At 37.9% G+C, this 144,179-nt stretch overlaps 1 pseudogene across 1 annotated transcript; it reads left to right on the top strand.

The window, feature by feature from the left end:
- The first annotated feature begins 32,545 nt into the window (after window positions 1-32,545).
- Window positions 32,546-119,589, top strand: LOC306663422 (annotated as a pseudogene). The gene is made up of 3 exons: window positions 32,546-33,106; window positions 109,327-109,506; window positions 119,416-119,589. The product of its transcript is annotated as an uncharacterized misc_RNA (transcript).
- Window positions 119,590-144,179: the final 24,590 nt, after the last annotated feature.

The following is a 144,179-nucleotide window of genomic DNA, read 5'->3' as shown; positions in this document are numbered from 1 at the left end:
TTTATTCTTTCTTTTTTTTCTTTGTGTTTTATTTTGGATGCTTTCAATTGCTATGCTTAAAACTTACTAGTTTTTCCTTCTGCAATGTCCAATCTGCTCTTAATCTCATCTATTGTATTTTAAAATATCAGACATTAAAGTTTTCTTTCCTTGAAGTTTTATTTGGATCTTTAAAAGATTCTTCTGTGTATTTAATATGCTTTTCTTTTTTCTGCCTCCTTGAACATATGTATATAGTTGTAATTTTTAATGTCCTTATAATTCTACCATCTGTTTCCTTTCTGAGTCGTTTTTGATGGAGTGGTTTTTTTTTCCCCCCTTCCTATTTTGGGTCGTATTTTTCTTCTTCCTTGCATATCTAATTTTTAAACTTGATGTTAGACATTGTGAACATTACCTTGTTGAGTCCTGTGTATCTTTATGTCTTTGCCAACTATCCTTGAGCTTTCTACTGGGATAGTTAAGTTATTTGGAAAGTTTGATATTTCCATCTAGGCTTCTGCAACATGGTCATCTCATGCCTCGGTGCTAAGAGAGCACAGCATCCTTGTGTGCTTCTGAAAGCTACAAGAGGGCACTACTGTGACCCACCTCCCTTTTCCTCCAATCATACCAGTTTTTTCCTCTTATTTAATACGTAAAGTGTTAACGTGACCAAACAATTCATCAGTCTCTTCCATTCCCCCAAAGACTGTGAGATCATGTAACTCAATTCTGAATTTCTTAACCTACCTTTCTCATATTTTTTCTCCCTTTTTCTCCCAATGCTGAATTTTAGGTAATTCCTTTAGGTGTAACTTTAGTCCAATAATTCTCATTCCACTGTGTCTAATCTATGCTTTAACCTACCCATAGAATTTTAATTCTATTTTTTTCTGAAAACTTTTGATGTTACTTTCCCAGGCTCATATTTTTTCTTCCTTTTAAGTTTATGTAAGCATCTTACTGTAGCTAGTTGATATTATATCTCAGATAAATACTAGGGCTCTAATTCTACCAGCAATTGCTTCTCCTGATTCTCATTGATGAGACTCACTCATGAGTAATTATGTATGCTTGACTTTTTGACCCATGTTCTTATTATTGGCGACTTTAATTTGGGGAATTTTGAGCTTTGACTGATGACATTTCTCTCCGGAGCTGATTTGGATTAACTTCTAACTAGTACTCTGGGGATCTACTAGTTTGGGGACACTAAAAATTAATGGCTTGCCTATATTTTGCTAAGCCATGTTGTTGGTACCAACCCAAGTTTCCAGACCCATGTGAAGGCAGGTTTGGGGTTACAATTGCGTAGGGGGCAATTTTCCCCTCTTGAATCTAGGCGAAGACAGACAAATTTTTTTGTCATCTCTATTTGCCAGCAGACAAAGTTACATTATTTTTTTCTATTCTGTTCTTCTGCTGAGTATGTGTTTTATAAAGGAGTCTCAGTTCCAGCTCCCAGCTTCTCTCCTGGCTCCTGTGTTGCTGTCAGAAGGGGCAGCTCTTGTTTACCAAGACTGCAAATATAGCAGGATCAGTTGTAGTTGTAATCTGGTTCCTAGCAATCCCTTCCCTTTGCTCCTAAAATTTTTCTTATTTTCTTTCAAGTTCAGCTCTGCATTCTAATAAGCTTCCATTATATTTTACTCAGTATTTATGTGAATTTTGATTTTTTATTTACTTGTATTACTTTTTATCATGGCCAATATGCCTTATTATTAAACAAATTAAAGGGAACTCATCCAGTGACTCGGGAGACCGAGGCAGGAGGATCGTGAGTTCAAAGCCAGCCTCAGCCAAAGCAAGGCACTAAGCAACTCAGTGAGACCCTGTCTCTAAATAAAATACAAAATAGGACTGGAGATGTGGCTCAGTGGTGGAGTGCCCCTGAGTTCAATTCACAGCACATGACACCCCCCCCCCCCCAAAAAAGGGGGAAATCAGCTTTCTGTTTATTTTTCCTTTATCTATTGAGTTTTCAGATTTACACTGGAATGCTTAGCAAGCCCATTTGTCAGAAGGCTAGATGTCCTATAATCATGAATCTTTAAGAGATGAGTGAGAATTCTACTATATGGGTATGGGGTTTGACAATGGTGTTATCAATTATTTTGTTCCTTTTGGTGTTAAATATATGGTTTATATTATCAGGTTTAAATTAACTACCACAAGGACTGGGGAGATAGCTCAGCTGGTAGAGTGCTTGCCTTACAAGCACAAGGCTCTGAATTCGATCCCCAGTACCACAAAAAATAAAAAAATAAATAAATTAACCACCACAAAATGGACATACAATTGAAAATTATTCTTGCAATTAAACTATGGATAAGACAATAGTGCTACATATGCACAAGGAAACACAAGAGAATGGTGGAGATGACATGCCTGCTCCTGAGATCTTCATAATTTTCAATTTTAATCACTACTGGAAGTTAAGGTTGCTTCTTATTTTCTCTGTTTCATTTTCTGTGAAGTATCATCTATTCGAATTGCCAGGTCTCTGAAATCTTTTCTACATGGCTTTCCCATTTACTTTCATAAGTGGTTTTTAGTGTAGTGTGCCTAGAAAGCATGTGAGCCAGACCTCTTGTGTTGAAATTTTGGCTTCACATCTTTGTAACATTAAGAATTCTGTCTTAACACCAGTGCCAAAGTTGAAATCTTGAATGGGCCCCAAAGGCTCATATTGAAGGCTTGATCCCCACCTTTGTGCTAATGGGAAGGGTTGGAAACTCTAAGAGGTGGGGCCAGTGGGAGATCTTTTAAGTCACTGGGGGAGTGCCCTTGAAGGGGACTGTGGAACACTTATCTTTTCTACTCTCTCCCTTTTGTTTTCCAGCCGTGTGATGAAGACCTTCACTTCACCAAGCTCCCACTGTTTTGCAGAAGCCAAGTGGTCATTGACAAGAACCTCCAAAAGTATGAGCCCAAATAATCTTTTTCTCTTTATAAGTCATCTTAGGTATTTGTTATAGTAACACCCAGTGTGCTTCAGTTTTAATCACCTGCACCAATATCTATCTTGTAGGTTTCGTAGGTGAATAAATTTGTAAGTGTAGAGTCTTCCTAACACAGGGGTTATGAAGGTAAAGATGAGAGATTATACATGGAGTTGCATGATAAGAAGAGATGTAGTCTAGCAAAACAAAGCAGTATTAGGGTAAGTCTCTGAGCCAGGTGACCACCTCTATAGGACATCACAAGGAGAGGAGGGAGATGAATTTGGTTAGTAGGAAAGGGTCTGGTTCAGGAGAACCAAATGAAAGAGATTCATTGTTCTAATATAATATAGTATCACTGTTCAAGGCATTATAACAAATAGATCATTTACTAGGAGGCTTAGAGGATATATTTTTTGAAAAAACTCTGTTTGCCCAATTGAACATCTCTAAACTTTTTTTTGAAAAAAGATATTAACAAACATTTGAATTCAGTCACATTTTGGAAACTTTAAAAAAATTGTGATAAACTACAGATAGCATAAATTTTACCATGGAACCACTCAAAAATGCACTATTCAATATCGTTAGGTATATTCACATTGTTATGTAAACGATGTTCAGGACTTTTTCATCCTGAAAAATGGGAACTCTTCCCTCATTGAACAACTCCACATTTCTCCCTCTCCCCACTCCTGGAGACCACCATTCTATTTTCTGATCTCTCAACCAGTTTCGTAAACCTCATGCTATCTTTGACTAGACTCAGTGCCTAAGAATAAAAGTGTCTTGATTTATTTTATCTAGGATTGTGTGGAATCATTCTGTAGAACTTCTGAGTATCATCATGGATCCAAAGGTATGGTGAACACATTGAATCTGAGCCAAAGAAAGGATGTTTTCCTTTATGATTGAATCATCTCTTAGACAATTGTTAACAATGTTGAAATTCTCCTCTTTTGTGTTTTGTTACTTGAGGACATTGTCTGTTACGGTTTGGACATGAAGGGTCCCCCAAAGTCTCATGTGTTGAAGGTTTGGTCCCTAATCTAGCATTGTTAAGAGATGGGACTCTTAGGAAACAATTGGTTTGTAAGGGTTCTGACTTCATGAATGGAATGATCCATTGAGAGATTCATACTCCATAGTATTATAGGGAGGTGGTGGAAACTATATGCAGTGGGATGTGCTTGAAGGAGGTGAGTGGCAACCTGGAAGAGTATATTTTGTCCCCAGTCCCTTCCTTGCCCTCTCTCCCTCTGCATCTTTGTTGCTATAAAATAAGCAGCTTTCCTCGGCCACACCCTTCCACCATGATGTTCTGCCTCACTCAGACCTAAAACAATAGAGCCAGCCAATCATGAACTAAAATCTCTCCTCCTCAAGTTGTTTTCCTAGTGCATAATGATACTCTGTGAATATTTATTTATTTATTTACAATAAACTCTTTAGTTATAGATGGATATTTATTTTATTTATTTATTTTTATTTGGTGCAGAGGATGGAACCCAGTGCCTCACTTGTGTAAAGCAAGTACTCTACTATTGAGCTACAACCCAGCCCCACTGTGAATATTTATTATGAATAATTATATACAATGGCTTACTAAAATGATTTGTTATGTTAAATATACTCACATGGTAAGACAGATGGCTGCTGGAAGGATCTGATCATAAAATAAATAAGAAGTTATCCTTAATTATTAGATAATTATTATAATTATATTATGCATTAGTACCTTTGCATATATCATTCACATGGCAATCTGCATAAGGAAGTTTAAAAGTTTAAATTTAATTTTTAGTTAACATTTTATTTAAGCATTGATGATAGAGTTGGTGTTTGTGCTACTAGAATGGGGTTCACGTCACAGTTTGGGCTTTTCTATTTTTAACTCACAGAAATGAAAATAGGTGGCAAACTTTGCTTTCTAATCATCCAAACTTCCTGATGTTCTGGGAGCCAGAGGTACCTGACATTGTCAAGTGGGCTTGGGACAAACATCCTACTGCCCACATACTTCCTTTCTTTTCCTTGTAAGCAGAAAGAAGAATCACAATGTCTTTCCTGAGTATGCCTTAGAGAAGCAAGTGGACATTTCTTTCACAATTCAGCTTAATGGCAAACATTCTTTCTCCCCTTGGTAGCTGCCAGAGCACGTGTATCAGAGGAACGTGTCTCCTTTTCAAGAGGCAGGACTTCTGTGGGACCCACTGTCGTGCTGTGATGAAGGCCTCTTTGTTCCATGTCCTCTGCCAAGGTTAGCTGCCCTCAGCTATTCATCTGATTCTGTTGCCTATTGAAAGCAAGCCTGGGCTCCCACCCTTTTCTCCAGTGGAACTCCTCTGCTTTTGGACTCCCATCAAAGAGGGAGGATGCTCCCTCAGCCACACTCTGTTCTCTGTCTGTGGCCCGGGTTCTGCCATCCCAGCTGTCAGGCTGTCCCCCACAGCTGGCTCTTTCCACGTCTTTCTTTTGTTGAAAAAGATCATCACTTATGGTCTTTGATACAATAAAAAGGGGAAAGCAGCAGCAGCAACGGGGTGATTTTATTATGTAGGATCATTTCTAGACCAAGACTTACCCATAAACCCAAAGGAAAATACTTAATTAAAATAACCTAATGTAACATCATCTTTTGAAATTGATTTATCTGATTTCATTTATCTTAGTTACTGCTATAAAATAAGCAGCTTATAAGAATTCTTCGTGGGGAGAAGAAGAAAGATGAAAAACACAACCAAAGGGGGGGAAAAATTAGAAAATGAGGCTTCCTTGGGTTACTTGAAATTTCCTAGCCTTTCCAGCATGTGAAAACTTGGGTTTGGGTAAAGAAAGGAGGTACAGTGTTTCTTCCACTCTTTGCAGAGCTGACACGCTTGGTATTTAGAGCTCTGCCACTTTCAGTTGTGTGACATTAAATGGGTGACTTTATTTTCCATCCTCACTTATCTGATCTCTGAAGTGTTGGGTGGTAACAGCAGCTTCCTCTTAGGATGACTGATGGGGAGACTGAACAAGACACTGCGCTTCTAGTGTTTAGATCTATGACTCTCACATCCTAAGTACCCTTCTGATTATGACTTTTTTAGCGTTTTAAAAATTCTTTTTCAATAAACTTTAGGAAGTCTCAAGCTTGGTTCTCTGGTTTTGGCTGGGGTCTCCTCTCTCACACTCAGTGACTCTTGAGTCTGGAGGGTGTGAATGATGTGAGTGGCGATGGGGAACACCATGGGAGCAGCCCTGCAGTGACGACAGAGGTGGTTCTGGGATCTTTATGAGAGCCCTAAATAAGAGGTGGGTGGCAGACAGGTGTCCAGCCTTGTTCAGTTTTTCCATCGATGCCATAAGGAAGATTCAGTGACTTCCCCCACTTTGGAGATGAGGAAAATGGAGATTAGAAACTTCAGTGGCTTGCTTAATGTCACACAGCTAGAAGGGGCAGAGCAGCTGGATGGCCACATCCTCCCAGCTCTGCAAGGAGGAGAAGGAAACGTGTTAATTCTTTCTTCCTCCGTGCTAAAGCCTTCGCAGCAGGGCTCTTTCTTCTGGCTGACGTGCAGCTGGCTAGTCATCTCATGGAGCCTGGCTTCTCCAGGAGCCCTATGAGAGCAGGGAGCAGAAAGGAAATGGGAATCACACAGGGCACCTCTCAGGAGTCTTTGCAAAGCCAGTGTCAGTACTGATCTTTGTGATGCAAACCTGCCACTTAGAACTAAAGGATTACCCAACTTTCTTTAATTCTGATTTTTGTTCTCTGGATTTTATAGTGGTCATTGTCCTTCTTTTTTCTTCTTTAAATCTTTTTTGTTTAAATCTTAGAATACTCAGGCAGAAATTTTATGTGCTTTTAGAGATTTGAAATTTTGATTATAGACATAGTTCAAGCTATTTCAAATATCTGATTTTAAAACACTAACCAGTTTGTGGTACAAATACTAATGAAATAGATTTTTGTGAAAATGATCTGCTTTTGAGAAGCTAATACATGTTGTTTACAAGCTACTCTTGTGGGCAGTGACATTTGCTGCACTGTTTGCTTTATGTAGTTTTAAGGCACTTATATGAAGCTGGTATCATCACTCTGAAACATAAGTACTTACGAGGCCTCTCTCTGCAGATTTCTCATCTTTGAGTCCTCAGTGTCTTGACCGGGGTCTAGCATGTGGTTACTTTACATTAATTTGATGAACAAGCAAATGAGTTATTCCTGTTTTACAAATTGGAAGATTAAGATTCTGAGAGGACAAAAATATTATTGAATATTAGGGAGCATCTCTATTAATAAAACAATCAATAAATAGAAAACACAGATTTCTTGTTGGTAGTGGAGGCTCCAGAATATCTTTATAGGAGCGATTTGGTAGAGGCAGGGTAGATATTAAAACTCTTTTGGGAAAATAAGCACATAACTTTTCCTTTTATTTTGTGTATGTGTTGGGGGGAGGAGGCTTTGGAGGTGCTGATAGAGGTAAAGAGGAGAGATAACAAACTACCTTATTCCACTTTTTTGGTACCACGATTATACAAAGCTTCTGGAGATGCATTCCTGGAGGTGAATAGCTCTGATGTGGAGATATACTTAATTTGACTGCATTATCTGACTCTGTGTGAGTCAGCAGCAAGTAGAAAAAAAATCAGTAGTCAGTAGCAACATTAGTGCAGAGGGACCACAAGAGGGTATGTTATCACCTGCACCTTGACTCACTTGTACACACACCATTAAGCTTCCTTTGGTAAAGGAGTTAAAGATTCTGGTGATTGCAGCAGAACTCTGAATCCAGGCTGTTGACTTTTGGAGAAAGGATTCTTTCCTCTCTCCTCTCTCCTCTCCTCTCCTCTCCTCTCCTCTCCTCTCCTCTCCTCTCCTCTCCTCTCCTCTCCTCTCCTCTCCTCTCCTCTCCTCTCCTCTCTCCTCTCCTCTCCTCTCCTCTCCCCTCTCTCTTCTCTCCTCTCCTCCTCTCTCTCTCTCCTCTCTCTTCTCTCCTCTCCTCTCCTCTCCTCTCCTCTCCTCTCCTCTCCTCTCCTCTCCTCTCCCCTCTCTCTTCTCTCCTCTCCTCTTCTCTTCTCTCTCCCCCTCTTCCTTCCTTCCTTCCTTCCTTCCTTCCTTCCTTCCTTCCTTCCTTCCTTCCTTCCTTCCTTCCTTCCTTCCTTCCTTCCTTCCTTTCAGCTTTATATTTGTACATAGTAGTTGGGTTCTTCCCACCAGACTCATACATGCATGGAATTTGATTTCAGTTCATGATCCACCCCCCATCTTCCCTCCCCTTCCCCATTTTACTTCCTTTACTCTACTATATCTCCTTGGAAAAGGGACTTTTGACCCAAAGTTTGAGAAGATTACCAATAATGACAAGAGTGATTATAATTATTGGGTGTTAAGGTCTTTTTAGACAATGTCTCAATTATCAAATAGGTGCTATTTTTAACTCCAAGGATAAGCAAATTGAAACTTACACATGGTACATCATGTGGCCAGAGTCACAACCAACCATCATAAAGTTAGGATTCCACTGTGGTCCTGTCTGACTCCTGAGCTGCTTTGTGTGAGTGCTCAGCATGTGGATAGCCCCAAAGCAGAGGAGCTATAGGAGATGAGACCATAGGCTGGACATTGGGAGTGAGATAGTTGAGGGCCAGTCCAAGTCCAGAAGAATCTTTTTTTTTTTTTTTTTCTCCTTTTTTTCAAAAAACCATCAAGGAAGAAAACAAACTAGTATGATCCCCAGTTGATAATGGATTAGAATTGTTTGAATGAGTGCTTCCCAAACTTTATAGTGCAAAAACAGTGCACATTCTCATCTGGCCTGTGGCACATGACTGTAATCCCAGCAACTTGGGAGGCTAAGAGAGGAGGATTGCAAGTTTGAGGTCATCTTCAACAACTTAGTGAGATTCTGTCTCAAAATTAAAAATAAAAAGGATTGGGGATGCAGCTTCATTGTAAAGTATCTCTGCATTCAATCCCCAAAACCAAATAAATGAATACATACGTACATAAATACATAAAAATAAATTTTTAAAAAGCATGCACATTCTCATTGTCTTCTCCCAGAGATTCTGATTCAGTAGATGTGGAGACTGGGAATCAATTTGATGTCTGTCAATCACACATCATAAGATCTTAACAAAAACCACCTACTGGCAGTGTTCTCTCACAGCAGGCTTAAGAAAGTTGCTAGAAGAGGTCAAGAGGCTTCCTAGGGACTGAGCTAGCAGTCCTGGCCTCAAAAAGTATAATAATGTCAGTAATAAACTACTGAGTTATGGTGAGTCTGGATATAATGTGTCTCTTCTGACCTCAGGATTCTACAAGCCATTTGCCAGGATGATTTAGAATTATGAATTCCTTGCTTCGGTTTAAATAAAAATCTAAGTGCTCAAAGATAAATAGATTTCCATTCCTTCCCAGCCAAAATACAGATACAAATCAAAATCCTTCTAAATATCCTGAGATTGCTTTGCTTGGTATGGTGAATACCTACCAGGGTGTGTTCCAATGTTCTGTCCCAGTTGTATCAGTTGGAATTAACTGAAGAGGTTTTCAGGAAGACACGGCACCTCTTATAAAGAGAGGAAACCACTGCAAAGGCAGTACAAGATCACACAAAACATTCCAAAAAAATTGTCTCTGGCCCCAGATGACTTTTTGCTTTTTGTTTTCGAAGTTTTCATTACAATGAAAATCTCCTACCAGGAGGATGCACGTCAGCTACCAGTCAATGGACCTGATCATTTATTTATCTTTAATACCTGAATGAAAATAGTTTAGCAATGCAGTCCCTTGGTAGACAGCTGACCAGGGTGCAGTCCAAGGGAGCACTGTCAGGAGCTACCATTAGTAATTTAGTTCTGTGTCCTGCATTATAGTTAAAGATCACCACCACTCAGCAAAGTGCTCTGGTATTACAAGCACTCAGAAGGGAGGGGAGCTACTTACAGGTACTCAGAGGACAATCGGAGTCTTTGGTCATATTGTGTTACAAGGATACAAGAAGCTGCTCTAGCATTCGCAGGTAGGATGCAGCATAATTACATGCAATTTACGGACTTTGTGGGCAACAGCCCAATGTGACACTATCTGACAGGGCTGATGATATAGGGGAGAGAAAGAGACAGGAGGAGGAAGAGCCCTTTTCTAACAATGTTAGGGGGAAAAAGTCAAAGGTTAACGCTGATGGAAGTAGATCATGTAAAATGAGAAGTGAAAAGTTGTCCAAATAATTGAAAAGTTTCCGCTTCTTGCACTTGAACTGTCTATATGAAGCAAACATTTTGTACTTAACTTTTGTTTCAGAGGGCCTTGGCCTCTCTAAAAAGACTCAATCCAAAGAGTGTTCTTTTTTTTTTTTTTTTCTCCTTTTCCAGTCTCTTTAGAGAGTTGGAGAGAAGCAGAAGGCAGAGTATGAGCCGAGTTGAGGCAAACTTCCACTAAACCAATTAGCCAATTTAAGGCAGGAATCCAGTTTTCTCTACAGAACAAAAAGAAATAATTTTAGGCAATAATTTGGTAAAATCTTTGATTGACAGAAGTATTTGCTAAACTTGGAAATAACTTGGGATATGAAGGCATGGAATAATGCTTTCCCAGAATATTCTTTTCCTACTTGTTCAGAGTCAACATTATAAAAAGCCAATCGTTAGATTAGTTGTACATGCTGATTCTTGATAAAATGCAAGAAATCTTTGATTAATTTTCTTCCATATTTTCCTTAGCTTGGTTAAAATGTGCTTTGTATGACAATACAAATTGTTCTAAAATTCTATTTCTTCCCCTTCTCTTCACCTTCAGGCAAGGGGGAAAGCATTTCTCAGGAAGAAAGAAGACAGATCTGCCCTATAACTTTGAGAATTTAGACGACAGTATATGGAATGACTTCCATTTACCATCATGGGATTATTTCAGAAGAAATTCTACATATCTTTCAAGGGGAGCAGGAGTGTATAATTATGAGTAAAGAATTACCTCTGAATGAGAAAAAAACTATGTACCCCCCTCCACTGAGGGATTAGTCTACCATCTCTAACATAAGAAATTCCACAGATCCTTCTGCTATTACTCTTTCTAATGCTTTTAAAGTTGAAAAATATTAGGTAGCTCTTGAGAGTTGTTTGAAGGCTAATAGACTAGCAATTTTTCTGGTCGTGTTATGGGCTCATTAATTGAGTTTCCATTAATTCTCATCTCTCTATATTCATGGGTTTGGGACTTGTATAATTGTACCCTTTATTCTGTCAAAGTAAATCAAATTAATGAATAGTTCTTGATCTTATATTTTGTGCAAAGGTTTATGAATGACCAATGAATATAATTCCCAGTAGTAAGTTTCACAGGAAATATTCCATAGGAAGCTCTGATGAAAATTTCTTTACACAAATACCAAGACACTGAAGGATTATTCAGAAAAACCAAGACACAATAGCTTTTTTGCACTGCATAAGGTTTTAGATATTGTTCACTTGTATTTATTCAACTAGCATAGGTCACCTTCATCCATTACTGGATTATTGGAAGATTATCTTTGAGTCAAGTCTCAGGCATAAATATCCCCTTGTCTCTTTAACCTTAAAGGACAGCATTTTCCTTTTGCTCAATTATTCCAGTGACTCTGATCTGTGGCTCTGCTCCTCTGTTTTCCCTTCTGACCTTCGTGTTCTGAGCTGCAGTGAAACCCCTCAGTCACTTGAGCAGTCAATAGCTACCATCTCTGAGTCACAGGATCCCTCCAGGCTTGCCCTCTGGCCCAGCCTTTGCAACTGAAAAGGGGCTGGATGAATTCATTTAGGAATTAGAATTTCCATCTTCCCGAGTCATGTTATGTGTTCCCACTTTTTCTTTCTCTCTGTTCTGATGAGTCGTTTTATAGAGGTCAAGGCCTTCCAAAACAAAAGCGAAGAATTTGTACTTTTGTTCCAGAAAACAAGAAGAGGCAAGAGAGGGATCAACAGAATTGTGCTGTAGTTCTTTGCCTTGAGAAATGGGGAAGGATCAGGCTTGGGTGACCCACGAGAATGCTAGCATCATCTGCTCCTGTAGGACACAGTAGTGTGAGTGAGGTGTTTAATAGTCAGACGTTAATTAGGGAAAACACTGAGAAACAGTAACCACCTGGAACATCCAAACCTACATCCCAGGCTGTCCTCCAAACACTAGCTGGTGACCTCAAAGAGGGACTTTCCTAGTCTCTTACCGCCCTAGTATCTCATAAAACAATGATCTCTTAAACATAAACAACAACATTTATAATAATATAGAATCTGCCATAAGGCAGGGGAACTGGATCTTTGAAGCTCCTCTGGGATCTGTGTTCTAAGATTTGATTTTATAACTGAAAAGTAACCTTGGAGAGACATTTTCAAGGCTGTGAGAAAGCCCGAGGCACTATGTAACCCAAGGATTAACAGAACAGCTGGGGGAACCAGGTTTCATCACTCTGAGCTGAAAAATGATAATGTACCTTTGTACTCAAAAGGCAATCTCTCCTCTTGCCTCCCTGCTCTATATAGTATTGCATGGTGTTTATAATTAGAAATGAATTAAAATTAAAAAAAAATTTTTAAATTAGACACTTTCCTGGTTCTTGCCTGAACTTAATAATCCTAAATTCTGGGTGCTGTAAAGTCTCCGCAGGAAGTTGCCGGTGGGAGTTGGTCTATCTCCTTCCTCATGTTCCATCTCCAAGCCACTGGACACTGCCACCACACTGGACACACACCATCTGCTGGGTGGGCCTCCTCGTAGGTGGTACCTCTGTGGAGGGGGTCATAGCCCCTCTGGCCACTGCTGCTGTGCCACTATCATCCCTGGCCCAGGAGCTACTCCACGCTTTCAGACAAAGTGGGCAGAACCCTCTCCCCCTTTTGGCGTCACACTAAAGAATGCCTAAATGGTGCTGCTGGTGCTGACAGTGAGACAGTGTGCCGACTTCTCCTGATTGCTCTTCGGGTTCCCAATAGACTATTCATGTGCTGGGTCAGGAGGGAGAAGTCTGGGTCAGGAGAAGGCAAGGTGAGAAGCCTGAGAGGGTGAGAAATCCCTCCAAACTCTTGGACCATGCTGGGCCTTTGTTCTTGCTTCAAGAAGGCTATGCCCCAAAGTATGTCCTTGTCCTCAATGCCCATCCAATAATGAGGACATGGTTTTGATAAAAAAGGAAAAAGATTTTTACTTTGCTAGCAAAGGAGAAGCACAAAGGACTCCAGTCCCCGCATCTATGATTCCACCCATTAGGGGGAACAGGGGTTTTTTTTGTTTTCTTTTTTTAAAGAGATAAATCAAAAGCAACATTTCACCTGTCCAGAGTTGTAATTCACTTGTTAATTTGGGAGATAGTCATTTCTTAGATCTTCTGGTGCCATCCCCAAATCTGAATTACTTTGTTCCTGTAGTGGGTGAGTGGTCAAGGATAGATAATTCTGCCTAGGATGGGGAATAAAGGTAATCCTGACTCCCCCTGATATTAGGGAGTGGGAAGAGATTAGGGAGGAACAGGGAGAGAGGAAGAGAAAGAAACATTCCATTTTAAAGATAGGTTGCAGTGGCAGAGCAGCAAGGGCTACGATTAAAGCATAAAGTGGACCACTGTTACATAATGAACGCTGGCCTCCCCGGCCTCAGAAATCTCCAAGAATGGGGGACTTCCAGTGCTAAAACCAGGTAGTCCCAGGCAAACAACACAGGTCTTCACCCTAGCAGCTCCCTCCCAGGAGGGAGGTCTAGGTACTCGGCCATCCCTGAACCTAAGCAGTGCATACAACTGAGACTTAAATTAGGACTGCTGCCTTCTATTTTCATTAATTTTAGGAAATCTGTATTTCTTCATTTTTCTATATTCAAAGAAAACTACTATACCTGGTATATCGCCCCAAAGAGGTAGCCCTCCCCACCTGATGCGTCAGAAGTTATAGCGCTATGCTAAGAACTCCACAAATATATATGAAACGTCCATCTGGACTCTAAGCAGACCTAGGTCTCCTCAGGACATCCCTGAATTGTCTTCTTACAAATAGAGCAGCAAGATTCTTCACCATTTCTTGAAAGACTCCTGCCCCCACCCGGGATTTTAAGTTCCTTCTTCGCTATATCAAAATTTAATAATATTATTTTAAGTAATAGCACCTGGGAATTAGAACTAAACTGGTAGCTTACAAAGATCAATCAGTGTCTCTTTCTCTTAAACCGCATGAAGGTAATTTCACCCGCTGTTAATTGCAATCTATTTAATTACAATGCATGCAGATGTAAAAGCAAGTACTAAGCAGGTTGCAATTAAAGCATCAAGTCAAAAAGCCGCTGAGGTGTCTGTGATCATAGACGAGAGGATGGAAGAAGCCTCTGAGGTCACTGGCTCCTTTTCCTATGGCGAGGACTTAACTCTACATTTACATAATACCTTGTGTGATGCTCAGTTGTGATTCTCATACCTGAAAGAGTAGGAAGGATGTAAGCTAATATTTATTCTTTAGCCACTGGGTATCAGACCAGATCTGGGAAGATGACAGATGATTTCACTTCATCTGCCCTGTGGTCTTACCAAGGAGGCACTTCCATTTGTATATGAATTAGCAAAGCTCAGAGGAACATGGTGATTCTTCTCAAGTCCTTAAAGCTTGCAGGTGGTATAGGACAAGTTGAACCCAGATCTACTTGGCATGGTGTCCATCTCCCTACCCTAGATTATCAACTGCTCTTCTCTCCAGTGGGAAGAAACTGAGATTTGGAAGATGACTTGCCCAAGTCTTACTTACAGAATTTGAGACCTGGAAAAGACTTTTGAGTTTATGAAGATCAACTTGCTGATTCTGAGTGAAGAAATAGAGGTTCAGAGAAGCTGTCATGAGTCCAAAGCCTTCTGAGTGGAGTGGTAAAACTGAAATTCAACCCTAGGACGCTGGCTCTAGTGCCCAGAGCTCAGACAACTTTCCCTCTGCTCTCTTGAACATTTCATCTTTTGGAATCCATTCTGGGTGACTAACAATGCTGATCAGGTTGATGCCTGGAAGTTCTGTTTTGTCAAAACATGGGAAAGAAGTAAACAAGAACGAGTTAAGACTCTCAGCAAGAAGTCTTTTGCTCAGACTATTCTGGTGCTTGGGGATTTGCCTCCCAAATCTAGAAAAAATGTGGCCATTCCCTAGGTGTAGGTAAGAAGCTGTGGATATGAACCCCCCAGGGATGAATCTCTGACTGCATTAATCTCTCATTGCATAATCTCTAGCGAGTTATGCAATGTTTTGCAAAGTAGGATATTGTTCCAATTTTGTTTGAGGTAATGCTTTGTTTGATAGTGCTCCTCAAACATTAGCATGCATAAGAACCTGGATGCCTGTCAATACTGAGATTTTTGGGCCCTCCCTGCAGAGATGCTGACTCAGAAAGTCTGGGCTGGAGCCAGAGAATTCCCATTTCTCGTACACCCCTGGGTGATAGTGATGATGCCTGTTTGCAAATCTCATCTTCAGGAGAAAGCACTGCACTAAGGGACCTCAGCCCCCCTTGTCCATGGTTTTGCTTTCCATGGTTTCAGTTACCTGTGACGCACTACGATCTGAAAATATGAAGTGGGAACTTCCAGAAGTAAACAAGTCATATGTTTTAAATAACTTTTATTATAGAATATTGTTATAATTGTCCTATTTTGATATTAGTTATTGCTGTAAATCCTAATTTATAAACTAAGCTTTTTATAGTTATGGAGAAAATGTAGTATGAAAAGAATGAATATATATATATACAGGGTTTGGTATTATCCATGGTTGCAGCCATCCTGCTGGGGGGTCCTAGTATGCATTCCCCACATACACGAGGGGACGACCCTACTATTGCAGAGTAACCCCACTCTTTAGCTTGAAAACTGGCTCATGACCCCTGTGAGCCTGAAAATTTGAACACAGCTTTTTTAAGGTTTCTAGTTTTTAGCAAAGCATAATTTATGAAGAAAGTACTAAGGATGTCTACCAGTTAGTCCATCTGTTGCCAATTTATCTTCCATTGTAAACAACAAATGTAGCTTCTACAATTTGTATTATGCATAACTTTGGTTATGGGAATGCAAAGTCAAACCTTCTGAAATACGGCAATTGCATAGTGGAGCAATACTTAACAATAACATGCTACATAGTGGGTGTTGTTGTTTTTACCCTAATGAGAGTGTCTGCAGCATTCCTATTGTTTTCTGGGTTTTTTTTTTTTTTTTTTTTTGCTGAGCGCTGTGGCCTTCATAACAGGTCCTGTTATAACCTTGATTCCTCCCTAGTGATCTTGCCCTCTGATCTTCCTCCCCCTTGGTTCCAGGAGAATGAGAATTCATAGGCAGAATTATGTTTCCTGGACTCCTTCCCTTTTCAGTGGCTATTCACTGGTTAGAAGGTGTGTGATCCTGGCAGGGTAAAATTCTGTGAAAGAATGACCGAATTGATCAAAGGACCCCCAAGTTGAAGTGAGGAATCACCTTTGAATCTGCCTCTTCTCCTTGATTTAATTCGCAGGAGTACTGCCAAACATTTACAGTGTAAAAACCATCGAGGGAAGGAAGCAGTATGTTGTTTTCCCTACACCTCCAGAGATAATTGTCCTTGCTGATTTGTGATTTATTCCTTTCACGGAAAACTTTGAGGGAAGAGATGCGTTCAGTGAAACAGAAAAAGGAGAACCCCAAACACATAGTTTTAATTACTGGAATGAAATAAGCCACATGAAAAGCCCTCTTTACAGCTTTCAAGATGAAATTTGATGAACAATTCAGTAAATTTTAGGAAGTTACTTGCAGAATTTACCATAAAAGAACATGCTTCTTTGAGAATGAACAAATATGATTTTTTCAAGCAGCAAGTCACGTGGTACTTTGGAGCAGGAGAAGGTACTTGAGGAAAGTTGAGAGGAGAGGCCGAGTCCTTTCCTGGCTTGTGTCACCCTGTCTTCTGCCCAGCCCTGCCTCACCTCCTCCTCCTTTCTTTCTCTTGAATTATTCCATTCAGTTTCTAGTTGCACTTTTCTGGCCCCAAAATGGGGGTGGGGAGAAGAAGGGGGACAAACAAATGCTTCTCCTTTTGTAGTCTGCTATTTTGGGAGATATTCGAGCTTGTCTTTGAATCTTATTTTATTTGGATTGTTTTTCCATGCAAATATTTGTTCTCTGTCTAATTTTGGTTGGTTCCTTGCAATGCCCTTTTGCAGAACCAAAACAAAAATAGATGGTAGTGTCACTGAGAAGAAGTTTGGCTTCCCAAATCCCAATTGTCCTTCATCCTGTTCTCTTTTATATCTGAGAACTGTAGTTGCTAGGACTGTCAAGAATTTTTTCCCTTATTTCTAAGAGCTTCTTCTCTTGGTGCTTGGTCTTTAGCTGATGGGTGATGGTTAAGTACCCTGGATTTATGACTTTTGAACACAAACGGTCCTTAAGCATCTGGGTTTTCTTCTCACAGCTCACTATTTTGTACTTTTCCTTCTCAGTGACAATTATGCAAGAATACTTTCAAAGTTTTAATAGTTATACCAAAGTCCACTGAAAGTTTCTTAACCATTCCTCATGCTGAATATTTAAAATTTATGTAATGTTTTTCCCTATTTCTGTATTATTTAATCAAGAGATATTCCGAGGAATGAGTTTATTGGGTCCAAAGTGTATGAATATTTTTCTAGCTCTTGAGCTATTTTTCTCAAACTTATTCCAGTATAAGTATAGTTTCACTTGTGATGTTGCCAAAATTTGGTGCTATTATTATTTAATTTTTTGTACTCTTAGTACATATGATATGGTAGTTATTATTATTTAACTTGCACTTCTTTCACAAATGGTAAGATAATACTTTTTTTAATACATTTATTTGCCATTTGCATCTATCACTTAAAAAATGCCACTTCACCTTAGTAAATATTAATTCAGGAAATACTGAGTTCATTGGACATATTCTAGCCAAGGGTAGGATAGGTGGAGGGAGAGAGGAAGAAAGGAAGGGGCAGAGGGGTGACAGCCTGTGTTCTAACAATCATCACTGGTAGTGCTTGACCTTGCTCAAATATGATCCCATCTCACAAAACCTGTCCCCAATTTAAAATTAGATTACCATAGGGGACAATCCAAACATACAGGCTTTAGGAACCAGAGCCTTCTGTTTAAGTGTTCTTTGCTTCTTTGTTATGAATGTGTTCAATGTAACCATATGCTCTTCTCCCTTTGAGATGGGCATTTTGCCATGTGTATAACACTTTGAGACTATTAATTACTCTGTATGAAATAAGTTATTATATTGTAATTCTCAGAGGATTCCAGTTCTCCACAAGAACTGGATTTTAGTTTTGTTAGATTTTAAGTGGGTCGCTTCTTATTTCGAGACAAGCAGTAGTAGTGCACATAGCTGTGGTGAGCTTTTGTGATAACTCAGCTCTCTACAGGGTTTGCAGAATTTGGAGAAGACATTTGTCATTGGTGATACTCTCGGAAGATGTGAACCTGCCACATGGCTTCAGTTCTACATGGGGACATTCAGTATTTCTAACACATCTTTTTGTGGTATACGCTAATGAGGATCCATGAACTCATAGGAGATGAGCAGTCTATTTCTCTGCCTCTAAGTAGGACAGCCAGCAGGTGGGTCTGTTCAATCACTTGTTCAATCATTCATTAGTTCATGCATGAATCCAGCTCATGTTTATTGAAAAACTGTGGTGCCAGGCACCCTGCTAGGAGCTCTGGTTCAAGACTGTTGAGAGAAGGAGATGCAGCCATCCTTTGACAGAGTTTCCTGCTGTGAATTCACTTAGGGCTGTTAAGTTCTTCAAAAAGTAGCAAACTTCTTCTAGTAAACTAACTGGCTAATTTCAACTCCCACCTTACCCCTCTCCTGAGCACACACAAGTTGATTAAATCCTTGAACAAAGACAGGAGTTGGAAGAAAAGAGGTGACTTCAAGATCTAAACTGGAAGAAAATGGGGGCCACACCAGAAATAGGAGCAGAATGGAGAAGCAAAAAAATTCATGTTGACAAAATACCAGGCACATGACATTCATGTGAGGATTATAGAAGATGACAAATATAAGACACCTGGTGATCTGGTTTGCATCTTCTGAGGGTCTATGACTACTATGTTGAGTAAATTGTAGAGAAGTTATGGTCAGTCAGCAGAGGCTGTTGTAGCATTAACGAGGGTGATGGATGGTAGAGGCTTAGATCAGGCTGTGGAGACGACAGAGGTGAATAGAGTCTCGGTATATTCTGGAACATAAACGGATTGCAGTTGCTGAATTACTGGATGTTAAGGATGAGTAAAAAGAAAAAATCGAGACTGCTTCTGGGTACTGGTTTAAACAAATGAGCTTTGCTCTTTATTGAACCAGGAGGTCAGGAATAGGAGTGTGCTAGGTGAGGAAAGCTTATGTACATGGGGAAAGGAAAATTCTGGGACTATTTTTTCAAGAAATCTTGCTATAGGTGTCTCCTGACAAGTAGGAGGAAAGAGATTGATTATTAAAATGTGTATCATTGTCTGAACATTTCTCCTGGTTAAATGAGTTCTCAAAGATTATCAAGGATTTCAGTGTCCTTTGCAAAGATATGATTCCATTCAGGCATGGGAGAAAGTTATGACAGAGTGAAAGAGGAGTATGATAAACACTTCAACCCCTGGACTTTTCTTTTCAGTTGCTGTGATGGAAAGAATCACAGCTAACATTCAAGTAGACAGCATTCTAAGACTGTTACTTATGTATTTTAGTCTTCACAGCAACCAAATCATGCGGGTTGTCCCACATGCTTGTTTTATAAACAGGGAAATTGAGACATTTAGAGGCTAAGAACTTGTCTAAGGTCATACAGATAAGGGACAAAGTTCAGGTTTGGACTCTGGCAGCCTGGTGTTAGAATTCAGTTCTTTCAATCACTGTGGTGAGCAGCATGAAGAAAATATCATAGAAATAAGTTCTCTTTTTCACAGTGAACACTTAACATTCAGCCATACTGAATTTCTTAGCTTGTAAACACAGGTTAACCTTTGTTTCTCTGGGCTCTGATATTAGTGGATGCCATTATACATACTCCTCATAGAAAGAAAAAGATGGCCAACAAATTAGGTAGGTACCTATTTTCTGAGGGGTGTGTGTGGGTGCACATACATGCACATAAACATACATGATCACTCACATAACACATGATCACTCAATAACATAGAAGAATGTGGTATATAAAAGAGCTCAAGAGACCATTCTTTTGGAATATCAGCTGAAGAGGATTAGGTGACTCTGCACAATCCTTTAGTGGCAGAGGTAGTTCTGGGACTGAGTTTCACAGTTCCTAGGCCCCTATTGGTCCTCTTTCTTCTTCTCTTTTATGTTCTGTGTCGCCTCTATCTGCATCCAAAGGATACCTTCTTCACGATTAATCAGTGTGAAATGTTTGGAGGAGAAGTAATGCTTGTAGATATCCATTCATTTACAAATAATTACCATCCTCCAGAGCTGGCAGAAGAGAGAGCAGAGGGACTCAGAAGCCTGCTCTTTACTAAGATTTGCCTTCCTCCTAACCATCTTCAGGGAATTACTTCTGCCACTACCTCTAGGTGGCACTGTTCCCCCTTTAACGCTGCTCTGAGTCAGCACGCACTACTTGTACTACCTCACAGCACAATGAAAGTCAGTCAGAAAATGGTGCAGAAGTCTCCAGTGAATGCTGGGAGAATAACAAAAAGGAAACTCTATTACATAGACTGTATAATTAAGTTATTTACTTTCTAAATTATGGCCGTGGCTTACTGTCTGCAACCTATAGACCCGATCTACCTTGGTTCTTGCTTGGTTGTCAAGTGTCATAGTTCTTCAGAGTCTGAGTATTGCTGAACTAGAGGAGCAGAGCTGGTAGAATGTGGAGAAGTAGAGAAGCTCAGTGGAAGGTATCCAGAAGGAATCAGACCGATTAGTGTGAGGTATGTAGAGAACTAAAAGGCAATAGAGCAAAATTTATTATTGCTAAACCTCAACCTCTGAGAATCAAGGAGTAGAAACGATGGAGTGGAAGCTTAAAGCACTAAATGGTTGAGTTCAAAAGGATGTGGCTGTAAAATGTAGAACAAAAAAGATCTTGGGGGTAGAGGTAAAAAAGCTGGAATTCCATGAAAACTCAGTGGCACAGAATAAATGGACACAAAGAACTAAGCGTGACTTCTAGTTTTGAGTCTAACTTTGTGTAGAGAGGAGAAGAAAGAAGATGGGGAGAGGTAAATAGCTTCCAGGAGAGGAAGATTTTTTGGGGGAATGAGCCTCCTAGAAGAGTTGTTGAAGCTGTATCCTGAAAATTAGGAAAACTGGGGGAAATCTGGAGAATGTATTGACAGTTGATCTAAGTTTGGGTAAGAAGAATATAAGGGAAATCAGTTCTTATATGAAAGCCTTATCCTCTCCTCTCTGAGGTTACCTATGAGGTTTCATACAGTTTTTCCTTTAAGCTCTGCTTCTTGGGGTGTTTACACATAGCACAAAGAATATACTTGTGTGTATTTGGCTTTGTTGTTGCTGTTGTTTCTCTTTTCATGAAGGAAAAGATCCCTTTTACCAATAAAGATTATTGGTAAGCATCCTTCATTGGTTGCCTGGCTTTCCAGTGAATGCAAACTCAGGGCTCAGGAAAGGCAGGAAGCTGCAGCCCCTGGCCACAGACAATACCTTGCAGTCAGTGTTAAGTAAACACAGCCTCCAGTAGAAATCAGTTGACCTGTGCTAGCAAGTAGAAGCGGAGGTCAAGACTTACTTGCAAAGTCTTGGAAATAATAAGGGATTTTCCTGGAGAAATTGCACTTCTCAGATAGGATCCAGATAGACTAGCAGAGGGACTGTTCCCTTAAGTCAGTGGCAGGCCCAGCAGCAATTCTATAGGGAAAAGGTGAACTGACGTAGAACTCATAATTGTCTACTTTGCTAGAAAGATAGGTTTGGAAAATTTTAATCATCTATAAAAATGGCCAGATCAGTGTACTCATAATTCAGTTTCATCCATGATCACATCATGGACAGTTTCGTTACATCTGTATCCTTTGCTTCCATGCTATTTTTGAAGCCTAACCCAGACACTATATTATTTCATCTGTAAATATTTTAATATATATTTGTCAAGCGTCTGATCAACATTTAGTCTTCTAATAGTCTCATAAGTGTCATTTGTTTTTCTTCCAAACCAGAATCTAAATAAGGTGCATCTATTATGATTGGATTATATGTCTTAAAATCTGCAGGCTCCCCTCCCTATCTTCTTAGTTTATTTCCTGTAGTGAATTTTTGGAAGAAAATCTTATTCTCTCAGTCATGAGGCTGTAAGGACCTCTGTGGTCGAGGAACCTAGATGTTCCCCAAACCTGTTTCCTTTTCATCATAGGCACACAATTAAACCGAATTTCCTAGCTTCTTTGTTGTTAGATATGGCCAAGGGATTGCCTTGGGGGTCAAAGGAATGTGGGCAGAATGAATGGGCATGCCTTGGACATGTGCCTTCTCCACTCTTTTCCCCCTCCTTTGCTGACCTTGGGAGCCATGCATTAAACATGGTGGAGCTGTGATGTACAAGGAGCCTTCGTCCCCGAGTGAGCACTTGGACAACAGCTCCTGGCTGCTTAGGGGCATGTTCTGCTCTGTAACTGACATTTTCAGTTTACTTGTAACATAGGTTAGCATTTCCTTAACAAACAAAATTTTATATAAATTCATCACAGAGCAGCGGCTCTTAATTCTGGCTGAACACTACAAACCCCATGAGAATTTTTTTTAAAAAAGACTGATGCCTGGGTTCCGCCCTGGGCCAATTAAATGTGAATCACTGGAAGAGGTTCAGAGCATTTAAACAGGGTATTTAAAAAGAGCACAACATGTAATTCTAATATCTTGGCAGGATCGTTAGTGATTGTGGGGTCAGTTGTTCTTCTGAAGGGCTCCTTTTCTTGCCTCCTTAAAGTGCTGTGCTGAAACACCACTCCAGATGTTGTTCCCCTTGTTGTGTACAGATATCAGGCAGAAAAAGACTCTCTGGTCAGTCATCAAGATTCTGGTGTGTGGTGTGGTTTTGACCTTGCCCCTCCAGATGCCTCTGTATAATACCACATTAGTGGGACTTATTTCTTTCTGGGCATGCAATCTGAAAGTTTTCCACTATGGTTTTTCTATTTACATGTATGGTCCTCCTGAGAGACAAGGAACCCGCTTAGAAGAAGAGCCCTGTGTCCTGTTGTCATGTCTCATGACTGGAACAGTGGCAGGTGAGCAGGTTTCACTGACAAGCGTAAGCAAATGAACATACCGGAAGATTCTGAGAGCTCCTGTGCAAAGCAGTTCTTTGAAAGAGCAGAACTAAGTGTGAAGAGAAATGAGGAGACAGCTAACTCCAAGGAAGTAAAGCCAGAAGACTTCTGGTAAATTAGGTTTGAAAAGGAAGAATGTACAGGGGAGAACAGGAAGACCCACAGCAACATTAGAATCAAAGTTATACAAGGTACCAGATAGTAAGCAAAGATCTAAACCACACAGTGTTAGAACTGGAAGTGACTCAAGCCCTGATCTAGTCCGGCAATTCTCCAGGTGTGATTGTGAGCCCCTGGAACTCCTTAAGACCCTTACGGAGAATCTGGGCTACTACACCTTATTTGCCTTTTTGCTTGTGTGGATACTCATGCCGATGGCACAAAAGCAACAGAGGCAGAACTGCTGATGTTTTAGTGTATTTTAGGGCCGTGGCACTGAACAAAACCAGTTGTCACTGATCATCCTCTGCATGGCAACACACTCAGAGTTAAGAAGAGCGGTTTTATTTAACGACATTCTTGCAGCAGCGGTACGAATTACTAATTTCCTTAGAGCTTTGCCTTTGAGTGCTGAACTTTTTACCCTTCTGTGTCTGCTGCTCACTGAAGTGTGGCGGCTGCCTCTAGGAAAGGCACTTCTGTGGCCATGTGAGTTGTGAGCCGAACGAGGTACTCTTGTTCATGGTGTGCTAGTCTCTCTTGAATGAACGATGGAGAAACTAGTCATTTGGGAAACAGGCAGACATTTTCTTGAAAATAAAGAATGAAGCCTTCTAACTTGAAAACAACAACGACAAAACACAACAACCTCTGAAAATATTGATTGGCAATGATAAAATTTGAACTTTCAAGCAAAAATAGAGTTTTGGAAAACATGTATCCATGTTAAGTAGTAATGGATGTAGCCCAAGTAAAGAAAGGCTTTTGGGGACTCCTCAATAATTCTGAGGAGCATAAAGGGCTCCCAGGACAAACACAGGGCTGGGAACTGCTGTATTAGTCACTACCTCATTGTCCTGATGGGGGAACAAAGGTGAAATAAAGAGGTGGACATTAAACATGACTGAAATAAGTTGTTAAAAGGAAAGTAATACTGTTTCTTTCCCCCCCAGAAGAAAGCACTTTCAGACAGAAAAGAAACAACTCCTTCTTAGAAGTGGTTCTGTCCAGTGTTTTCATGCCCTGTAAATGCAAATGCTATCAATGGAGATTCTAAGCTTGAATAATACATGGCATGGTGCAACTTACCAGCAAAGAACAATTTACTTCAGCATTTTAAATTGTAAAATATCAGTATGGATCTCATAACTTTTCTTTTTGGAAAAAAAAAAAAAGAAACAACAACAAAAAAATGAGTGCTAACTATAGTAAAATGGACCATTTATGCTAATCAGAACTGACTCATGGCTAAGCTGGTATCTTGGTTCTCAGGCCAGGTAATTATAGGAAACGGGTCAGAAATGAGACCTTCTGCAACAGTATTCTGCTGAGAGAAAGATGATGGGGCAGAGGAAGCAGGACTCAGAGCTTTAAGAGTGTTCTCTAAGTCCACATCCCTCTCAGAGACAGACTATTGTCCACCCAATATAAAACTCTCAATGACCAGTGATATTGAATTTCAAGTCATGTAAAATTGTTGGAAGCTACTGGGGAAGAGAAGCAGGAAGGCATAGGGTTAGAGGAAGTGTCAGAAAAGAGGTTGTAAATTTTGAGACAATGTGGTAGACCTGGCTGTGTACTTGAAGATACCTAAAGGTATGAATGTACTTAAAGGTATGAATTGGACCTTGTCCACTTTATCACCTTGTCACTGTTGAAGTAGGAGCATAGAACATATTCCTTTACCAGTGGGACTGCATTTATACTCTTATCTGGGGCCCTACAAATGTTAAGACCAGGTCTTTCCAAAACTATATTTAAGACATGTTGGCTGACCTTTAGCACTGAAACTTTCTGGGTGAGCCTTGGCCTCTGTTTCCAATCATTCCTTATTCAGAGATTCAAACCACAAGATCACGACCTATTCTCACTTTGCAAACTCTTAGCAAAATAAACAGGTTTGTATATAGGCATTATATCAAAGAATTTTACAAGTCATTAAAGTTGTTAAGGGGGTCAGTTAACTTCTCCCTGAGGGGGAATAAACTGGACTTGAAGAAGAGCTACTGGATTGTGTTCAGAGCCAGTGAGTAAAGTGTGGACATCCTCTCAGGGACTTTCAGAAGGCTTGCCTGCTGTTGTTGCTGGAATCTTATCCATATGTCAGTTCAGAGAGACGGCGGCACCAGGGCAGAGTGACTAACTCATCTGCAGCTAATTCAGTGAGTATTGGCCCCAGAGGAGTAGTGCGTGGAATCTGAGCTCCTCAGTTGTGCCTGCATCTGGATATGTGCCATACACTGGAGAAATGCCTGTTGACTCACCCTTCTAAAGGTAGATGGCACAGTTAGCAATCAGTTCAGGGGATACTGTTGGGAGTCAGAGATATGACATTCTAAATCTGTGAAGGTTGCTCATGAACATGGCTGCCCACCATGGACAGCTTCCTGTGTCCCTAAGCATTTTGTGGCCACTGCTTACTTATTTTAATTTAAATTCACACAGCACTATTTTGAGCCAGTACTGTTTTAAACACTTTAAAACGTTAATTCCTATAGTCTTCTTAATAACCTTATGTGTGAGCATAATCAGTGATGAAATTTCCTTTTATAGTTGAGGAAACTGAGGAACAGAGTAGTTAGGTGATGAGTAGTTTGGTTGTACCACCAGTTTGTAATGGATTGGGGGACATGAACTGAGACAGCCTACCTGCCAGGTCCAGCTCATGTTATGAGCCCTTTAGAACAGACACTGTTACCCTATTTAATGAGGGAGGAACATGAAACCAAGTCCTCTAGTTTTTCTAGCTTCTTTAGGTAACAAATTCAGCTCAATTCACATATCTGGTGAGAGGTATCCAGGTTTGGAGTCTGTGTGCTCAATCAGCTACACTGGGCAGTAACCCCTGACCCTTTTCTGAGAACTCTGGATGAAGAGAAGTTTGCCGTGTGTTGAAAGGTTTTGATGCTTGTGAGGTCAGGCTTATTATCATTGTCATTTCATTCTCCCTAATGACAGAGTTGGGATAAGAGCCTAGAGGAGTAATAGTAGAAGTTCCACGATTAATTTTCCAAAATACTTGAGATCTGAGAGGAGGCAAGATGGGCATTTGCAGGGAGCTGAATCACCCTTGCTACCTAATGATCCTGGGGACTTTTGGTTACAGAGTGCTCAGTCGACAAAGGCCACAACCATAACCATGTGAAATTCATGAAATGCCTCATTGTACAGTAGAAATGATCACAGGCAGAAGATTGACAGATCTGAGTTGTGTCCCACCTCCACTTTTTACTTGATCACTTGGAGTCTCCTTGTTTTCTCAGCTGTAATTTGGTTGACAGTGCTGACTATACTAGCTTGAGGATAGAATGGGGCACAGAGCAGGCAACCCAGGAAAATGCTGGTTTCCTTCCTCAGTTTTGATCAGAGTCTCATGTGAGCTTTGAAAGGACCCACCAAAAGGCCTCTCTGCAGAGTATTTGGCCAACAAAGAGAGAGCCATGCCAACTCCTCCATACCCTGGACTCCGGAAAGCGGAGACCTCTCTGGCCAGCAGCATAGCCCGCTGGGCCTACTGACGCAATGGCTCGGGCAGAAAGCCCAGCTCTGCCTGGCCCTTTGCCTGGGTTGTTCAAGCCAAAATGTAGGAGCCAAGAGCCCTGACTGGGGAGGTCCAGAGGCCTGTGGCCGCCTCTTCTCTCCAGCCCGGGGCTTACCCCTTCATGCTCAGAGTGATACTGAGACATTTGCAGGAGCAAAATGGTGAAACTGGTGCCAAATTTCTCTGCTGCATTCTACATCGATGGTTTATTTTCTGTTGTAAGATAAAAGCTAATGAGAAATAGAGCCATGCCTGAGATGCCATCAAAATTGGCCATTTGTCTCCCTGGGCCAGGACTGCAAAGGGGCCAGGAAGCTATGACTTCACAACTTTTTGAATTCATTAGAGGAAAATAAGGGGCTTTGGTCTAGAAATATTTCTAAAGTATTTTCTCTTCTCTCCTGGCTCAGAGGTTACAGAGGGACCAGGAGCATATGTTCTGTATTGATTTGCATTTGCACACTTTCCTGCATCCATTATCTCACCTCATTAGGGCTTGGAAGGGGAAGTGGAGCCGAGTGTGGCAGCAGCATGCGGTTTCCTGAGCCCTGTGGAGAATTGTCCCAAACGGTAAATGAAACAGTTGCAAGGGCCGGCCAGGAGCCTGCGGGTAGGCGGGCATCTCCAGGCCCAGACCCAGCAATGCCCGGACAGTTTTGAAGGGTCCAGCTGTGCCTAAGTCACATGTCCCAGCAAGGGAGCATCCCAGACTAGGCAGCTTTGTGATTGATGATCCCGTCTGAACCCAAAGTGTCTGAGCAAAGCCCCATGGATCCCCACACACCTGCCCTTCTTGAGCAGTAAAGCAAATGGTTAATGGAAAGCAACTCCTTCCCTCATTGTTGATGGGAAAGGCTAAAGTTGACCACCTTTTAAAAGTGGGGGTGGTCATAGAACTATTGTTTAGTTCTTAATGAAAATGACATAGGGAAGACCCCAAGGTTGAGGCTGATCAAGAAATGGCATGGTGATGGAAGAGAGGGTACCCAACTTGCCTGGGTCACTTTCATGTAGTCAATAGATATATCACAACTGAATAATTAAAACACAGATATAGAAATGGCCCAGGCCTCACTACACCTCCTAGCAGCCCTGCCTAGGTCTATCCTCAAATGTCTGCATAATCATTACCTTTGATCCTTTGATACCTGTTTAATGTTTGCTCTTTGAGAATTTTTTCTCACATTTTTGAGTGAAGATTTTGTTTCTGGACTTGGCTCTATCACTCATCAACTGTTTGAACATGAACAAACCATTTGACTCTCCTGGGTCTCAATTTCCTCATCTCTTGAGTAGATGGCACCATATTGACCTAGTTACATTGTAGAGAATTTGTAAAAGCAAGATGACCAAGTAATACTTGCCAATGTACTTTTATGGTGATCAAGTACCATGCAAAATGGATTGATATCATTGGAACATGGATTATCCATTTATTTTCCTTGTCTGTGAAAAATTGTCTTTATTGATTATCTATTAAATCCAGTTGACATAATGGAATAGCTCTGGGCCCACTGTAGGCAAAGCCTTATGAGACTATGAAAGCTCTTTATAAGCATATTCAAAGTATGGGAATTAAGCAGATTCAAGGTTTATTGAAGAAGGGCTGTGAAGCAGGTATTTGGTGATTATTCTTGCCTCCACACAGAATGGGAAGTGGGCAATGGAACATAGCTGCCTGGTAGTCCCAGGAAGAGCAGAGGAAGGCTCTAGGCTGGTGGAATGTAAGGAAGATGCATGGGTACTCTATGGGAAGAGATTAGGTGCAGCCAGCCAAGGGGCTGTGAAATGGCCCAGGTCAGGGTGTGAGATCATCCCTTCATCGATTTTGATTTCCACTTGACAGATCACAAGTTGTCAGAATTGCTTTTCACCCTATATTCTCTGAATAAGGTTTCTCAGGGGTCTGTATTTTATCAGCTCTAAATTAAGTGGTTCACAGTGCCATTTGCTTTAAGGTAACTTGAAAAGAAATCATTAGGCCCTAGAACACACAGTACAGAAAAGTGGAGTGGATTAGAAAGTAAAATCAGGCATCAGGATGACAATAGTTTACTCTCATGGAAAGGAATATCCTGCCAACTGTTCCCATACACTTCTCTTTCAAACATCCCCTCATTACCATTTTAAAACATGTGCTTATTCAGCTGCTCTCTGAGTCTGCAGTTTGGCAAAGTAAGTTAGTGGTGTTAGCCCTTATGTCCTAGCTCAGGTGCAAGGCATGATGGGCCCAGTTACAGAATCTGGACGCTGTTAACACCAGATACTCAACTGGATGTGGGCATGGCAGTGGGGAATGCTGGGAGATGGTTGAAAAACGGACCAGGCTGGCTGTGGTGGCTAGTCCATGATCATTCTGCCTTCAGCTTCCTAGAATTAGAATTTCATCCTAAAAGAGGGTCTAGAGGAAAGCATAGAGGCAGAGTGTTCAGACCCAACAACATAATGTCCAGGGTTAGGCTCAGATACAAGACAGGACAGCATGCTGCACAAAGTGGGCAATTGGTGCCTGTGGCCTGCCATGATCCAGGGCACTAGAGCAAAGCATGACTCAAAGTCACACAGAAGCATGGCTAGGGCTCCCATGCTTAGGCTGGAGTGCCCTTGGCAGGCAGAACTTAGAAGCTTGGCCATGTTCATGGGGCTACCAGTGACACCTCAAGCCCATTTGGCTAACCCTACTTGGTAATTAGATAAGGAATTGGACATGCCTTAATCTAGATAGAGATTTCAAGATATGATTCTACAAGGACCCAGAGGAGTCTGAGCTTTTCGGGAAAATGGTCCCCATTAAATATTATTTGCTGGTATTAAGGCATAGAACTACAAAACAGAGGAAGTTTCCTCATTGAAATGACCATCTTTTATACTTTTGATGTTGCTCAGACAAAGAGGGGATACATACTGGTTCTGAGAGACTTTACCCTTTTGACTCAACTCCACCCATGATCATCTTTGTGAATTTTCTGGGGAGGAACTGGACTTAAAAGTAGTCAATTAACAGGACATAGAGTCAACCAATGGTTCAAATTGGGCTTTTAACCTCAGCTTTCATCAGTTGAGCCAAACTCACTCCACTTGGTGGGAGGTAGTTTTAACAACTGTGGCTGATTTAAGGAGGCAGAATCGGTGTGCCTAATTAGGGGAGGAGAGGAGGCTACCCAGGAACTGAGTTGGATAGAAGGTAGAGGTTGAGTCATGGATCGACAATGTGTAAATAGAGGACTTTTCCTGCAGGTAACACGGAATCTGAAGGCAAAACTTGACTCTTGAATCTCTGAAGGGAAGTCGGTCTTATTTGAAAAGGTTTTTGGGTTCTGAACAACATCCTGTTCCTGAAAATCACAAACATGCCTGGCTCAACTGAAGTCAATAGTGATTTTTCTTAAGTCCTGTATTTTTCTGGCAAGTACTACCTGAACCCACATGTGCACCTGAACAGCGTGTGTGCTCTGAGAGTACCAGCACTTAAAGTGATCTATAAATAATAAATATAAGATTGGGATGATGATTATAAGCACTGAGATGTATTTCCTGAACCTGAACTCCTATGTCATTATCCTGCTGAGAGAGTAGTTTTCTGTTGGATTGCTAAATATTCTCTTTATTATATTTAAGGCACAATATTTAGTGATTTACTCCTCTTCATAATTAGCTGGGTGATGAGAGGAATCTTTCAGTGGTTCTATTCTTTCTCTTTAACAACACATTCACAGGGAGTCTGAAGGTGATGTACTGCTTACTGAGCGGAGGAACATTTACAGTTAGATCATAACGTTTTTGCAAAGTGAAAAGAAATTGAAAATGTCTCTGGAGATTATCATCAATTATGTCTGTAAAAATATGCCACACAATTCCAATGGTGGGTCTATCTACTTTGAAAGATGTTTGTGAAAATAGTAGCTCTTCAAATTGCAACAACCTAGAGGTAGGGCAAACATTTCAAATTTCTGAAGCCTTGCTCTCGAATAAGCTTCTAGAGGGCAAAATTTAATATTAAAGTGGTGCCATCTTGGAGATTTCATTTTCAGATGGAATAGATGTATTTTTTTTTTCCTCTTTACTGTGATAGATCATCCATTGCCTTCCCATCAAAAGTGGATCATTAGGTGGCTGTTTTTGCATGGCGAATGTTGTCCAGAGTATAGATGTTTGGTAGGAGTAAAAACTCTGATTGAAACTTTCTGTAGTCACCTTCATCTGCCTCCTTTTTCCACATCAGAGGCTTGGAAGAGGGGAAAGAGCCAGAAGTGTTTCCTTAAATCATGCTCCGTGAGTGAGCGTGTATGTATGTTTATCTGAATATGTTTGGGGGAAGATGATAGCAAGGGAGAATGGAGATCAGAAGGATATTCATGACAGAACTACCTGTCCCAGTTCCCAGCTCTCTCTGTGGTGAGACTAGGGCAGATATGCAGCCAATTAAGTTTCATTTATGTGTTAGGTTCTGGCATTTGGGGACTTTGGAGGCTCTTCACTGTAACCTAGTGGGTCTTGACTGTTTCAATACCAGGGCTCCTTAGACTTTTGCAACCTAATAAAGAACTGAACAGCAAAGGACACAATCAACAGAGTGTAGAGAACAGTAATGGAGTAGGAGAAAATATTTGCAAACCATGCATCTAATGTGGGTTTAATATTCAAAATATATTAGGAACTCAAACAGTTCAATGGCAAGAAATGCAAATAGCCCAATGAAAAAAACTAGCAAAGTACTTTTCTCATGTCAAAAGACATTTCTCAAAATGAGTCATACAGATGATTGATAGGTATATGAAATATGCTCATCATCACTAATCCTCAAAAACCGAAAATCAAAACCACAATGAACTATCATCTCACACCCCTTAGAATAGCTATTATCCAAAAGGCTGAAGAACAACAAGTATTGGTGAGGATGTGGAGAAAAGGGAGTCAATGTGTACTGTCTATGGGAATGTGAGTTAGTATAAGCCATTATAAAAAAAAAAAAAAAAGTATGGTGGTTCCTCAGAAAATTAAAAATAGCACTACCATGGGATCCAGTACTCCTATCTCTGAGTATATATCTAATTGGTATATTAGTATCTTGAAGATATCTACACCCCTATGTTCATTGCAGCATTATTTACAACAGCTAAGATATGGAATCAAATTAAGTGTCCATAGATGGATGAATGATAAAGAAAATGGTGATTTGTATATGTAAATATACACCATATATGTTACATGTGAGTAACATATATATTCTATATGTAACATACATATATATTCCATTACATATATATGTAGGACATGGTGACTATACTTAACAATTACAGATTTGAAATTTGCTAAGAGTAGATTTTCGATTTCTCACGCCCTCAAAAAAACAGTGAAGACGTGGGACTGGGAAGAGGGAGGCAGAGGCAGAGCAGGAGCCAGGCACCAAGTCAAGCATACTGGTGCAGCCAGGTCACACAGAGCCCACCCAGCTAGCCCTCCCATGACCTCTGCCTGGCAGGAGAGGCAGCGACCCCCTGCCTGCATCCTCGACAGCTGGACTCCAGAGTGGCCTGCTGGTCAGGAGCCTGAGAGCAGACCCTGAATCATGCTTTGCTCAGCCTCTGATGAGGGCTGGTCCTTTGGAAGGCGCCCTCAGCAGCAGGACCAGGCAGGGCACCATGGCCAAGAACTCCACATCTGTTCCTGTGGCCAAACCCAAGCCAGCCAAGGGCTCCAAGAAGTCCACAGACCACCCCAAGTATTCCAACATGATCATGGCTGCCTTCTAGGCTGAGAAGAACTGAGCTAGCTTGTGCCAATCCATCCAGAAGTTTATTGAAAGTCACTACAAGGTGGGTGAGAACACAGACTCCCAGATCAAGTTGTCCATCAAGCATCTGGTGACCATCGGTGTCCTCGAGCAACCAAAGGAGTGGGTGCCTCAGGATCCTTCCATCTGGCCAAGAGTGATGAACCCAAGAAGTCAGTGGCCTTTAAGAAGACAAAGAAGGAAGTCAAGAAGGTGGTCAGCCAAAGAAGGCAACCAAGCCCAACCAATAAGGCTGCCACAAAACTTCAAGCAAGAAGTTCAAAGCCCCCCAGTCAAGAAGGCCAAGAAAAAGTCAACTGCCACATCCAAGAAAACCAAAACACCCAAGATTGTCAAAGCCATGCCTGTCAAGTCATCCAAGCCCAAGAAGGCCAAACCAGTGAAGCCCAAAGCCAAATCTAGAGGGCTGGCAAGAATAAATGACAGTGAAGTCTTTTCTTATGGACGTTTCTTCCTCTCTATTTTCTGTAAATACTTTTCTCCTTTCTTCTTTCTTGATCCTCATCTGCAACCCTTTGCCTCATTCTATTCTGACTTTGTAAGAGAATATGGATTCCTAAGAAATTGTGGAATAACCCCCTTTTCCTTAACCAGTTGTGCGAAGACAGCAACAACAGATCTTATCTGTGTAATAATGAGGATGTCTGATATTTTGTTTTGAAGATTTGCTAGTAACCTTAGGAGGCTAGGGATTTGGGCGGGTGTGCGTTTGTTGGGTGGTTTGTTTGCTCTGAAGATAGATGGGAGAGGAGAGAAGAGTCAGGGCAGTTCGTTCTGGCTAGAGGAGAGGGAGCCCAGGAACTTAGGAGTATCTTGAAGACTTTAAGTCGGGCACCCCTTTTGAGAGTTTCAGGACTTTGGTGGGGAGAAAAGGCAGGGTAGCTGCCAGGGGCAAAGGAGGGAAGTAGAGAAAACTCTCCCTGAGCTGACCTCCCTGTGGTGAGCAGTAGGGTCTAAGCCCAGTTTTCTTCCCACTTTGTTAATCTGCCCTTCTGGCCTTTCTATTGTCTTAGGGAAAGGGAGGGGAGTCCAAATGACAGCTGGTTGAAGCATTAGCTTCTCCCAGTCTGCTAGAAACTAGCCATTGGAGAGTCTCTGTGACTTCTCAAAGTCCCCTGTTAAATGGGAGTGGAAACTTTTGGGGAATGGGCAGTGGGGAGTTAGTCAGCCAAGGGCCTTAGTGTGCCCTGTGGAAACTTTTGAGGTTTTTTTCACATAATTGAAGGAGCGTGTCCTAGGAGGACTTTTGTTGTTGTCCCTCCTGTATAGGATGTGACTTTACTTGGTCTAACCAGCTACTTAAAAACCTCTGGACCTCTTTTTACTTCTCAGTCTTTTATAAGTAGTTGAAGATTCGGAGGGGCTGGGAGTGGACAGTAAGATACTGTGGTTGATTTTGAATTTACTAAGTAGTGTTAGAGAGCTAAGTCTGTGCAAGTATATGTATGTATGTATGATTGTGTGGGGCTAGTTCACACCCAGGATGTGGAAGAGAAAAACCTTTACAGTTGTCTTCCTCTTATTTTTAATAAAATAGGAAAATATTGCACTTGTGTATCCTTCTGCCCCCTTTTTTTTAAAAAACAAGTGTTATTTGTGCCAGGAAAAGATTTGCTGTTATTGTACTTTTAAAACTTTAAAATAAAATTGGAAAAAGGAAAAAAAATAGTGAGATAATAGATATGTTAAATAACTTGATAGTGGTAATTATTTTACAATGTATCTGTGTTACAGTGTATATGTTAAGGATCACATTGCATACTTCAAATATATACAATTTCTATTCATCAATTATACCTCAATAAAGTTGGAAAACAAAACCTAAGGATATGGTAGACTAATGTCAGAGCACTAATTAGTGGATGATGAGGTTTTCATTTGATATTGTATTTTAAGATGTTTCTTGCAATTCATCATGATATATCATTGAAGATCAAAATACTTGGCATATGTTGGTTTTTAAGCGGTCTATTTTCTTAGTGTTCATGTGCAGCAACCTTGAAATGTTGGAGATTTTAGTCCAAAGATGTACTTTGATATTATTTTTGTAGCTTTGCACTAGGATTAGGAAAAAAGCTTGTTTTATTTTGCTTTGTGGGAATTACATGAGTTAATGAACCTGAAGATTTTTCTGAAAATTTTTTATGAGTGTTAGCACCTTGTTTATTCATGAAAAAAAAAGGAATATAGTACATTGAACCAAAATGACATGGTATTTCCTATTTCATTGTTCTCGTAAACATAGCTCTGTTACTTTTTCACTTATGCTATTTTCAGATCTTACTTTCCCTGGATGTAACTCCAGCATTCTAGGAAAAGCCACTTATATTAAAGGTGACATTGCTCTCTCTTTTGGAACATGCACTTGGCAAGGAATTCATTAGCCAGACAGATGTTTATGTCACTGTCAAATTGCAATTGCTAATTTTTTTTTGTTTCTGCTTATGGGAATAACACAAGCTATTAGACATTAATGAGCAATGAGTAACTTTCCCTGACCTTTTAGGTGGTCTGAGAGAAACAGCATTCATTATTTCAAGGGTAACTTACTATCATTGTGTTCTTACTAAAAACTTAAAATAGCCTGAGTTCATAGGTGACCAGGACGCATATGATGAAGATGCTGGTTGAAAACCCTGTATCAAGAGTATAAATTCAATGCAGGAGGCATTTGAAGCTGCTTGCAAGGAGTAAACATCAAATAACACATAAAAGCATTGATTGTTGTTCTATATTTATATATGGAGGTTTGGAAAGTACACAAAATCAGAGGGATAAATTAACAAGAAAACTAGAGAAGTGTATGCACAAATAAGTGACATTCTTGGGGAATTTTCACACCCAGAGCCTGGTTTTGCCAGAGCAGCAGGGGTAGGTTGTAGAAAGGTCAAAGAAAGTGCCCAGAGACAGGATGTGAGACATGATTTACTGGGGAAAGCTTAGAAGAGATCAGAAAATGCTCCAAGAAGAGGTCCAGGGTGACAAGCTGACCAGATAGCCCCTCAAAGTGCTTTACCAAGCAACGCCTCCTCTCCCTCGTGGTGTTTTGTCCAGTGATGGCCATCTAGAAGAGCAACATGTATCCTTCCCACAGTGTCCTCAGTTTCACACCAGTCCACACACAGAGAGGGTTTACACGTTAAGCTGCAGAAGCAGTGACATCATTAGCACTAGCTTTCTTAGTTTGCTTACATAATAAGCATCCCAAGGAGCAACTGTCCTTGTTTATGTGCATGACAGTAGCTTTCTACAGATAACACCAACTTGCCAAAGTTTCCAGTATGCGTAGGAGAAAGCCAGTATCCTTCAAGATATTTTTCTGGATCTTTCAACCCAGGTTTGCTGTAATTGTTCCCTAGAGTTTTAATCTAGATTAAATCTAGATTGGCTAGCTTTTTAGGAACAGAAAGGGGGCATTCAGGGACTTGGCATTTTACTGTCCCCCTTTTCTGTAGGAACAATACAAGGCTGAAACAAAGGATTTAGAGGAATAAATTTAAGCATCGCTATTCTGAAGAACTTGGCATTGTTAGGCTAGTTATGTAGGTAAAACAAAACAAAATAAAATGAACAAACAAACAATAAAACCCACAAAGATGTCTCCAAGGTTAAGACAAACTGGAAATGTCAGTCTCTTTGGGAAACTTTAAATGGCAGTGAAATATCAGAGTGAAAAACCTGGGTAGAGGTGGAAGAAAGCTTCACATCATTCAGATTGATCATTCCAGAGATGAGGAGACTAGGGCACAGTAAATTTCATCAAATTGCCTAATCAGTGACTCTCCTGGGACCACTGCCCATGGTCCTTAGATTGTGTTTTACACCAAGGTGCCTTGTCAATGCCTCATAGACAAAAACTTAAAGAGAAGGAGTATACCAGTGTTTAAGACAGCATGGCAGCATATTTAAGGGTGGAGACCAAAGGTTTAAGAAGGAAGTGGGGTCCAGGAACTGCTCCTTTAAAACCAGCTTGTAAGGATGGAAGACATAAATAAATGAATATCTGAGAATGAGCAATTAACCTCAAACTCCAATAGTAGGACTGTGCAACTGTAGGATCTTAGATGTGTAGGAGTTTCTGGGAAGCTCAATCTGGAGTTGGAGTTAGGAGTGGGAGTGGACAGTCTCTGGGGCTAGTACTAACAGTGTTCCACATGTCTGTAACATGTCCAAGGACTTGAGAGTTATCTGTGGGAGGCACAAGGCTGGCCAGGGTGTTATAGTTGTTAAGTCAGATGTGGCAGTTGTTTTGGTCAATCTCACAGGAGAGATAGAAATTAGCTTGGCAAGCTTGGAAACTCCCATCGAACCTTCCAGAGAAGACCCTGGACCCTTAGTTAATTCTATGAGTTGGTTAGAAGCCAAGCTTGGCTATTTTGAAAGCTTGAGAGCCTCTGAGGTAGTTGTGGGAGTGCGAAGAGCAGATGATGACTATCATCAATAGACAGTGACTCCAAGGGTGGACCTCGACTCTTCAGAACTGTTGGGCAATCTGTGTCTACTCTGAGTTGCAGAGCATATCTTAGGGCCCCAGATGAAACCTTCTCTGTGAACTGTGTCTGAAGGGAACATCCTATTCTGCTTAGTCTTTCTCCACAAGCTTCCCTGGGCTGGGTGCCATATTTCATCTGCCAACTTTTGCCTGGAGGGAGCATCTGAGAGTGGCCTGCAAGTGCACTGCTCTGTTATGTGTAGGTGGCTCAGGGAACATATTAGGCCTGCTTTTAAAGGGTTCATGTTGAAGAAGTGATTTCAGTGGTATCATATCTAGTGGTTAAGTGCATTCAGACTTCCCTTTGACATCTACTAGTTATGTGATATTGGTATCTCAGTTCCTCCCTCTGTAGCATGAATATAACAAAACTACCTACACTATTGGGCTTTGGGGATGATTAAATGAGATGATGAAAGTGAAGTACTTAACACCATAGAAAAACTCATTGGATAGAATTCATTAAGTTAATTGTCATTACTGTGACTTCTGGTGAATGAAGAGTCTGAACTATATTTGACAAATCCTTTGGAATTTTTAGCTCTGGAGTGGTGTAAATCTTCAACCAAAAACAAAACAAAGCAGGAATATCAAAACACAGCAGGAATATCTTTCCCAGGCCCAAGGAAACCACTGACTCAAATCCCCATGTATTCAGAAGGAAAGAAGAACATAGAAATGAAAGGTGAACTTGGTACCATCTCCAAGGGAAATAGGGTCGGTGTGTACCTGTGAACCTCTAAACCCTGGAACGAAGTTCCCAAATGTTGCATTACTGTGAGTCCCAGAGTTGGGATCTCTGTATCTGGGCACCAATAGAAACAAAAGTATTTGGGTGTTTAGGGAGAACTCAGAGGCCAAGGTCTTGACATTTTAAAAAATCCTAGAAGAAAATTCCTATGGTTGGGGCAGAACTTCCAGAGACCAATGTGGGAAGAAGGGTGTAGTTCTATTTCACCTTGCCAGGCCTGGTTGGTAGGGCTGATCCTGAACACACAGAAAGCTCCTGCAGGCTGCGGAGGTGTAAGAACAGCAGTGACCAACAGAGGTCCTTGCTACTTTTCTCACTCTTTGAAAAATGCTTCATGTTGAGGAGGGGGAAAAAGCCATTTTATAAAGGGCATCAGTGTACTTTTGTTTTTACAAATGGAATTATATTTATATTTATGTATTAATTTTTTTCCCTAAGGACTTGAGGGGTAAAAGATGAGACCCCAAGGGCAAGAGTTTTAAAGAGAAAACTTAAGAGTCGCACTATTTTACATCACTGGATCTGAATATTTTGGATAGGAGAGAGGAAAGAAGAGACACTGGGGAGAAAGGACAGCAGGAGAGATAAGGACCACTTTGTAGGCGCTTAATGCTATGTTGGTAAACATGGCCTTGGGAGTGCTGAAAACTGTCGAACCTAATATTCAGCTTTACATTTTTTTTTTTTTTTTTTTTTTTTTTGCTGTGTTTTAATACCTTTATTTTCCCTAAACTTTCAATAATGTCTACTACTCACCCAAAAACTTTGGTGAGTGGGTATGAGTGTGCAAGTCAAGGGAAGTGAGCTGAGTCCTGTGACTGGGTTGATGTGGCGACAGGTGACAACAGCTGAGAATCACACCTGCAGCCAGCTGTGTGGACTGTGTAGGCGAGAATTAGAGGAGGAGAAAGCAGGGGATCAGAGTGATCCCAGTTTCTCAGATGTTTCTTTTGTTCGTCATGTTAAGATGTTTTAAATACTGAATAAAAGTAATTCCTTTGAAAGAATCCTTTACCATGACCAGTTTCTTCATAATTGTTTTCTTTCAGAAGACACAAACTCAATTGAGAGAGACGGTTAGTGGTCTGTGTCAATAAGCGAGACAGGCTGACATACGTGTCTCTTCTGTTTAAAAGGGCTGTTTCTGGTGACATGTTTTGTGTTGAATCAGTACATCTGGTGATCTTAGAGGCCCATCAGCATCCTCCCTGCCAGGAGATCCCAATTAACCACTTTCTATTAACATTTATGTGGCCCAGAACTATTTTACATCTTGGACTTTCTAGAGATCATTAAACAAAGTGGAAGCAGGATCATCAAGAAAACAGTTCTAGGTCTTTGCAGCGTAATTGTTTTTTCTTTTTGCATGGAACAGGAGGAACTTGGCATTCCATACTTGTTCGTTCTTTGTATCATCCAATACACCTGACTTAATCTTCCTTGGGTTTAAAGTACCACCTTCAAACGTAAAGCTTTCCAAACCTCTGTATGGTCAGAGGTTTTCTTCTTTTCCCTTCTTAGCCCACTGTGATCCACCTGTTTCCCCCTACAAATGAAGTCACAAATGATATCTGTAACCACTGATGGTATAATAGTGACCACTTCCACATTTTAGCTCATGTATCCTTATGGACATTTTTCCTATTTTAGAAAATCTTTGCATTCTAGCATAAAAATAAAAATACCTTTAGAACTTCAACTATATAGAGTCTTAATATAGCACTTCCTTTTTAATCTGCCTTTCATTTCTGACTATGAAACATTTCTCTTTGGGTGTTTATTCTATTTCTTTAACCATCAAACTAAATACAAAGCTTAAGATGAAATATGCTCTCAAATTTTTAGCTTCCCCTTTATTTAGACTGCTTTGTTATAATTTTCCTTCCATTAGAATCCTGTTGGAAATTTCAGTGGTGTTAGAATGCTTGGCCTTTCATATGAATGATCATTGAATACAGAAAACATTCAAAACAACTCCCACTGATCAATTTGCTTCTTTAAAAATATTTTAAAATTTGCTTCTTTTTATGTAATATGTTCAGCTCACATCATTTTGAAAAAGTTATTAAAAACTTGGAAATATACAATATTGTGTCCTCTCTAGCTGTTTAAGAGTAATAATATGTTTCTGTAAGCAGAATATATAGGAGAACAACATAAAAATCATTGTTGTTTTTGTTGCATTCTCAGAGGACGAGATTACTATCTCTCTTTTTTTTTTTAAACATCCCCTAGCATATCTTAAACAAAAAATAAGAATTAGAGCTCCAAAACCTTAAATGTATAGATAAAAATTTACTTTGTCATTCGGGAATCAGCCAAAATAGGAAAATGGATAATGTTGGCACCTGAGCTGAACTGAGTTTAGACTGAGTTTCTTCTTGTCATTAGGCTATTATTATAAGTTATGTTGATTTCCTATATTCGTCCATTCAACACATATTTATTGAGAAACTACTTTGTGCCAGACAATATTCTAGGCACTTGGAGATGCATTGGTGAACAAAATAGAAACAGAATCTTACTCTATGGAGCTTACATTACAGGGTGTATAGATATGAGAGGAGAGTAGGTTAGAGGACAACAACAGGAAGCATGCTAAGCAAGTCCATTCTATCTCATGTCTAGAAGGTGAGGGAGAGATTGGGACACAGGCAAGAACGGAACTTCCCCAGGGTTATGTAAGGTCTTGAACAAAACAACAAGTTCTAGAACTTTTTAATCCAAAGTGCATGGTATTTTGTGAAGCGATGTCTTATATTGCTAGGACATGATGGTTCCAGCTACTTAAAAGTTCTCACATCATTGAATGTGCCACATTGTTGAAAGTGCATTATTCCAAGTCAAGAATGACATAGTAATCATATATTAAGATCCGGAATTTTCAGGAATGACTCTCCCATGCTTATGTGCAACTCACTTGCTTCTGCTGAAAAGTCAAGGTAGCAAATCCTCAGATGTTCATCCTCATCACTATCTGAACTATTTAGGGTGGATTGAAGGTAGGTAAAAGGTGCCAGCATTAAGGAGTGTTGGGAAAGTTCCCTCTTAATATTTATAGGGTTCCAGCAAGAGTGTAGGTGGAGGCTATGATCCATGTTTTCCTTTCCATCCTCAGTTCCTTTCTGAAATGTGAGGTGTTTCACGTACGTGTGTGTGGACAGCTCAGACTAAGGAGTCAAGCTCTGCCCAGTTCCCTTCCCAGGAGGATAGACCCAGGGCTTGTGCACAAAGTGAGCTCATGTCAATAGTCAAGAAATTCTCTCTTATCTTGAGTGCGATCTAGAAGGAGCCTTTGGTTTTGGTGTGGACATAACCCCTCAGTTAAAAATTCTTTAGTGAATGTGACAGGCCAGGACAGAGAAGGGCCGTAACAGGGTTCTCTAAGCATGAGGCCAAAGCAAGTGTCCCACTTATCCAGGGCTTAGGGATTGCATTTTATCAGAGGAGTAGGATGAACAGGCACTCCTGTGAGAGCCAATAAAAAATGGGGGCAGGGGCTATCAACTGTATATTGGCTAGGTTTTTATACATCAGGAACACTAGCCTGGAAGAATATCCAGTTCCACTTTACTGTCAAACCTAAAAAGAAAAGATAATTAACTACAAATAATAATGATGGATCACACATTTATATTCCAGCATGACTTCCAAGAGGAGGTCCAAGAGAAAAGGCATTTTTAAATCTCTTTATTCATCTATTTTTGTAAAGCATTATGTAATCCCAATACAAAACTCAGAGGACATAATGATATTCAGTGAAAAATGAGCCTTTCTTCTTCTCCTACCCCAGCCACCTGATTCTCCTATCTAAATACAAGTTGTGTGTATATGTGTGTGTGTTTATGGAGATAATTTTTTTTGTATTTACTACTCAAAAATATGGGTGTTGTCATACACTCTAAAGTTTTAAATTTAATATAAATTGGGAGATTATTCTATACCATATCAGTATATTTAGGCTTTCTGCAGAAAATGATAAATTTTTTTGCCTTTATCCTCCCCTTCTTCTGGTAATTGAATAGCTGACCTTTATTTAAAGATTTTAAAAAGAAGTTTTCATAATCTTTCCTGAATATCTGTAAAATTTTGCTATTTTATTTTCCACATTTCTTTTTCAAGCACTGCCTTCTGATTATTTAATATAAAATTTGAGTTAAAAATAAAAGAGCATCTCATCCGGAACCATATTTAGATTCAATTTCTATTTCAGTTTTAGAATTTCACTAAGTCCATGAGATGCACAGAAAATCAAAGATAAAAACCAACTAGATCATTCCACTGACTCATGTGAAGCAGGAAGATACTCCGTCAGTTTCCCAAATATCCTAAGAATCATTTGGACTACTGGGAAAATTAAGTTTCCCAAACTTCTCCCTGCTTCAGGAATCTCATTCAGTGGGTCTGAAGTGGGACCTGGAGACTTCCTAGTTTTAGCAGGTATAGTTAAAGTTACTGTTTTACCTGTTACCTCAAACTTCATGACTATGCTGGGCAAAATGGTATATTTCTACAATCCTAGCAACTGGGGAGGCTGAAGCAGTGGGATCACCAGTCCAAGGATAGTCCCAGCAACTTAGCAAGGCCCCAAGAAACTGTGAGGCCCTGGCTCAAAATAACAAATAAAAAGGCTTTGGATCTGGCTCAGTGGTGAAACACCATGGGTTCAATCCCCATTATCAAACAAACAAAGAACTTCCTGACTTAAGATAGCCATCATTGTGTGTTATCTCTTCCTTTTTTTTTTTCTTTTTTTTTTTAATGGCGGATCAGTTGCTCAGGCAACTGCACAGTGCAAATGTCTGTGCTCCTTGACACCTGAGGCTTGCTGAGTGGCTTGTTGGGGCAGGAGGCACTTGAAGGTTTGTTCTTTGAGGGCAGTTAATGCTGGCTGTCAGATAGGGCTACCAGATGAAGCTCTTACACTGGTCTCTCTGTGTGGCCTGGGCTAGTAGCCAGCCTTCAAGATGGCTCCTGCCATGAGCCTCACCTTCTAGGATTCATGCCTTGTGTTTTCTCCCACATTGGATCAGGGCTGACCCATTTAATCAGAAAAACACAGCAGAATTGACAATGCAGGACTTCTAAGAGCCAACTATAAAAAAGCATGGCAGCTTCTTCTAGGGCTCTTCTGCTTGTGCTGGAGGAAGCTAGCCATCATGCCATGAGGACAATCTGTCCTGTGGAGTCGCCCACATGGGAAGGAACTGAAGCCTCCTGATAACAGGCAGCATTAGCCTGCCAGCCATGTGAATGAGTCACCTTGGAAATAGGTCTTCAAGCCCAGTCTGGTCTTCCAATGACTGCAGTCCCAGTGGAGGTCCAACTGCAACTCCTCAAGAGACTTCCAGTCAGAACTGCCAGCAGAGCCTCCTCTGAATTCTTGTCCCCTGAGTCACTAAATTTTGAAATGGCATTAGAAAATGAATACAGCTTTCCAGGTAAATTTCATTTTTGCAAAAATTTTAGGACCCTGGCTTGATACTTTACTGATTAAGGTTGGCAGAGTGCCAGGCAGGGTGGGGGTGGGGGCACTTTTCATCCTTGTAAAAAATTTCCTTAGAAATAAGCTGTGCCCACCAAAAGGGAAAAGTAAAGGTTTTACTTCTCTTTTTTGAGATAGAGCAAGGAACAGGATGAAGCTTTGTCTCCTAAAAGACTGGGGGAAAGCGTTAGCCACATTTTCAAGTTTGTGGAGTAAAGCAATTCTGGACCTCAGGTCCTTCCAGCAGAAAACTCCATGATGTCCAGGTTTTTCCTTAAATTTTGATTTGAATTTGTATGCTTTTTGGTTGGTGTAAGCCCCATATCCCTTCAAAAATAGAACTATAGAACACTATGTTCTCTGTTACTCCTGAGATTAGGTCCCCATGCAAATAATAGTTTCCACCCTGGTTGTTTTTCCTGCAGGCTGCATGTCAGTTGGTAATTGTTCTCCCAGGGAAAAGTCTACCAGGCTGATTCAGCTCTTTGTATTCCCACCGTCTGCCATGTAGCCTGGCTGTCAGTATATTTTTTGAAAGAGCAGAAACAATCTGGCAGTGAGAGAGTTTATTATGATGTCAACTATGGAATATAGTAGATATTGCAGGTTACCAAGGTTTATTAAAATATCAAGCACTCCTTAACTCTTCCATTCTTTTTTCCCCCTCCCTTGGAAAGGTCGAACTGAAATGCTGGGCATGATATTTTCCTGCAGTAGACTTGTGAAATAAATATGAAAATTCTTCCAGAGGTAGTGGGAGAACTAAAGAAGCAGATTGGAATCAAGACTAAGCTAAATGTACCACTTGCATCAATCACTGGCCATTGTCATTTTTATCTGCAATTTTAGGCCCCTCACTATTCCCTGACATTTACTCCTTCTGTGATAAGTGACTGAGTGTCCAGCTGCATGAGATGCTGGAGAGCCCAAGGACCTTTGAGACATACTCTTTGCCCCTAGGTAGCTGAGGGTTTTGTAGAAGAAACAGAGACATACATATCAGTATTATTTTGCAGACTCAGGTGATAAAGTGATAAATAAGTGCTTGGATGTCCAGAGAAGAGATTGCTTGAGAACAGCTTTTTAAATATGGTCATGATGTTTCAGTCGATGACAGGCTGCATATATGACAGTAGTCCCATGAGATCATAATGGAGCTCAAAAATTCCTACTCCCTAGTGAGGTAACCATCTTAATGTCATAGCACACTTATGTATTTGTGATGATGCTGGTATAACAAAACTGCACTGCCAGGAATATACAAGTATATACATACAGTTGTGCGTAGTAATATATCAAGTATAATATATAGAAATACATCAAGCATACATATCAAGTATAATACTTGATAATGACAATGAACAATTGTTACTGGTTTCCTTTCTAAACAAATAGAAAGAAATCCATTATTTGACCATAAAGAAATTATTATTGTCAACTGTTTAGTATGTATTTTTAGTCTTTATTCTATCTAGTTATGTAGATATTATCCATTTTTATTATCTAAAAAATAAAATTGGGATATATTTTATTATTGTTTTTTCTTAGTATATATGTCTCCCTTAATAAATAGCCCTCTAATAGTCCCTAATGACTGTTTAATTATTAAATGTCCAATTGGTCATTTAAATTGTTTCTATTTTTTCCCATTATAGACTGTGGTAATATAAACATCCTTTCAGACAACTTTTGGTGCACGTCCATCATTATTTCCTGAGGGCGAAATCCTAAATGTAAAATTTTTGAATAAAAAGAAATGTAAACTATTAGCACTGGTTGATCATTGCTTTCCAGATAGATTTTTTACTAATTCAACTTTTATATATATATATATACACATATATATATGTTAATATATATATATATATATATATATTCATCTCCATTTCCTAACTTTGATAGCAATGGTGGAGAAAAAGGAAGAGGGAATGGTTTGAGAAATGTATTGAAAAATGGGGTCCCAGATGTTTTGCTGAAGCACAAATTCCATGTAGCATGGTGGCTAGAAACATGAATGGGAAAATTGCTTAAGACTAGATTGTAGAGAGATTAAATGCCAAATTTTGACTTTAAATGTTTTTTCAAATCATTATAATGTGTGCAAGTGTGAAAGTATAACAATAAAGCTCACTATTGTGTATAACTATAATGCACCAATAAAAATTAAGAAAAAATATAATTTTTTCAAGAGACTATTGAAAAATCACTGAAGTTTTAAAAGTAAATAGTGACAATTAAAATCAAGCTTTTTTTACACATTACTCTCTAAACATGTACAAAGTGATATTATCAGACCATTTAGGAGGTCAAACTCCAAAGGTGGCAGAGAATAGAATGTTTTCTAAAAACAGAAGTGAAGGCTATGTGAGGCAGGAGGCAATGTCAAAGAGCACTGTGGTGTTTAGAGCCCGTGTTGTCCTAATCGTAAAAGGACTGGGGTACCAGGGTTAAAAAGTCTGGAAGAAAGAGTTGCTAGAGGAAGAGGAAGATAGCAATTTCACTTTTGGATGTTGTATTTGCTTTCTATCACAGACACACACACACAATACACAAGATAATCAACATAGAGAGAGAAAGTTTATTTTCATTCATAGTTTTAGAGATTTCAGTTTAAGATCAGTTGGCGCCATTGCTTTTGGACCCATAACAAGGTAGCAAATCATGGCAGAAGTGAATGGCACAACAAAATCACTCAACTGATGGTCAGGAGTGAAAGGGTGAAGAGGGGCGAGAGTCCCACTACCCTATTAAAGGGCACCCCCAGTGACTCAAAGACTTCCCAGTAGGCCCGGCCCCTTAAAGATTTCACTTTCCTCCAAAATCGTCAGCTGGGGACCAAGATTTTAACAAGTGGGCCTTTGGGGGACATTGAAGATCCAAACTACAACAGATGTACTATATTTAAAATGTTGGTGGTCAATCCAAGTAAAGAAATCTAGCAGACCATAGAAAATATGAGATTTCAACTCAGGAAAGAGTTCAGACCTGGAGAAGTTTTAAAAAAATGGTCGTGATCTTCTTAGAGGTTTTATTTTTGTTGCAGCTGTTCAGTTGGTGAGATCGGAGAGAAAGAAAGTGAGTATCTAGGCGAGAAGTGATTACTGTATGCATGTGAGGAAATTGCCAGAGTTTAGGGTGAAATCACCCCCAAGATATTAGAGATATTGGTGCTACTGTTCACACAGAGATGAGGTAGTGCCTCTTTTCAATCAGACTGAAAATCCTTATAATTGAAGTGGTATTGGTTAAGTGTGCAGAAGGATCTTTCCTCATTGTAGTGAAGAATTTGCCCTAGAATTAGCACTTCTTCCTCATTCCACCTAGTAAATCTTAAAAATAAAACCCGAAAGAGTTAGACTATATCCCTGTAACCTAACTCATTCCCAGAATAAGTTTCAGGTACATCAATAAGAATACAAAAATATTCAGTGCCTAGCTGGGCAAAATTCACAATTTCTTGAATCAAATAAAAATTATAAGACCTGTGAAGAAGCAGAAAATAGAACTGATAATGAGAAGATAAACCAAACAATTGAAACTGACCACCCCAAACTGACCAGATATCAGAATTTAAAAAGGCATTAAAATGATTATGATTTGAAACATTAGGTGATGACGTAGAATAAAATTTTGTTTCAAACTGCTAACGATGAAAACTGTAATGTGGGATAAAAATTACTTTAACTGTGATTAATTGCAGATTCAACATTGCAAAAGAAAAGATTAATGAATGTAAAGACAAATAGAAAAAAATCTGAACTACAACACAAAGGGGGGAAAGAATAAAACAAAGAATAAATACAACATCAATGAATTGTGTGGTAATGACAACTTCAAGCTACTGTGTGTGATAGACCCCTTTATCTGTGGGGGATACCTTCCAAAACTCCCCAGAGGATACCTGAAACTGTGGATATCATTCAAACCCTATATGTGTACTATATTTCTATCCATATGTACATATGATAAAGTTTAATTTATAAGTTAGACACAGTAAGAGATTAACAACAATAATAGAATAGAATGAATATAACAACATACTCTAGTGAAAGTTATGTGAATGTGGTCTGTTTCCCCAAATTTTGTTGAACTTTCATCTTTGTACCTAAAGGAAGCACTTTATAGCTTCTCTTTGGCATGTCCACATCATCAGCAACACTACTCTTGCACTTTGGGACTACTTATACATAAAATAAGGGTCACTTGAACACAAATACTGTGGTACTGTAACAGTCAATCTGATAACCAAGACAGTTAGGTGATGCTGGACAAAGGGACAATTCACAACCCAGGCAGGATGGAGCAAGACGGGATGAGATTTCATCACATACCCAGAATGTGTGCAATTTAACACTTATGAATTGTATATTTCTGGAATTTTCCATTTAATATATTTTTTTAATCACACTTGACTATGTGGTAGATAACTGAAACCATGGAAAAAAACTTGAACAAATTAGGGAGAATAGTAATCTATATTACTTAAAGAAATATATACTTCTCTGTACATATACTTGGAGTCTCCAGATGAGAAGAGGGAGAAGTGGTGATATGAAAAATATTTGAAGAAAAAATGGCCAAAAATATTCCAAATTTGATAACTATAGATCCACAGAACTCAATGAAACTCAAGCCAACAAACATGAAGAAAAATACAACACATTCAAATTTCTCAAAACCCCTCATAAAAGAATATCTTAATAACATCCAGAAGAAAAAGACATGTTACATATAAAAGATATGATTGTAGCATAAAGATAAGATTATAACATTTTTATAGGAAGAAATACAAGCAAGAAGATAAAAACAATTTTTTTGTTCTTTTTCGTTTTTTTCTTTTTTTCTTTTTTTTTTTTTTAGTACTGGAAGAGAAAGGCTGTCAATAAAGAATTCTATATCCAGTGGAAATATCTTTCAAGGTTGAAGGCAAAATAGAGTTTTAAAGATATATAAAAGTTTATAAAATGCAGCTAGCAGACCTGCAGTCCAAGAAATGTTAAAGCAAGTCTTCAGGAAGAGGGAAAATAATACCAATTAAAAATATGGATCTACACAAAGGAATAAAGAGTTCAGAAATGGTAAGTCTATAGGATTTTTTTCTTATTACTTAAATATTTTTAACTGCTAAGATATTTTATTGATATTTTAAAATGATAATAGACTGTTTACACATTGTTATTAAAATAATGCCAGTGTAGTCTGGAATTCTAAACATATGTGAAATAAAATGTTTAACAAAAATAGCACAAATGTTGGAAGGGAAAAAATAGACGGAGGTAAGTTTCATATGTTGTCATAAAGTAGTGTAAGATAACTTGAAGGTGTATCCTATAAATCCTAAAACCGCCTAGAATTGTCCACGAAAGGGGTATTATAGAATCATAAGAATATTCAGTTAATTCCAAAGAAGCTCCAAAGTAGGAAAAGGAAATAAAGCACAAATGGAGCAAATAAAAATATAATAGCAAGATGACAGATTAAACTGTCAATAATCACATTAAGTGTAATGATCTAAATTGACTGAAGAAAAGGCAAATATTACCAGATTGGATTAAAAAAATTTTTAAAAAAGCAAGCCTGAAACTATATCCTGCCAACAAGAAACACATAAAACATAAAGGCACATGTAGGTTAATGGTAAAAGGATGGAGAAAGATTGCCATGCTAACACTAATCAGAGCTGGAGACGCTATATTAATATGGCAAAGGAGATTTTGAGCAAAGAATATTACCGAGGTAAAAGATGGCCATTTCTTAAAAAATCAAGATTACATTACTTAAAGAATAATGCCAAGGTAAATAGGACCATTCCTTGCATTGATGATAGGATTAATTCATTAAAAGGACATCGTTATCCTAACTTCTATGGCTTATTAATTAGGACACATTATCTTACATGACAGAAAATTCAGAGGTGTCTGGTTCCAGGTTGGTGAGTTCAACAGCTTGAAAATATCATAAAGGACTCAGATTATTTCCATATTTCTGCTCTGCCATACCAAACTTGCTTCTCAGACTGACTTCCCTTATGAATACAAGATGGTAGCCAACATTCTAGGAATCATGTCCAGATATCCAGTGGAAAAAATCTTTTTTCCTAATTTCTCCCCAGCAGACTTCTCATCAAATGTCATTTATCAATACTAAATCACTTGTTTGCCTGTTAACTAAACCGAACACTGAAAAGGGGAATGGTCTTATTTGGATTGACTTAGATCAGGGGTCACCAAGGTTTTCTATAAAGGGGACAGATGGTGGCAGATAATGCAGTTTTGCAGGTCATGTGGTCTCTATCACAACTACTTATTTCTGCTATCAAGGAGTCAGGCATGGTGGCACAGGCCTGTAATCCCCACAGCAGCTCAGGAGCCTGAGGCTGGAGGAATCCAAGTTCAGAGCCAGTCTCAGCAACTTAGTGAGACCCTAAAATCTTAGTGAGATCCTGTCCCAAAATATAACGTAAAATGGGTGGGGATGTGACTCCGTGGTTAAGCACCCCTGGTTCCATCCCTGGTACCAATCAAACAAACACACACACACACACACAGAGGCATGATCAAAGTAAAGGTGTGGTTGCAGCACCTTTTTTACAAAAACAGACAAAAGGCTGGATTTGGGGTGTGAACCAAAGTTTGCTGTTCTCTGAATCAGACTAATCAGCGGAAGTGCAGACATATCTATCTTCCCTGGGGGTTGGAAACTTCAAAATTAGTGTTCTCTAAGCAGGGAGGTTTAAGGAATGGCTGTTAGGTAAGCAATCAACAGTATCAGTATATACTAAATCCCTGTATCCTCCACAGTACCTAACGGTTTTTAGGTATTGAATGAATGGTGAATGACATACATCTAATAGGGTGATTTAGCATTGGCAGACCGTCCTACGGCTTTGGCAGATTGAAATTCAGGAAATTGTTTTTGCCGGTTCTTATCTCTTTGCCCTAGGGCCTTGCAAACCCTTGAGATAGGGGTCCTTCTCCTTTAGTTCTTGCAGGATAAGAGTTAGGTAAGTCAGAAAGAAATGAGCAAGGGAGAGAGATCATGGAGCCAACGCGACATCCCTGCTTCCACAGGATGACAACATTGCCTTCCCAGCTCCCTTACATCAAAGCTTCCCTGAGGTAGCAGCAACACAAATAATAAATTAAAAGGAAAAAGATCAAGCCTGGCACTACATGGCTGAAAGGCTGAATTACGATGTTAAGAAGAAAGAGAAAGGGAGGCCCTTTTTTTTAAACCTAGAGTTATATTTCTTCTTCTCTCAGTTAGTGAACACAGTACTGTTATTTCTGCAAATGCATTCTTTCTGAACTGAGTGTATGCATGCTGTGAAAATATGTGGGTGTGCCTGCTAGGATGATTCACTTCCCAAGAGCATCCAGCAATTGGGGGAGTCATGGCACCATCGCTAATTGCAGGTTTGGGGCACCCCTTCATGAAGTGAGCCAGAAGAGTCTAGAGAATCCTGAGGCAAGAGGGCACCTTTCTCAAGAAATGACAAATCAGTCATTGGCTTTTAAATGATTTTATTACTAAGATGAATTCTAGGAAAGGAAACCTCAGGGTCAATTATAAAAATAGGTGGTTATATAAGTAAGGACTTTCAGGAGTATTGCTTTTAATTTTAACAGAAACAGAAAGAAATTTCACATACACTGACTAAGAAGAGACTGAATGTAGGCCACTTCACCCTCAGTGTAAGGACTTTTGTCATAAGATGTGGGGAACACAGGGACCTTTGGGCTCAGGCCATCTGAATTTAAATCTTGGCTTTATTATTGACTAACCATATGATCTTGATCAAACTCTTGAAGCCTCTATCTTTAAGATGGGAATAATAATAACACTTAATCTCACAGGGTTATTAAGATTAAAATATTATGTCTGCACCAAGTGCTAATTATAGGTTGGTCATCATTGCAAAAGAAGGAACAGTGACTGAAATGCTAGAGAGAGAGGTGGGACAATCCATTGTAATAGGGTACGGTAAGCTAAGAACCACACTCTAGTGGTTATACTTTCTTCTTGTTCTGCCCTGTAACACCCACCCCAAGCCTGCTCCTTCTTAGTAGGCTTCCAGAGAACATGGGATTTTACAACATAGAGAAATACCAGGAACATATTTCCTAGGAAGACTGACTCGGAAAGTAAACAAAGGTATGATCAACCTGCTTCATTTGGTCTCTTCTTGATAAGGTCCACATAACTAGAGGTCAGGTAGCACGGATAGGGTCCCACTCATGATCATATGAGCTAAGCTTTTTGTGTTCCTGAAACTGGTGTTAACCTAGTGTAAACATTGATTTCTCAGACAATAATAGGAAGTATGAACCAATCTGGGGGAAGTTTGGAAGAATAGCATGATTGTGAAACATTTTATACAATGTTAAATTCTATGAATATGATAAATAATAAATATTCATATTCTAGAGTCTTTTAATTTCAATTTGTTTACTTAAATCATATTCATTTACATAAAAATATGTTTTGTTTCCTGAACACATGGTTTTCTTTGGGCCAGGATGAGTTTTTGGTTTGGTTACTTTTCACATAATACAATCATATATTTATCATAATCCATGCTTTGAGGACCTTGCATATGTTTTTCTTTCTCAGGTTTTGTTATCATATCTTTTTGAGTCAGTATTGCTTCAGTTCACAGTCACCAAGGTCAAGGAACTCACTGTTGCCAAAGTTGAGATGTTGTCATTCTGTGTTGTTTGAGTCTGTTCCTGCTGCTACAACAAAATATCACAAACTGGGTCATTTATAAATAATACAAATTAATTTCTCATAGTTTTGGAAGCTGGTAAATCCAATATCAAGGAGGCTGTAAATTTGGAGTCTAGAGAAGCTTCTGGCACTGCTTCCAAGATGGCACTTTATTGCTGTGCCCTCCTGGGGCAGAGGATGGTGAACTCTTCAGCCTCTTATTCTTATGCTTCTCCCATTCATGGTGGTGGAGTGTTCATAACTTAGCCACTTCTCCAAGGGCCCCATCTCTTCATGATATCACAATAGGTATTTGGTTCCAAGACATGAATTTTGGAGGGACACATACATCCAAATTATGGCATCTGTCATTTCTGAAAAGAATATTAGCCAAGGAGTGTAGTGTGGTTTCTGGTGCCAAGAGGTATTCTCCATATCATATTCTGTTCCTTTTTCTTGGCTTACTGGTTGAATATTGAAATAAATTTCATGTATGAATTTCTATCACTTAAAACATGACTTAGATAGGAAAGACTGATATGATAGAAACTAAGGAGAGACTAAATCCTTAGGGTGAAACGCCTGTGTCAGAGCTGACCCGCACCATTTCTGGATGGCCTCATGTTGAGAAGGTCACTTCATGTCTCTCAGTTTTATTTGTAAAATGAGGATAATTTTAACACCTATGTGGTGGATTAGTTGAAAGGACCAAGTTAAAACCTTCAGGTGTAACTGCTTCTTAGTACTTCTTTAGCCACATGGGACTCAATGTCCTAGTGATCTTTCTTAGCGAGTGTGATAGCACCTATTACCTAATGCAAACACTTCTTCCCCGATAGTAAGACAAATGGCTTTTCCCAAGGAATTGAGTTTTCTGCCAATGAGGCTGTGGCCTGTAATACCTCCATCACTGCTTGGGTATTAAACTGCAGAAATACTACTTAGATCTGTCTCTATTCCCCCTTCTTTTCCCTAGTTTATAATTTTATCTCTATCTGTATCTATACCTGTCTTTCAATATCTCTGTATATTTGCTCTACCATAACAACTTCAGGATGACTTTTGCAATATCATTAAATATCAGAATTGAAATAGCAGTTTTCCTCTTTTGCTGACTCTTTTCCTTAAGGGGAATATCTCTGGTTAAGACTGACCAAATCCGGGATAGGGATTTATTTTTATCAATTTCCGTGTCTCACTTTGCTCCTGATGGATCAGCGGCATTTCGTTCAATCTGCATAAGCGGCTGTGTAGAACAGGAAATTGCAAAAGGAACACCAGTCACGACTATCATGCCTGCCACTAATTTATGCATGTGGGGTTCATTTCCTCTGACGAGCCCAGGATTGGAAGTGATGGATGCCTCTCAGGGGCCCTGATCCATCATCAGACCAATACTTGGCCACCTCCCCAAGGAAGTGGCTGACTCTTTGAAATGCTTAATTCTCTCCTGCTTTTCATTACTATTTCTTGCCTGTGTGGGTTATTTTTCCTTAATAATTTGGACTTTTCAGACCCTGAATATGAACATCATTTGAATGGATTCATCTATTCATTCATTTAGTCAATAAAGATGCATTGAGACTGTGCTAGACCCTCATACTGTACTGAAAATAGAAATGTGAATATAAAGTTAATTTAGCTAATCCTTTGAAAGTTTCACCATGTGCCAGGCACTGTTGTAAGCATGGTATGTTTTTATTCATGAAAGTCACACAACAACCTTATGAGGCAGATATAATTTTGTCTACTTCTATAGGTGAGAAAGTTGGGTGCAGACCATTTAAGAAACATGCCCAGTATCACTGAATGCATGCCTTTTTTTTTTTTTTTTTTAAATTAAGGAAAAGTTAGCTGAAGGAAATGACTCCTGATTACTGGTATTCGTTAGTGTTTTCTGATTAGATAATGCCATGGTGTGTTGTGGGCACAGGGCTGTCCTTGAAGGAAGTAGATATTTATACTGGGGTGCATTCAAGGCAGAAAGGCAGACCTTAGACCCAGAAGAGGGATCATTCCTGTCTTTCCATGGACCTAACTCTCTTGCTTGGATTCATAAGCACCTGGATACAACCATAGGGCTCTCTTGCCTGGTAGATTTACTATGTTTCCCTGTCATAGTGCAGTCTAAGGCTATGGGCCAGGTCCTATGGGTTTCCAGAAGAATTGTTCTGAGGATAATAATAATGATAATGATGGTCGTGATAATTGCTAATATTGTTTGAGCACTTTTCTAGCAAACAATGTTCAGTACTTTCAACATGTTAGTTTCAGTCTTCAAAAAGTACAATTATATATATATATATACACATATATATATAAATATATTTACATTTTATGTAATAATGACATATATAATTTGTGTATACATATGTAATTACATATACATTTATAATATATATATAATTTTCATTTTATATATGGGTAGAGAGGTTAAATCATTTTTTCAGGATAATACTAGCAAGTGGAGAAATTGCCCCAAGATATTAAGAAAAAGTGGGTCTGGGGTTGTGGCTCGGTGGTAGAGCGCTTGCCTAGCACTTGTGAGGCACTGGGTTCAATTTTCAGCATTACATTAAAAAATAAATAAAGATATTGTGTCCATCTAAACTAAAAAAAGAAATTAAGGAAAAGTCCTGTGCCCATGCTGGGTCCTGAATCATAAAGGAGAGAATAGGGCCTTAACACCAGCATGGCCCAGGCCTGCAGTTGTGGTGAGAAACAGTGTGGACAGTAACTCAGAAGGGACCTTGGGAGCAGACGCATCCAGAAGCACTGAGATGGACAGTGGTAAGATAGGCATGGGCCCAACTGTAGAAATGAAGGAGAATCTGGAAGAGAGAAGGGGGACAGGGCAGCTGTGTCCAGGATGTACCATGTCATATACCTGCTGGGACCACTAAGAGATAGTGAGGAAACCTGAAAATAGAAGCTGAGGCCCTAAAAGAATGCAGGATAGAGCTAGAGGCTTACAAAATCTGCAATACTTTGTTTCTCGGTTCCACAAATATTTATTAAACACTTACTATGTGCTGGGTATTGCTCTAGGAGCTGGGGATTTAACCATGGAATAAGAGTTGGCAAAAATTCCTGGTTTTGCAGAGTTTAATCAGGGAAGAAATCCAACAAAGAAGGGTAATTAAGTAAGGTTCAATACATGGTATAGTAAGTAGTGATAATTACTCTAGTTATAGCTGAAAAGAGCACAGGAAATGTGTGTGTAAAAGGATTTGCAACTTTAGACTGAAAATAGAGGGAAATGTTCATTAAGAATGTGACATTTTGTAAAATTCTAAGATGACAGAGGTGAAAAATGAATCACAAATATGGGGGGCGGGAATGCCAGGAAGTAGGGACAGCAGAGTAAAGGCTTAGAGGCCAGAAAGCTCCAAGTTTGTTTAAGGAAAGGCATGTAGGCTATGTCAGTGGTTCAGGCAGAGTGAACTAGGCAGGTGATAGGGGATGAGGTCAGAGAAATTGGGGCTGGAGGCGAATCACGGAATGCCGTAGAGATTACAGATTTCTTTCCTTCCAAGAGATACGGAAAGCTCATGGAAGGCCTTGAGGTAACATACATTAGTCTACATTTTTTTGTTGTTGTTGTTCTCATCAGTTATACATGACAGTAGAATGCATTTTTTTTTTTTTTTTTGCAGTGCTGGGGATCGAACCCAGGGCCTTGTGCATGCAAGGCAAGCACTCTACCTACTGAGTTATCTCCCCAGCCCAGTAGAATGCATTTTGATACCTCATACATAAATGGAGTATAACTTCTCATTCTTCTGGTTGTACAAGATACAGTTACACTGATCATGTAATCATATATGCACAGTGTAATGATGTCCAATTCATTCTATTATCCTTCCTTCTCCCACACTCCCTCCCCTCCCTTTACTCCCCTCTGTCTAATCAAAGTATCTCTATTCTTCCCTAGTCCCCCTGCCCTTATTGTGAATTAGCATCCATATATCAGAGAAAACATTCAGCCTTTGGTTCTTTGGGATTAGCTTATTTTGCTTAGCATGATATTCTCCAGCTCCATCCATTTACCAGCAAATGCCATCATTTCATTCTTCTTTAGTGGCTACATTTTAACACAATCTCTTGAGTTACTGCACTGAAAGTAAAGGATCAAGGGAGGAGGCAGGTAGACTAGTTAGGGGCTATGCAATAACCCAGGTGAAACATGGTGGCTTTCACAAAAGTGGCTGTGGAACTGGTGTGTGGTGGTAAGATTTTGCAAATAAAGTGAAGAGAGAGAGTCAAAAAGTTTTTCTTATGGGTTGGATGTAGGGTCTGAAATGAAGAGAGGTGTCCAGAATGATTCCTATGATTTTAGCCTGAGCATCTATAAAAATGGAATTGTTATATTCAGCACTGAGGAAAAGCAGGCTGCGGAGGATAGTTTAGGGGGCTCAGCCTTGAACATTGCTATTTGGTGTGTCTATTAGACATCTACATGTTGGAATGTGCTCATTTGTGCCCAAGACCATTGAGATTGGAGAATACTCTTTGAATCGAAATGAATAAATGAAAGAAAAATGCATTGGAAGTTCTTAGAGGTGGTCAAAACAAATTCATGTTATTAATGTTGCTCCAAGTTCTGGTTCAATAAATTCATGGAGAGGAAGGCCTGTGGCATGATAAATCCCTAAGCAGAGTGGCAAGCATGGTATCGCCAGAGAAAAATGCTTTTGAGGGACTCATAGCTCTCAGACAAGAATTGTCAGTATAATGCATTTGGATAAACTCTTCTTTCTCTGTGGTACCAGTAACTCTTCTGAAGCTTGCAGTGAGTAACATACTTTAGTGAACTTCTGATTTTCTTCATTTCAAAGTCTAAGATGAGTCATAGTCTCTTATTCACATTACCCAGGTTGATAAGATCTTTGGGTCAAGACTTCAGATAAATCTCATTTTACAGTTTACTCTCCTTTTCACCTTAAATGAGCTATTTTACAACTTCTCAAGGAAAACTGGGCAATTTTTTGCTTCATGTAGTGTTTTGAGGTCAGCTGAGTGAGCCTAACTCCATTAATAATGGTAGGGGACAGAACAATGCAGTTATGGAAGTGCCTCATATAGAACAAGGACCATACTTCTTTCTTGGATCAGATGAATTCAACTATACTTTGCAAATCCAGAACAGTTCTTGCACCTTTACCTACTTTACCTAGAAATTTTACTATTTACTCCATAATAGAGATGTACCAAGTATGTGGATTTTTGAGGTAGTTTTTTGTGATTTCTTATCACTATAGCTGTAGGCAGAAGAAGTCTGTGTGTGTGTGTGTGTGTGTGTGTGTGTGTGTTTAATGATTAGACTTCCAAAACATCTGCAAGTCCAAAAGACATTTTCTGGACCTGATATAAGGCATGGAATTTGAACTATAAAATGATAGAAGGCAAAATTTCTGTAAGGTCATTATATCTGAGAACATGTTTATTTTATAAGACTCAAGCCTTAGGGCACGTTGGTTTTATTAGCAAGGTCCTAAACATTGCATCTGGAATAGATAAGTTTTGATAACAAGGGAGTGATGAGGGTTTCTAAATGGTGAGTCAAGTATTTTAGGGTAGGGTGTCTGGGTGGATATGTCTCAAAATGAGACCCTGGGCAGTAGGAAGTGACAAGGTACTTGGAGACTGATATTTAATGGGACTGGGAGTGCCAGCAGAGAGCAATATAGTGGAAGCTGAGTTTCATTTGCTTAATGATTGCTTTAATCAGGCTGATTAACAAACATGGCTGCTTCAGAGTAAAAGACTACCTTGACTAGTCTTATCAAGCTGTGGCTCCCAGTGAGAACCTAGAGAGAAGTGGGGGCATTTGATACAGGGGCATGACTTCTGGACTTTGCAACGCATCGCAAAGGACCACTTGACATGTAATGCTGTGCCAACTAGCAGCGGGTAAGTTAAGAGCATATGCCTGGTCATCTCAAGATGGGAGGGGTGCTCCAGTTGTCTATGCCATTAATAAAAGCCTATCCCAGGGCATTTGCCACTAGTAAGAGATCAAAGGGAAATTTTGTCGAGCAAAAAAAAAAAAAAAAAAAAAAAAACAATCAATCAATCCAGGGGAAAGTGTATCTCTGTTGAACTTTACCACTTTGTAGTATATGTATGTTATTCACAATGTTGCTAAAGGAGAAAACAAGGTGAATGTTAGTTGTCTGTGGACCAGTCTTCACAGAAGTCATGTGTGTGTGTGTGTGTGTGTGTGTGTGTGTGTGTGTGTGTGCAGTTTCTTAGTTCTTATGCAGGGAGGGAGAACACAGGAGGAAAGCAGTAAAGAGTGTCCTAGGGCATGCAACTATTGTGAGAGCCAAGGAAAGAATGAGGACCACCCCTTGGTCTGAGACAGGTATTAGAGGGAGGGGCAAGTACCTTCCACTATTTGACTAAATCATCTCTCTAGAAAGCAAATCAGTGGTGATGGAATAGGGAGATTTTCCTCTGATCTTTGAAGAAATCTGTACCATCCTTGCTCACTTCAACAGTCCTAAACTGAATAAATTATATTCTTAGTACAACAACATTTCAGGTTGCCAGGAGGGTAGAAAGTTCAATATGGAAGGTCTATGTGTTTTAGTTTGGCTAAACTCTTCACTGTGGAGATGGGGCAAATACTTTAGGGAGAACTAGAACCTGCTCTTTCCAATATAGACCCTAAAGTATCTTTTTACATCTATATTAAATGAATCAAGATGAAAAATTGAGTTTCTTTAATCACTCTAGACATATTTCAAGGGATCAGTAGCCACACAAAGTCAGTGGCTATTGTATTGTACAGCACAGATATGGAACATCTGCCTCAACACAGAAGTTTCATTGGTTGGAGCTGATCTGGATCATGAAGTTGGCTGTGACATTTCTGTTTCCACCAAGGAAAGGATGGACCCTAGTGGAAATAAGAGCATGTGGTACAGATTAGGCACTTAAAGGCACTTCCTATCTCCAGGGGATAGTTGGAGCTTGAGCTGTATAACCAAGTGAGTGCATATAGTTTCTTTCCTCTTTCTCTGAAAACATGGAGAAGTCACTTGTTTTGAGGTATAGTTCTGCATGGATTTGTAGAATTCTGTATCTACCTTAAAACAGAAGTTTTCAAACCGGATTGTGACCCATTAGGTTGTAAATTAAATGCAGTGAGTTGTATTGGCATTAAAAACAAAAGAAATAGAATGAGACAGCATGTTTCACATGTCAATTTATTTTGAGTAAATACGATTTTGTAAAACTTGGTTTCAAGTATGCCTCTGTTTGGATACACTGTAAATTGTGTACTTTAGCCTGAATCATGTTTAAAACGTTTGAAAGTCAGTTCAGAAGTTGAAAAACTGTGCAAATGAACTCTTAGGCCCTGAAGCAAATAGCAAGCAGCAAGTGAATGTTTAGAAACTCCGTTAGCTGTTTATACCAAAGACTGCTTATTAGCTCTTTCTTTAAAGCTGCTCATAGAAACAAAAGGAACAGGGCATTTTGCTTTCTTATGAGAACTTTAAGGCTATCATGTAGAGGTGCACTGGGACAGAATAGATGGGGCGGATCATCACTGTTAATGAGTGTTCTCTACAACCTACCAGCAAACGCTATTTGTGAGGCAGGCATCTTGTAAATGTGAAATAGGTACGCAGAATTCAATTACATTTGAGAACTTTATTTCCGTTTCGTTGGAAGCAGTTTTAGCACAAGAGTTATTCCATTTCCGTTTTGATTCTGCTAAGTGAAGTGGTTTGTATATATAACTTGTATATATAACTTAATTCAGTATTTTCTCCTTATGTATAATTAGGCCTATGTTAGATTTTTTGATACAAAAAATCTAACCCTCCTCTCTCCCTTGCACCCTATCATCCTAAAAAAATGTCTAACTTCATACTTTCCAGAGCTGCAAATGCGGGAAAACACTCTTCATTTTATTCTCTGGGGTTTCTGCTTATAGTTGACCTTTGGCTTGGTTTGAGAAGGGAACTGCTAACCCTGGGTAGTTTGTTCTCTCTTGCTGACTCCAGCTCTCTATTGGCTAGAGGACAATGACACAGATGGAGAATAGACACCAGAACTCTGTGTTTGGAGATGCGAGATTCAGAGCTGCACATCATCTCCCATCCTAGAGAGCTCCTGGGAGGACTTAGCACTACCCCAAAATTCTGCTCATTTGGTTACTTGCTTATTGTCTGACACGTCTATACTCAGTTAGAAGATAAGCGTTGTAATGGCAGGCACCTTCTCTGATTTGTTTACTACCATCTGCTTGAATTTGGGATATAATAACTGTCCAATATAATTGCTTGGTTCACTCCCAAAGTGTCATCTTCAAATCAGAAATGTTAGCCTTATTACTTGCAAATTCTCGAGGTCCCCACCTGAACTTCTGAAGTGGAAACTCCTGGGTTGCAGCCTCCCCTTGTGTTTTAACAAGCCCCACGTGATTCTTCTCCACATTGTTTGAGGATCATGAGTTTCATGAGTTCTTAAATTAAGAGATGGCAGCGTGTTCTGGGGGCTTTCTGTAGCTCTTCTCTGACATGCATTTTCTTAGTTGTGCATCAAAGGTTTCATAGAGTTAGAAAAGATGAGAATACATTTTCTGGGTTTTTTTTTTGTTTTGTTTTGTTTTTTTTTTATGTGAGCCAGTGAGTTAGTCTCTTGAAGTGCTCACTGCTGGACTCAACAACTTAATTCATGTGATTCCTGTGAAGAAAGAAATTCTAAAGGTGGGACTGGTACTTGATGGTGTATGATTATGTTGACTAACAGAATCATCAAAGCCAATTTTAGAATATATATGTAGATAAGAAAATGTTTTTATTTGAACTAGTCATTCTGCTTTCTACTCTGGGTAAATGGTCAGAGCCCTGTTATTGCCATTAAAGCATTTGTCTTAAATCTGTTAAAATCTCTAAGTGTCCAACTGGTGTGGAAGAAGTAAACACAATTATGCCATAACCCTTCTTTGGAATATTATGTAACCAAGGAATTATTCTTGAGGAGCTTAAAATGATACTTAGTACTTAACATCTAAAGCTAAATGAATTAGTACGTTTAAATAAAACAACAGAAAAGAGAAAGGACTCATAATACCTTTCTGGGATAGTGGAATAGAGTTGATTTCTTTAAGTTTTCTTTGCATTTTTTATTTGTTTATGGTGAATAGGTTTTTAAATTGGAAACTAACATTAAAAATACTGAAAAAAATTAGAAGGAAAAGAATCATGGCTTTACTGTGCTGACAAAACAGGTTCATATCTTCACATTTCTAATTTTAATCCATTGTGTGTGTGTGTGTGTGTGTGTGTGTGATCGAGTCAATCCCATGTTAGCATTTTATAAAGCCCTACCCCCAAACTCCTGAACAGGGATGCTTGAAGCTTTGTGTCCTTTCCTAATGTTTTTCTCAAACTCGTGTTTAGAATTGCAGATTTCTTAGTGAAGTTAGAACAGCTGCAGAACATTTAGTGTTTGGAAATTTACTTTTAAAAGAACAAATTCATAGAACACACCACAAGAGGTGCTTCCTCAGGGTGTCTCAGGAGGAAGAGAACAAATTTGAATCACTCAACTTTTTCAGATTAGTTAAGATGATGGGAGATACCTGAAGCCTGAGATATCCTTCCAGGAGGGGGGCTTTGGGGCTCAAATCCAAAGAGCAAACATCAGTCATATTCTGAGAGCCAGAGAAGTTGCTGCTGCTCTTATGATTTGTATGATTGATCTATTGTTTGTATGATTTTCTTGTTTTGGGGGTAAAATGTAACTCAGGAAAAAAAAAATGGTACTTAAATCCATAGTTCTGAGTAGTAAATGTCTTGTGTAGAAATCACTTAGGAGCAGCTAGTTACTGAGCCCTTGCTTGACCCATGACTTTGGAAAATGCACACATTTCTTGCTTCCACATGGCAACATGGGCCTATTTTTTTTTTTTTATTACAGTTTTTAGTACAACAATGCAGATTTAAATCTTTGATTCACTTGGAATTTTCTTTAGCGGAGGGATAGTTTTTCTCCCTATCTTGGTGCATAGTTACCCTGCCATCATTCATTGATTTGAAATTGAGGATTTATGATATTCTGAGTTACCTTATGTATTCAGGTCTGTTTCCACTCTGATCTATTGGTTTCTTTAAGGAGGCACCTGTACCAGCAATCCACTGTGATATGATATTTTATATGATTCTGCTAGTTCCCTCTCAGCAATCCTCATCTTTTCAATGGTGGTTTTGATTATTTTATATATTAACATCCTACATCATAAGATGTATTTTAAGTCAACTTTCTCAACTTCAAAACTGTGAGAAAACTGACATCTCTACAACTTTGAGTCATCTCCAAAAAATAAGATGTGTCTTCCTGTTTTTAACAATCCTGTATATTTTTTCTTGGTATTTCAAAATTTCCTTCATCTAGAAAGATGTGATCACTTGCAAATGTCATTTTCATGTATTTTATCTCCTTGTAGATATTGAAAATTAGCTTTTTTCTTGTGTTTTATAATTGTTCACTGCTATTATATATATAAATATTGATAAATATAACAGTATAAATATTGTTGTTGATCTATTCATATACTAACTGGAGACATACCTGAATTGTTACCATTTCTTTTAATTTTTCACTTGATTTTCTTAGGATTGGGATGTGAAGTCACATATTCTGAAGTACTGAGTATCATCCTCTATTCCAATTTTTATTACTCTTATTTCTCTTGGCTAATTTAGTCAGGTACTACTCAATATTAGGTATACATAATGATGATTTTTCTTTTTAAAAATAAACATTTTTAATAATTATGATGATAAATAATAGTGAACATGTGTGTGGCACTAATTATATTCCAGAAACTTTCAGATGTTTTACATGTATTTACCATCCAGAATGGCTGACATTTGTCCTGAAATATGTTAATATTAATTTGCAGTGACGTTTCCATGTATTTGTTTTATTAAAAATTAAAATTCTTCATCTTTCTAAATTTTTAAATTTTAATACCATTTCAGTCTATGTACTGCTGATTATATAGGGTGCTTTTCCCTTTTTACTTATTGATAGTGAATTACATTAATGAGTGTCTTAAAATTGAATCTCCCTGGCAGGGTGAGCCATACATCACTCTTCTAGCATGATTCTGGCTTCTGTTTGCTTACATTTTTATATAAAATTTTTGCATTAATATGCATGAGTCAGATTAGACTATAGTTTTCTTGCTATATTTATCAGATTTCTGTATCTGTGTGATGCAGAACTTGGAAAAAAAAAGTCACTTTGTGTTCTCTGCATTTGTTGGGAAAGTCTGAGCAATTTTTGTTCCCTGAAGGCTCTATAGAACTCACCTGTGGCATCATCTGTACGCACGTTTTAAGTGAGGCAGTTTTTAAAATAGCATTCTGAATTTTTTTTCACTATTGCTTATCATTCCTAGGGTCAGTTTTAGTAATGCATATTTTTTTTCTCTTGTTTTCTTGGTTTACACAAGGATTTGTATAAATTTTGACAAAGCGTTTTTTCTCTACCTCATTTGAGCAGATCCACTTTTTCCTCCGTTCTTTACTTCCTCCCTCCCCCAGGCGTCTAAATTGAGTTGGCTAGCTGTTTGTCCTGTTTCCTATATTCCATCCCAAACCAATATTATACTTAGATTTAATCTCAAAATTCTACCAATTTGAGAAACATTACTGCTTTTGGTTCATATGTTTTAGTCATGTTTTTCCAAAATATTGTCTTTTCCAAAATACTAACTTTATTCTCATCAAAGATTCAGGATTTTTAAAATAGTTATGTTTTCTAGAGAAAGAGATGATACAAATGTGATGTGCAGCCTGGCTGTGTCACAGTGGAGTTTGGGAGCCTGAGTGTACCCAGCAGGTGGCAAGGTTCAAGCCTCCAGGTGCCTTAGGCTTTGGTGGTGAGTCAGCCCTGCTTTGCAGGATGGGCTTCACAGACATCAAAGGCTCAGAGCACCCTAACTTTCTTGTTGATCTTGAGCAATTTTCACTTTTGTTACACTTTACCTCCCCTATCCTCTGGCCAAGCTTAGGCCAGTGACTATACAAGCTGGTTAATTAGCAGGTTAATGTAGTAGATATGAGCAGACACATTGGGCAGGGGAAGCAACTGGCTTCATGGCTTGCCTGATTCTAAGAACCAGGGACCTGCCTCTGAGGCTGAGAGACCCTCCAGTGGAGTCATCTATAATCATCCATTTTCTCAAGAAATATGCTAACACTCATGGATGTTAAACTGGAAGTGGAAGGAGGAGCATTGTCTCTCATTTAGTCCCTAGTATGCACTAACTGATTCCTGAGTAAATGTATATCAAGTTAATTGACATCAGCAAGTGAGCCATAGTGGACAAGGCCCCAGGCTTAGAATTAGTATGCTTTAATGGGGTGCAGGAACTTGTGTGAGGGCTTAGAACTGGAAACTTACTTAATTGTGAGATAGGTGGAACTGCTAAAGACATGCAGTCTTCCCAGAAGGGTGGATGCAAGATGACATATTAGAGGTTAGGAAGAAAATGTTCGAATCTTTATTTGTACCTGTTCAAATATTTTCATGAATGTAAATGTTTTAAAACAATAGCATAGAAATTTATGTGTGCATAAATACATACACATGCAGTTTACTGATGAGGAAAAAAGACTGAAGACCATATCCACAGATAATTATCTCTCAGATTATTATTTAGCAAAGATGCTGAGAAAATCGGTGATGAACAAGACAAATGGTGTGTTCTTGTGGAATTTATATTCTAGTAGAGACAAGAAATAACTCCATAAATAAAGATAATGACAGCATATGTAATAATTTGAATCAAGAAATGAACTGTGGAATGTGACCAGTACAAGGTGGGCTGTGTCGAGGGGTTTGAGGGCTGGGGGTGGGAACAATTCATGCCAAGTGCGGGTAAGCAAAGCTCTTGGAGCATATAGATTAGAAAGCAAAAGGCCCGAGGTAGGGGGTGTGGCTTTGAAACTCAGGACAGTGTGGCTGCAGCAGGCAGCAAGAGGAGGGGTAACACTGGGTGAATTGGGCAGCAGCTACAGGGGTCAGGGTTCTGTAGACCATGGTGAGGGATTCTGGGGCCAGAAACCTTCTGGGCATCTGTGTGCCTCCTGGTATCATCCATTTATCTCTACTGCTTGAAACCCAAAACGGAAATATTAAATATTTGAGTAAAATTAATGAATGAGTGATGGAAGGAATTTCATGGAGTTTCTTGAGATGTAGACATATTTCTATGTGTTCTTGCGTTCTGATCCCAGCCCATTTCATGACTAGTTTTTTCTGCTTTTCTACTTTATAGTATGGTACCATATAGAGGAGAAAACTCACAAAATAAAAACAAAGGGACAAAAAAAAAATCAAGTAGCATTATTGCTTTAGTTGTCATCAGTATAAGTAAAAAATTATTCTGTCTACTGCCCACTTATTTTTTTGTCTACAGGAGCTGTAATTTCTCATATCTATAAAGACTTCATGTTTTTAGAATCTGAAATTCAGGGTTAGCATAGGAAATCATTAACTTCAAGTTCTAAGGATTTTTTTTTTTTTAAGATATGCTGTTTTGGGTTCAGATGCAATTTAAGAATTTGAATTTTAAGAATGGGATTTACAGGTGGTTATTTTGTTTTCTCAGTTCTGGGGCTCAAACCCAGGGCTTCATGCATGATAGGCAAGTATTCTACCACTGAGCTATGCCCTAGTTCCTGTGGGTGGATATTTTTGCAAACATTTTAAACCTAAAGAGGAACTCATTTTATTAGAAGGTTCTTAATTTTAATCACAAGTTAATGAATGTCAGGATGTGATATTAGTATCTAGAAGAGGCACTTAAAGACCACATGGGCTAATCAATCAATGAGTTGAAAAAAACATTTCACCAAACTGCCAACCATTCATCCTTCAATAGAGGATGATTGTGTGAGCCAAGAGGAAAAGCCGAAAGCAGTAGTTCCCAAGCACAGCTGGCTGCTATAGAAGTCCAAGGAAGCAACTAAAAACCATAGATGTTGGCGTTCTGTTCTTTAGGTAATTCTGATGACTTGGGTAGTTCAGGAACAAAATCTCTTTACGGTGACAGATGAGAAGATCTGGAAGTCTGAACTCCTTTGGGGGTCCTGAAAGTCTCCCTGGTTCCTGCCTGCAGAGTTGTGCCTTGTCTTGGTCTCTCCAGCAGAGAAAGGTCACATAAGTGACAGGGAAATTCCCAGTCACTCCTGCCACTTCCAGGGAACCTGACTAATCAGTCCACTCCCTCTTGTGTCTTCAGTGTCTCTGCTTCCCAAGCTACCAGTTTGCTCTGGTGTCTCATCTTTGACTCGCCCTCCAGTCCTCTTCAGCTATTACCTTATCACTTTCCCTCCAGAGTCAAGCATTTCATTGGGCAGTTTGATAGCTTGACTTTGTCCCTTCTTGGCACTCTTGTCTCTTCTGCCACTCATCTTTCATTGTCCATATCCTACCCATCCATCAGGACCCAACAACAAAACAAAACCCCACTTTATTAGAATGGTTCTTACAAAGGTTACCAATGATCTTCTAGATCCCAAATCCAGAAGTTGTTCTCCAGTCCCTACTTCACCTGCATTTATTGTTCACCATAAGTGGATAATAATTTGAAAACTTTCCTTTTTTTGTGTGGGGTATTAAACCCAGAGCATTGCACAGACTAGGCAAGTGCTCTATCATTGAGCTGCATCCACAGACCTTTTTTAAATTTTGAGACCGTGTCTTGCTATGTTGTTCCGACTGGCTGTGACCTTGTGCTCCTTCTGCTTCAGCCTCCTAAGTAGGTGAGGCTACAGGCATGTACTACTACATGTGACTTATTTGGATGTAGTTTTTGGGTGACATGTCTACCACATCTCTCCCTATTTCTCTGATCATCCTGATCTGTTTCGCTGCACACTTACCTCCACCTTTCTTATCTTTCAATTCTTACTGTTGGCATGCTTCTAGCTTCTATGAACTGCTGTCTTCTATCTCTTTATCCTACCTGAATGACCTCGTCCATTCCCAGTGTTCTGAGTTGCACCAGCTGAGAGTCCTCAAGTTCTCTTTTCCCTGAACTTCAGCTTCACATATTGAAATTCACCCTGGACATTTTACCCTCTGCTCATCCAGAACAGAACTCATTACCTTTCCAAGTTAATCTATTTCTTCTCATGTTTTCCTGTCCTGTTTAAATGTCCTTTCATTTATTTAATTTTTCAACCTAGGAATAAAAAGTAGAAAATTCCAAGTTTTCCTTCTTCCTTGCTCATATCTTCAGCTGGTCACCAAACCCTATTGACATTTGCTTTAAGTCTCCCTCAAATATTTCCTTACTTTTATATCTATCTACAACTGCTGGTTTATTTCAGATTCTTATAATTTCATGCATAATTTTTGCAATATCTCCTAGTTTTCATTGCTTCCAGACTTGACCTTCTATGATTGAGTCCAGATAATGGTTCTTCAAACTGAGCATGATTGACAGGTTCTTTTCAGTTTTCTCTCCCTATCTTTTCCTTTTCAGTTTAATTTTCATAACATTATCCCAGACCTGACACTAGTTCAGTGTCAGACTGAACTAGTTATTTTATTCTTTGAACACTATCTCAAGACTCAACAAGTGTCAAACATTTATTACTATAAATTGCCTCTGCTTGGAATACCACTTCCCCCAAATTCATGAGATCAGACTCTGGCATTATTCCTTCCATACCAGCCTAAATGCTGCAGACCCTCCCATGTAGGGTCAATTCCTTTCTTGGTTGACACAGTGTGTTCATGGATCACTCATAAACAGTCTGTTTTCTTATTAATAAATTTACTAAAGATCAGACTCTTTGTGGGTAAAAATTCACTTCTTCAAGTACTTGGGTTGAGCCTGGCATGAGGTGGATGTTCTGGAATGTTGGCTAAATCAACAAGTGACCTTCTAATCTGAATGATATCTAGTGAAAATTCAGGCTGGTCATCAGTGGAGATGATAGTTGAAACAAGAAGCTGGGAAATTTGGGATCATAATGTTTCTACATAGCCCAGGAAACTATAAAAGACCTGCTGATGTAAAGTTGACCTTAGTGCACCACAAATGTCACTCAGAATCCACTTACTTGTTCCTGCATGCTTCCTGCTCCAAAACTCTCTTCTTTTGAATCACATCTCCAACCACAATCCCAGGCCTAAACCCTGGGACTTAGAATTTGCTTTTAATTCTGCTTCATTTGAACCTTCCATTTCCTGAGCTGCTCTGTAATACCTTATACTACTAGATATCATTTCACTTCCTTTTTCTCAGGTAGGAGCTCTTCTCTCGAATCTGAAGAACTTGCCTGTCCCATGAGTAACAGGACCCAGTAAAGGCTAGCTTGGTCCTACTGAGGGGGGGAAATAGACATCCACAAAACATATAAGTGATTGTGTTTTATCTCAAACTCCCATTTTTCATCATAATTAGCCTTGGATACATACAGAACAAAAAATAGGGATAATAATTTTAAGGCTTTAAGGGAATACTTTCTTTGGAAAATCTCAGATGAATTTTTCTGCAAGAGAATAGATAATGATGCATCATGTGCAGCTGACATGGTTCCAGAAGGTTCTGAGAGAATAGTAGTAATCTAGGTACCATCAGCTATCATTTGTCCTATTGAAAACTTGGAGAGTGTTTTTAAAGGATAGAACCTAGAAACCAAACCAAGACATGTGGCTCTGTGATGAGTTTCAAGAGACACATAGGCTTCCTTAGTATTTAATAGTACGTGAGTATTGTTATTGGCCATAATTAACTAAAGGCTCCACAATGACATTCAAAAGTTCATGTGAAGAGCCAGGGAATAATAGTACTTTGCACAGTGAGTGCTTTATGGGAGGAAAGGAGGACAAATTACTGCAGAAAGCTGTATGAGGAGTTAAAGAAATAGTCCCTAAATTGGTTTTTTTGTAAAAACATTTTTAGTTACAGATGGACACAATACCTTTATTTTATTTATTTTTTTATGTGGTGCTAAGGATCGAACCCCGTGCCTCACATGTGCTAGGCAATCACTCTACCACTGAGCCACAACCCCAGCCCCTTAAATTGGCTTTGTTAGGTCTTATCTCATAGGCACATGCGTCTTTCCTCTATTTCTTTGTGCTTTGATTTTACCAACAAGTACAAAGAAAAATCATTTATGGGGAGTAATATACTAGTATTAATGGAAAATTTGTTATCTGACAATACCATGTGGATTAATTAATCTCACAATAACCTTGTTAAGGAGGTAGCATTCTTTCCTTCATTTCAAAGGCAAATTAACTGATGCTCAAAAAGAATTAATGACTTGTGTAAGTCACATAGCCATTGTAGGTGACAGAGCCTGGCACTGACTGTTGAAGCCTCACCTGAGAAGCCGCATTTCTTGCTATTCTATCACTCTACCTTGAATCCCTGATGAGGACCACCTTCTAGCTGCCTGTTCCTGTAGGCGAGATGAACAAAAAATAAACTCTGGATGGAGATGCCATTGTGATAGGCAAGCAGCAGGTGATGGAAACCTGGGCCTTTGGCTGTTGGGATGAGTGAAAAGTAGGATTTGGGTGGAATGGAGACTACAATGAATTTGTACACTACAGAAATGATCCTAGGGCCATCACATCACCCAGTGTTCTATATCCAGGAGGACAGCACGATGAACTAAGGGTATGGATTGTAGTGGTCATGGGAAAGGAATAAGAAATTCAGAACAGAAAAATCTAAGGGCGACAATGAAGTCGTTAGTTGTCTAAGGATAGGTTGTTTAGCTGAGTGGTAGACAGGATAAAGGCATGCTGAATTCAGGGAGACTGAGACTTCCAAGCAGATGAGGCATGCTGGGGTCCCTGTGGTAAGTGTTCCTCAACGGAGCTGGTTTTCCCCAGCACACAGGAGGGAGCTACCAGGAAAGACATTGAAAATGCGGGAGGGAAGAAGAATTTAGAAGAGATACATATTTTGTTACGAAATTTCTATTTCTTTGGTTTCTAAAGTCAATCTTGCAAAAACATTTTGAAATAGAATCATAGTCCCGGGCTGCTTTCTTCACCAGAACTTTTCAATATAATTCACTTAAGGGGCTCTAATTTCCTCTGATGTCAAGATCCTGTGGTTTTACAACTGGAGATTGGCATCAGATATGTGGGACTTATCTAGGTCATGTTTCACGATTAATGTATTCTACCCTCAGGATATTAGTAGCTTCTTTTCATTTATAATCAGATTTTTTTGTATTACTGTTAATGACCTTTTAACCTATTTTCATATAAAGTAAGACTTCTCCTCTGGGAAATGGCAGTTCTTTAATAGACTTAGGCAGTAAAGTTCTTTATTGGAAAAATATTTTTGTGAGAGTTGAAGGAGAGTATCTTACAAAAAATTTCCTTATATTTGGAAAAATGTATAATTTGGCCCATTTTCAAGTAATGAGAACTCTAAATAGAACTGCATCTTTTTTTAATTTGCGGGTTAAAAAAATTAGAAAGCTTATGCAGATATAAAAAACTGTAAATGGAAATAAAAATAGGGACGAAAATGAGTCCCAGATTTAGTGAAGATGACAGCCCTTTTTAGTGCCACTATCCCAAGACACCCTTTACAAACTCTTCTCTGTTATATGTTTTTAATGGAAAGCAGCTGCCCTGGAAAGGCAATGTTTACAATGGATCTCTGTCAAGCTCTGCATTGTAGCTATAAATAATGTCAACATATTCTCCTATCTAGCAGCCTAAATGCTAATACCACCCATCTATACCAGATGAGGTTATATTATTCTTCTTCAAACATATTCATTATCATCTCATGCTGTCCCCATTCCTGGGGGTAATGATGACCCTTTGTCACACCATTCATCAATGCCCGTGATTGTTTGCAGCTGAGGCTGTTGACCCGCGGGTGCTCTGCCACCCATCTCCTCTATGCCCCAGCCTATCATGTCTGCTATCTTCTTTTCGATCTCTTCCAAACTGTTTCATCTTTTTCAATATGTACCTGTGGTTATAGGAGTAAAGCCAGTGCAAGGTATACTCCTGTTTGCATGCAGAGGTCTTGGCATTTCAACCAGGTAAAGCATGAGTCACTGTGGCGAGGTCTGGGAAGGATCTTGAAAAGCAAGGTGAAGGTCGAGGAAAACTGTGAGATGGGGCTTTAAAATTTGTTTTCTTGGAAAGGCTGTAGTGAACTGAGACCAAGTCACTCAGGGTCATTACCTTGTGTTCATTCTTCCCAGGAAGTTTTCAGAGAATTGGGGGGCGGGAAAGCCTCAGTACAGATGCATTTTTTTTTTTTTCTGGGAAGGGTGTTTCTCCATGTTTTGAGTTCTCAGATTATGAATTGCACATATAAAATTAAATGAATAAGTACAAAGCAACTCTAAGAAACTGAGGATCCATTCATTTAACAGAACTTATAGAATATTTGAAAGAATGGAATTAAAGGCAAAAAAGGCAAATGAGATTAAATTGATAGGTAACCTAAACTCAAAATAGGTACAGGACAAGGTATCTGATGCCTGTAGAGCAGACTTGGAAGTTCTCTGAAGTCAATTTTGGATAGCAGGTGCTGAAAAGGATCCTAAATCTTCAGAGGACTGGCATTCACCAGCAGGTAGACCTGCCTGCCTCCTCCTACCACTTTGGTTGGTGGGAAGAGTAAGGGGCCCTTTCACCAGAGCATTAGCCACTAGCACACCATACACCTTCCCCTAGTAACTGGAAAAGGACTGTTCATAAGCAGACTAATTGCTTGAGTCAAGTGCAAAATAAGCTAGCTATCCCAGCTCACCTAATATTTGAAGAATGAGCATCACCCAGTCTATAGGAGATTCACTGAGTCTACAAACAATTTTTAAAAAGTATATTTACTGTTCTCCACTAAGGGTGAGATGAGAAGACATCATATTCGTAAACTAGAATAGTCAATGTGAAAACCTTTGGAGACCTTCCTATAGGACATAAGATTATGCAAACTAAAAATGAATACTACAAAGCTCTATTGTTAACCTTGATAGCAAAAGAAGCAATGCTTAGGCATCAAGATAGTAACCAAAGGTAATTTTCCCAGAACTATGCAAAAAGGATGGAAGCAAGGTAACACACAAAGATAGCCCCTGAAGTTTCCAATCTGTCAATAAGATCTCCTAAAGAAGAAAATGGAAGGGAGAAAATGCTCCAAGGCATAAAAGAACATAGTTTCCCTCAACTTGGAATTTGATTGGGTACACTGAGGCCTGGCATAATGGAAGAGATAAAAGATCTTCCACTGGACACTCCAGGGGAGAATTTTCAGAGCATCAAGTGGAAACCCACCCTTCCAAAGAGAGAAACAAACTTGTACATAGGAAAAATAATTGGACCAACATTAAGTTTCTAAAAGGCACCAAAAGTTTTGAAGACAAAAGTTTTGAAACCACCAGTTTTGGTGTTCAAACTCTCATTCATCCATGAAGACAAAATTAACAATTTCAGTTATATTTTAAAAAGATAAATTCTACCATCTGCAAATCTTAGAAAATAACCAGCATGTATTCCAGCAAAATGAAAAAATATGACTTAAGAAAAAGCCATGAATTATAAGAAATCAGGTGGAGGAAGGGTCTAAAAATAATATTGCAACCTTGTTGCAGTAATTTTTTCATTCTTAGGAAAAAACTTCATTGCCTTAATGTGAAGTTAGAAATGAAAGGAAGTATGAGCTAACATTCCTTCCTCAATAAAATCATGGGAAATTAACTAACTCCATGATAGGAAATAAGTATAAATATTTTCACACAAGTAATGATATTTGGATTCCAGACCTTTGGGATGTTTGTAGCAGGGGAATGGGGGAATCCAAACGGGATTACTTTAACAAAATACAAGGGATGAAAAGACACAAGAAAATACAGTATATAGATAGAATAAGGGGGCTAGCACAATTCCAAACATGCCATTTGTCTTGGCAAACATGAGTAGATTAAATTCCTCGATTCTGGATAGAAGTCATGAGATTGGATTTTTTTAAAAAAGCTTCAGACTATTTCAGGGAACATTTAAAACCAAATGAGGCTAGAACTTTGGGGATCAAGTCATGAAAAGAGACATCCCAGCATTTTCCATTCAACAGAAAACAGTAAAATAAAAAAATGGGAATCCAGGTATGAAGCATTAAAAGATACATATTGATCAGATAAACCCATTAAGAAAACATGATGAACCTTTATCAACCTGGTAGTATAGACTTGTGTTTTACAAAGCAAAACTGTTCAAAAAGTAAGGTGGAATGGTCAAATGCATAAAGTGGAAGAAGAAACCTTACTCAGAAATTGGTAGAACCAGCAGATGAAATGAATTAAGTGATACCTGCAGATTTGATCTAATGATTATATATTCAAATTTGTAAGCTAAAGCGTATGAGTCATTTCAGACATACATGTCATATTCACAGAAAAACTGAGGTAAAATATCTTAAGACATTAATGAATTAGAATGAAAGAACTCTAATAGAAATATAAACTTTTAAATGCATTTATTCTACTACTAGAAAAACTCAATTTAGAAAACAATAAAGGGAATTATGTCTTTTTGTTTTGTATTGTTTTTTTGTACTGGGGATTGAACCCAAGGGTGGGTAACCACTGAGCTACATCCCCAGGGTGGGGGGTGGGGCGCCCCCGCCGCCCTGCTTTTTTTTTTTTTGAGACCAGATCTTGCCAAGTTGCTGAGGCCCTACCAAATTGATGAGGCTGGCCACAAACTTGTGATCTTCTTGCCTCAGCCTCCTGAGTCACTGGGATTACAACTGTACACCACAACACCTGGCTGGAAATAATGTTTTTAAAAGGTGAAAAAACTAGTATGTAAAAAGCACAAATTAGTCAAAAGGAAGTGTAGACTTTAACAGTTAAAGAATAAGACTTTTTTTCTTTAGAAAAAAATATTCTAGACAAACCTGACTAGAAATATAACAAAAATTCAAAACCTTTCAAAAATTAAAAGCACCCTATAATGAAAGATTTTAGGAAAATTTAAATGACCAAGTATAACATTTTGCTAGGAAATCTAGAAGAAATGAATGAATTTCTTAAAAACAAAATATACTAAAATTGATTGAATAAACAATTCTGAAGAGGCTGTCTTTTCATTTAGTCTCCAGGTATCTGCTTTCCTAAATAAATTTGTTAGTCCGAAAAAAAATTCTAAATAGATCACTAAGTATAAAAGTTAAAATACTAAATGTTTGTTTGGATCCCAAGGACTAATCACAATAAATTACAACTAAAATGAGTGTTATGATTGGGGAACTGTTGCTTCTGTGGTTTTCCAAAAATTCTTTTCAACCTTTTACAGAAAACTCTTGAAGTGGTTACAGAAATTTGACAATGAAGTTTTTCTCCACCTACTTCAATATGTGATTTTTCCAAAGCAAGCAGCTAAGTCATCATAAAACAATTGGCAGGCAGAAGAATCTTCCTTTTCTTAGTAACATTTGATCCCTGAAGGGAAGAAGCAGAGATGAAGATAGTTGTCATTATGTGAAAGCAATATCCTGTTATCTTGATTCATATAAGAAATGGAAATGAAGTGTTTCTAATTTACTTTTTCACATACATCACAGAATGGAGAGCATATGATAACATTTAATGAGAGAATTAATTTTTTGCAGTGCTCAGTTGATGAAAATAATGTTGGAGCACGGAGGAGTGCTGAAGATAGAAGATTGTGCTTTAAGCATAAGTGATGAAGTGTCAGGTGGAAGTTGCATGAAGTTTGGCACACATCATTAAATAGTGTCTGATACGAGCAGATGTTCAATTTTTCACACTGAGGAGGTGGTTCAGGATATTCTATTGTAACATAACGTGATGAAATGGCATAATTTACCGTGAAAGTAAAATAAGCCATCCATCTTGAACGTGGCAGTTGGTATCTGTTAGTGACGTGTATTGATAATTTTAGTTTTCTGTAGTAGAAACCAAAGATGATTCTGAAGATGCCAAATATCCATTTGTTATTGTCTATATTTGTTATTATCCACACTATACTGATACAGTGCCGTAGATAGGTAACACCTTTCATTATCCAGTAATGTTTTAAATTGCATCTTTTAAGACTGTAATTTCCTCACATTCACTATTCTGCCCTTTAATTCTGTCTCTGCTGACTAGTTATGCAAGGAAGTGACTAAAATATAAGAAGTAAATTCTATGGAGGTTCAACTCCCTAAGAGATCTCTTCTTTCACACTCATTTTTCATTTTTTCTTTTACCTTTTTACTGATTTATCTTTTAAATTAGTGCATTGTAGTTATACATAGAAGTAGAATTTATTGTGAAGTGTTCATATATTTACATGACATAATTTGGTTAACTTTATTCTGCTTTTCCTTCACTTTCCATCCCTCCTCCCTCTCCTTTATTTTCCTTTCTCTACACCACTGTTCTCCCTTCTGTTTTCATGAGACCTGCCCCCTACCACGCACCCACTGCTTTAAATTATTTATTTCTCTCTAGCTTACACATATAAGAGAAAATATTCAAACCTTGACTTCCTGGGTTTGGCTTATTTCCCCCAACATGATGTTCCCCAGTTCCATCCATTTACAAGCAATGATATAATTTCATTCTTCTTCATGGCTGAATAAAACTCCTTTGTGTATATATAACACTTTTTCGTTATCTGTTCATCTGTAGACAAGTACCTGGACTGGTCCCATAATTTTCTCTTGTGTATTGTGCTGCTATAAACATTGATATTCCTATATCATTATAGGATGCTGATTTTAGGTGTTTGTTTTTTTTTTTTTTAAATAAATACTGAGAAGTGGGATAACTAGGTCAAAAGGTGATTCTGTTCCTACTCTTTTTAAGAACTCTCCATACTGCTTTCCAGAGTGGTTGCACTAATTTGCTGTCCCACCAACCAACCACATGTAAGTGTACCTTTTCTCCCACATCCTCATCAGCATTTATTACTTTGTTTTTGTAACTGGAATGAGATGAAATCTCAGTGTAGTTTTGATTTGTATTTGTATTTTCATGATTTCTAAGGATGTTGAACTTTTTTTTTTTCATATATTAGTTGGTCACATTTCTTTTGGAAATGTCTCTTTAGTTCTTTTGCCCATTTATTGATTTTTTTGGGTGGTTTTGAGTTCTGTAAATATTCTGGCTATCAATCTTCAGTTGGAAGTGTAGCTGACGAAGATCTCCAATTCTGTAGGCTCTCTTGTCATGCTCTTGTTTCCTTTGCTGTACAAAAGCCTTTTATTTTGAAGCCACCACGCTTACTCATAGTTATATTTCTTGTACTTTAGGAATCTTAAGGAAGTCGGCGCTCACACCAGTACATTGGAGTGTTGACCCTGTGTTTTATTTCCTAGCAGTTGCAGAGTTTCTGATCTAATTCCTAGACCTTTGACTCACTTTGAGATGGTTTTATGCAGTGTGAGTGTTAAGGGTCTACTTTCATTTTTCTACATGGATATTTGTTTTTCCCAGCACCTTTACAAGCTATCTTTTCTCTAATGTATGTTTTTAGCAACTTTGTCAAGGATCAGATAACTATGTAGAGTCATCTCTGTGTCTTCTATTCCACTGATCTTCATAGTTGTTTTTAAGTCAATACCATCTGGTTTTTGTTTTTTTTTTTTTGTTTTTGTTTTTGTTTTTTTTTTTTTTTTTTATAGCTCTGTAGTATAATCAGTAATACCATCAGCATCACTCTTGTTGCTCGGTATTGCTTTGGCTGTTCTGGGTCTTTTATTTTTCCATAGGAATTTTTGGATCATTTTTTCTAGTTTTGTGAAGAATGTCATTGGTATTTAAATGGGGATCACATCAAATCTGCCAGTCACTTTTGGTGATATGGTCATTTTGACAATACTAATTCTACCTATCTACAAACATGGGAGGTCGTTCCATCTTTTAAGGTCTTCTTCAATCTCTTTCTTCAATGTCCTGTAATTTTTCACTGTAGAGATTTTTAACCTCCTTGGTTAAATTTATTCCCACATTTTTGAGGCTATTATAAATGGAATAAATAAAATTCCAGCAGACTCTTTATCAGAATACAGGAAAAGTACAGGAAACCTTTTGATATTTGTATGTTGATCTTGTATCCCGCTACTTAGCTGAATTTGTTTATTATTTCTAGAAGTCTTTTGTTGGAATATATTTGGTCTTCTAAGTATAGAATAATGCTGTTATCAAACAGATCATTTGAAGACTTCTGTTCCTACTTGTATTCCTTTAATTTCCTTCTCTTGCCTGATTGATTGCTCTAGTTAGTTTCAGAAACTATATTGTATAGCAGTGGCAAGTGTCTTGTTCCTGATCTTAAAGGAAATGCTTTGCATTTTTCTCCATTCAGTATGATTTTTGGCTTTTGGTTTCTCATAGCCTTTATGATGTTGAGGTATTCCTAGTTTCTCCCCTGCCCCTTTTTTTTGGTTCTGGGGATTGAACTCGGGGATACTTGACCACTGAGCAACATCCCCAGCCCTATTTTGTATTTTATTTAGAGACATGGTCTCACTGAGTTGCTTAGCACCTTATTTTTGCCAAAGCTGGCTTTGAACTGATGAGCCTCCTGCCTCAGCTTCCCACGCTGTTGGGATTACAGGCGTGTGCCACCACACCCACTGTCCCACATCTTTAACATGAATGGGTGATGGATTTTGTTGAATGCTTTTCTGCACTTATTGAGATGCTCATGTTATTTTTGTTCTCGATTCTATTTGAGATTAATTACATTTATTGATTTGTGTATTTTGAACCAAACTTACATTCCTAGACTGAAAACCAACTTGATTATGGTGGATAATCTTCTTAAAGTGTTTTTGAATGCAGATTGATAATATTAAGAATTTTTGCATCCATATTCATCAGGGCTCTTAGTTTGTAGTTTTCTTTCTTTGATGTGTCTTTATCTGGTTTCAGTATCAGGATGATGCTGACTTCATAGAATGAATTTGGGAGTGTTCCCTCCCTTTATATTTCATGGTATAATTTGGGGAAGATTGGCATTAGTTCTTCTTGGCTTGATATAATTCAGCTGAGAATTCACCTGGTCCTGAACTTTGCATTGGTGGAAGGCTTTTAATTGCTGCTTTAATCTCATTGCTTGATAATGGTCTGTTTAGGTTTTCTATATTCCCTGGGTTCAATTTGAATAAGTCATATGTGTCTATAAAATGGTCAACATCTTCTGGATTTTCTACTATTTTGGAGATTAAGTGTTCCAAATAGTTCCTAGTGACCTGGATTGCAGCAATGTCTATGCAGTATCTCCTTTTATCTCTAATTTTGTTGATTTGAGTGTTCTCTGTCTTTTGGTTAGTTTGGCTAAGGATTTATCAATATTGTTTATCTTTTCAAAGAAATAATTCTTTGTTGTATTAATCCTTTGTATTTTTTTCTCTATAACATTTATTTGACTCTAATCTTAATTCTTTTCTTCTACTAGTTTTGGGATTAGTTTGTTTGTGCTTCTCTAGGACCTTCAGGTATAATCTTCCGTGAGTGCTCTGGTGTATGGTGATGTTCATTATCATGTCAGTTCCTCATTTGGTGTCAATGTTTTAAAAAATGGAAAGATAGATGGGGCAAGGGTGGATGTAAATTTGACTTTCACAACTTCTCAAAAAATGATCAGGGACAGGATCACCCCATTCCCTCAGTGTAACACAGAAGCCAGTTATTATTGTTCAAACCTCAAATAATATAAATGGAAAACCAGATACTATACACAGGGTGCTGTGTTCCATGCTCCTACCTGTTATTCTTTGGTATGCATGGACATTTAGAGAAAAAACTGCATAAAGAGTAATGGGGTGAAAATATTTAACAGAAACCACCAATAGAAAGAAAAAGACTGAAAATACAGAAAAAGTGTAATGACCGAGCAGAGCCCTGCCTCTAGAGAAGAGACTTAAATGTATGTGTGGAAAATGAAAAAAGATTCTTGGAAATGTAGCACCCCAGGCAGAGAAGAGTGTTAAAGCAGTGGAGAGTCATCTTTTTTCCCAAGAGTCTGGTGAAGGGAGCAGTGGGGATGGGGGAAACCAAGAAGGAGATATTTAGACAGAAGTAGATAGAAGCCATCAGAGAACACACAAACTCTCCCAGCTTCCATGTAAAACACAACAAAGCAAAACAGACCTGGTAAGGAAAGTACTCTGCTATTGTCACAAAAGAAAACATTCTTCAACTGGAAATCTCATGTCTGTCTAGACATACAGAAGCATAACTTCCAGATAATCTACTTTAAAGGAAAAAAAGAAAATAAGGAAAATCCAAATATTCAACTGATATTACCCTTATCATAATCCAACACAACAGCAAAACAGAAGAAAAGTATAATACTCCAAACCGAATTAAGCATTCTCAAACGACCACGTGGGGATGGGAGAACAACTGAATTGAAAGTTTAAAAACTGGAAACAATGGGCAAAAAACTGGAAGAAATTGAACTAAACTTAGGAAACAAATACAAGAAAATATTACAGTTATATTAGAAATTTTGACTTTTTCTGACTTACATATTGAAAGACCTCCCTGATACCATTGAAAAGCAACCCTTACTGATCACCTCAATGCCATATCCTTATAGAGATGTTAGAGAATGTGTAGGGCCTTTAGAAAAAAAGATTAAACAACTGGAAATATCACTAGATTGGCATGAAATTCCTTAGAAATAGCAAAATATCAAGCCAACAATGGAGCACCATTTTAAAGAAACTCAAGAAATATGAACCAAAGATTTTCCATCCAGTGAGGCTTTCCAGGGTCAAATCTACAGAAAAAATTTAAACAGAGAAGAATTCAGAAAATTCTGTATTCTGGGTCCCTTTTTGAGGCAATGGGCTCTAGTTGGCTAAGAACTGGTGGGGGAAAGGAGTGATGGTCATTACTTAATTTCTTCATCATAAATCTAACACTGAAAAGAGGAGAAGGGTACAATATGAAGTGCATACTACATGCCAGTGTTACATGATTTATGTTCTGGTGAAAAATACTGTGACTAGAAAGATGAAAATATAATAACTTCATTAATTATTATATAGTCTTTAGATGGATGTTAAATAATATCAATAAACACTGAAATAATAGCAAAATTCCAGAAAACTGGGAAATGTATTTAATACTGTGTAAATGTGAAAATAACAATTAGAACAAAAATACCTCCCTAAAAAACAAAAAACAGAACAAAAAGGACATCATCAACAGAAAAAATATTACAAGAATTATGTAACAGAATGGAGATCAAAGGTAGCAATCTTATCAATAAATATGAATGGACTTAACATGACTATTAAAAGAGAAAGATGTTCAACTTGGCTTATAAAGGAAGGCCTACATATGTACTATACACAAGAGACACACCAAAACAAAACAGTTCAGAAAGGTGAGCAAGAAACAGGTAGGTAAAAATATACTAACCAAATGGAAAAAATAAAAAGCAGGGCTAGCAAACTAGTATCATACAGTATAATTCAATCCAGTAAATATTAAAAAATAAGGAAGATTTTTAATATTGAAAACCACAACTGTTAGGATTTGGATATAAGTTTCCTCCAAAGCTCCTGTTAATGCAGGAATATTCAGAGGTGAAATGATATTATGAGATTTGGAACCTATTTGATTCACCCTCGTTTGAATGGACCGACTGGCTAGTAACTGTAGGAATGTGGGGCATGACTAGAGGAGGTAGGTCCCTGAGGCCCTTTTCTCCCTTTCTATATGCTTCCTGAGCCTGCCATGAGCTGAGCAGCTTTCCTGTGCTGGGTCCTTCCCTCATGGTATTCTGCCTCACTTTGGACCCAGAGCAATGGAGTCAACTGTCTTCTGAGACTTCTAAAACTGTGAGATTCAAGTAAACTTTCCATCCTCTAAGTTGTTCTTTTCAAATATTTTGGTCACAGCACCTAAAAAGATAACTGAAACAGAAATTGGTAGCAGGAGTGGGGGCGTTACTGTGTCTAACCTGAACATGTGGCTCAGAAAGAAGCCTTTGGAGTTGGTTAGCAGGGTGAAGTTTAAAAAGCTTAGAGGTAAAAATTGGAAAAATTTTAGAATGTTGTAAGAGTTTAATGGGCAGTTCTGGTGGGAGCTTAGAAGACCAGAATGCAGACAGGAATGTGGACTGTGTTTCTGAGGTTTCAGAGAGAAATGAGAACTCAGCTGGAAATTGGAATAGAAGCCATGTTATATGGTATTAGCTTGAAAGCAATCAAATAGACCAATGGAATAGAATAGAATACACAGAGATGTTAGTATATTAGGCAACAAAGAAACATCAGTAGCAATACTACAAATTACAGCATTGGAATACAATAGTATTATGCTAGAAATTATTTAAAAATCAAGATCCTTGAACCTGGATACTTAATCACTTCCTGACCTCTTACTAACTCTTGATTTAAAAAAGAAATATAAAATTATATAATTTCTAAAAAATGCTAATGAAAACATTCTGTAAACTGGTGGAATACATGTAAAACTGTGAAGTGTGAGATTTGTAGCACAAAACACTTATTAACAAAAATGAAAGAATGAAAAGGAATTCCAAGTATAAAACTTAGAAGAAACCTCCATGTAGATATAGAAACACAAGGAAGGAAATTGAGATAATGAAAACAGAAATCAGGAGGAAAACAGACAAGGAGTAATCTAATTAATAAAGCCAACAATTTGAAAATGTTTAAAAAAATAGACAAATCTATAGAAAACTTAAGAAACAAAGGGAAAAATCATGAATATACCATATAAGAAATGACAAGGAAAAAAATAAAACAATTTTGGAAATTCTAAGAAAATAAATTTGAAAATGTAAATGAAATTGATAATTTTCCTAGGGAGACATAATTTACAAAATTGACCCAATTTGAAGAAACTGAGAAGGTTATCTAGGAACTACCCTACAAAAAGGACCGTGTCCATATGGGAATTCACAGGTGAATTTTAGCACACTTCAAAAAGCAGATGGTCCCCAGCTCTGTGAATTATTCCAAAGCAAGTAGCTGATGTTCTTATGAAGTAGGTATGACATCGATATATAATCTGATAAAGATAATACCAAAAATAAAAGAAATTCGTAGACCAATAACACCCATGGATATTGATGCAAAAGTTGAAATAAATTATAGTTTACAGAATCTAGCACTACTAATGGCGACAAGGAAGAATACAAGAAGCCAGTGAAGATAGAAGCAAGAGAAGCTTCACCCAGTCATTCAGCACAACTCTCTCCCAGTCTCATTGGGAGAGGCTAGGGCCTCTGAAGTAGATTTTCATGGCATATAATCCACATTTTAAGCTAGATCATGCCAAATGCTAACCCCAAACTTGAAGACTCTGTCCAACCTTTTTTCTATACGTGATAAGAGACACAGAGCAGAATCTTATTTTCCTAGAGTTTATTTTGTTTAGTATTCATTAAAACCAACATATTTCTTAAATTTATAAGAATTAAGAGATATTGTGCCAAATATGCATTGAGACATCTCTTTTGTACAACATAGTATGCATATAAATACTATAGAATTAGTGAAAAAATTTGTTTACCCTAAAGTTAAGCCAGCAGGTGTGTGAGGTTTGCTTTTGTAACATAGTGCAGGTTGTCCCTGTTGTACTTTGTCCTACTGCTTCCTCAGGGACACAGTTCTGAAAACATTAGTTTTATATGAGAAACAAAAGATGACATACTTTACTATGTAAATGCAGGAGATAACACAGGCAACAGTAGGAAATTTGCAAACTCACTTGGAGTGTCAGCACTATGAACAGTCACATCATCCTGCGCATTTAGGATCATTTGACTGTTTACCCTAACAGTTTAAAACTTTAGTTGAAAGAAATTCCTTCTTTAAGTTTCAAATTCCTGAACAGTTTCTTGTTTCTATCCTAGAAGTAGTGATGTGAATAAAACATGTGGCCTGTTCTACTGGTAACACTTTGTATGTACACTATTCATATATAAGTATGCTATTCAGCTTCTTGTTCCACTGCATATAGTTTGCTTTTTCTGATGCAAGTTGTGGTAGCTATGTTTTCATTAAATGTTGTTTGAGAAATTGAGCAGTGATGTAAATATAGTTAAAAATAATGGATTTTTTTTTTTTTTTTTTTTGAGAGAGAGAGAGACAGACTTAGGATTGCTCTGTTTATTGTCTGACTGCTATGGGAAAATACACTTAGTGTCTCTCAGCTGTGATATTTTCAACTTTAAAATTGGGGAAACAGTACATAAAATGGTATATTTCAAGTTCCCATTTCCTGGAGAAAATAAGATTGCACAATGTGTACCTTTGAAGACATGATTTATCTGAGGCTCAAATGTACTTTGTTATCAATAAACAATAGATTCTAACAGGTATATCAGTAATTTCATCATACTTGTAGGACAGTAAAGTTCAAAAACATGCTTTTTATATCCTCAAGTATCCTTCAACCAGTAGAACACATTCAGGAGATTCAGAGAATCAACAGGTTTTTATTTTCTTTCTTTCTTTTTTTGTCACTTAAGACTCAAAGGGCAAAAAATATTTTGTTTATTATTTTAGCATATATTCTTATGAATTTTTTTTCTAATTAGTTAGACATGACAGTAGAATGCATTTCTATGTATGTAGAAATCATACATAAAAGGCATGTAATTTCTCATTTTTTGGATTGTACATGTAGGATCACATTCATCATTTAATAGCATGGTAGCATGACTTCTGACTCAGGAGAAATTCAGTCTGTACTAGTTACAACATCTGATAGAACATTGTATTTACTAAAGAATTTTAAATTTTACGAAAATAACTCTAAAATATTTGTTTTGAAACTTTGTTCCCTAGAGCCCTAAATTCTCTGACTATTGCATTTGGGAGTGGGAGTAATGGAAATGGGCTTGGAAAATACCATCAATTTTTTTTGGTGGGGTGATACTGGGGATGAACTCGGGGTCACTCGACCACTGAGCTACATCCCCAGCCCTATTTTGTGTTTTATTTAGAGACAGGTCTCACTGAATTGTTTAGCCCCTCACTTTTGCTGAGGCTGGTTTTGAACTTGTGTTCCTCCTGCCTCAGCCTCCTGAGTCGCTGTGATTACAGGAGTGTGCTACCTTGCCCAGCTTGATCAATTTTATGTGCATTATATACTAACCTTTCTGGCTGATTTCAGTGAAAGAAAATTGATAAACTAACTTCTTACACGTGTGGAATTAAAATAATTGGTTTCATAACCTTTTTCAAATAAAGTATGAAAGGTAGATTGAGAAGGCATTTGTTTTCCTTAAACACATCTTTAATTCATCCTTCTCTATTTATTTGCTTTACATTTTTGGCCACTATAGGAATGTAGGCTTGTGATTTCTATAATAATATCTTTCTGTTAATTGCCTCCCATATTTTAATCAACTTTATTTGGGATATATATATATATATAATGTGTACATATGTATATATATAACCTATATATATACACATGTATATACTGTATTGGAATACATATGCTATTTATTAGTACATTATTACATATATTAAACTGATCCATGTAAAGTATATTCTTGGAAGATATGTACAACTATAAAACTACCTGTGGTATATAAACCTGTGTAAACAAAGCCACAATCAACAAACAGAATATTTTCTGTATCACCAAGTTTTCTTGTGTCCCCTTTCTATAGCCCATCTCTTCCTCTTCCCTTGCCCCGGGGTGATCATCTGTTTTCTATCACTGTAGATTAATTTTCATTTTTAATAATTTGATACAGATAGAAATAGGATGTACTTTTAAATTTTTTTTTAGTTTTTTACAGACTGCATTTTTATTCATTGTACACAAATGGGGTACATCTTTTCATTTCTATGGCTGTGCATGATGTAGATTCATACCATTTGTATAATCATATGTGTACATAGGGTAATGATGTCTGTCTCATGCCACCATTTTTTATACTCCCCTCCCTCTCATTTCCCTTTATGTAATCTAAAGTTCCTCCATTCGTCTCTCGCCCCTACCTCCCCACCCACATTAAATATCATCATCCATTTGTCAGGGAAAACATTCAGCCTTCGGTTTTTTGGGATTAGCTTATTCCACTTAGCTTGATATTCTCCAATTACATTCATTTATTTGCAAATGCCATAATATTATTCTTCTTTATGGCTGAATAATATTCCATTGTATATATATAGCACATTTTCTTTATCAATTCATCTGTTGAAGGGCATCTAGGTTGATTCCACAATCTAGCTATTGTGAATTGAGCTGCTATAAACATTGATGTGGCTGTGTTACTGTAGTATGCTAATTTTAAGTCCTTTGGGAATAAACTGAGGAGTAGGATAACTGAGTCAAAAGGTGGGTCCATTCCAAGTTTTCTGAGGAATCTCCATAGTGCTTTCCAGAGTGACTTCACCAATTTGCAACTCCACCAGCAATGTAAAAGTGTGCCTTTTGCCCCACCTCCTCACCAACATCTGTTATTGTTTGTGTTCTTGATAATAGCCATTCTAATTGGAGTAAGATGAAATCTTAGAGTTGTTTTAATTTGCATTTCTCTAATTACTGGAGACTAGATATATGTTTTTCATATATTTCTTAATTGCCTGTATATCTTCTTCTGTAAAGTGTCTGTCCAGTTCCTTAGCTCATTTATTGATTGGGTTCTTTGTATTTTTGGTATAAAGTTTTATAAGTTCTTTATAAATTTTGGAGATGAGGGAGGCACTTATTTTTTAGCCTACTCTTATTCAGCATATTGATTTTCAGATTCGTTCATGTTTTGCATGTATCAGTATTTTTTTTTCTTTTTATTAACAGACTTATTGCTTGGATATGTAACAATGTTTTATCCATTAATTGGTTAAATGATATTTTTCCCATTTTAAAAAGGCATTATATATTAAGCTATTATAAATATTCATGTTCAAGTCTTTGTGTGAATATCTGCTTATATCTCTCTTGGGTAAATGCCTAGTTGTGAAATGACCATAGGTATGCATTGAACTTCTTGGAAACTTACAGTTTTCCAAAGTGGTTGTATAATTGTATGTCTCCACTAACAGCATGTGAGAGTCCCACTTGCCCTGTAGCCTCACCATGAGTTGTTCCTGTCAGGCTTATGTTAGCCATTTCCTGGGTGTGTAGAAATATTTCATTGTGACTTTAATTTTCCTGATGACAAATGCTGTAGAGCATCTTTCATTGCTTGTGTTAGGAAATGTCTGCTCATCTCTTTTGCCCATTTTTTTTAATTGAGTATTTTGCTTTTCATAATTAAATTATAAGATTTATGTACATAAGATATAGGAGCTTTAAGGATATGAATTGTGAATATTATCTACCATTCTGTGGCTTAACTTTCTCTACATATTTATAACTTTTTTTTCTTATGTATTTAGGTATCATTTTATTCTCACATGTTTAGAACTTTTATATCTCAAGCTTTAAAAGTCATTATGTATATAAGTGTAAGAGAACCCTGTTGTTATTTTATTCTTAGAGCAAATGTTTTTTCAGACTTTACTGTTTGGCATTATTTTTAAGTTTTATTGTTTATATCTTTTAGAAATTTAATGAAATTGAAATTTATTTTTAAATGTAATATGAAGGTATTTCTGTTTAAATATTAGCTTAAACCATTACACTTACTGTCAGGATGAAGATTGGTCATTTATATGGGATCATTTTTAAAGTTAGTTTGTTGGTTTTGTTGGTTCAATGTTCTATTGTTTTTTCTTCAGTGATTTGAAAGTTATGGCTCTATACTGAAATCTAATTTTTTGTTTTAAAATATGTTAAATATAATGTCTCAGTTTAATATTGAGAAAGGAATACTAGCAATTAAAACTATGAAAATATCATGCATCATATGATTCAAAGTAACTTTTCTCAACTGAGTTAACCATTTTTTCTAAATATACTTTTAAACTTAGATTGTTTCTGAATCATTTTCAGTTTTTTTGAACATTTTCAATGATTATACAGTTCCTTACTAACCTAATCTTTACTTGTATTTAGTGTTTATAAAATGGTATTTAACACCATTTCTTCATGTTTGTTTGAAATTCTTATATAATATAACTTGGTTATACCAATTAATACAATTTGTGTATATGTGCATATAAGGAAGAATTATATTAAAGTAATACTTTCAATACTTGATTATCTGAAAAATATTTCAATGCTTTAACACATTAATTATAGCTTACCTATTCATAGAATTATTGTTTTATCTTTATATGTCTGTTTTATTCTGTTACTTATCATGCCTAAAATACTGAAAAATATTTTTTGATTGTTATTTTTAATACTTTGCTGCATTTTTCTTCGTGTTTGACATTTAAAGTGTATATTTTATAGTAGTAAATAATACTATAGGATTAATACTATAGGTTATAGAACTATATGACCAAACTGTTTCAAATTGAATAATAGAACCCTCTTAAATCATTATTTATATCTGTGTTCAGCCAATAAGTGTTCTAACCTTTTCCCACAGTTTCATGTGCTATCAGAAATGCAAAAAATAAATAAAAAATAAAAACCATCAAACACTTTATTTAACTAAGACTTGACCAGAGTTCATTTATTTATTTTACCTTTTGTGTAATATTTTTATGGTTTACATTTTTTATGGGTGCATTATAGTTGTACATGTTGATGGGATTTATTATTACACTGGTTTATATATAGCAGAGGTGTTATTATTTGGCTCAACACATCAGTAAATATTCCAATCAATCACAATTACAGAAATTTCAGGGGTAGAGAGTTGCTTTCCCTAGATAGCCACAGTATCTGAATTCTAGATGTTGCACAAGACTTCTTTGAAAGGAGAGTTTAGAATGTGGAATAGCATTTTTCTGCAGTTGCAAAAGGGGAAGATATTTTTTCTTAACATGCAGATACCTTGTCCAGCAGTAGTCGGGAGAACCTGTGGTGGGATTCCATTAGCACTAGGTGGAAAAGAGATATCTAAGGAGCTGAAAACTGAAAAGGTCAAAGTAAGATTATTTTCAAAATGGAATATAAGACATGCAATGCTTTGCTGCTATAGGTTTTCGGTTTTCAGAAACAGTGTCTTGGTTGGCCCTTTATTATTTTTCTTCATTTATAGTTTTGCTTTTTTCTTAGTTTCAACTTGCCATTTTGTCTGCATTCTGAGAGTTTTAAATTTGTCTTCTAGATCATACCCTGATTACATTTTCAGCAATGTCAAATATACTTTTCATTGCTCTCACTATCAATTCTAATGTTGCATTTAAATTTTCATCCTCGCTAACACTCCCCAACATCCATCTCATTTCTGCTTCTATTTTTGTTCTAGTTTTTGTGCAATGTGAATTCTTCTGATATTTTCTGCCACTTCCCATAGTGTATATTATCAAATGAAAACCTTCCTTTTCTTTAGTATTGCGTTCTCTTTTTCTGTTGTAAAATCTCCAAATAACCCATCTTGGTCCTTTCTGAAAAAGGGTAGGCCTGTGTATAGAGACAGTATTTGTTAGTCGACTACCTGGTTAGTTTTACCTGTACTGTCTTTTCATCTGTGAATTAGTGCAGCCCCTCCTTTCCTATGGGACAGCCTAAGTTTACAGCCCCAGATGAAATTGCTGCTCATTTTCCTGCTGTGATACTGCAAGACTGAGAATCTTCTCATCCTCCTGCTTCCTGTCTATTCTTCCTAGAGTGTTCCTATGAGAACTCACTGTCATTTTCTTCTTGTCAGTATCAGCACACACAAGCCCCTCAGAGAGCAATGATTTCCTGGTTCTCTCACTTCTGCACCGTCTTACCTTCAAGATCTTACTCAAGATGTGGTGTTCATCTTGCTTGATTCCACAATTGGTTATGTCATGTCCCTGAGGAGTTAGAATAAGCAAATAGTGACATAGAAGAGTCACTAGTGAGGACAGAAGGGACAAGAAATTCCTTTGTCTCTCTCAAAAAGTCATTTTGCATAGAGGTGGGGGCACTTCTTCTGTTATGGTCAGACATGCTCTGAAGTCAGGATCTGTAGAGTGTTGGGTGGAAATTGCCTTGTGTATTTTTCTGGCTCTTCCGTTTCAGAGATATTTTCTCCCTTTTTTTCTCAGTCAAAATTCCTCTGGGTGTATTGCGAGCAGCTGTTTAATATTACCTGTGCTGCTCTACTTTGCATTTCTCAAGCGTGTATGAATATTTTAATAAATGGATGAAGGAAGGAGAAACAGATTCCTTTTGCTATCTGCTTTTTAAATCAAGAACTCTGACAGTGTTAGAAAGTTACTGACTCATGAGTAACTGGCTCATCTCTTTTTGACCTTGACACCATAGAGAGGTCTGTACATTCAGCCAGAGCCAGGAGAAGCCCCTGGAAGCATTTAAAGATATCAGACACCTTACTTTAGGACTTTGTCTTATGATACACCATTACATGTGTTGCATGTGAGATAACTAACATTCATGAAACTCTCCAATAGATCATGGTTCCTAGCAATTGAATTTAGATTGTTAATTTTAGAGCAAGAAAGAGAGTCATTAGAAACTGTTTTCTTACTAAAAAGAGCAGCAGATATTAAAATTGTCTTCAGGAATCAGAAATGGACCTTAATGGCATATAATGTATGTAAATTTGGTAAAAATTTTGATGTAGTCTGAAGAAGTAAATGCTGGTATCTATTGCTATTATACATAGCTGTACAAAATAGGCTATATTCAGGACATGCTGGAAGTTTGGAGAATTGTTAGCATTGACAGATGTTATTATATCTTTTTAGAACATATGACATAGAGACAGATACCTTGCAAATAACTTAGATGAGTCTGTTTTCTGTTCATACTCACCCAACCAAGTCACCTGTAACTGTTGGTACAAAAGGAATAAAGATAAAACAAACTCTGTCAAATTTTGGAAATAGAATGATACTATTGAGACTATTTAAGGACTCAAGATATATAATGCTCATATATACGCAAACTGTAGTGGAGCTGGCTTAGAACTTAATGTAACGGTCTCCAGTTCCATCCACGTTGTCACCATCCCTTTTTATGACTAAATAGTGTTCCACTGTGTACGTGTACCACATTTTCTTTATTCAGTGTTTTCTTAGCTATTGTGAATAGTGCTGAGTAAAATGGGAGTGGAGACACCTCTTCAACTTGGTGATTTCATTTCCTCTGGATGTATACCCAGTGGCAAGATTACTGGACCATGTGGCCCTCAGGAGAATTTTTGTAAATCCCAGGACACTGACTGCACCTTTTCTTGTCTATGCTTGGTGAGCACCTGTGGTAGTTTTCCCAAAAGGAATGGTTCTAGAAGTTTTCTTCAGTAAACAGTGCTGGAGAGGATGGGGCAATTTATCTGGTTCTTTCCCTTTATTTTTCAAATGAGGAAACCGGAACTGGGCATGTGAAGCAACTTCCCCAAGATCCCACCTGAGTTTAAGGACATGCCCTGGGCCTGGACCTGACTCTCCTGCATTCTAGTCAGCATCCTTCCAATTGGCCACTCTTTATTTTTGCCAGGGAGGATCCATCAGGGAAGGGAATTCAAAGTTGCCTAGAGTCTCAAAAGTTGCCACATTATATGAGAAAGTAAACGAACAGTTAACTGTGGGAAAGAGAATGTCTTTCTTGGGTGTTTTAGGAGGAACAAAGAGGAGACAAGGAGAGAGAACTCTGTTTCAACCTTGGTTTTTCAAGTCTCTCTTATGTCTGATAGCATCCAGAGAATTAAAGTACAATTTAACCCTAACCCTCATGTAATACCTTTATTTTTTAAGTGAGCAATAGTCTAATCCTTAAATGGCAAATATCATTTCCTGTTTTTTTAAAACATTTTTATGTTTTAAAATGTAAGTTGATCTTTAATACATAAAAACATAAAATTGTGCATATTAATGCTTTGATACAAGTATGTACCGTGTCATATTAAAGTCAACATCTATATTTACACATTTCTCATTTCTTTATGCTGAAGACTTTCAAAATACTTTTTCCAGCTCTTTGAAATATATAGTACATTATTGGTATCTCTAGGAACTCAGTAGCAAGCCAGAGCCTCTTGCTTAGTACCCATGGATCAGCCTCTCCCTGTTCCTAACTCCATGATATTCTCCCTGGGCTTTGTTAGCCATCATTTTAGTCTCTAATTCTGTGAGATTGACCTTTTTTTAGATTTCACATAGGAGATCATCTGATATTTGTCTTTCTGGTGTATCTCACTTAATGTGAACATCTCCAGTTTCATCTATGTCATCACATTCCTTTTTATAGCTGTATCATATTCCATTATGCACATGTACACATTTTATTTATTCATCAGTAGATGGACATGGGTTGTTATAATTTATTAGCTATTATGGATAGTGATGAAATAAACATGTGAGTGCAGATATTTCCTCAATATAGTGATTTCATTTCCTTTGGATAGATACTTAGTAGTGGGATTGCTAGATCATATAGCAGTTCTGTTTTTAATTTTTAGAGGAACTTCCATTCTGTTTTACCTAATGGCTACACTAATTTATATTCCTATGAACAGCATGCAAGGTTCCCCTTCTCTACATCCTTGCCAGAACTTGTGATCATGTCTTTTCTATCATAGCCATTCTTACCGGGGTGAGTTGATATTTCTTTGTGGTTTTGATTTGCAGTTCTTTATTAGTGATGTTGAGCATTTTCTGTAAACAACACAAAGTTGGATCATGTTTTTAAATCCATTTAGTTCATCTATGTCTTGTAATTGGAGAATCTTATCCATTTCATTCAAGGTAATCATAAATCGGTAAGGTCTTACAGCTGTTTAGAAACCTGTTTTCTAGTTTTATTGTAGATCCTTCCCCCCTCACTCCCACTGTCTTCCTTTGTGATTAAGTGATTTACTCTTGTAGCATGCTTTGATTCCTTTCTATTTTTGTCTATCATAGATTTTTGCTTTGTATTGCTACAAGGCTTATACAACACATCTTTTGATTATAACATGCTCTTTTCAAATGATAGAAATTTAATATGACTGTAAAGATCAGAACAGAAACAACACAGAGAAAACATGCTAAGAAAACTTTTCTTTATTGTCTATCAGTTAACATATTAATATGGTGATTATTTTTCATTGTTTCATTTTTCATGCTAGAAATATAAATGATTTAGGCACCATTTTTTATCACATTACAGCATCCTGAATTTCTGTGTAATTACTATATTTTTTATGTTTTCTTCTTAATATCTATTTCTTTCAGTTTGAAGAATTTCCTTTTGCAGTTCTGGTAGAAGAGGAGTGGTATAAATATTTTCTCTGTTTTTGTTTTTGTGGCATTCTCTCTCTCTCTCTCCTTCATTTGCAAAGGATCCTCTTGCTGGGTATGGTATTCTTGGTCGGCCCTTGCTTTACTTTCAGTAAAGGAAAATCCATGCTACCCTTTCCTGTCCTGTAAGGTTTCTATTAAAATTTTTCGATATGTGTTACTTAAGCTGCGGATAATTGTAGATCCAACCAGAAATATCAGGGAGACTATTAATAAACAAGGGGTTTATAACAAGAAATCTGGAGGCACATGACAAGAAACCAGTAGTTGCTGGTTTGGGGGCTCAGGTAAGCACAAAGCCCTGACCACCTCCATTTCTCAGTTCTGCCATCCTTGGCTTGGGGGTAACATCAGCAGGTATTGCCCTTACATACCTGCAGTAATCCCATGGTTCACATGCAAATGACAACCTCCACCACATATCTTCCAGTATGTCCCTTTATTATTTTTTTATTTTCTTTTTTTTAAGTCTATATCATTGATTGTATTATTTTTTTAATTAAAAATCATAAATTTACATAGGGCAATATTATTTGATTCATTCTGTTATTTTTTCTCTTCCCCCCCCACCCCTCCCACCCCTCTTTTCCCTCTATACAGTTCTTCCTTCCTCCATTCTTACCACCCTCCTTATCCCTAACCCTAAACCTAACCCTAACCCTAAAGCTAACCCCTCCTACCCCCCCTTATATGTCCTCATCCACTTATCAGCGAGATCATTCATCCTTTAGCTTTTTGAGATTGGCTTATCTCATTTAGCATGATATTCTCCAATTTCATCCATTTGCCTGCATATGCCATAATTTTATCATTCTTCATGGCAGAGTAATATTCCATTGTATATATATGCCACAGTTTCTTTATCCATTCATCAACTGAAGGGCATCTAGTTTGGTTCCACAATCTGGCTATAGTGAATTGAGCAGCTATGAACATTGATGTGGCTATATCTCTGTAGTATGCTGATTTTAAGTCCTTTGGGTATAGGCCAAGGAGTGGGATAGCTGGGTCAAATGGTGGTTCCATTCCAAGCTTTCTGAGGAATCTCCATACTGCTTTCCAGAGTGGCTGCACTAATTTGCAACTCCACCAGCAATGGATGAGTGTACCTTTTTCCCCACATCCTCGCCAACACCTATTGTTGTTTGTGTTCTTGATAATCACCATTCTAATTGGGGTGAGATGAAATCTTAGGGTAGTTTTGATTTGCATTTCTCTTATTACTAGAGATGTTGTTGGGAACCTTCCTTGAAATGTATCCAGAAAGAGTGGAATGACTGTGTCATATAGTGGGTATGTATACAACTTTCTAAGAAATCTTCTACTAGTTTTCCAAACTGTTGCATCATTTCACATTCCCATAAGCAGAGTATAGAAATTCTAAATTTTCCACGTGCTTTCCAAAACTTGGCTTGGTCATTTTTGTTTCTTTTTTTTTCATTTAGTTTTAGCCATTCTGAATAGGCACATAGTGGCACTACATTAAGGTATTAAGTTGCATATCCATAAAGACTAATGATGTTGAGTTTTCTGTGCATCTTTTTATAACTCAGGTTATTTGTTTTCTTACTATTATGTTTTGAAAGATTGTCTGTTTACAAGCCATTTATCAAATATGCAATTTGCATATTTTCTCCCAGTTTGTGGCTTGTCTTTTCCTTTTCTGGATTTATTTCTGTATTTGATATCTAATTTAGTTACATGCTGGTCAGAGAACATACCTCATATGACTTGAATCCTTTGAAACGTATTGAAACTTGTCTTAGGACCAGAGTATTGTCTGTGTTAATAAGTGCTTCATACATTCATGAAAGAAGGTACCTTCTGCTGAGATTGGGTCAACTGCTATGTGTGCTCTGTACATCATTCCCTTTGTTCCTTTAGAGTTTCCTCAAACCAATGTTCTGGTCAGTACTTTGGTGATGACTCCTTACAAGTTCTTACCTAACTCAGGAGCACAGTGAAAACTTTCTTCATTTGAAACTTTTCTCTCTCAATTCAGGTTCCTGCTGTTCTATCCTTTCTGGAAGTTCAGCTCCCCGTATGTGTGTGTGTGTGTGTGTGTGTGTGTGCGCGCGCGCGCACGTGTGTTTGGGGTTATCATTTTCTCAGCAGTACCCTTAAAATGTCTCCTCGAAAATCACATGATAGTGCTTGAAGCATTTTACATTTCCTTTATACATCTTATATATTTCCAAACTTCTTTGTTACCACCTGTTACAACTGTTCCAATTTTCTACAGGGGCATTTTTAAATCTATCACTGTGTAGACTCTATTTGAAGGCTGAAGTTTTCTCAAATCAATTGGGTACTCAGTGTTACACAGTTTAATAGCTATTAAGAGCTATTAAAAGGGTCAGTGATTAAAGCAATGAATCAATAGACAATCGAAGGACAAAGTCTAGAAATAAAACTATATGTTCTTGGCATTTAGTGTATGATAAAGATGGTACTGCAGATCAGTGCAGAAAAAATAGACTATTATTATGAAATGATGTGGGACTAATGGCAGTAATAGTTCCACCTAGAAAAAAATTGTCACCAAATTTCACATATACTAGAATAACTTCAGATTAAAGAAAAATTTAAGTTGAGAAAGAAAATTGTAAGAGTATCCTGAAAACTTGGAAAGAATTATTTTATAACCTTGGATTGGGAAAGACCTTCCTAGATATGACTCAAAATCCAGAACCATAAAAAATTCAATAATTGTATTACATTAAAAAAAAATTTTTCAACATGGGAAAAATTCAATAAACCAAATAAACCTGAGCATTGGCAGTGGAAGAAAGGGACTGGTTTAAGTATTTGTTTACAATTTAAAAATTTTATCGTGTGAATCTATTACTAATCCAAACTTAAGTATGAAGATGGTCTGTATTTGTTTCCTAGAGTTAGCTCCCTCTGGAGGAGCAGCTCACTGAGTTCTTTCCTTTCTGTTGGTTTCTCTGGGCTCAGTTCATGAGTGTTTAACTTTTAACAGGAAATTCCATTCTTCCTCACTTCAACCAGCAAGTATTCCCATTTTTGCTTCCTTCTTTCTCCCGGCCCTGTTTTTGGTGATGTCACGTATGTTGTTTACTCTGTAGACTAGAGGTGAGCCCAGTGGTCTGCAAATCAATGAAACAATGGAAGAAATTTTAAAACATCCTTGGAGACAATAGTTAGAATAAGAGCAGTGGGAAGTGGGGGGCGGGGAACCAACCGCAGCAGCAACAAAACAGAAGATGACCATGATGAAGAGGAAGAAAGAATTTTCCAGAAATCATGCTGACTTTCTGTGCACATTGCTCCCAAAAGGAATACAAGAGAATTCAGAGGTGAATTCAGAGCAGGGGCCTGAGCCTGAGTGGCCAGTGAGCAGAAACAAGCCAGGAGACTGTGGCCCACCGACATCCAGAGAAGAGGGTTCATTGAGGAAACTGTGGGAAATGGTCAGATACTCTTGAGACTTGAGCGAATGAAAGAGAAATGATCACTACTAGATTTGCAACTTAGAGGTACCTGGTGATTTTGTGACGTCTCGGGGTACATTGTGGAGGGTGGATGTCTGATTGGAAGGAATTGTGGGGACAGTGGATAAAGAGGAGAAGCAGGAGAAAGGAGGTGGTAAGACTACATCTATGGGCAGTTCTTGGGAGATGCTCCACCACAAATTAGAGCAGATAACAGCTATGGTAGCCAGAGGTAGCTGCCCTGCTGCCCAGGTACCATGCTGTTAGGGGAGCCATAGCCAAGGCCATAGATTAGTGTCTCTTCCTCCAATGGGATGGGATGAATGAGAAAAGGAAGAGAGAAAGGTTGGCAGCTTTTCAAATTCTGCTCACTCCTGGAGATTACATGAAATATTAAGTTTTGTGATAAAGCATTTCTAATGGTTATAGTCACAGGAGATAAGGAAAAACACAACTGCTAAGCATCAGTAAATAATTTGTTTTAACTTTTTCAAGAAAAACAGATTCTTTCCTTGAAAATTAAATGTTATTCACTGAGACAAACATTGTCACATGTCAGACTAGTAGGATAAGTTGTCATTTTCATTATGTCACAGTTTGGTGCCAAAACAAAATCCCTTCCCTTGGAGAAGGGAACATTTTAGAGCCAAGTGGTAGAATTATTTGCATTTTCTTCAAGTGTCACCAACATCACAATCTTTTTCTTGATTTTTTTTTTTTTTTTTTTTTAATAGTGGCAAGATTCTGGTCAGCTTTATTTTTAGTCAGTTTTGGTGTTATTCAATAAAATATTGCTTGAAACCTTTTTGAGAATTTATCTTCTGCAAAGAGGATTTTGAGAGTGTTATTGTTTTTAATCAAGATGTGTTTTGATTATCCATTGTGTTTGTAATGCCACCAGGCCACAGGAGGAACTTACAGAAATGCAGGGTAGAGAGGATACCATTGGTCAAATCATAGAGAAGAGTCATCCACCTTTTCTTTGAAAAGTAGAGCAGTGTCATTTAACTATAAATTTCCATGTTGTATAAGTTGTAGATATAAAATTCTTTTAGGTCTAAATAAATATCTCCTTATAAGGGATTTTCAGATTTGATTCCCAGAAAAAAATGTTGGGTGGGCCTATTCCTTTTCTTTATAGCTAAAATATTTTCGGCTGTGTTTATATAGGGTTCCTTAATAATCTCTATGTCCCTTATTACAAACCTTTTTTTTTTTTTTTTTCTGGTAGGAGATGGTGGTTGCTCTCATCAATTTGTTCTGTGTTTGCCTCCACTGATGATGATAATGCCATTTTATCAATATGTCCTAGGTATTTTCTATTTTATTTCAGTTTTCAAAATTCTAAATGTAAATATTACTCTTAATCGACAATAAATTTTTGCTAAATCTAGTGCTTGAAAACTTTTACATTATTTATAAACAACTATCTAAACTGGATTGATTGGCCTAAGAAATAATGATTAAAATTATATGTTAAGACAAAAACATGAAGTTAAAGTTTTTATTCAAGGAATTTTTTAATGAGGAAAAATATTTCCATTTGTTTGAAGTTGCTCTTTAGTTATTTATTTTCTACTGAAGAGTTTCTCTTTTCATGGATAAAATTGCAAAAACTAATAACTATCAGTCAGTACATTATCTTGTTGTAATGTTCTGCTCTTAAACACATTTCATTAAGATATTTTTGAAAACTGGCTTCTCTTGTTTGCTCTGGACTGACTTTTAAACTGTTTAATTGCAATATGTGTTTTGTCTCACAGTGATTCTCAATAGTATGTTCATGAAATAAGATCTGTTTTCTTTGCAAGGAGCAATTTTTTTAATTGGAAATTTTCAAATATACATGAAATAGAAATAATAGTACAATATATCTTCCTCTGCCTGTTACCATTTCATCATTTGTCCCAATTCTGACCCATTTTCAGTACCTGTCCATCCTTTGATTTCCTTTGCTGAAGAAGTTGAAAGGAAACCTCACATGCTGTGTCATTTTGCTTTTGTGTATGTCAAGATCCATCTCTGAGTACATTGAACAACATAACTGCAGTCTTTTTATGCTGATCGGAGTTGCTGGGTGCTATGTAACACCAATTTCACACTCAGATTTCTTCAGTTGTCACTAATAGTCATTTTACATTCGGTTTGTATGGCTCAGGGCCCAAATGAGGTTCACACACTCACTTGGCTATTCTTTTTCTTTAATCTCTTTCTCCTCCCTCCTTTCTACCTTCTGCAGGTGATTCATTACAGAAAATTCTTTAGCAAGTTTTCCCTCTGGATTGGTTTGCTTGTTTCTTTGTGGTGGTGTTTAACTTGTGCTTCTATTCTGCTTTTTGAGTCAATGGAAAATGCCTAATAGGCTTGAATTCTGTTTCCCCGCTTTGGCAGGAATACTTCATAGGCAGGACTGTGTGCTTCATGTCGCATCCCACACTAAGATGCAGTGTCTGCTTCTTCCACCTTTAAGGACACTGAAACTGATGTTTGGTTTGGGTGATAAAGTTGGTCCTTCCTTCATAATTCTTCCATTGGACTTTTATATCCTGCCTTTCTTTGAAAGTGACAGTTGCATGGATTGTAAAATAATGATCTTCTAATTCTATTTTTTGCTTTTTTTTAATAATTCTTCAGCAAAGTATAATTTTTCTCATTAACTGGGCTACATATTTACCCTGAAATATATCTCTTTTGGGGAAGGTAGAATAAATGTTTAATTCCTTAAAGTCTCCTCATTTTTGGCCAGTTTTGGGCTCACACTTTCCCTATAGAACCCTAAGCTGCGTGTTGGGCAAAATAACTGACCAGTCTCCTTTGTCGCTAGACCCAGCCAGTGAGCACTTGATTAGAACATTGCCATGGGTTTTGAAGGTCTAACAGACAGATTCTAGCCCTCTCTGATGAAGTTTCCGAAATTATACTCCAGTCATACTGAAAAACTGATAGGACTTTGATTGTTCAGCACTTATTTAAGACTGTTTACTAGGTATCTAATGGCCTTCTGCATCGAGTGTCACAGTCTGTGTCATGTCCCTTTACTGTATAGATGCTCCCTCAGTTATGATGGGTTACAACCCAATAAATCTATTGTTAAGTTGAAAATATCATAAATCAAAAACACATTTAATGCACCTGACTTACAGAACATAGAGCTTAGCCTATCATACCTTAAATATGCTCTAAGCACATTAGCCTATAGTTGGGCGGAATCATCTTAACACAAATCCTGTTTTATAATGAAGTGCTGAATATCTCATGTAATTTATTGAATGCTATACTCAAAGTGAAATATAAATGCATGGAATGAGTACACATCATGAATGCACACACCTGAAAGCACATGGGGCATGGAGAACGTTTGACACATTGAACTAAAACTGATTTCCAAATGATGATGCTGCAGGGGCAAGGTCATTAATACCTGACTAGGAGCTGTAGCTCCTGCCCAGCATTTTGAGAGAGTATTGTTCTGCCTATCACTAGCCTGGAAAAAGATCAAATCTCAAAGTATGGTTTCTACTAAGTGTGCATTGCTTTTGCACCATTGTAAAGTGAAAAATTCATAAGTCACACCATCATAAGTCAAGGACCATCTGTACTGTCACAGCTTGCAAACACTGACTTATTTGATTGATGTTCTTTCCCACTAGATCACAATATCTGGAGAAGACAGACTGATCTGTTTGGCATCCCAGTTTAAGTAGCCAGGGCTTTCTGCTTTTTAAGAGACAGAAACTCAATTTAAACCATAAGTAACATAAAGAAAAATTGTTTGAAAGGCTATAGCACATAGGACTTGAAGGAAACTGTATGGACATTTAGCTGCTCTTAGGAGTCTGAGGATTTCAGTTGGACTTGAATGTCCTCAGCACTCAGCTATTTCTTCTCACCTTTGATTGATAGCTTCATGTGGTGGTGGCCATGGCAAATAGCAGCTCAGGGATCCTGTCTATTCCACATCAAAGCTCTCTCTGGCCTGAGACATGTGCTCCCTTCTAGACCAGTTACTGTTTCTAGGGGAAGAGGTGACTCTGGTTGGCCACTGAGTGGGTGGCGGGGTTCAGTGTCCACTGGGTGTGTGGAGGGGTTGAGTGTCCATTCCTGTGTATGGGGGAGAACAGTGATGGGCAGTCCCCACAGAAATTGGGAGCACTATTATCCAAAAAGAGAATATTTCCTGCCTCTGTGAAATAATAGGTATCTACTCTATATTTATATGTCCAGCACCCAGGAGAGTGTTTGCAGATACCAGATGCTTAACAAAATAATGATAATAATGATGTATTCAACAAATATTGCTTGCATTCATGCAACACATTTGGTTTGTAGAAATAATCTATTTTGAGAATAGAATCCATAAGGTCATGCTGACTTTTATGAGCAATATGGGTTCTCCAGTCCTTGAAACTGCTGTGTTTTTATTTTTCTTTTTTAAAAAAGCCCACTCTGCTCTAGCCCTTATAAATTCTCAAAGGTAATATATTAGCCTTTATTTTTTTTTTTTTACTCCTTTATTTTTATTGTAAACAAATGGGATACATGTTGTTTCTCTGTACATGGAGTAAAGGCATACCTTTTGTGTAATCATAAATTTACAAAGGGTAATGTTGTTTGATTCATTCTAGTCTTTATAATCACAAAATAATTTCTCTAGTACTAAAGGTGATGAGTCATGAGGGTTCACAGACCTCAGCCTATCTGTGTGTATTCAACACTGGATCCTTTCCTGATGATTACGGTAGGTGGCCACTTTTATGAACTTCAGCATGAGACAACATACATGAAAACTAAGCCAAATAAAACTTTTATTTTCAACTAGGTTCAAAAGTGATTTTTTTTCACATTGATAGATTTCCTTTTTTCCCCTCCATTATGGCAATAAGACATTATACAAAGTTTTCATCACTGTTTTCTGACCTACTATATAACACTCATCCCAGACTGATAATTACAACTCTCTGCTGATTGATGTTTCAGCTTGACTTAAGTTTGTCTAGTAAAAAATTATGGGTCTAAGGGGTTTTTTTTATTTTTTATTTTTTTCATGGTTGTGTTTATTCAACTAACTTTACCATGGAACTTTCTGGGAAGAAACGGTGCTTTCATCAGGGGCAGAAATGCATAGTGCTTCTTTTTTATGCTCATCTCTCCACAACCAGATACAATTTCCTTTTTACTAATAAGTTCATTAGTAAAATATTTCATATAAAGTTTGGGGCCTGTTTGCCTTGAATAATTATTCTACTTGGAATAATTGTCTACTTGGAATCTTTAACATCACCATGAAAAAAAATGTGGAATTATCTTTAAAAATTTTAGTAAATACAAGAATATCTTTAACAGTTCATGCTCTGAACCATTTGTTGATGTATGTCATGAAAGGAAATTTCACATTTAAGAGATAATGAGGTGTGGAATTTATCGTCCCCTTCTTTCCCATCACGGTAAATGTTCATCAAGTTGATAATGAAATCTGCAGCAACATCACGTTGTTTTGATGGCATTAGAGGCAGGAGAATTTGGAAGCCAATATGCAGTTCATTTAACTTGTGCCCACACCATCTGCTTATCTGCATTACTCAGCCAGCCAGCCTGCTTCTTTCTCCCAGAGTCTACAGAGATGATTAACCTGGATGAAGATTCCTGGCAGCCTCAGTTCACTTCCTGAAACTTCCACACCATCCAGAATTCCCTAGTGGAGTCTGGAAGGATATTTGGAAAGGCAAAGAGGCTCTTTTGGCCAGGCAGAGAGTTGACTTAAATTTCAGCTACTGGATCACCACCAGGGAGAATGAGTTCAGGGTTCTAGGCTCGTAAGATGTAATGTCTAGTTCCCTAGAAACTATCATATAGAGCAACTAAGAAAGGGATGTTCTGGTCTTGACCATCTCTTTTCTTTTTTCTATAGCAATAGAAATAGTATGATTCAACCAAGTGAAAGTGCCAACAAATTCTGTTATCAGAGTCACTTGGAGGATAAGGCAGGTGATGTTTTCCCCTTTCCTTCCTGACTCGTATCAGAGACAACCTGGTACTAGAAGTTTTACTCTGTTAGAAGGTGGAGGCTAAGCTTGTTAATATACCTTGGATATTATTCAGTCATAATCTATTATGTGGGGTCAGCCAGGACAGCAGTGGCAATTTGCCCTGAGTGACACTGAATCTTCTCTGGTTGAACCACAATGTCTGGCCTTCAGCATGTATGATGAATATGAGTCAGGGAACTGCCCTGATATCCTCTCTCATGACGAGGGTATCAGTCATATTGTCTGCTTGACCTTCGGACCGTGCACCTGCTGAGAACCATTCAGCTGACCAAGTTAAAATAAAAAAGCAGTATGTAAACTTGATAAATGCAGGCCTGTGAATCAGAGAAAAGTCCTTTCTTGCCAACAGGTCCTAGGAATGGAATCTCTCTTGCCCTGTTACACTGGTGCTGAGTACTCTACCACAGTGCACACCAACCCTTCACAGGGACATCAGTCACCAGTTCATGGCAATCACGAAATGCCTTGTGTGCAGTCCAACAACATTTCTAACATTAGGCATTTGTTTTCCTCCTTCATTACTAATTGTGGAGAAAATATTTTTTCTGATGAGATTTTCCTATATAAATAAGGAAGGAAGGAAGAAAAAAGAAGACAGGTCAGAGATTGTGTAAAACAACCATAGCACAGGGGATAAAAATGGAAACATTTGGCTTAGAGGAAGGTATTTATAGTGCAGACCACAACGTGTGGATTTAAATGACATTCTTCTGCACTACTACCCTGAGCTGACTCTTCTTAAAATCGTGAAGTCAGTGACGTCTGCATTAGGCACCTCCTAACTTTCCTGTGGTAGCACCAGGTGTTTCCTCCCAATCTCTTCCCTGGGGACTCAGGGATCCCCGAGAATGTTGCTCCCTAGGGCCACCCCTTTTACTAAAGCCTGAACATCTTCCTCTCTTTCCTTAGTTCTGTGCCATCTTCTATAACACTGTGGCAAATGTCCGGCTATCTAGTTAACTACCAAAAGGTTTGAGAGGATGGGTTCTTTTTTTTCCCATCTACCTCTATACAGAGGACACCAGGATGTCAATGGCACTGACACAATAAAAGAGCGCCTAAATGGTGGGATATCACAGGTCCACCCTCCTCAATCCGAGGAATTTAGCTACAAATTTTGAGATCAATCAATGCTCATTAGCTACCTCTTTGCTATTCAAAGAGTGGTCTGTATCAACAGCATAGCTCTCTGGATGCTTATTAGAAATGTACCGCAACCCCAGATCTACTGAATCAAAATCTACTTTTTAATACAATCCCACAGTTAATTATTATTCATATTAAAGTTCAAGAGACATCTGTCCATTCCACAGTTTCAATAAATAAATGCTTTATTGCATCAGGTTCATGGTAAACATTGAGGGGTGGGAAAGGTCTTAACACAGGTAAGGGTATGAAAAATCTCACATGGTACAATGGCTCTCAGCATTTCATGTAAGAATCATCTGGAAAGCTTGTTAAATCATGGATGGCTGGTTTAGCATTTCTGAGTTAGTAGGTCTGGGTGGAGCTTGAAAATTTGCATTTCTAACAAATTCCCAGGTGGTGACAATTTTGCTGTTGGAAAGTTTAAAACACACTTTAAAAACTGCTGACATAGACTGGTGTGTATAAAGGAAGCAGTCTGTGTTTGGTTATGCCGCTTTGTGCCAGGAACTCTATGAGGCCCTTAGAAGCCTCACATTAGTGTTTAAGGACAACACGCTGAACTATGGCTTATCAGGATGAACTTGTGTGGTTCACATGGTTTCTCAGGACTTCTGCATCTGTCAAAGAATGGGTGAGGTGCTCTCTATTATATCATTCATTTCAACTATTCTGTGCTTATGTCTTCTTAGTGACTCATTGAGACCTAAGTCAAAGCAATAATTCCACTTGGGGGATTTGAGACCCAGGGATTAGGGATGTTAGTTGTTAAATATTTGGGCACTCAAGGAGTTATTTCTCTCCAAGTTGGCCAGCACTGTTCTTGCAAGATGGATCCAGCACTACCCTGTTCCTATCAGTTGAGTGTTTCCCCCAATTCTTACTTTGTCAGGAGATTGCAAAAATTCAAAGTCTAATATTTCAGTAGTGTGAAATATCTGGGAACTAAAGCATAGATAGGACTCAGTATATTTGGAACCCAACCCCACAGTTTCCATCTTTTGAATTTCTACCAAATGTGAAAAACACATCTTAGTGCATACACACCTTGAATTAACACATTAACACCCAGTTTGCTTAGATCAGGTGTTAATGTCCATGAATAAGCATGCTCAGGAATTTGGTCTTTCTGTTGCTATGTTCAGCTATGAATCTGTGTTCTAATGACATTTTACTTCTGTGTGAGTCAGCAGATCAGGTAACAGGTATGAGGGTAGATTCTGGTCGTTGGTGTCAAGGCTCATACATGTTTAAGCACCTTCACCATATCAACCTGGAATGTTACCAGTTCTCTGGTTAAGGAGATATCCCTTTGGAGAAAGGAGACCTGAAGGGTGAGGTTAAACCTTCCTGAATTGGGGACAGGGAGATATGTGGACATTGTTACGTCAGAATAGCTGAGAAGTGAGGGAGAACTATGGATTTGTGAAGATGAAAATCAGGATTTAGGATAGAGGATGCTTCGATGTACAAAGAACAAAAATGAGAAACTGATGAAGGAACAGTGTAGCATCTGTGGTTATTCAAAACTTTTAAGGACATAGTGTCATTTGGGCAGCTCATAACTATCTCCTGCTCTACGTGCTTTGAATTCTCTTTTTCCTTTTACTCTACTTTCAGGTATGAAAAAAAAAATCTAGAAAATTTGGAAAGTAAATAAAAATACCCTCTGGAATATGGGGAAATTCTTCAAGTTTTCTAGATTTATCTTACATTTTAGAACATAAGAAACAGCCTGTGATCAAACTGAGAGGTAAGACATGGGGGACAACAGTTGCCACCTTCTGAAGTTCATAGGAAATAGAAGCCAGGAATAAAACAGATTAAGTAACTGGGGTGATCCCACACAGCTCTGGGAGCTAACACGCTGCCTTCCTCCTAGGCCCTCTCGCCAGAACCCTGCTGCTTCACTTCTCAACTAAAAATAACCATCCTCTGTCCTACTTTTTTGTTATTAATATTTCTTAATTAATAAGGAATTTTCTCATTTCATGGCATCTTCTAAAAGTTTTAATATCCTGCTGCTGTGTATCTAAGTGAATTATGGGGAAAGCTGCCTTGTCTAATACCTGGCAATCCTATGGAAATCAGCATTTTGAATGTTCATCCTAAATAAAGCTATGGTCTATTAACTCAAATTAATTTGAAAAAGAAGGATTTAGACTATGATGAATTTGGTGGCGTAATGTGTAGAGGAGGGCGAATATTTTATTCTGTCATAAAACTTCTGCAGATAACACTGGTGTCTTTGGTTTTCTGTTTGATGTTGAGAAATACTGGGGAGTTGAGGTGGGTGTCTAGCATGACATACATTGACTTTTACTTATCTGTCTTTTTACTAATTGGACAAGTAAGTCAAAAACATGAAGGTTTTATACAAGTAATGCACATACACTTTTGAAAACTGGAATATGTAGAATAATATGAAAAAGGAAGAAAAGGAATTAATCATGACTTCACAACTCAGAGGGCATCAGCGTTAACATTCTGGCATCTTTTCTGCAAGTCTTCCTTTTCTTATATTTCTGTTGCTTGCACTGTAAAGTCTATTTTACAACTTTAAAGTTTTGTGACAGGAACTGATTCAGTAGCTTTGTGATTTGATATATGCTCCAGCACTCCGAGGCAGTAATTCATTACCTGCAGACTGTTATCAGGTAAATAACACTATTGCATTTTTGTTGTTTTAAAGACAGGCTGCTCAATGTAAAGCATTTAAAAGGTAATCCAAACTTCTGTAACTCAATTCTTCATGCATTTACTTAGGTACTTATTACCATGGAAGTAGAATGATATGGCAGCAATCTTGGCCCTGTTGACATTGAGATGCACCAAATTGGCCAATACTTAATTCTAAAGAAAGACGAGGAGGTGGCAGGTTTCAGAGTGCTTTGTTTTACAGGCAAGCACCTGTGTTCATTACAGATCAGAACCAAGTCATCAGAAGCAACACTTGTCTTAACCTGTCTTGAGCACTGCCTTAGATAAGGTGAATCTCCTTTCTGAAATTCCCCATCTCTTGGTCCTCATAACACCATTCTGAACCTCTTTTTTCCATTAGAGTCACACTTCTCCAATCAGTCTCCTGCCTCCCCTTTGCTTATTGATAGCTGCTTTCCAGGTTCAGGTTTTAACCTGTACTTCCTGTATTCTTTACCTATCTGATGCCATGGGGGTCTCCTGGCTTCAACCATCAACCACCACCTCTCTACAGAAGTTTGTAAATTTGTGTATCCAGCCAAGATTTACTTATGCATCTTTGTACAAGATACCAGATATCTCTGCTGTGAGAGACTCATGGAGCTTATGTTATATATACAAGGAATAGACTGACCATAGCAAAGAGAGCAAATAAATAATGTAATATAAGATGATGGTCAGTGCCTAGGGTTACCAATAAGGCAGTGTGCCCTGAGGAAAAGTGATGGAGGTAACAAGCACGATTTGATAAGGTGGTCAGTGAAAGCCTCTCTGAAGAGCAAAACTGAGACCTATAATGAGAGGAAGATTGACTATGTAAAAATCTTGGGGTCTAACATCCACACAAATTTTAAAAACTAGGGCAAAGGTCCTTCATGAAAAAGACCTTCACCTGTTTAGTGACCCAAAAGCGCATCAGTTATTTAAGAGCAAAAATATGCAATTCTAATTGAAATTGTAGTAATTCCTATAGCAGTAGGGAATACCATGAAAGCATCCACAAGAGGAGCCTTACATTAGGAATAGATAAAATCTTCAGTGTCCGTATATATTATTTTACTGCATGTTTAATGTTTGTAACTACATTCTATTTTATGATTAGACGGTATGTTCAACTAATAGTCTTTTTAAAAATTGAATTCCATGTAATCATTCTTTTTAAATGACAGGAATGTCTTGAAAGAAAAGCACCAGGCAAGGAGACATAAGGAAGCAGCATAGAAATGCTGGCTGCAAACCCAGTGTGGGTGGGAAATCACCACCAGGGGAACTCTACTCCTCCTCTAATAGTTCTGGAATTGTTGCAGGGGTGTTATTCCTGTTTCTTCAAACACACTGTAAGAGTATTTTTTTAAATAAACTTTTAATTTTGGAATAATTTTACAGAAAAATTTCAGGATAGTACAGAGTTCCTATATTCTCTTTTGACAATAACTTATAAAACTATGCTCCATTTGTCAAAATTAAGAACCCTATAATGTATACTACTATTTTATGCCTTCAAAACTTTGTTAGGACTCCACCAGCATTCTAATATCCAGATTTTATATCCAGTATTTATAATAATATATAATAGTGACATATAAATATAGTAATATATATATTCTACAATACAGTAATTATACAATATAGTAATTATATTATAATCCATTACTATACTATTATTGTGTTAGTCAAATTAGTCTCTTTGGTCATTGGGAGCTCTTCCAAGTTGACTCCTTTGTTCCTTTATTATTTTTTGGATACTTTCTTACTTGCTGCTTCAGACTCATGCTGTATCTTCTCTGCACAGACTTCAGAATCGTATTTCTACAAAGATCCCTAGAACTTTTGTTGGAAAATCTTACCTAAAACCCAAGATCTAGTAACCAACAGTCTTTGGTCAATCATTTGCATGTCTTATATGGTTTGGATATGAGGTGTCCTCTCAAAAGCTATTGTGTTATGTTAATGCAGGAATATTCAGAGGTGAAATGATGGGATCAAGAGAGCTGTAACCCAATTAGTCCATTCTAGTAGAGGTGTGGCTGGAGGAGGTGGACCACTGGGGTGTGTCCTAGAAGGGTTCATCTTCCCTGTGGCCCCTTCCACTTCTTCTCCCTGCTTCCCAGCCACCATGAGTGGAGAGTGCTCCTCTACCACACCCTTTCACCATGGTTATCCAGCTCACCTTGGGCCCAGAGCAAGGGAGTTGGCCCACCATAGACAATGTTTGAAACCATGAGCCAAAATAAATTTTCCCTCCTCTAGATTTTTGTTGTCAGGTATTTTGATCACGGCAACAAATGCCAACTAAGTGTTCAATCTTAATGATAACATTTTGCTGTAAATATGCCCTGAACTAACACTATGCACATATTCATGACTATTCCTTATAATAAGTTCATAGAAGTGGAATTGACGGGTTATTAAAACAATTTTAATATATCATCTTGTCTTCTAGAAACTTAATACTCATTTAAATAGCTATAACAGTAATTTGTAGTTTTGAACTTGACACCCAGGACAATTAATTTCTCTGCCAAATGCATATCTTGAGTCATCACCTCCACTGCCAACACACCAGCCTAACTACACTTATTTCTCATCTGAACTTCTACTGCAGTGAACTTGTAGCTAATCTCTTCTTCCTCTTCTCCCATTATCTTCACTCCTTAAAGAAAAGTCAGAACAATGTTTTGAAAATACAAATAAATGAGATCATGTTATGCATGGACTTTAAAATTTCCAAGGGTGTTCTTATATCCACGTTAAAGACTTTACATTTCATTATAAAACCAGTGGTTGTCTAGGTCCCATCTGCATCTTTAGTCTTTTTTTGTAACTTTGTCTTCCTTAGTACAACAGACAAGCATTGACCTTCTTTCTTGTGTCTCAATTTAAGGTTTTTACATGAATACTCTACTGCCTGGGATATACACTGACCCTCATAATAATATATTTCTAGTTATTCTTTAGTTCTCAGTTTAATTCCTTGATGTCTCATAAAGGTTAATTCCATGTGAAAATTCTCGTTCCCTGTGTTATTTTAAAATAAATTCTTACAGGTTCAAATTAAAATTACATAATTATTTCTATAATATCCATCTCTCCAGTAGATTTTAAACCCATGGTAACAGAAACAGTGTCCAGATCAGATCAGTCAACCTCTAGAAGAACTCCTGGTCCTTAGTAAGAACTGTACAAATTTTGAATTAATTTGTAATTGGCATCTTGAATTCATTCAGTAAAATATATTTCAGGAGAAAAATTTATATTCCATAAGATAACATAAACCCTAATTCTTCATATTTAGAAGATTATGAATTGACATATTTGGAAAGTGAAATGGATCTAGCTTTCCTCAATTAGTATGATTTGAGGGAAACCCCCCCCCCTTTTTTTTTTTTTGGCAAATAAAGATTTAAACAATTAACACTTCCAGTTTACACTGGCGATTTAACTTTCAGAAAGACTAATTTACATTTGGCAATCTATAAGAGTGTGTGTTTTCCTACAGATTTTCTGTGGCAGATCGTGGTTTCAGAGGATGACTGAAACACTATTTCCCATCCTGGTTTGTCTTCAGTGTGGCTTTGGCACTCCTCCCATCGAGGGTTGGGTGTGTTCTCGCCCAAAAGGACAGGGTTATGACTCAGCAGTCTTGATGCTATGTGACTCCCGAGGATACAGCTTCCGCCTGCATCCCTGGAGACGCTTTGGAGGTCTGCGCCACTGTGTGAGCAGAGAGCAAGGCTACCGAGAGAGGGTGGGTGTTCTGGCCCCGCAGCCCCAGATGTGTTCTCGGCCTACAGCCAGCAGCAGCCACTGGAGATATGTGTGGCAACACCTGCAGGTGGTTCCTTTCCCAGCTACAGAGACCCCTGCAGCTTTTAGGTCTGACCAGGTTACACCCAAGATGTTGTGGAGCAGAAACAGGTCACTCCACTGGGACTTCTCACAATTCTTTGCCCACAGACTTGGTGAGCAGGACAAAATAGTTGTTTTAGGCTGCCAAGTTTGGGAATGACTCATTATGTAACAATAGGAACTGAAAATATAAACAATGTTATTTTCAGTTTATCTTACCTTTCCCAGCCTGAGAATGAAAACTTAATTTGTATTTCTAATAATTTGGAAATAATTTAATGAGTATGTAAATAATTTTAATTTAATTTGATTACTAATAAATTCAAAGACTGTGTTATGTGAGCATTAACTGATTATATTTCTTTTGGCCTCATCATTATCCTTTTGCCATTTTTTGATTAGATTTTTTTTCCTCTGGGGTTTTGTGAGACTTTTTAAAAAAATTTATTTTGTTGTTTTTAGATGTACATGACAGCAGGGTATATTTTGACATATTATACATACATGGTTGTGAGACTTTTTGTATCAAGAATAGTATACTTTTTCCCCCTAAGTTCCAAATATTTTGTTGTGGTCTTTTGTTGTTTATAATATTTAGTTGCATTCTTTAGATTCAGAATGTTTTCTAGTTGATATTTCTAGGACACTCATGGCCTCTGAGTCATTGTCTTTCTCTATTCCAAGATAATTAAATTTATTCTCTGCTGCTATGTTTGAGAGCACAGCGTTCACCAGCTAAGAAAGAGGTCCTTTGTATCTCTTAACTTTTCAGAAAACTTTATCATACTTTGATTAAATGTGTTTCCGAAAGTCGTATTTTAGTAAGGCTTATATTTATCTTCAATATCTTCTTAACAGAAGAGTGATTTGGATTATTCTTGAGTTAAAATGTAATGAAAAAGGTTCAGTTATCTGCAGATATGTAAGCCACAGACTAACAGGAGGGATGTGGGGATGAAGGACCTTATAGGTAAGGGTAAAAATATTTTTTTTTTAATTTAGAAAAATATTATGAGGAAAGTATAAGTTATTTTCTATCAAAAATCCAGGTGAGGTGTGACCTATTTATGATGAGACAGGGAAAATCTAGGTGCAAGGTAGGTGAAATATACTTAGGAATTTGGAAAACAAAGACCAAATTAAAAAAAAAAAAAAACTATCCCTATATATGTTAATAGCTAACATTGCAAGAAAGTCATTGGATAATTGGCAAAAAGAACTGTGGACAGATGTGTAAAAGGTATGTGCTTTAGCAATCCTGTAGGTTTGGATTGTCAGAGGTAAAGCCAGGAATGAACTATGAATTCATCGAATGAAGGATTATAACTAAAAGTATAATAATTTGGGGTAGATAGACGTGTATAATTCAGTTCTGATTTCAAAATCTGGATATACTGCATTAAATGTTGGTAACTGAAGATTAGCAGAAAGCTATCTTAAAAACCCTATGAGTTCATATTTTTTTTTAAATCAGTCAAGTAAATGTTTTCAGGAATGATATTTTCTGAGTCTTAGCTGATTTACTTTCAGTTTTACAGAAAGCAATTATAATGGAGAGGAACATATGATTTATTCTCTGCCTTGGGATGATGTGACAGAAATCCTAGGTGGCACGACCTTCAGGCTGTCACAGTTAAGGATCCACCCATCCACCTACTGTCAGTTTATTCTAACTGCAAGCCAAATTCTTAAGGGAACTAGCTGTGTAAACAAACCCACAAAGTGACATAAGTATCATACTGAGACAACCAGCCACGGCTGCATCAACACCACTCAGGAGAAATATATACAAAGCAAAGGGGTGATCATGCAGTACATCATATTTTACTTGCATGATTAGAAAGAAATGTGATTGGCAGCAAGCTTTTATGTGATTCTAAATCCCTTTACACATAATAAAACACTTGTTGATTTAAGGATGTTTTTGAAAACACTCAAATACAATAATTTGTTAGATTTAAGGACTTTAAACACACACTGTTTTAGGAAAAATAGAGAATTCTCAATGCTTCCCATTTAATAAAGGAGCTACATCTGTCAGGAATAATTCCCTTTAGGTAAAAAACACTTGCTACTTCTGGGCTTGAAGCAGTATTTCATATCGGGTTACTTTGCATTTCCCTTATGGCTAATGATGTGAGCAGCTTGTTGGTCATTTGTATATTTTCTTTGAAGAAGTATCTCCTCAGATCATTGTCTTGTTTAAAAAAACTTAGATTATTTGTCATATGTTTGAGTTGTGAGGGTTTTATGTATTCTAGATACACATCTCTTATCAGATGATTTGCAAATATTTTCTCATATTCTGTGGGTTGCCTTTTTACTTTCTTGAAGGTATCCTTTGAAGCTCAGTTTAACTTCTTTTTCATTTCTGCTTGTGCTTTGAGAGGTCTTTGACTAACCCAAGATCATAAAGATTTAGTCCTACATTTTCTTTTTTTATAATTTGGCAGTAACATTGTTGAGGAAGAGTTTATCCTCATTCACTTCAAAATTTGTGATGCTAACATTATTGGCCAAAAATAATCTAAAGGTTATGCTTGATCAAACTGCCTAAGATCATTGCAAAACTCCTTTGAGTCACAGCAGAGTTGTTTAATGAATAGCAAATAAAAACTCCAGAGGAAATCCACAACATGGTTTGGAAGCCAATGACAACTCAGAACTTCCATCTTCTTCCCAAGTTGCCATCAAGTCACTAGGCAGGACAGTAATTACGCAGATACTATTGTGCCATTCCCTGCATGAGCTCCCACAGTTTCTTTCTATGTATTTCATGTGAGCAAAGACTGAAAAAAGGAAAATCATGGGGACTCTTCAGGATGTAACTTGAAAAGGTTTCAGGTAACCTAGCCCTCTTGTTAATCAGAAGTACTTTGGCTTAAATAAGCCACAACAGGTGTTTTCAAATGAGTCCAATGAGTCAAAGCCCTTTCCATTTCATGTGAACATAAGAGGTTTATGAGGTAAAGTTATTCTTCTGAATAAGTGATTAAAATCAATGTACCCCTATGGTGCCATTCTAATTATCTTGGTCTTAATCCTTCTCCAGGGGTCATACATGGGAGAGTTGTGAATATTAACAATTATTAAATAAGTAAAACCTGCAGATCATCATTAAGTAAACTTGAGAGGCTGTGCTAGCAAGTATGAACCCTAGAGCATTCCCTTCCCCCTGCCTGCCCCAGCTGCCACAGTAGAAACACACTTCAAGTCTTCCCTCTGGGCCAGTCTGAGGCTGAAGCCACACACTCCTTTGCCACACAAGAGACCATATATGTTGGTTCTCTAGCTCTGCAGACGAGGGGATTTTGAATTCAGGGGGCAGAGAAGGATAGCACTAGCATAGAACAATGCTATCTAACATTATCTAGATGCTGATTCTCCACTTTAAAAGTCAGCAGCTTTCATGATTCACAAGCATCAGTCTGGTTGAGTATCCTAAGAAAATAGATTGAAATGGAAATATACTGGCCATCAGTATGTGATTTAAGACATCAAGAAAAGAACCCAATCAAGGTTAGAGAAGAGGTTCTAACTAGGGTACTTAGGCAAGAAAATGAAATTAAAGGCATTCTGTTTGGAAAAGAAGAAATGAACCACATTTACTTGTAGATGACATAAGTATATGTATAAAAAGATTAAGGAATCCACTAAAAATTATTAAAACTAATAGCTTGTTGAATTTACAAGGTACAAAATCAATATACAAATCATCAATTTTTTTTCTACACTTTAGCAATGAAGAACCTAAAAGTAAATTTAACATGACAGATCAATCTAGATACTACCAGAAAGAATAAAATAGCAGGTTTTAGTTTAACAAAACAAATATAAAGTTTATGCCTTGGAAATTACAAAATGTTGAAAGAAATGAAAGAGCATCTAAATAAATGAAACATGGATGAAAAGATTTAATATTAAGATGAAAATATTCCTCAAATTGGTCTATGTATAGATCACTGCAGTCTTGGGATCAATATTCCAGCTGGTCTTTATTCAGAAATTGACAAGTTGAACCTAAATTCATAAGGAAATTAAAGGACACAGAATAGCAAAAACAGCCTTGCAAATGATCAAGTAGGAGGACTCACACCTTCTAATTTCAACATATATTCCAAAACTACAGTAATCAAGACTATTGTACTTAAGGATGGACATAGTGGAATAAAATTGAGAGTATGGAAATAAATTATCACATTTATCATAGTCGATTGATTTTTGACAAAGGTGCTAAGCCAATGGGGGAAAGTAGTCTGTTCAACAAATTGTACTGGAGCAACTGATGCAAAAGAATAAAATTGGACCCCTGTCTCAATCATACACAAAAATTAACTTGAAATGAATTATGGGTATAAATGTATGAGGTCAAACTACAAACTCTTAGAAGAAAGTGTGAATCCTAAATGATTGGTTTCTTAGAAACAAGAAACTTAAAAACAATAGGTCAGTTCCCTTAATGATTCAATCACTTTCCAAGGACTACCACTGGACACTGTTGCACTGGGGACAAACTTTCTACACATGAGTCTTTGGGGGACATGTCAGATCCAAACCATAACGTTTCCTTAGGTAGCTTATGAAAATGGAGAAATATATTCAGTTAACCCTTATCAGATCCTTTTTATGGAAGATGCTGCTGCCTTGGTCATGGGTCATGTGGAGCCACATATTTGGAACATCACCCTTTAACAAAGGAGCAGACATGTGAGCAAGTATTTACAATGCCATAATTACAAAACTAGAAACAACTGTGCACAGGAAGTTAGAGATGCCAAAAAGCCCACAGAAGGGGTTAGATCAGGGAAGCTGTCTCAGGAACAGAGGTAATTAATTTGTTTTGAAGGCTAAGAAGGACAGTCCAAGTAGAGTGCCAGCCCAGAGAAGGCAGGGAGACCAATGTTACTGCAGGTCCTCTGGTCATGAAGCACTATGGCATTTGTGGGTAAAAGATGAGTAGGAGGGGTTAGATTATAAATGGCTCTGTGACTACTGTAACGAACAAATGCATTTAGAAACAACTTTTCTGTTATTTTATAATGATGGCAAGGATACCATTAGATTTATTGGTTTTGTATTGAGGGGTAGAGTTTTGTATCCTAAAAACCAGGGTACAAATGTGATAAGATGTTATTTAAGAAAATTCAAGGGTCCTAAATGTGATCATCCAATGGTAAAACAGAGAAGCAGGTGGAAATTGGCTTTGGGTGGCATTCTCAGGACCAGGCTGGGTAGGTGGTTATATTAGGGTTCTCTAGAGGAACAGAAAAAAAGGAAGTATGATTATAAAAGGGGATTTATTAGATTGCCTATGTGACCAGAAGTTGGATAGTCCACAATGGCCATCTGCAGCTGGAGATCTGGAAGAACCAGCAGCTGCAAGGACTAAGATGCAGAAGCCCCAGAACAAGAAAGATCAACAGTGCTACCCTAGTCCAAGAGCAAGTCTTCTGGAAACTACCTGGAGAATCACTGGCAGAGTCCACTTTGGAAGAGCCAAGAAGCAAGAGTCTGGTATCCTCAGATGAAGCAGCAATCAAGAACCTGTTCCAGAAGAGCCCAGCTTGTATCTGCATCTCCTTCCTTGTTCTTCCAACTTTTATTCCATCCTATTAGGCAGTGCCACCCACACTTAGGGAGGGTCTCCACTTCAGTTCCTATCCCACGCTCCAGTCATTCCTAGACATGCCCTCACTGACACACACAAGGCCTCTTAATCATTGGCACCTCTTAATCCAATCAAGTTGACAATCCAAATTAGCCATTGCAGTGGTTTATTCATGACATTCTCTTCCACTGGAGCTGCTGTTCTCGTTCCCTTCTGCTGCGACTTCCCTGATTGTCCTCATCTGATGGGTCAGTACCAGAGGTTCACTTTATCACTTTAGGCTGCCAAGGTGAAGAGGTGACCAAAACACTGAATTTCTGTTAGAAAAAACACTGGCTTTGGAAGAAATACTTTGATATCTTGGAGGGGGGGGAAGGTATAACATGAGGGTGTACTTGTTTGATACTGAGCACTCAGAAAAGGACCATGACTTGGAAAAGAGAAACCATTTGTTCTTTAAAAAAAAAAAAAAGAGAGACAGAAAAAGAAGTGGAGGGAAGATCAGTGTTGGACAGAAGCTTACTGAAGACTGGTCCATGGTGTCACCCAAATCTTCAAGTGAAAATTGACTGAACTCCCACAGCTTGGTGAATCAATGGCATTGGCGCATGTAAATAAACCATTAAAGAAGTCAAGGGCCAAATAGGAGCCAGGGTTAGGGAAGAGGAGGGTTCAGTCAGTACCCACAAAGCAGATGAGGCCAGAAGGACCCAAATTCTTTGAGTGTTAGCAGAAATCTTCAGGAAATATTACCTTTCTCTGGGCTCTATTAAAGTTCATCTTTTTGGGTTTAAGAAGAGCTGGGATGGGAAATTCTCATTTAGCATCTGGGTTGTAGTTGCATTTTAACATGAGTTTCCTGGAAGCAATATGTCAAACAAAAGGATAACTATGACATTTTCGATTTAGGGTCACTTTCTAAGAGATGCATTGGGGGCAGACAATTTCAAAACCTCCTCAGTTCAAACCTTGATTGATATTAACGGAAAAGAATATTTCTAAAACCCACAGCAAAAAGCTTGAACTGGACCTTCAGGTTAGTTTGGCTCCTGGAGGATTTTGTGTCCTTGGGTAACATTATCTCTGCACTCTACAAGAAACCTGCTAAGATGGCCCTCTCTTCTTCCTGTGTTGCCTCAAATGGTGTGACCTTGAACCTCTACCTTCCCAGGGCGGGTACTTCACAAGTCAGGGGAAAATGATCTGATCAGGTATCCCCTTCTCTGTCCCTCTCACCTGCTACAGGGAAAGCGATCAAGCGACAGCAGGTGCCAGCCACAGTGAACTGCACCTGGGAGGAACTCTGAAAAGGCTATTTCTTCAAGAATGAAGAAATTCTCATTTCATTTCATCCCTGTCCGCACAGGACTCCCTGAAGAAGGAGGTAGGAAAGCTGATATACTACATTTTTGGATTCTTTCTTATTTCCCAACTGTTTTCAAATGATGAATTCTGAAACTAGAGAGTAAAAAGAAAAGAACTGAGACTCATGGTCTGATAAATAAATAAATACACACATGTACACACACATACACATCTATACACACATAAACACGTCTTGCCTTCTGGTTGGAGAATCATGCTGGTTGACTCACAACTTGCAGAAGAGATCTCTTTAAGACTTTTCTGATGGGATTTCCCAGGCTTTTTTGTGCTTATGTATGTACTTACATTATGACAAGTAGAGGGCCTTAAATTTAAATTGTGAAAATGAAGGAGTATGAAGATCACTATTATAAAAAATATTTGCAACACAGTTCATAAAATTGCAAAATGTTAACTCTAGTGTAATATTATAAGTAAGTGAACCATTATCAAATTTTTTTTAAAAATTACCAAAATGTTCACGGTGAAGTAGCCTATTCTAGAACAGAAATCAGGACAATAAATTGCCAGAATTTATAAGCAACTTCAATATTATACTGTTTTTTTTTTAATTTATGAATAAATGGAAGATATTGGATCCTGTGTTTGCAGAGTTTTCATCTGAGTTATGGAGATGATGTAAAGCGAAAACAAAGATGTGGTTCCTGCTCTGAATGGCAACCCATTATAGAAGCATCAGTCAAGGTTGGGCTTATCATTGGAGGGGTATTTGAGCAGATATAAATGGTTTGGAAAGGATGTTTTACATTTTGAAAAGATATGGGATAAGGTAATCAGATCGGAGAGTTTGTAGGGTAAGGACAGCCAGCTACCCTCAGGTGGAGGGTATGTATGTTCAAGGAGTAGAGAATAGAGAGGTATCAAGTTCATATGGCCCTTAAACAACAGATTTGATTGTGATAGGATGTTGGTGTCCTTCCAATTTTTTTTTTTTGCACAGAAATATAATCAAATTGATGGTGAACTACATTCCCTCTCACTTGCCCAATGACCTCTACTGATGTTTAATGATGCTGACAATAGATTATCATACCTTCAGATATTTCACTTTTTGCTGCTACTTTAAACATTTCCACGTTGGTGGAGTTAGAAAATCAGTTTATGCAATCCCTTACCTGAAACTCTCTCATACACACTTCTGGATCTGCTCTACTGAGGCCAAGGTGTTTCTTTCTTTCCACATGGAATTATTAGATAACAAGGAGTAGGTTTTAGTTTGCTGAGGAAGGACCTTGCATGCAGAGTGGTGAATGGGCCAAGTCCAGGAATCTTGGTGAACATTTGGTCTGGACCTGAGACTAGAGGAATTTTACTTTTTAAAAATTAAATGTTTAGAATTAGAACTATCAGAGCTGATTACCTAGGCTAACAATCTTATTGACTTAGGTTGTTTATATTTCAAAAAAGGGAGAAGATTTCTTAAGTCTGAAAGGTCATGTTGTCCCCTGGTTCTAAACCAGGAACACAGAGTGACGTTCCTCCTGTTTATTTTTCCAGTTTGCCCTGTCTTCATAGCTACAGCCTCTGTGGTGGTGAGTCCCCATGGGGCAGCTTCACTGAGTTAGGACTTCAGAGGGATGCTCCTCCTGCCTCTTTCAATTTACATGCCCTTCTTAATTTTTCACCTGACCTGCAGAAGGAAAATGTGGATTGGGGTTTAGTTTAACAGCATTGAAATTTCCCTTCTGAGCACCAACTGAGTTTGAAGCAGGAGATAGGTGGGCTAACCACTTTCTTTTCAAGTAGAGGGCCAGAGACAGAAGTTTTTCATCCCGAGTTTATTGCAATTCCTTTGTCAGTCCCACGAGTCTCTAATCTAGCTGCAGTTTGTTCAGACAACAGTATTGTCCCAAACTGGATGTGTAATTCCCTCTCGTTTCTTAAATTGTTCCTGGAGGGAGGAACACTTTCCTTTTTAGCAGAATCTTTCGTTAAGTCTTGTGAGAGGAGACTGATGTTGATTATGCCTAGACATCCATTTTTTTTTTCAAAATTTACTTTCCCACCTCCCCTCCCCCATACACTGGTGAACTAGCACACTTTTCATCTTTGAATAGCACATTGAGTTATTTTGTCAAAAGGAAGATTCATATCCTAGCTTACAGGGATTCATCTGGCCCTGGAGTCATTCAAGAGTAATTTACTCAATTAGCAACACTGGCAGTTAGTTGCCTACTGGAATATGAGAAAGAAAATTTGAACTCACTAGCAATTTGACTTCTTGGGAGGACAAAGAAATTATATACATTTAACTTTAATAGTATTATTATTGCTATATTATGAATATTCTTAGTCTAAGTAGTTGAAGGACCATGTAGAATGCTAAATAATAGCATTTCATGCATTTATTTGAATATAAATATTGCAACTGCAGACAGAACTAACAAATATTGCATTCAGTCATAGTGATAAATGTACTAAAATGGAATGACTATCTGTTGATGAGATGACTCCTAAAGAATTCTTATTAAATTTAATTAATTCAATGGGTAGCCTTTAGAATCTGAGTACATTTGCTTTGGAAAGACTTCATCACCATGTGTGTATGTGTGTATCTCTGTTTATGTGGTAGCCTTAAAAAATTCTCATTAAAATCAACAAAATTAAATTTGGCTCACAAGATTCATCTTTACCTTTCCATTGCATTCCAACTATTTTTAGTGGTATTTTCCTTTTACTGAACTAAGAGACCATAAAAAAATTCTGGATTGGTTTTAGGAGTTGTGGATTCTGCAATGATCCCTGTCTTGGATAAGGCATGGGATTTTGCATGGACCATTTTCCTTCTCTAAATCCCACTTCTGTCACCTACAGAATTCAGACATTCAACAGATGGACTGGGACTGTAATAGTAAAGAAGACAAAGTCTGTGTTCTCAAGGGGACAGTATCTCTGGAGAGTGAGACAGACGAGTCCTTTAGTAAAATGAAATCATCAGATGATAATGAGTACTATGACCAACATAAAAAATGGTACTGCATCAGATAGCAACTAAGGAGTACTTTGATACTGGTCCACAGGCAAGGCTTCTATGGCACAGTGATATTCGAGTTGAAACCCAAATGACTAGAAGGAGCAAGCCTTCAAAGAAGTAGGGGAGGAGTGTAACAGAACTGCCAGCAAGAGGCCCTTTGGCCAGGGTAAATAGGGCTTGTTCAGGAACAGAGATCAGTGTGGATGTTGTGCAGTGGGGAAGGGACAGAGAGGGGAGAAAACTTGCAAGTCTGAGAAGGGGCTGTGGCTGATTCTGCAGGAGCTTGGAGACCATGATAAGAGGTGTAGATTTTATTCTAAGCACAGTGGGGAACCAGAAGAAGGTTTTGAGTAAATGAACATTGGTTGACTCTACTTTACAAAGAATCCCTGCCTAGTCAGTTAGAGAATAAATCATAGAAGGGCAGTACTGGAGGCAGGGTGGCTGCTGAGGAGTGTATATCCTGATTCCAGTGGGAAGTGACAGAGTTGAACTCTGATCAGTATTCCTTTATTTTTGAGGATGCAGATCCCCACCCAAGAAAAACTGTCAAATCCACATGCATGCATTACGAATTCTCAGGGTATTCTTGTACATCTTGAAGTCCACCCAGGAATTACCTCCAAATAAGAATGGACAACTCCTTTACCTCAGATACTATATTTAAATGTTTTCTAAAAAGAAAGCTATTTACATTTTCTTTGCATATTCAGATTACCATGAAAACCAGAGAAAAGTGAAATATAGGGAAAACAGGTTTGTAAACAGTTCCTTCTGGTCTGTAACTTGATTCTTCTGTTAACACACTGACCACTGTTGTTTATATGTGATATTATGGTAATGTTTTAAGGCATAAAACACTTTATCAACAATTTCATTTCTGACATGCAATCCTTTTGCAATCTAGTTTGATAACTGCCCAATTTTGAAACAAAATAGCATAAAAGGAAAGACTTAGTTATAGATGATGAAACAAAACCTTGTTTTTTAAAAAACTAAATTCCTCTTCTTTGAATATGTTTAAAAATAAAAGGACTAATGGAGTACAAATCGACTCCAAAAAAAAAAATTTAAAAAAAAACAAAATATTGAAGAAAATCCACAATGAGGAAAAAGAAAGAAACATACCCACAAAAGTAAACTATAAAAATGATCTGCTAAACAGAATAACATGTGGACTGAGGGAAAGGTTATTGGACAAGTACCACATAGATCCTTCCAAATCAGGGGCCAGGTGACCTGCGCTCCCTGTCAGTGATTTAAAACAGAATGGAATCCATAGGGTGGAATATATAGGGAACATCCGTAGCTCAGATCCAGCCAATTTTTGCCATGCAGAAAATTGCCATTGAGGATTGCCAGATCATCTGATGTTTTTAAAAAGAAACTGGAAAGATAGATTTTTATATGAAGTATTCCTATCTTTCAAAACTGTGTGGGCCAAACAAAATTATATCTGCCAGCTGGATTCCATCTGTGGGCTGCCAGTTTCAGATCACAGCTCAAAAAGCAAGTATCATAATTCTTAAAGGCCCATCTAAGGATTCGTTGATTGGGTAGATGAGATCTAGGAGGGGAAGAGAAGTGTGTTCAGAGATGCTTAATTCCACATTCTAACAAGGTGGGGGAGAAAGAATTGTTGATGGTAGCCTTCAGGGCAAGGGAATTGCATTAGGCAGCTAGGGTGGAATGGAGCAGTACCATTGATTGACAGTACTGGGTTTTAAAGCGTCCCTCTAATGTGAACTGCAGGGTGGGGGTAGGTGCAGGGGCAGGAGATAAGGCCTTTGGCAAATCCAAATTAGTTGAGTGTTGGAGACAAACTCAAATTGAAGCTATAACTGCTCCAGCTCATTCTCTTCCCACTTACCCCTCCCTGATCTCGAGCAATAGTTGGCTTGTGGGGAACTGCTGCAGAGATCTTGATACCCTGAAGGCAAACAGCACAGTATACACCCAAGGATGCAGCAAACTTTAGTGCACATGTGTGCAGACAGTAAACCAAGGAAGAGGAGTAAGAGAGCATTGACCTATCTTATACAGGAATCACTGAATGCAAGGGTCCAGACAATTTCTTCTCCATTGTCTCAGAGAAATTAAAGAGGACAAATAGTCTTCAAAACAAGGCCTGGAAAAGAAATTGAAAACATTTAAGAAAAATATAGAGGAGGATATGAAGCTATATATTTTCTTCAAAAATTGAAGATTCACCTTTCTACCTACAGGGCTATTTTTAGCCTACTGTTCTATTTCTTCCAATTGATACTATACATTACATTCTCCCAAAGCTTGGTCCATTGGTACATCCACTTTCTTCCTACCCATCTCTCCTTTTCTTTCCCCTTATATAGCTTAAACTTCACAAGCTATTTTTCAGAAATCTTTTGGGAGGGATTAAGTTGACTTTCCTTATTTGTTCTTTGGATATCAACCCCATCTGCCTTCTTAAAAAAAAAAAAAAAAAAAAAAAGACCCCAAAACATACACACGCATTCTGTATTCAACCTCTTCTTCCCAACAGTTTTTCATCTTTAAAAATTTCCCAGCTTTTTCTCATTAAAACTCCAGTTACTGTAACCAGAAAACACTTGTGTCCACATCTACCCCTAGCCTCCTCACTGCCTCCTTTGTCACTGCTGTTCTGTCTCGTTTTCCTCAATGTCCTTACTCCTTGATTTTTCCAGATTACTCCTACCTCCACACCAGATTGCTTCTGCTAAGGCCAATGATGGTCTCTGTCACTCTATCCTGGTGGCACTTTCAGCCTGCATGTCTTCCCAGATGCATTCAACACTGCTCATCTCTCCCCGTTCTTTCTTCTCCTGGCTTCTTGGTGGCAGTGCTTCTTGTCATCCAGCGTCTCTGGGTTTTGCTCCTCTGTTTCCCTACAGGCATAACCCTTTCTACTGGCCATTGCATGGGGAAGCTCTTTGGTCTGGGTCCTAGGCTTTCCTCCCTTCTGCTTGAATCCCATCCTGGTTCCCTAGTTGGTTGTAACAGCAAGAACCACTCAGTTGTCCTGTGCAAGCTGATGCCCTGTGATCCCAGATTGCCACCTCACCTCATTTCTACTGCATATCTCATTCTGGGTGATCTAGGTTTGTCCCCAAACTGTCCCTTTACACCCATTTATTCCTTCGGTCTGGGATAGTGCTCTTCAGATTACCTGTGATGAGGGAAGAGTTGTCAAATTTCGAATCCATCACAGGCTGATACTTTTATAAGTACAATAAAAATAGAAGTAAAATGAGTAAAATAAACACAAAATACAAGCCCTACCTTTTATTAGATTCAAAATATATAAAATTGCTTTGTCATATTGCTCTAAACACTTCTAAATGTTTATTCTCAATCATTGTCCTTGTGTTCTACAGAATGGGAACAAATAGTCTGAGGATCCCAGTTTGAATAAAACTCCTGTTCCATTTGCCTCATTTTCCCATCAGATCTCAATGCAAAGATCTCAATTTTAGAAAAGCTTTCCTCAACAAGGCACACACAATTAGGCAAACACAGAGGCAATCAATAACTCGGCCCAAAGATTTTGAGCAAATTGACTATTGAAAAAGGATTCCAGATGCAGATGATAGGAAGAAGCATTTTACATGAAGGTAATGGGTTATGTAGAAGCACAGATGCTCAAAAGCACAGAACTTATTTGGAGGAGGATATTTTGGAGTGCTTGTAGCATGAAGTATGTTGGGATGGGGAAAGTGTCTTACTATAGTTTGCAGTGTGGAGATAAAGAGGGAAAGGGTGGCTGTGTGAGTTGTTCAAGTCCTTGACTGGGAAACTAGGAATTTAGATTTTCACCACCTCCAGGCAGAAAGTAATTCTTTTCTATCTAATGATAGTAAGCCATTAAATACATTTTAGCAATTGAATGATGTGAAGCTGGGGATGTAGCTCAGTGGTAGAACACCCACCATCACGTGTGAGCCCTGAATTTGATTCCCAGCACTGGGAAAAAAAGTCATGATTAGACTTGATTTTTCCAAGATAACTGGTGGCAACATGGAGGCAAGTTTTAAAGGATCAATATGGGAGGTCCTTTAGTGAACATTCTGCTTCATGAGTACCTGAATGGCTGTGGAGATAGGGAGGAGAGCTGGATGGTGAGGTGTCTAGGTGGTAGCAATTTCAGGATGAGGCTCCCATGTCTTAGAAGCCTAAGCACGAGAGGGGTCTTGCTGATTGTCATTGTTGGCTTCTGCTTCATTGCTCTGGGACTCTGGCCAAGCCAGTCTGTACCTCACTGCTTTGTAGAAGAGAATTGTTTCAGTTGACTTTCTTTAGTCATAATACAACAGTTATGTTTCATCTTCATAATGTGATACATATCTTTATCAAAGATCATTTCCTCCAGATAACAATAGGACTTAACAGTCTCTTATCCCTGGATGATAATCATGCACTTTTACATTGACCTATGGTTCCGCGACTTCTAAAACATCAATATTTTATTTGTGATATTGAACTTCTTATTATTTTGGAGAAGTTGTCCTTTGTCCCCCCAAATCACAAGGTTGCTTGTTTGTTATTCTGTGACTTTTGCTAGCCAATAATGGCTGCCATGACATTGAACAAGGAAAAAAGAGCCAAAATATCATGTAGTAGCAGAGATTGGGAGGAAGCCACATGGGGTGGGAATCAATACACACTGAATGCTGCTTTCTTGATTTCTAACATGATTAATTTCTAACATGATTTCTACATGATTAATAATTCCTGGCTCCAGCCCATTGTTCCAAGATAACTTATCACCACCCTTTCAATTTCCTATTTTAGTTACCTATATTATGTGTCCTATATTAAAATCTGCCTTAAGCTCTGTTCAGAATTTTGTGAAGTATACTTCATAAGTATCTTCACCATGATAATTTTCATGGATATTGTGTATAAATAACACTACATGACAGTATCATCTGTTACACTGAAAGAATTGGTATTATTCTTACTCCCATGTTTGACATCTTTCCTAAGAACTGGAAAAAAGGAGACACAACAAATACAGAGGTATTCCATCTTTGAAGGAAATTGTGTGGCAAAATTAGACAGAAACAGATGCGTCGTTTCATCTTGCTGTGGCAGTGAGGAGTTTACTACGCCTTGCCTAAATGATGCTCACTGATGCCTTACGTAGCTCTTCCTGGGTGGAACCCAACCTGAGTTTGCATCTCTAACCAGGAACTTTCAGATAATAAAGTAGGGAGCCGAAGTTATGGGGAGTGAGGGACAGAGATGAGGAGTCCTTTGGGAAGAGTCGGGTCTCTTACTGGTTCTTATTTTTGCCACCCAGATTTTTGCTGACTGGGAAGGGAACTCACACCTTGGAATTCTTCCTGTTTTTGCCCCAGTGAAACATTAGTTCTTCAGATTTTTTTTCTCCATCCAAATGAAGCCATTGCTTTGACTTTATACTGCTTCTAAAAGGAGACCAGCCTTCAAAAATAATCAAAGCTGCTCTTCTAGCCTTGGGAGCTAAGAAAAGTTTTCCTTAGCTTGTCTTCACAGGAGAGAATGAGCAGACTGAGGGCATTGGTAGCTTGGCTGTACACACCAAGTCATGTCTGGGCAAAGTGTGGTGGAGGAGGTGGGCTACACTCTTACTTCTCTCCCACTTCTCTTTAGCACCAGCTACACTGAGCAATGGATAAGTCTGTGTTAGCTGGGGTGTTAGGATTCTGGAAATGGAGGAAGTGTACACAAAGTACATACAGAGGACATCATACCAACATTCATGTACAGGGAATTTTCCTGATTCAGCTAATCAGGGTAAAATCTTATTAAAGTAGTGTTTCATACTCAAGTTTAGATAAGAAACATCATGGAGAATCCAGACTCAACAGCAACAGCAATAAAAGACCTTTTGATCATGGGATAGTTATCCAAGACAAAAACATGAAACTATCAGGAAAGACTGAAAGTTGACGTCTCCCTCTACAGACATCCTTCCTCAGGACCAGACAAAACCCAATGCAGGTGTCAATAATCCCTTCTCTGAGGTCCCATGACACTTGGCCATTGCTGTTCATAGGTACCTATCACAATGTGTTCTGTGTCAATGTGTCTTCTCTAGCCTCAGTCCTTGGAAGGCAAGTGGTGCTTCTTACTCATCTTTATGTCCTTAGACCTTTACAGGGTACAAGGGCCAGAATTTATATTCTATAACTATTTATAGTATTATTTTGATGACACAATTGCTCTTGATAGCCACAAGAGGGATCTCAAGACCACCTGTGTTGGTAATAACTCCATGGTCTCTTTGTGGGAAGGTTCATTCAGACACTATCCCTGAAGACTCATTCCAAGTTAAAACTAGCCCATGTTTAAGTGCCCTGTTTATTCTGAAAAATCTACCAGGCTCTCTCTTATCCATTTAGATCCTATGTTACTATCCAAAGAAATCTGCATTTATATGCCTGTAAAAAAAAAATGAGTCTATTGAAGGTTTTGTCTAGTCTAATTGAATTCCTGACAATGGAACCCAGAAATTATATGACACAAGTAATATTCATCCAGGGCTCTTTGCATTAGGTAATGTGACCAACAATCATGGGTGACCATGTTGGTCTGCATTCATCAGATTATTTATGTGATTATTTGATTGTTAGTTTCCCTCAATAGCATGTCTACCCAGTGGGAGTAGAAACTATGTCATTCATTGCTCACCAGTGTTTCACAGTGCTTTGCACAATGCTTGCAGATAGTAGTCACTCAACAGCTATTTGCAGAAAAAGAGAAGGAGGGGAGGAAGGACATATGATAGTCTACTTTGGCTCAAATCTTTGTTTCCATTCATCCATTACCTCTTTTCTAAATCCAACCACTTGACATACCCCTGTGTCTCAGAATTCCATGAGTCTTATTTGTGCTTAAAGAGGGATTTCATCCTATTACTCTCTGCCCACCCCACCCCCATCTGCAGTTTTGATTTCCATGGTTTCAGTTAGCTGCAGTCAACACAATCTGAAGGTATTAAATGGAAATTCCAGAAATTAATAGTCCATAGGTTTTCAAATAACTCTTATAACATATTGTTATAATCATTCTATTCTATTAGTAGTTATATTACCTTTCCCTGTATTTTTAGATTAAGCTTTATCATAGGTACACATATATAGGGGGAAAAAAAACATAGGTAGTGTTCAGTTCTATGTTCCATTTCTGGTGTCCACTGAGGAGTTTGGAACATATCCCCCTACTTGATCCCTTGAAATGGTACAGAGTCCAGCTGAATTACAGCCTTTGTCCTTCATTAAAAATGAGGAGGAGACCATGACTTTCCAACAGAGTTTATTTGGTCATTCAAGACAAGTAGACAACAGGTCTGGAGACTGGGGCTTTGTGAGAGCAGAGCAACTGTCTAATGAAGTATCATGCAACAGGGATACTCCTATCATTCTATCAGTCAGGAAACATCTCCACTGTACATCCCCATCTATGGCAAATTACAGGTTACTTAACATCACTGACTGCTATTTATTAAGTACCAGTAGTGCCTCTCAATTGTGACCACTAAAGAAATTTTCTCATATATTTCCAATTGTGCCTTAGAAGGATCATGGTACTGCATTGGGTTGAGAGTCACTGAGGGAATCAAATATATGGGAGATAGCAAGACTTTTGCATACTTTGGATGAATTATATCTTTAGTGTTGCCTTTTTGAAACTGGATCTGTCCTCCCTAACTTGTGACTCAAAGCCATTAACTATAAGCCAGACTATAGGCAGTTAGTTCTCCCACTGGATTTAAATACTGGATATTACAACTTCTTCCAGTAAGTAAGCTCCTTAATTTTCTCATTTTAGGGCTTACAAGCATTAATCATTTACTTATAGAGATTTATGATTGTATATTTGCCATACTTGCCTTTCTGGTTATAACCTAACTTCAATTTCTGTTAAATTCATATAAATGGCTATGTCTAATGATGGCAATCTATAAAACTGATTAAAGTTGTAGCATTGAGTGCTTCTTCAACCTGAGCAAAATGGCAATCTCTTCCCTATTCAAGGTGGAAAAGATGTATGTTATTGAGTTTGGCTGGCAAAGAAAAGAAAAGTAGTAGAAAACATGGGCCAGAGATTAATCATTTTCTATGGCATTTACAGTTGACCAAAAATCAGAAGAAGAAAAGGGTTGGTTCTCAATGGTGGCCTGGCATTCCACAGTAGTGTTTTGCTTGGACCCTTTCAGAGGCCAGCGGATCTGGTGAGCATGGTAAGACTGGTCAGAATCCCGCCTCCTGGTGCTCTCTGCCTGCACATGGACTTTGGTTTCAGAAAGCAGGGGATGAAACATGACTTTTCAGAGATGGAGAATTGTTTCCCTAGCAATTTCTTGTTACTTTAGGATTGATCATAAATTTTGAATCTCTTTAAATCAAAATTAGAAAAAGTATTCATGTGCTAGTTTTGAAAGAAATATTTTAAGACTTTTTAATTTGATAAGTGTAAAGGATACATAACAAAATTTTGACAGTACTAGTGTTACTACTAGACAATTATAATTTAAAAATTATAGTGGAAGAAAACCTAACTCCAGAATCAATATTTCCCATCTTAGAGGCCAGTATTGAAAATGGGTTCTTTCCTCTTGGCATGTTCTCTGCATGCTTAAGCACTGGTGCATACGATGGTCCCTGGCAAGCATCACAGTATAATGATAGAATAAAGGCTTTGAGTTCCAGCCATCAGATTGCTAAGGTTCATTTCTGGTTTTACCACATATTCACTTTGGGATCATAAATAAATCAGTCTACCTTCATGGCCTCAGTTTCCTCCTTTTTAAAAAATGGGAGTAATAACATCTATAGCATAGGGATTTTGTGACCAACAATGAATATGAAGTTTTCAGAACCTAGTCTTATAGAATGTTTTATATAAATATTGGCTATTTTTTATTTAAAATCTTTTCAATACTTTCATAGAATGAATAAAACTTCATTTAAAAGTTCTTCTTTTGGGCTGGGGAGATAGCTCAGTTGGTAGAGTGCTTGCCTTGCATGCACAAGGCCTTGGGTTTGATCCCCAGCACCAAAAAAAAAAAAAAAAAAGTTCTACTTTTAACTGCCTTTCCTATCACATTGTTTCCTTTAATGCATTTTCATCAATGTTGTAACCATTATGATGACAAAATGTCAATTTAAAAACTCTCGAGAAGGTAACGTTTAGGAGAACATGCTCATGACTGGTCATGCCTGTTTCTCACTCCTTATATTTCCCTTTTCCTTCTCTCCCATTAACACCCTTCAGAGCACTGAAATTGGAGGGGCATGCCTGTGCCCTCCTCTGTCTACCCATGGGGTGCCCTGACCTCTAGGAGCATACACTCAACTACCTGAGATGCACCCATCTCTGGCCCTCGGGTATATACCAGACCACAGAATTTTGACCTGGCTGGATTGTTCCTTGCATATGGAATCCCCAGCTTAGCCACTCACCCAGGGCTGGGCAGCTAGTGGATGGTGACAGCTCCGTGTGTTCCATATCCTAAGGTCTTTGCATTCTGTTCTTGAATCCTGGGGGAGTCATGCCATAAGTGAGTGAAATTAATCTCTATGATAGAATTCCAGGCATCATGTCCTGGCAGCTGTGAAGATTATTTTTGCATCCCACAAAATGTACCATGTAGGCAGCTGCATAGCCCACTTGTCTTCGCTTTACGTGCTGCATGGCGAATGAGGAAAAGAGAAGATCTGGCTGCTTTAAGGAAAGGTGATAAGACTGTTAAATAAATATTTGGCTTTTCTCTTCTGGATATGGCTATGTTCATCCTCAGAGTTTGGTTAGACTGTTGATAAGAAGGATGCTTGCTTACTCCTTGGGAAGGAGTAGAAATGAGGAATGAAACATGAACAGAATTCAAAATTTAATTTATAATCGACTAGCCAAAGAACCAATTTTTCCCATACAGGAATTTAATATTAACCCAGAATACATTATTCTAGTCTCCTCCTAAAAAGAGTTCATCTTAAACACTGAGTGGGTACAATTAGGTGCTCATTTACTTTGTTCAAACTGGAGACCTGTAGAGGTTTGTCATGTTTTTCCTTTATTTTTCTGAAGAATTACATTGTTGTGGATATAAAGGAGCAAGTTTCAAATTTGTTTAGATAGAGTCCTCTTTGTCAGAAATGGTATGCACTTTTCTGTTACTTCCAAATGATGCTATAGAATGAGAAGCTTTGATATCCCAGTATAGCTGGTGATAACCTTCCTGTCTTTGTATGTGCATACCTCATCTCATGTCAGGAAGTGAAATCTAGGCTGGACTTTTAACTTGACCAATAGAAGTGGTGTTTGGGGGATTCTGAGCAGAAACTTTAAGAGAACTAGAAACTACCACTTACCTTCTCTTGTTGTACATTTACCATGCTGTGAGGAAGTTCAGACTACCCCTAGAAGAGATGAAAGGCCACAGGTGTAAGGGACATTCATTAGGGTAAAGGATTTCACTAAATGTTCCAGTCCCAGTTAACTATATCCACATGAATGACCTCAGCTACATAACAGGGAACAGAATTGTATAGCCCAGACCAGCCAACCCACAATACTGTGAGCACTACTCTATCTTTGTTTCACATCCCTGAGTGCTGGGGTGGTTTTTAATACAGTCATAGCTCATGATAATAGGTGCCATTCTTTCCTGAACTTGCAGTTTTCACTCTGTCCCTTGTTCATCACCCAGGAAGAGGGTAAGGCCTAGGTGTGGATAGGACCCAGTTGAAAGTTAAACTATGAAGCTGGTAGTGATCCAGGGATTCTTTAGGATATCCTGCCATGGAGGTAACCTTTAAGCAAGCAACAGAAGAGTTCTTACAGTGGATCCAAAAGATGTGGAAAAGGATCTACTCTCTTATGTGGTCTGTCTATAAATCAGCAAGCTCCTGTTAGGTATGAGTGCTGCAACCTACTGATTTCAGGTATGTTTGGCAGCTTACCCATAAATATAATAATTCACACGTGGTAGCTAATGAATCAATCCATTCACATGTGACTGGGAGGGGCTTTTCATTTTTCTTTTTCTTATGCACCGTCATCAGCATTTGGGAGTAGTAAATGAGAGCCAAGTCACCCTCACATACCTCCAATCTCCTGGTACCTATAAAGTTACAAAGCAGAATTTTCCAAAATAAGCTCTTCTGAATGGAAATTCTGTAATATTGGATACTAGTCACTAGTATGTGGAAAGAAAAGGTTGTGGGCACTCAAGTTTCAGAATACACAAAGTTTTAAATTTTTTAAAAGGATCTTTTGTCTCACTTATTATAATTATTCTTTTTGGTTTTTTTTGTTGTTGTTGTTGTTTTGTTTTCTTTTTCAGAGCCTTTATTACATCAGCATGCCTTGTGAATCTCTAGGAGGAGTTTGGTGTTTTGTCTTTTTAAATTATATTTCTCATTGCAAGCTAACTCCCACCCCTCTTTCCCACACCCCCTAAAGAAAAACATCTCTAGGGACTAGAATTTCACAGAAGAATCTTTGGGCACTGTCTGTTTGTAACGAGAGAATGTTGTTGCGGTGTGGAGACATACTGTTGGAAACTCAGCCACAAATTTGCATGAGGGAAGTACAGATGTGTTGATCAATTATCTCTTGAACCAAGACAACAGTAGAGTTGATATCCTGCCAGCATTTCTGAGGGACACCTTTTATGGAAATCAGTTCTTTTTCCATATGGAGAGGGGGAGAGTAAGGAATCCTTAAACACATGCTTCTTTCTCTCTTTTGATAATCCTGCTGTACAGCAAAATGTCAAGAAAACATTTTCACAGTCTCTCTTCCCACTGAGAATATTTGTGTCCCTCAGCGGTGGTAAGCATACTGACCTTTGGCCCAGGATTCTCCTTTCAGACTTCTTTCTAGTGTAAGAAACAGAATTTCCTGATGATGGTCTCTATTTCCTATCCCAATTCTCCCTGAATGCTTTCTCCTGTCACCTGAAAATGTTTTGCATTGACTAAAACCTCATGATCTTGTAATAGTGGGACAGATGTTTTATTCTTCAGTTAGTTGCTTGTGACTGTTGCCTAACTTCTGACCCTCAGCTGTAGTAAACTGATAATGAATTCTGTCTTCTGGGCTCTGACCCAAACTAATAACAATCTCATTATGTTCCCAGATTTGCTCGAATGGGATATTATAGGCTGCTAGGAAAGACCGATCATACACAGTTATAAGCTGTAGTACCTGGAAGGAGAGTCTAACGCAACACTAATGGAAAGCTGGCATTAACTACTCAAGAGCTACTACTTGGCAAGAGCTACTACTCCAGGGCAACTAAATTTGATAAAAATCTCCAAAATGCATTATCCAGAGATATTACCCAGTGCTAAGTGGGATTAATCTGGTAGTGCCTTCCTCCTTCTCTCAGATTGATAGGATGGTGGCGCACGCCTGTAATCCCAGTGGCTCAGGCGGCTGAGGCAGGAGGATCAGGAGTTCAAAGTCAGCCTCAGCAACAGCAAGATACTACACAACTCAGTGAGACCCTCTCTCTAAATAAGGTACAAAATAGGGTTGGGGATGTGGCTCAGTGGTTGAGTGCCCATGAGTTCAATCCCCAGTACACCACCAAACACACACACACACACAAGATTTGTAGGGTATGGTTTCAGGTTCATGACCCTAGATTGAGGTTGTGAGGAGGCAGAAATCCCACTTTTTGAGATCTCTATGATGACAGGATCTCTAGACAAAAGGAAAATAAGTACAACTCAAGTGCAAGGATGTCTGGTAAAACTGTTTGGAGATAAGGCCAAGGATTGAGGTTGAATAGGATCATCCCATTTCCTCCTTCACTGAATTGAAGACAATCAAGAATGCATTGTGGGTCTGTAATTAGTCACTCATCCAGCTTCATTGATCAGGACCATAGGTCTGCTTTACTAAGAAAGGCAGAAGGAGAAAAAATGGTCAAAGTCATGACTATACCCTCCAGGAAAATATGATGCTTTGAAAAATATTAGTGTCTTTTTTTCCTTGGAAAGGATTAAGATAGAAAAAAAAAATATGTGCGCCACAAGATTCCTACCTGTGGAGAGGAGACTCTATCTGAAAGTCAGTAGAAATATGAGGCAGGGAAGAATAAACATCTCATGTTCAACATAAATATTTTTAAAAATAAAACTATATCCAAAGCACATGAAATATCAACCTGTCAGTTGCAAATATTGTGTTGCCTGGTAAGGAGAAACAAACTCAAAGTTAAGCCATTTTACAGCAATGAGGTTCCAAATCATGCAATCTGACAAAAACTATAGGGCCACTTATGACTAGGAAAGATTTCTCATGGTCCATAACCACTTCTGTTCAAAACCTTGACCCTTCTTGACCTCATCTCCATGAACCTCGACCCCATAGTGACTCAGTAATGTCTGGTTAACTTGTTCTTTGTGGGGTATCTGTCACCTGGTGATCTACTTGTGAATGGCACGTCATTCATTTCAACCAGAAAGATGGCCTTTCAGGCCGAATGTTTTCTCTGATCAGGAGATGCTGATCCATGATGGGTTGGCAGGTAGGGAAAATAAAGGAACTTTGGATTATGTAGAGGGGGTGAGAGGAGGGGAGAGGGTGTGGGGATGGGAAGTATGGTGGAATGAGATGAACATTATTACCCTTATATGATTACACTCCTGGTGTGACGGTGCACCATGTGCAGTCAGAGAAATGAGAAGTTGTGCTCCAATTGTGTACAATGTGTCAAAATGCAATCTATCATATATAACTAAGTGGAACAAATTTTTTAAAAAAGATAGCCTTTCAAACACATCAAAACTTAGAGAAGCCAAAAAACATGGAAGCTCAGATACCTTGACACTTCAGAGAATGTTATGAGGACAACAAACAATCTGTTGAGAGGTTGTGGAAAGAGGTGAAAGAAGTGAAACCAAAGGATTTTGAGTGATGAATGTATGGAGAAAAGAATGAAACCCAATGAAGATAAACTGGAAAATATTTTCAAGACTGTGGAATAGTAGGAGAGCCAATGGAAGGCACTTTCTTTTAATGCCTTCTGCCCATGTAATATTGTCACTGTTTCATGGCATACAAACTCCACACAACTCCAGTAAGAGAGAGGTCTTACCTTATTTCTTTTGTAGTGGTTAGTGGGTCAGTAAGTCACAATTCTAATGTGGAGCTTCTGTGACTTAAGTCTATTGCTCTTTCCATTCTATCTTATCTACCTCCGTCTTTCCGTGTGGTCAGTTTGCCACCATCTCCCTTTGGATCCATCCCCATTCCCACTTTTAACTGAGACCAGATCAAACAGAGAATTAGAGTCAGTTGAGGTTAGGAATAGATTTATAGAAAAGTCTAGCACAAATTGAACACAGAGCTTGGGCTATTTTGTGAAAAGCTATATGAAAGCTCTTCATTTGGTTCTGTCCTGACCACAACAATGACATAGGGAGTCTTCCACTCAGCAGTGACATAGGGGGTGGAGGACTATTTCCAGACAGTCTATTTCTAATACGTGAGAGGAAGCCATTTCTGAAATGGAAATGAACAGAAGGCTAACTGAAACGCAATGAAAAATTCCAGCATTTCTGGTAGTTTCTTATAAAACTAAGCTTAAAGGGCAAAAGGAAGAGTGCAAATAAACTCTTCCAGTTTTACATCCACAGTTGAAGGCCTGTCACACAGAAGTTCCCCCAAATGTAAAGTTAATCTTATCTATTATCTCTTCTATGATTTGGGATCAGTGAGAGGTGAGCAGAACCGCTCGTAATTTGTTTTTCAGGGAGCATCAGACTTCAATAGAGATAAAGAGAGCAGAATGTTTTTCCTGAAGCTTTGATTTAAAAACCTGTTAATATTAAAGAAACACTAAAACAAGCTCTTCACATTTTGCATGATTTTCTCCAATGAAATTGAAAGGCTAGTTGCAAATATCATTCTGCCTTGGCAGGGAGCAGAATGAGAAGTCGACTGGAAGACAGTGCTTTATAACATTTTTCAAGAGGTGTTGATAGTTACGTGGGTTGCACTGTCCTCTTGGTGGATCATATCCCAGGCCCACGTAACCCACATTGATTTTCTAAAAGTAAGAAACGTTTGAAACAAAAATCTAAAGAGAAAAAACAATGAACAGTGTACTTGTTACCCACCCCTATCAAATTATATCATTTTGCTATAATTGTTTTGGTATAATTTAAAACTAATGAAACGTCAAATACAGAGAAAGCCCCTGCTACTCATGCTTATTGTACTCACTTCCCTTTTCCTCAACATAACTAGAATTTGATGCTTATTTTCCAGTTTGTTTTGATAAACTTTTTACTTGAATCACACTTAGAAAATTGAGCCAATCATAAGTAACAGCTAATGGTACATATGACATGTGTATAATAATGAACATGTCCATTTCAATGGATGTCTACAAAGTGTACATACTTAACTGCATCAGACACAGAGTTTGCCAGGACTCTAGAAGTCTTTCTTGAGCACCCTCATCATTATCCCTTCTGAAACTAATGACTCTTCTCATTTCTATGGTAAGTGATACGTTTTTCCTGTGAATTATTATGAATGAAATCATGCACAACCTAGTGATAGGTTTCTTACATTCAACATTATATTTGTGAGATCTATACATATTGTTGCTTATTACTATTTGTTCTTTTCACTGCTATGGAGTGAATATTTAAATATTACATAATTTACTTGTTCTGCAGCTGATGGATTTTTGGGCATTTGGACTCTTAGGAGCATTGCCAGGAACAAACTGGAGCTTGGATGAGAGGAGAGGGGCCTGGGATGCAAAATTTAAGGAAGCACCCAATGCCACAATGATGTCAGTGTAGGTGTGACCCTAAGAGTGAGTGCGCCTTAAATATTGAGCCCCAGCACCTCTTCTACTTCACCCTAGTCCTGGTACTAGCCAAGATCACCCTCGCTGTGTCTGGGTATTTCTTTTAGTATATGCCTTGGAGTGGAATGGATATATCATAGGATCTGTGAATATTCAGGTACTGCCCAACAGTTTTCTAAAGTAATTTTTAAAAAAAAATTTAAAAATTAAAAATTTCCTAAAGTAATTTTTTAAATTAAGTCAATTTTACATTCAACGGTGTTCCAGAGACCAGGGGTTAATGTTTGTTGAGTATTTGAATGTTATCAATCTTGAAGTGCCTACTTAAGGCAGCCTCCAATCCCTGCCATTTTAAGTGGGATAGCTGACTTTCTTTTCCTTGCTGACTTGTAGGACTTACTGAATGTTAATGTTTTCTTCCTTTTATGACTCGGCTATCCATGTTTTCATGGATTATTTTGATGAATTGAAATTTTTTTTTTTTTTAATGATTACCTTTTTTTAGTCTTTTTCTCCTTTAAAAAAAAAAAAAAACTTTGCCTAACTCAAGATCATGAGTGTATTGTTCTGTGTTACCTTTTAAAAGTTTTGTTCTTTTGTCCTTAATATTTATATTTAGAATTGTATGAAGCTGACCTTTGTATATGATGTGAGGAAGGGATCAAAACCAAATTTTTTATCCAGTTGATTTAGCATAATTTATTGAAGAGATTATTGCTCTTTCCCCACTGCATTTCAGTCATAATGTTTTTACAAACTAGATGCTGTATTCACTCCAATTTCCCTGTATCAAGTAAAATGAATTTTATTTTTCTTTGTCCATTTTTTAATGCTTTTTTCTTTTACCTAATTCCAATAGAGAGGCCCTCTCTATTGGAGTACAATGTTGAATAGAACTGGTAAGAATGGAAGTCCTTGTCTTATTCTGATTTTAGGGAAAGAGTGTTCAATATTTCAAAGCTAAATATCTTATTAACTGGGGTTTTCCTTCAGATGCTTGTTATGTTGAGAAATTTGCTTATTATTTTGTATTTTTAGCATAAGTGGATGGTAAATTGTGTCAGTATTTTTTCTGTATCTATCAAAATGATTGTGCATTTATTTTCCTTTAATGTGTTTGAATCCATAAATTGTCAATTTTACCTTGTTAAGGACATTCCACTAGTTATGACATACATCTTTTATGTATTTCTATATTCCGTGTCCTTATCTTATTAATTATTATCTATGCTCATGAGGGGTACTAGCCTTTAATATTTTCTTAAAATGTGCTTGATATCAGCATTAAGTGGGCCTCATAAAAGGAATTGGAAAATATTGTTTCCTTTTTTTTTTTTTTAAGAATGGATATAAAATAGATACTATTTCTTAAAACTAAACACATTCATCAGTGAAAACATCATGGAGTAGATTTTCTTCATGGGGATTTTTTGAAATACTGACTTGATTTCTTTAATGGATATAGGTTGTTTTGTATTCTTTATTTCTTATTGTGCTAGTTTTGGCAATTATTTATGGAATTTATGCATTTAATATACATTAACATATTTATTGGCATAAAATTGTTCCTAGTATTTGTTTTCCTTCTAATGATTAGTACTTTTTCTTATATTCAGAATTTTGGTTTTTACCATTTTTTAAAAATAAACCTAGATAGAGGTTGTTCAAATTTATACTGGTATTTTCAAAAAAATTTTAAATTTTATTTTTTTTCTATTTGTTGTTTTCTAGTGATCTTTACTGTTTTCTTATTATTTTCTCTTTTTCTTTTCTGTCCATTTTGCACTTTTTTCTAAAATTCCTTAAGTTGGAAGCACAGATCATGTGCTCTTATTTACTAAAATGGTCCTTTAAACTTTAAATTTTCTTGAAAGTACTGCATTATCTGCATCTCAAAAATGCTGTTGTTCTGTAGTTTAGTTCAAAATATTGTTTAAAGTTTCTCTTGTATCTTTAACTACTGAGTTATTTAAAAGCATTTTGTTCAATATCTAAGTATTTTTATGTTTTCTAGATATCTTATAATTATTGATTTCTTTTTATTACTCTCACTATCACATAATGCACTTTTCTTATGCTTAGTGCTTACATGCTGTTGTGGTTTAGATATGAGGTGTCCACCAAAAGCTCATGTGTGAGACAATGCAAGGAACTTTAGAGTAAATGATCAGGTTATGAGAGCCTTAACCTAATCAGGGCATTAATCCATTTGAATAAATTAACTGGGTGCTAATTGTTGATAGGTCACTAGGGGGCATGCCTTTGGGGTTTATATTTTGTTCCTGATGAGTGGAACTCTCTATCTCTCTGCTTCCTGGTGGCCATGTCCTGAACTGCTTCCTATACCACATTCTTCCTCCATGATGTTTTGCCACATCTTGGGCCCAGAGCAATGGAGCCGGAAGTCTACGGACTGAGACTGTCCTCTGAAACCATGAATAAACCTATCTCGTCTAAAATTGTTCTTACCAGGTATTTTAGTCACAACAGTGAAAAAGCTAATTAAAACCCAATTATATCTTTTAAATCCATTAATCAATTAATATTAATTAATATTGTTAGTCGTTTTTCAGTGTGTTTCTTTTAATCAACATATAGTTAGGTGGGTTTTGTGGGGTTGTAGATTTTTTTTTGTCCAAAATAGCAACATATGCTTTTTAATCAGTTTTAGTTTGATTCATATTTAATAAAACTAGTGACATTTTGTTTAAATCTATCATGGTGATCATGGCATTAAATTTCTTTTAGCTTTTTTTCCCTTTACTCTTTCATCTCTTTATTATTTTAATATTCATTTTACTTTCTCCATTGACCTTCAAATTTGTCTTTTTCTCTTTTTTTTTTTTTTCTACCAGTGGTGGTTCCAGAGTTGTACTGTGTAGTAGAAATGCAATGTGAATCATAAATATGAGCCATGTATAATTTATTTATTATTATTTTGAGAAATGGTGTCTCGCCATGTTGCTCAAACTGGCCTCAACTCACGATTGTCCTGCCTCAGCCTTTCAAGTAGCAGTGATTACCAGCACCTACTATCATACCCAGCTTTCACTTATAATTTTAAATATTATATTAAAAAAGTAAAACCAAGCAGTGCCAATCCTGGTTTCATATGCTATCCTTTTCTATCACCACTTATGTCCAAGTTCCACCTATGTTCTTATGTTTTTCTATACTTTTAGCCCATCTTGCACTAATACATTTTAATACCTCTCATGATTGTATGTATATTGGTGTGTGTGTGTGTGTGTGAGAGAGAGAGAGAGAGAGAGAGAGAGAAAGAGAGAAATAAGGGACTTAGGAGTGTGTAAAAACTAGTAGAATGCTCATAGTGTATTTTACATGGTTTCTTCCAGTCCTAAGAATACCCATCCTCAGAGGAGTCCTCTTTGGCAGGTAATAGCCTGCCTACCCTCACTTGTGGATGTAGTAGAAGGTAAGCCATGCACTTTTCAGGGGGATTTTTCCTTGCTGTAAAGTTCCATTTAAAAAAAAAGTTAAATTTTTTTGAGTTGCTAAAGATGAGGTATTTCTCCTAGCTCAAGGACCTTGACTTTCCACTTTTATGACTTAAAGTTTGTTTCCACTATCAATTTTTTTTACCAGTGTTTCTTTTCATGATACCTGCTCAGTCTGTTCCATAAGGTCTGTTCAGTAAGATCCATAGCTAAGCTATTAGCATAAAAGCCCCTTGAGTGACCCAAGAGCTGTCACTAATTAATTAATCCTTCAGCAGAGAATGCCACAGATTTGACCTGGGGAATGGAGTTCAGAGAACTATCAGACAAAACTGTTAGCTAACAAATATTCTTTAAGTCTGTGAATACTACTGATTTGGGTAGAGGTAAATTGTTGAGTAGTAACTGCTAAGAAGAATAAATGAATTCACTACTGCGTTAAGACAGTCTTTTTTAACCAAAGGATACTACATCATTACATCATACCAAGTGCCTCAAGAGACCTAAATTTTGTTTTAATGAAAGATTTGTTGAGACTCCTCCCCAAAGTTTTATCAACAGTAGTGGGTCAAGCATGGAGGACAGTGGTGAACAGACCATACTCACCTTGGAAGGCATGGATTTTACCATTTATTGAGGGTAGAGATATCACACAAATAATTGTATATTTAATCACCACTTTGAGAAGATTTTAAAAGAGCATAGGAAATTGAAAGCATGAAGCACATTCCTCTGTCCAGTTTGGATCTCATTTTAGGGGAAGATGATTACCCAAGGACTGAAAGATATTCCAAGTTAGTTTAACAAAAGCATGAGTGTTTCAGGACAAACAACATGGGAGAAATACACGGTAAGGAAACTGAAAAAGAAGTCTTTGAATTTGGTGGGGTAAAGGAAAGGGGGGAAAGCAAATTTTTTTTGAGGCTATTGTAAATGGGATAGTTTTCCCAATTTCTCTTTCAGCTGATTTGTCATTGGTATATAGGAATGCAATTTATTTATGGGTATTGCTTTTACACCCTGCTGTCAGGGATGCTCCCCTCTGAGGGCCACGAGGCGGGCACGCCCGGGCCTGATCTTCAAGATGGTGCCTGGCACGGTGCCAGAAAAACTTGAAGCTGTTAACAAGTTTCAGGAAGTACTCCTGATTGGCTGATGTTCCTTGTGCTTGGCTTGTGTATGGTACATGTTTTAGGCGTTTACTTGATATGTCCATGCATTCACTGCAGGGACAACTTTCTGATTGGTCCCTGTATTCTTTATAACCTGGAGTAGTTCCGCATTGAAGAGCCTTTCGTCCACATTAAAGAGAAGAAGCTTCACTGTACCAAAAAGAGGCGTAGGTATTATCATTTCCTCCGCCGGCAGTGGGAAGTGATACCCTGCTAATTTGCTGAATTTGCTTATAAGTTCTTGCTTTCTGGTGGAGTGTTTTGGGTCTTCTGCATGTAGAATTATATCATTGGCAAACAGATAGTTTGAATTCTTCTCTTCCTTTAATTTCTCTCTATCCCTTTAATTCTTCTCTATCCCTTTAATTTCTTTCTTTTGTCTAATTGCTCAATGCAGGGCTTCAAGAACTGTTGAACAGAGAAATGAAGTCATGCTCCATTCATGGTGAATCAAAAATTCTCCTGTCATGTATAACTAATTAGAACAAATAAAATAATAATATTTTTTCATAAAAAATAACTACATTGAATATGATGGTGAAAGAGGGCATCTCTATTTTGTTTCAGTTTTTAGAGGGAATGCTTTCAATTTTTCTCCATTTAGAATGATGTTGGCCTTGGGTTTAGTGTATATAGCTTTTACAATGTTGAGGTATGTTCCTACTATTCTTTGGTACTGGGGATTAAACCCAGAGGTACTTAACCACTGACCCACATCCCCCTTTTTTTGTATTTTATTTAGAGACAGTGTCTCACTGCGTTGCTTACTGCCTTGCTGAGTTGCTGCGGCTGGCTTTGAATTTGCCATCCTTCTGCCTCTGCCTCCTGAACCACTGGGATTAAAGTTGTGGGTCACTATAACTGGCAGGAGTTGTGTTTTGAGATCTTTATATATTGTGGATATTAATACTATCAGAGAGTAGATGGTAAAGATGTTCTGCCATTGTCTGTTTTCTGCTAATTCTCGTTTCCTTTACTGTGCATAAGCTTTTTAATTTGATGCTGTCTCATTTATTAATTCTTATTTATATTTCTTGACCTCTATGGGGTCTTATTCAGGGTCTGTTTGGTTCCTATATGTTGAAGGGTCCCCCTTTTTTTAATGCTTGCAAAATTTTTGGTTTTAGACTTGGTTATTTGATGCATTTTAAGTTGACTGTTGCATAGTGTGGAAGACAGGGAACTAGTTTCATTCTTCTCCATATGGATATCCAGTTTCCCTGGAACCATTTATTAAAGAAGCTATCTTTTATCCACAATGTATTCTTAGTACCTTTGTCACAAATCACATGAATGTAGCTTTTTCTGTGTTCCATTAATCTACATGTCTGTTTGTATTCCAGTACCATAGTGGCTTTGATACTATGACTCTGTGGTGTAGTTTGAAATCAGGTTCGGTGATGCCTTCAGTGTTGCTCTTTTTGCTCAGGATTGCTTTGGTTATTCTGGATCTTTTGTTCTTCCATATGAACTTTAGGATTCTTCTATTCTAGTTATGTAAAGAATATCATTGGCATTTTTGATGGGAATTACATTGAATCTGTAGATCACTTTGGGTTATATAGGAATATTCACAATATTAATTCTGCCTATCCAAGAACATGAGAAGTCTTTTTATCTTCTAGTGTCGTCTTCAGTTTCTATCTTTACTGTTCTGTTTATCACACAGAATAGTAAACAGAGCACTTCTATAACTCTACTACTGAGCTATATCCCCACATCTTTTTATTTATTATTTTTAGACAAGGTCTTGCTAAGTTTCTCAGGCTGGTTTGAAACTTGTGATCCTTCTGCCTCAATCTCCTGAGTGACTGGGATTATAAGCATACACCCCTGTGTCCAGCCTCTGTTTCTTTATATTTGCCTGGATGACTATTTTAATATATACTTCCCTTTAAGAAGAGGAGGACAAAAAATTAATGGAATTGTTTTCAGGAAGAGGTAAGATGGGATGTGATCTAGTATAGGAACAGAAGGATTTGCTGTGGTGAGGTAGGTAGATTGCAGCAAAGGAATGCATTTCTTTCAAAAGAAAATAATTGGGATGTGCTTGTAGTGAGGAAACAGAACAGAGCTATCCAATGTCTATTTTCTTGATGAAATGTTGGATAATCTTAAGTTTCAGAATGATCAAGAGTCTAGGACCGAGGGATATAGTTTGTGGCAAAATGCATACTTAGCATGCAGGAGGCCCTGGGTTCAATCCCCTGCACCAGAAAAAAAAAAGTGTCTTAAAGAAAGCAAATATTTGAAACGTTTGCAAGGTGTTTTGGTTAAAAGATATTATGAATAAATTATGAAATGGATAAACCTCAATATGCAAGTATTCTATCATGCTAGACATGTTATCTAACTTGTTACAACTTGATAATTTTTACATGATTGTATTTTCATAAGAGTTTTTCTTTGAGAATATACATGTAAATTAAAATTTTTACATTGAATTTCCTTTCTTATTCTGTGTGATAATTTATCTTTCTGATCCTTAATTGACAGTGACTCATAACATACTAAATTTAATTTCTTCTTTTTATGACCCCATCCCACATTTATGTCAAATGTTTATCTCTAAGTATTATAGTAGACTAGGAGAATTCTTTACATGTTTGATGACCTAAATGCTTTATAAATTGATCTGCTGCATTTCATATTTTATTAAGTGAGTTTATCTAGAACTTGGTCTCTAAAACTGCTTTGCTTATTAATGAAACTAACCATGATGGATCACATTAAAAAATGCACACTGAAATGTTCTGTTTAGAAGTAATACCACAGTGTATTTGAAGAAGAAGAAGGGATAAAAGATGTTATTGTCAGTCTTCTGTAAAGAATTTTCTTTCTGAATCAGATGAGCAGAGACCAATAAAACACTATAAAGGACTGTAAAAGAGGAAAGGGTCATTTGAGGGCTCACGGTTTAAGAGGTCTTAGTCCATAGAAGGCTGGCTCCATTCCTCAGGACTTGAGTTGAGGCTGCACATCATAGTGGAAGAGTGTAGCAGAGGGAAGCAGCTCACATCATGGTGATCAGGAGGCAGAGAGAGAGTCCATTAGCCAGATACAAATATCTACCCAAAGCCACACCCCAATTCCCACCTCCACCAACCGCACCCTGCCAGTTCAGTTACCACTCAGTTAATCCCTACCAGGGGATTAAATCTCTCTTTTTAAATTTCTTTGATAAAAGTTTATTAATCCTTTTTAAAATTTATTTTATTGTAAACAAATGGGATACACCTTGTTTCTCTGTTTGTACATGAAGTAGAGGCATACCATTTGTGTAATCATACATTTACCTAGGGTAATAGTTTTTGATTCATTCTGTTATTTTTCCCTCCCCCCCTTTTCTCTATATATAGTCCCTGCTTCCTGCATTCTTGCCCCCCTCCGACCTCCCATTATGTGTCATCATCTACTTATCAGCGAGATCATTCGTCCCTTGGTTTTTTGAGATTGGATCTCACTTAGCATGATATTCTCCAATTTCATCCATTTGCCTGCAAATGCCATAATTTTATTATTTCTGATGACTGAGTAATATTCCATTGTATATATATACCACTGTTTCTTTATCCATTCATCAATTGAAGGGCATATAGATTGGTTCCACAATCTGGCTATGGTGAATTGAGCAGCTATGAACATTGATGTGGCTGTATCTCTGTAGTATGCTGATTTTAAGTCCTTTGGGTATAGGCCGAGGAGTGGGATAGCTGGGTCAAATGGTGATTCTATTCAAAGCTTTCTGAGGAATCTCCACACTGCTTTCCAGAGTGGCTGCATTAATTTGCAACCCCACCAGCAATGTGTGAGTGTACCTTTTTCCCCACATCCTCGCCAACACCTATTGTTGCTTGTGTTCTTGATAATCGCCATTCTAATTGGGGTGAGATGGAATCTTAGGGTAGTTTTCATTTGCATTTCTCTTATTATTAGAGATGTTGAACATTTTTTCATATATCTGTTGATTGCTTGTAGATCTTCTTCTGTGAAGTGTATGTTCATTTCCTTAGCCCATTTGTTCGATTGGATTATTTGTATTCTTGGTGTAGAGTTTTTTGAGTTCTTTATATATTCTGGAAATTAGTACTCTATCTGAAGTATGAGTGGCAAAGATTTTCTCCCACTCTGTAGGTTCTCTCTTCACATTG

Source organism: Sciurus vulgaris (assembly GCF_902686455.1).
Source record: "Sciurus vulgaris genome assembly, chromosome: 6".
Taxonomy (NCBI): Eukaryota; Metazoa; Chordata; class Mammalia; order Rodentia; family Sciuridae; genus Sciurus; species Sciurus vulgaris.
The sequence above is the reverse complement of the archived record's forward strand: the minus strand, read 5'-3'. Positions and strand labels throughout refer to the sequence as shown.